Raw genomic sequence first — 126134 nt, 5'->3', positions numbered from 1 at the left:
TAAAAGCTTTCCTGATTTCACAAGTTTTGTTCTTTCTTTAAAGTGAGCATGTTTCTCACACTGTGAAGTGTTCTTCCATTTAGCTGCAAATTATTTTTATTTAATTTTTCTATTTTCATTCTACCAAGGAGTTACTTTATAAAAACAAAAAATATGTATAACAAAATTCATCTGGAAGGAAAAGAGGTCAAGAATTTGAAAGGAAGCAAAATAGACTAAGAGGAGCATGTTAGACTAGATTGCACATGTAAGGCACTGGGCAAAGAAATTTCTAGTCTATCTGCATCAGGGTCTGAGGGGAGGTGGGGCTCATGCTTTGACTGTGTTGGAACATGCTACTCTTTGACTCTCCCCTCAGGGTGGCTTGCTTCTTCAGTTAAGCTTGCCTATCCTGTTCTAAAATCATCACTACCAGAAAAAAAATCTTTTGGAAAGGGTGCTTATTTTTATTTTTACCTTTAATTTTTACAGAATATATTTCTGAAGATATCATTCATTTATCCCTTCCCCCTAACTCCTGTAACAAACATTAATAAAAGAAAGAGGGAAAAGATAGTTCGGCAAAACTAGTCTTGCCTGGCAATACAAGCAACATTTCAAGCCTATGGTCTACCCGTTCAGCAAAGAGGTTATGAGGATACAGTCTCTCAGCTTTTCTCCAGGGACACATTTGGTCAATATGTTCACAGTTTTAAATGTTGATTTTAGTTGTTCTTTCCATTCACATCATTGTAGTCATTTTGTATGTCGTTTTCCTGTGTTTGTTTATTTCATTCTTAGTCAGTCCGTATAAACCTTCCAGTGCTTTTTTGAATTCTTCATAATCACTGTATTTTACACTATAATATTCCATTATATTCAAGTGTTTTAATTTGTTTAGTTATTCTCCAGTGGAGAGATGATGCTATTTTTTTTTAACACCAATCATCTCCCAGACATATTCAATGGCTGTGAATCATGGGTCCTACTAGCTTAGAAAAATCATAATCACAAATGATTCAAAGGGCAATAGAAAAATGAAAAGTGCTTGTTAGCAGGCTGCAGCATGTTATCAGGAGTGACTTGTGTGAGAGGTAGTATAAAATTGAAGATGTGATCAAATAATTTAACATATGTAAAGTGTTTTGCAAACCTTAAACTGTCATATAATAGTGATGCATGTGACCAGAAAAGGAAATTGGTTTGTCAGGTATCAAGAATAAGAGGTAACAGATTCACATACTCGGTGGGTATTCACTGGTATCCATAAAATATTAAGGAAACAGGAGGAAGGTCTCTTGCATGGTGGATAGATCCTATAGGGAGAATTTGCAGAAAGAGATAAATAAGAGTAAAAAAGGATGAAAGGGCATCAATATATTGGAATCTGCACCAATGGAGGGAGCTGGTTGTTGTCCTTCATTCTCAAAGATGACCAAAATGACATCACCATGATAAAGTGAAATTTCAGTGTGTCCGACTGTGGCTGATCAGACCACTATAAACTCAGAATGCTCTACCACAGGCTGGGCACAGATAAGTCTGTGTGAATATCTGGGATGGATACTCCAGACTTGCACATCCTACATTTACTTTGTGCTGTCTCAATTCTGCTTTGCTCATAGAGCATAGCACCATTTCTGATGTGGGCATCCCATGCTGAGCGGTCCTGTGCCAGTGTCTCCCATGTCACACAGTCAAAATCAAAGTCTTGAAAGGGACCTTGAGAGTGTCCTTCTGGCCACTGTGTGATCACCTGCCTCACGTGAGTTCTCCATAAAATAATCTTTTTGACAAGTGTACATTTTGCATTCAAACAATGTGACCAGCCCATCAGAGTTGCATTCTCTAAGGAATAGTTTGAATGCTTGGCAGTTCAGTTCAAGCAAGGACTTCAATGTTGTCTGGTACCTTATCCTGCCAGGTGATCCTCGGAATCTTCCTAACACAGTTCAAATGGAAATGATTCCGTTTCCGGGCATGGCACTGGTAGACTCTCCATGTTTCACAGGCATACAACAATGAGGTCAGCACAATGGCTCTGTAGACCTTCAGTTTGGTACTCAGTTTAATGCTTCTCTCCCAAACTTTTCTTCGGAGCTTCCCAAACACTGAGTTAACTCTGGCAATGCGTGCATCAACCTCATTGTCAATGTGTACATCCTTGGAAAGTACACTACCAAGATAAGTGAACTTATCCACAGCATTCAAAACTACTCCATTTGTTGTAAGCAATGGTTCCATGTATGGATGGTGTGGTGGTGGCTGATGGAGCACCTGTGTTTTCTTGGTGTTAATTGTTAGGCCAAAATTAGCACAGGCAGCAGAGAATTGATCCATACTTTGTTGCATCTCAGTTTCAGAGGCTGCACTGAATACACAATCATCTGCAAACAGAAAGTCATGCACCAATGCTCCCTCCACTTGGGTCTTGGCTTGTAGCCTTTTCAAATTGAAGAACTTACCATCAGTATGGTAGTTGACCTTGATGCCATGTTCATCCTCATTAAAAGCATTTGACAACATGGTTGAAAACATCATGCTAAAAAGCATGGGAGCAAGCACACAGTCCTGTTTCACTCCACTGGTGACTGGGAAGGCACAAGAGCATTGTCTACTATCCAGAACCCGGGCAAACATGCCATCATGAAGTTAATGTACAATATTGATGAACTTCTCTGGGCAACCAAATTTTGACATAATTTTCCATAAGCCCTCACAACTAACAGTGTCAAAGGCCTAGGTCAGATCTACAAATGTTGTAGACAGACCTCTGTTCTACTCCTGGCATTTCTCCTGGAGTTGTCAGGCAGCAAACATCATATCGACTGTTTCTCAGCCCTTTCTGAAGCCACACTGGCTCTCAGGTATATGCCCATCTTCCAGGTGAAGGATCAGCCTATTAAGGAGGACTCTAGCAAGAATTTTGCCAGCAATGACTGAGAAAGAGACCCCCCTGTGATTGTCACAGGATGATCTATTCCCTTTACCTTTATAGAGATGGACAATGAAGGCATCCTTGAACTCCTGGGGGATAACCTCCTCTTGCCAAAACCTGGAAAATTTCAGTCAACTTTTGTATGAGCAATGGGTCATACAATCTTAGCTGGAATAGAATCAGCACCATGTGCTTTGCCACATGAAAGGAGCCTAATGGCCCTCAAAACCTTTTCTTCAGTTGGCAGTTCAGTTAAAGAGTGATTGACTTCAACCTGAGGAAAGTAGTCAATAGATTCAGCATTGATTGATGAGGGTCTGTTGAGAACACTATGGAAGTGTTCAGCCCATCCTTTTAGGATCTTGTCCTTATCACGAGTCAATGTGGCTCCATCAGTACTGAGTAGTTGTGATGCACCATAGGTTTTGGGTCCATAAATAGCTTTCAGGGAATCATAAAAGCACTTTGGATTGTTACTATCAACATAAAACTGAATTTCAAGGAGGGAGTACTCACACAGGGGTGACCACAAATTCATTTATGGAATGAAGTGGTATTCAATATATTGAAGATGTGGAGAAAATGTAGACTATTCAGGGTAGCCCAAAACACAGAAGGTACATTAAAACCTCAAAAGGGTCATTGTATATGGTATTTGGGTAAATAATAAACATTAGAGTGTGGGCCTATATTGGGATGACTTATTAAGGTCTAAAAGGTAACCGTTAGATCAACTCATGCCATAAAAAGTTTGAACAGCACACCTTTAACTTCAGGTAGAGCACCCTTGTTCAAGAAATCTCCTTTAGGATGTCTATCAAAACTTATAAATACTCCATTTTATTTTGAAGTTTAAAAAAATTAATTGTTTTATTTTATTTTCAGTTCTGAATTCTCTCCCTCCCTCTTACCTTTTCTCCACTTATTGAGAAGGCAAGAAAAAAATTCATTATGAGTATATATAGTCATGTAAAACAAATTTCCACATTAGCCAGGTCACAAAAATAAAAAGGGAGAAAGAAAAACAAAAGAAAAGAGGCTTCAGTCCACATTCTGAATTCATCAGCTCTCTATCTGAAGGGGTATAGCATATCTCATCGTGTGCACTTTGGAACTGTGATTGGTCATGGTGTTGATCGTGAGCAGATGGACCTGGAATCATCTTCCTGAGTTCAATCTGGCCTCAGATACTTACTAGCCATGTGACTCTGGATAAGTCACTTAACCTGTTTGCCTATAAAATCTATAAAATGAGTTGCAGAAGGAAATGACAAACCACTCCAGTATCTTTGTCAAGAAAACCCCCAATGGGGCCATGAAGAGTCAGATATGACTGAACAACAAAAATCAAGTTGATCATAGTTTCTAAGTCTTTCAAAGCTGATTATCTTCACAATATTGTTGCTATTGTATAGATTGTTCTCTTGATTCTGATCACTTCATTATTCAAGTCTTCCAGTTTTTTCCAACATCATTCCTTTTATTTCTTGCAACAAGATAATATTCCATCATATTCATATAATATAACTTATGCAGCCATTCTCCAGTTGATAGGCTTCCCCTCAGTTTCCACTTCCTTGTCAATACAAAACTTAGCTATGAGTCCTTTCCTTCTTTCCTTGATCTCTTTGGAGTATAGACCTACTAGCAGGGTCAAAGAGTATCCACAGTGTAAAAGCTTTTGGGACATACTTCCAAATGACTTTCCAGAATGGTTGGACAAATTCACAGCTCCACCAAGTGGTGCATTAAGGTACCAGTTTCCATCTTGCAATTTAAGGTGACACAAAGATAAAACCAGCATCCTGGGTTGCAGCCCTAAATAAACATGAGTTCAGCATGCATTGTTATCCAGGGTCAACTACTGTGGATACAGAAGTTCTGACAAAGAAGTACCATGAGTACACATTATGGTGACTCCTGTAGAAGAGTGAAAGTAATCTCTGACATGTAAGAGGTCAGGCCCTTATCATATAAAAGCAAAGTTACGAGAATCTGGGACTTAGGTCTGAGAGTGTGCCCTTAGATGTGAATCTGTTTCACTAAATAAATTCTCCTTGTCTCAATTTTCCTTGGATGACTGATAGAGGGAACAACTCCATGATAAAGAACTACAAGAAGTAATATAGGGCTAGAAACAAGGTATGACCTTTGGGGATTCCATCTTAATTCCTCAGAGGGCACTCCAGCTTTGAGAGAGTTGCTGTTGATACTTCTTTCTAAAAGAGAACACCACAAAGGTGATTCCTTGGCTTTCTCATGAATTGGATTTAAGTGAGGCAGAGTTGCACAAAGTTGTTAGGCTCCCTCTGTACTCAAGAGTCATCCTCCAGTGGCAAGACAAAAGTCAAGATGACTGATTATGACCTGGGATGAAATAGGTGAGTTTGGTCTTTCTAAATTAAGGTCTCCATTTGTCTGAGGTAACTTCCATTCAATGACTAAAGGCAATTTATCTGTTTATCATCATAAAAGTATCACTCTGGAGGAAGAAGACCTTCAGACTTCCTGGCCAGAACAGCAAACAATTGCTACTTACTCATCATAAGGTATCAAAACTAAACAATGAGCCACAGGGGCTTGGGCTGGGGGCTACTATTGACCACTCAGTGAAAGTCAAGGTAATTTGGATTTAAAGACTTAGTCAAGTAGTTCCATTTGAATTACAATGAGCTTCTTGAAAGCCTGATTTTTCAGAGCTATATTTCAAGAAATCATAATTGAAAACTGTCTAGGACAAAAAGTAAATTGCCCCAGCTTTTTGAAAACAAACAAATGAATAAATAAATAAAAAGGAAAAAAATTTTTGAGACACTAGCAGCACTTTCACCTATATTAATAGTGTTTTACCAGACTGTAACCAATCCCATATGTGGTACTACGAAACAAAGTGTTTTGTTGGATGGCCATAAAAGTACTGCATGATAACTTTGAAGTCTTAGGTCAAGATTTCACTAAAGTTAGTAAGAAATAAATTGTATTGACTAAAGGTGTCAGTAGATGTCTGTAAGAAGTGTGAGATTTGTGTTTAATATATTCAAAAATAAGTGTTACCAACTTGTACTGCAAACCTGGACAATACACAAATGAGCAAGACTTTGTGGTTGTTTTTTTAATACTTCTTTTTAATCTCTGGAAGGCAGTAGAAAGCACATAAGCAATGTCCTAGTTCTACTTGGTATGTACAGGTATATCCAAACAAGAACCAGAAAGCTTAGACAGTTACTAAGGTATTTTAGGAGAAGAGTTTCTTTTGTCCTCTGTTCTCAAAGAGGACCATGACATTTGTGAAGTGATGCCATGATATGCATGTGAATTGGATTTAAATGAGGGAGGGCGGTACAAAGTCACCAGCTTCACTTTCTCCTCCTGAGCCATCTGGGTCCAGTGGCCAAATATAGATTAGGATAACTAAAGATAGCCCAGGATGCAGTGGGGACCTGGACCTTTTCAAGCTAAGGTCTTTAACAGGTCTCAGTTTGACTGAAGCAATGCCCATTCAGTGATTAAGGATAAGAAATGAAGCAAAGAATGGTCTCTTAAAGATAGGCAGACAGATAGATAGATAGATAGATAGATAGATAGATAGATAGATAGATAGATAGATAGATAGATAGATCAATTGATCGATCTGAGAGGGGAAGACCTTCAGGGTTTCTGGCCAAAATAGAAACAATTGCTATTTACATTCATTCATTCTGAGCCAATCAGGGTGCAAACAATGACCAAATAGGGCTTGGCCCTGACCTATTGTTGGCCAATCAATGGCAGCCAGAATGATTTGGGTTAAGGCTGATTTTTAAGAGAGAAAAAAAAGTTTCAGAGAGTAAAATTTGCATTCCCTTTGGGTAGGGCACCCACAGGTAAAATACCCTATGTAGATAGAGGGAAATAGAGAGAGGAAAGAAGGAAGGAAGGAAGGAAGGAAGGAAGGAAGGAAGGAAGGAAGGAAGGAAGGAAGGAAGGAAGGAAGGAAGGAAGGAAGGAAGGAAGGGAAAAAGGGAGGGAGGGAGGGAGAAAGGGAGGGAGGGAGGGAGGGAGGGAGGAAGGAAGTCATATTGCCCAGCTGGGAAGTTTGGGCCCCAGTGGGCAGTTCCTTTTCTACTTACAGAGGTTGCTCTTTGTCCTTCCTTTTGGAAGAGCACCATGACATCAGGAAAGTGATGCCATAACATGCAAGTGAATTGAATTTACGTAAAAGAGGGCTGCACAAAATCACCAGCCTCAAGACTTCCTTGAAAGGATCTATTCTGACCATGATTGAAATTTCAAAAATAAACTAATTAATGTAGTGATTACTTTGGCATAGGTATGCTGGTAAAACCAGTTCTATAAAAAAGTATGCTTGGCATACTTTTATTTGCACTGTTATCATTTTTTTCTGATAATTCTTCATTAATTCTATATAGTTAATACAACAATCAGTCAAGCCTTTATTTGTAGCATTAGTCAATTTCAGAGGTATAAATATACTGAAAATTTAACAGTTTGGATCTCAAGAGAGCTGGATGAGCTGACTCCAGCACATCACTAGATGTAAACCACATAAGATGAGGGAAACCCAGGGACTTTTGAGATCCAAGTTGAGGAGAAAGGCTTAGGGAGTAGATGTATAAGTGTTGAGTTAATTGCAAATGAATTCTGTTCTGAATGTAGTATAATATTGAGTAGTTGGTGCTGTGTCTGTCTCAGTGACCCATGTAGAGAGTGATCTATCTAGATAGAATCTTGCCATGCCTTCCTTACTGCTGAGGGGAACTGGTAAATTTACACAGTCTCCACTTCCTCTTCTTCCCTGCCATATTACTGCTTAGCAATAATTTATCCTTGGGAATTTCTATTTTGTTCTTTATTTATTTGACATCTGTATGTTTTATAATGCATAATTTGTTTTGTAACAGGCTATTTTTATTGTATCCTAAGCAGGGAACAATGAAAAAGTAGACCACACAGGGAAGGGGAAAACCCCTAAGTCCAATGGTAACCTGTTTATGTGTGTTTGGAGTCTTAGAATATGAAAAAGCATGATGACTCACAGTAAGTTCATATTTTGTCTGAGAAACTGCCTGAAGGAGTCCTACTGTCTAGATATGTCTTTAGTTTAGAAAATCTCAGAGAGAAGTAAGCAATGTTATATTGTTTGAGCTGGCTGTTAAGAACTCCAGCATGGATAGGGATAGAGTTCTGCCAAAAAAATCTTGGTGTTGGAGGGGGAGGGAAGGAGGACACAGAAGGTAAAAATCTAATGGAAAGCCATTTGATCTTAAGTAGCTGAAAGACTGGGCAACTTGCCAGCATAAAAAATATCCCCAGAGAACAATTAGAGTCTTGCAAAGACAATACATTGCAGCCATCTGTTGCTCATAGGGGAGTTGGTCAGACTCCCTGGCAAAAAGAAAGACAAGACAGATGGAGAGTCAGCCAAATTGTCTCCAAGAAGAACCTATTCACCAGTTGTAGTGCAACAGCCAGAGCTGGATTAAAGCTTAGAAGGAGACAAGTTATGTAAGGAAGAAACTGTATGTCCTTATTCACCCAAGACCTGGAGAAGTCAAATAGGTGTTCCAGACCAAGGTAGAGAGAATGTCTGCCTAGACAGAGAGGAAGGCTTCAGTTGTAGAGAGAGCCCTAGGGAACAGATGTTAGGTACAGAGACTGGAGATATAAATATCCAGCCTGCTCTATCTACAAGTTCAAGACTGGGACTGTAAGTCAGTGAGCCTAAGAAAGATAATAGCCACACAAAGGCACTGTTGGTGGAGTTGTGGTGGAGCTCTCCAATCATTCTGGAGAACAAATTACAACTATGCCTAAAGGGCTATAAAATTATAATTACCCTTTAACCCAGCAATATCACTACTAGTCTGTATCCCAGAGACATAAAAGAAAAAGGAAAAGGACTTATAAGTACAAAAACATTTATAGTAACTCTTTTTGTGGTAGCAAAGAATTAGAAATTGAGGGGATGCCCATCAACTGGGGAATGGTTGAACAAGTTATGGTGTATAATTGTGATGGAATACTATTGTGCTATAAGAAATGATGAGCAGGATGGTTTCAGAAAAACCTGGGAAGATGAACTGATGCAAAGACGTGAGCAGAACCAGGAGAACGTTGTACACAGTGATAGCAACATTGTAACAGTAGTCAATGTGAAAGACTTAGCTACTCTGTTCAAGACAGTTCCTAAAGACCCATGATACCACCTCCAGAGAGAGATGAAGTCTGAGTGCAGCTGGAAGCATACTTTGTTTTCACTTTATGTTTCTTGCTTTTTATTTTTTTGGCAACATGTTTAATATGGAAATGTGTTTTACATGACTTCATGTGCATAATAGATATCATAATGCTTGCCTTTTGAATGGGTGGGGAGGGAGAGAACTTAGAACTCAAAATACAAAAAATGAATGTCAAAAATAAATTAATTTTAAAAAATTTTAAAAAGAAAAAAAAAGATAGCTGCAATTAGTTCCAAGCCCATAGATCCCAAGGCTAATAAATCTGAGGATAGCACTTGTACGTAATTGATATTAGATCACTTGAAGATAATCCCAGGACTATCTCAAAGCAATCAGTGAATCAAGAAGCATTTGTTTGGCACCTACTATTCGCCAGGCACTATGTTGGGCTCTGGAGATACAAAAATAAAATGAAACTTCTTTCTTTTGAGGAAATTACATTCTATCTGGGGAAATGACATGTACATAAAAGTACAAAACACATACTAACTAAATGTTATTTTAGTTATGTAATTTCAGAGTGGGGACACACTAGCATCAGAGGGAACAAGAAAAGTCTCATTAGGAGGTGGCACTTGAGCTCAGTTTTGGAGGAAACCAGGCATTCTAGGAGATACAAGAGAGGAGGTAGGGAATCTCAGACTTGGGGGACAGGAGATGAAGGGTTTTATGGAAGTAACAGCAAGTAGTCCAGTTTTTTAATTTATAAAATGCATGGAGGGGGTTTGGAAAGATACGTTAACTTAGAAGGCTCAAGTTATGTTGGGTGAAGTGGTTATACATATAGCCAAATGGTGCTCAGTATACATAAAGTGTATCTTACATGTTTTATGTTGCATATCCCCTATATATTTGTTATGTAGTTTGCTTCTATTGTGCTAGGTGAGCTTTTATTTTAAGTACAGGTATTATATAATTATATATGACTTTTGCATTTTTATTTTAAAAAATATTTTGTTGATCCTCTTTTTTAAGCAATACTGTCATTTCTGATGATAATCTTCTCCTGTCAACAAAACTCTTTCTTATAAGGAATAAGTACAGTCAAGCAAAGAAATTCAACACTGATGCGGTATCGATTGAATATTTCTTCTTGACTGAGAGGCAAAAGATATACTTAATCATCCATCAGTCCTCGGAAGTCTCAATTATTCACTTCATCGATCAGAGTTCTCATTGTTCTTTTCCTTTATATTATTGTGGTCATCATGGGAAATGTTATTATGGCTTTGCTTACTTTCTTCTGGATCAAGTCATATAAATTTTCCCAAGTTTTTATGAATCCTTCATATTTGTTATTTATGGTATAATAATATTACATTATAGTGATATGTAATAATTTTATTCAGCCATTGACCAGTCAGTAACAACCACTTCCCTTCTAGTTCTTTGCTGCTACAAAAACATGCTGCCGAAAATATTTTTGTATATAGTGGAACTTTCCCTCTGTCTTTGATTTCCTTGAGATATATGCTTAGCAGAAGTAATGAAATTAATACTTGGGCCAAAGTTATGTATAATTTAGTGACTTTTTAAAAGGTATACTTCTAAATTGTTTTCCAGAATAGTTGGATGGATTTGCAGCATCCCCAACAATACTTTCAACTTTTCCATTTTCATCTTGTATCATCTTTGCCAATCTGATAGATATGAGTTAAAACCAGAGAGTTGCTTGAATTTGCATTTCAGTTGTTATTGGCCATTTGACGCATTCTATCATCTGGTTGTTGATAGCTTGCATTTCTTTTTTTTAATTGCTTATTCACATCCTTTGACCACTTTCTTATGTATCTGTATCATTTGTCTGTTTATCTTGGATATCAGACTTGGACATAAGAGCTGTTCGCTTTGATGATATTTTTTTCTCATGCTACTACTTCTCTTTTAATTTTAAATGTATTTTTTTACAGAAAAGTTTTAAAATGTTATGTGTAATGTATACCCTTTTATCTTTCTCTTCAAAATTATTACTTGGCCCAAGGCAATAGTAGTTTGAGGACCAGAAAGCAAGGTAACAGAGTGCTTATAACAAACACAGAATCGTAGAAGTTGAGAGGTGGAAGGGTCTTCAGTCACCATCTCTTTCAGTCCCTACATGAAAGGATCTGGATCCTGACAAGTAGTCAGTTATCTAACAACTGTTTGAAGACCTCAAATGAAGGGATACTCATTATTTCTTGAGATAGCCCATTCCACTTTTGGACAGTTCCAATGGTTGGGAAGTATTTATTGATGTCAAGCCTAAAGTTGTCTCTTAAAATCATTAATAGAGAAATATATATAGAAATCTGTGATAGTTGTCTTGATTTCTTTTGACCTCTGATTCATTTCCATTTGGATATTTCTTTTTTAAAATTTAAGTTTGCTTATTATTAATTTTGTTAGTATTTTAAAAAACAACTCTAGATTTATTTATCATTTCAGTTTTTTGGAGGGGGCTGGTAATTTTTTTTAGGACTATGTCCCTTCTCCAACTCTCACATGTATGTTAGATTACCCAGGGGAATAGTCAAGGTACTCTCTCTTAAATTCAAAATTGTGTATCTTCTACACAGAAGATTGAGATTCATGACGCCCTTTCAGGCTACATGTAAGAAGCCATTACCACTGAGGGAGTGGGGAGAAGAATTTCCCACCCACATCCATCCATATTCTGTAGAAGGGCAAGGGTGAAGACTTACCTCCAGAGCTGCTCCCTGCATAGCTGGCTCTCTTGTGAATGGCCACAGCTCACACAACACGGTTGAGGAGAGGGGTGGATTGGGAGGGGAGAAAGTTTACTTTTTTTTATTTGCCTAAAGGGAATGGATGTCTTTCTCCTGTAGCTATTTTGGTATCTGTTGCCTTCTTCCATTGGCTGATGCCCTATAATTCTATCAGGTTAATTGAGTGATTTCTTTTCATCTTGGTTTGTAGGAAGAGTACTTAATTCCTTCACAGCATATTTTCAGATGTACTAAATTCTGCTCTGGTTTTCATGATTTCTCCTTTACTTTCTTCTTTTGGCTTGTTGCTTCATTTTCTGAGTTTTCTAAGTTCAGATTCAATTTATTAATCATTTCTTTCTCTTTATTATTGATATAAACATTTAGCACTATGACCTTGCCTTGGTATTGATATGTAGTATCCATGTCATTATCTTTGATGTAAACTGCTATTATATAGTTTCCTTTTTCATACACTCATGTTTTAAGTATAAATTTTATTTTCACTTCCACTAACAAGTGACTTGATATTTGATGAAGCTAAGATATCATTTATGGGAATACTCCCTCTGTTGATGTAGACCAGAGGTGTCAAACATGTGGTCTGGGCAGCCTGGTGACCATTGTGCTGCTGAATCAGGTTAAAATATAATTAGGCAATAAATTATACTTAATAGAACATGGATAATGTTATGTGTAATTTTCTAAGTCAATATGGCGCCTGCAAGGATCCTTATATATGGTTTAGTTGCTACTGATGTAGACAGAAACCAATCCAGTGGTCTTACCTGTTTGACTCTCTTTTCCTTATCCACTCAAAAATCCTCCATTGTGGGGGTTCTTCTAATTCTGCTCACAGTGTTGTGCACCCAGAATGAAGTTACTTATCATTCTTTTTATGTGACTGGCCCCCAGTTCTCTGATGGTGCCTTCTATGTTATTTCTCTGGCACAATAATTCATTGATGATATGTTGTAGTCTATTATGCCCATCATTCATATCTTCATTGTCCTTTGAGTGATCTATAACTTTAATCCTTTGGAGACCATAATATTTCAAGGCTTGTAGTCATGCACTATTGCTGGAAGAATATTGATATTAGAAAGATAGGTCTTCATTTCATGGACAATCTGAGATTATTTTTTTAAAAACTCAGTAATTTCTCAAAGGCAAACCAGTCCACTCCCATCTCTTCTATTCAATTTTGGTCCCAGTTCATTGTCTATCTAGTAGTATCTGCCTAAGATCTATATTGATCAGATTCATGTGCTGTTTATTTAACTGTATATTTAAGTCTGAACAATAAGTATTTTTCTTCCACTTCATTTTTTGTTAACTTGAACTCTTTTGTATGATTGTGGATCTCATTTAAGGGGCTCAACAATGTTCAAGGGATTGGTACAATCAATATAATGTTGTTCTCAAATAGAAGCATCAGGAAGTCCTCCCCATCTGTAGGAATCCTCACATTGTACTGTGTGCTGTACCTCTATGACAGCAGCAAAATACCTTTGATGACCATATGTCTCCTACTATTATGTCCCATTTAATATTAATAATCAGAGGATTCTTGGACAAAGTTTCTGTCTATTATTGAATATTTAAAGGAATCTCACATGATTTTTACTAGTGCATAGGAGACAACTTATTGGGGGAGAGCCTTTAAGGTCACCCTTAGTGCTATTGAATAAAATAGTTTTATAGTCAACAAGTTGTAAACATGGTAGGATCTCATTTTTTCAGCAAGTTTCATTCACCTCGTTCTCAGAGACTGATATTCAAGCCAATATCATCGTTGTTCCTATGAAGGGTCACATTCTATTGCTCCACACAGAATCCCTAAGGCTCAACTCAGAATCTTTGAGTTGTAGACTTCCTAGGACAAAGCTCCCTTCCCAAATTGCTTCTGTCTTCTCCTTCACACTCATGAATGTGAACCCCATTGCCCCAATATCTTTCCCTTCTTCCTTATATTATAACTCACACTTGTAAGTTTCCTTTATGAAAGTGTGAAAAGGAAACAGACAGGTTTTCATAAATTATACTCTACAGTAGGCCACACCCCTACAATCACACAAATCAATTCAACCAACATTTGCTAAACACCTCCGACACCTGGCAGGCACCATGCTAAGTGGCACAAATATAATGACCAAGCAAACAAGTTTCTTTGCTCAAGGAGCTTATTCTATTGGTTAAAAACAACAACAAGAACATTATACATATGAATAAATAGTCATTTCTAGGGTATAGAACACAGGTAGAATATGAGAATATGTTAGCAGTAGAACAAGATTTCTAGAAGGCATAATGAAAGGCTAAGGAAGAAGGGAAAGATATATTGGATAAATTCACCTGGCCCCAGTACAGCAGCAAATTCTGTCCAGGGAGGTCATTCCTTAAGCTGGTCAGTGACTCAAGGTTATATTTGGTTTGGGGTAGTAGTGTCCTTCCTTGTAATTCACCAGTGGCCACAGTGGCATTCTATCTAAATGGCTTTTGTCTCCTGTGATCCTTCAGTCTGTCCTTCTGGCTGGAGAAAAACTATATTTTTCATCAGTCCCATTTGCCAATAAAGGGCTACACAAGCATGATGGGGAAAGAGCATGTACAGAGTTGCCCTGCTTTCTTCCTGTCAACATGCAGCTCAGGACTGACGGGATTTGGTACTTTAGTATTACACAATAAACCTTGAGTAATCTTTTGATCATTCCTTGTCCCTATATCATCACTTATAAAAGAAAGACTCTCTCCTTCTCCCTCTCCCTCTCAGCTCTCCCTCTCCCTCTCCTTTCCTCCCTCCCTCCCTCCCTCCCTCCCTCTCTCTCTCTCTCTCTCTCTCTCTCTCTCTCTCTCTCTCTCTCTCTCTCTTTCTTTCTCTCTCCCCTTTAACTCTACTATGTGGATATCCCCAACCCCTCAAGACTCAAAGAACCTTGAGGACATGATGTAATTGAGACCCTTGCTCTGGGACCCAATTCATCACTGCCAATGTGAGTTATAATGAGAATTGCCAGAGTTTAATAAGGACTACCTACATCTACACTTGCCAAAAAATTGTCTAACAAAGAAATTATTTGTTTTTCAATGTTGGGATGAATTCCATTATGAAACCATCTGGATTCTTTTATGACTCATCTTAATTCTTCCTTTGAAATCAGTCTACTTACATTATTCATTTCCTGTTGTCAGTTTTGGCAACTTATATTTTAGTACGTAATCATCTCGTTCCTTTAAATTTTCTAATTTGTTATAATATAGCTATGTGGGTTATCTCCTAATAATACATTTTTTCTTTTTCTTTGTTGTGATCTCTAATCTTCTAACATGTGATCTCCAGTTCTTCCATTTATAATTTTGCTGATTTGTATTTTCTAATTTTTTATTGGGTTTGCCAATTTCATTATTCTTTTCAATTTGTCAACTTCTGGTTTTGTTTATCAATTCATTTTCATTTCCCATTCTATTTACTTCTGCTTTTGCCTTCATAATCTCTCTTTTTAAAATTTCCTTGTATTATCACTTTATTCTTTTTCTAGTGCCTTAGATACAAACTTTATGGTTTTTATAAAGGTAATATGGTTTCCATTCTCCTGTCATCTCCCTTTGTCATGTTTTGCAGATGAATTCATTTTTTTCTCTGGATCATGATCTTAGATTGATCTGTTTCTCTGATTGACAAGGAGATCAAATGTTTGCTGTCTGAGGTGGCTCATGGGCTCTTTTCATCTGTTCGTTGTGATAAATGCTTCATATTGGTTAAAATTCTGTAGCAAAGGATAGTAGTTTGTGTCAATATATTTTCCTTTAATATATCACATTTTAGAGTTTATAAATGACTTGAAGAGAGGCAGTATAACATAGTAAAGCTGGGGCTCCTAGTTCCCTTACTCTCAATTAACTTGTGGAAAGGGGAATTCCTGAATTGAAGGAGATGACTAGTCCCAAAAGAATGAACCCAAACCTTGACTTGACTTGCCAGAAAGCATGGACTTTGAGGAAGAAAGTAGAGAGCAAAGTAAGACGTAACTATATATATGCAACAGTCCTTCAAAATACTTCACATTCTGATGTTTAAATCTCACCTCTGAGGTGAGGCTAACAGTGGTCATAAGGTATTTTATCTTATTTTTTTGATTGTTATGCCTTTTGTGTTAAGTATTTCTATTCTGTGCAATTCGGCATCCCCTCTGGATTTACTCTCCTGATCCTAATTCTCACCGGCAGGTTGGGTGACCAGAAAGTAGAGACTACTTCAAATCCCCTCAGAGGTCTAGGTGCAGTGCTGAGGTGTTATCGTTTCTAATATTATCATTTATGAGTCCTATCTAGGGTGCCCCCCAATATAAATTAACCAGTTGACCTCAATTAGCTCTTATAAAAGGATATTTACTGAGACTGTATTGCAAATATAGACATTACAAAAACCTCTCTCCAAATTGGGGGTACATTCTTTCTTGTACAGCTATTACATATTTCACATGTATAGAAAATGGACTCAAACTTAAGGTGGCAGGTGCAAAATGTGTGCCTCCCACTCTCCAATGCAAAGCACTCTCCCACCTGTATATACACAAGTCTCCTGGGGAAAGTGGGTCCAAACTTGAAGCACAAAGATATTGAAAGACACATAGTATTGGAACATATGTGACCAAGAAGTACCTCATGGCCCCTGGAGTCCTTTTCTCTTTTTGTAGAATCCTTATCAATCTTACTTCTGGGTGTGGCATAGCTAATGGATAATTTGCTTCCCAGCATCTTAGCTGCTGGGTAGATTCATTACTGTATTAGGTTAATTCATCAAGACGTGTCTCCTCACCAGACTCTGCCATCAGTCCTAGTTTCTGGATTTCTCATGGCTCTTCCAAGTTTTTGAAGATCAGAAGCATACAACCTGGCCCATTCTATCTCTAGACACTAATTCATTTAAAAATAGGAGAAAATAAACCCCAAAGATAAAAGGAACTGAGATGCAATGTGTTTGTAGACATGATGACCTGAATTGGGAGTTCATAGCCCAACAGAGAGATAAAACAGTTGCAGCCACTATCACTGCTCCTTCCCCAACTTGGAGTCCCAAAGTAGTTTTTTATTTGCTAGCCACCAAGAAGGAAAAAAATCACCAAAAAAAAAAAAAAAAAAAAAAGACTGAGTGAGGGAGGGACACACAGATCCTTTTGTATGTGAATTCAGTTCTAGCATTACCATTGGTCTTTCTGGCTCTGAGACTAGTTGGAAAACTCCTTGTCATCACATAGCACTGGACTCTTAGTCTCTCATGGCTGGAAGCTGGTGCTAGCCATGTTGGATTGGCAACCAGTAGAGAATATTAAACACATTCTCTATAACCCACCAGAAAGAGCATGTCTTTGCATGATCTAAGGACCAGATCCTTATTGGCTGGTATTGATCCCTTCTTCCCTCCTCTCCCCTACATTCAGTTAAAATTGTGACACCCTCGGCAAATGGTCTAGGGTACATTTTGAATAGAACTGGATTTCCCCAATCTCTCAGAAAAGTCTTTTGATGTTCCAGGGAGTCTCAAGCATTTACCATTCACTTAGTTTCTTACTGTCACACAGAAAAGAATCTCAAAATAGTATAGTACAGATATTATACTGGTATTGGCACAGATATTATATATTGGTGCATATATATTGGTATACATATATTTGTATTGCATAATATATATTATATATTGGTATAGATATTATATATTTCACATATATAGGCAGAAATCACATTTGTCCCCAAAGACAGAGTTAGGCAGACTCAACAAAAAACATTTTACAGTGTTTATCAATGATTACTAGTTGCCTATTACTTAATAAAGGTGTGTCTTCATATTTAAAATGAACTTCCTCAAACCAAAGTTAATAATGAAGAGAAAAAAGAATAAGATCTAGTTTCCTATCTCAGAAGGAAATCTTGTCCCTACAGAATTTTCCACATGGAGTTTTCCCCTCTGGGATTCAAGACCTGACAAGAAACCAAATTATCCTGGGTGAAAATTCTCCCATGACTCCCTTAGCTCATAGAGCTATCCATTTGGGGTACACCAAAATTTCTCCAATATTATTATTTCTATAATAAGAAATCCTCTTGGCAATCCAGGCATATTTCCTCTAGATTCCCACACCAAAGACACCTTAAATAACCCTAACTGATCCTTGCCAGTGCAAAGACCATCTGAATGGAATTTCAAGCACATCCAACAATAAGAGAAGCAAGGTCATTCAAGAAAAGAGAAAACAGATTAGGTAAATCCCAAGCATATGTGAAGATTCCCAAAATCCCATCCTAAGTGGAATTAAACATTTGTGGTTGATTACTTGAGGTCTCTAGAGCAGCATGTAAATCTTACCCTAAGGACCTGAAGTATCTCACAATCGCAGTCTTGGTTGGTTTAGAAGCAAATATGTGTACATCTATATCTATATCTATATCTATATCTATATCTATATCTATATATATGAATACTTATAAGTTACTATATTGTCCCCTCGGTGAAGTGCTAGGGACAGTGATCTTGTGCAAATGGGTGGAAAGATATATAACAGCAATATCATCATTCAAAGAAGCAAAAGTTACTGTGAAGAAACTGGTCAGATTTGTAAGGAAACACATTGGAAAATAGATTGTTTAATTTCAGTCTTTAAAAAGAGGAAAGGGAAAAAGTGCCATGGATCCTGAAAATTATTGTATCCAGTAAAGAAAGTACTAGGCAGAAAATCTCTTCAGTGGCTTCTCACACGTGTAAAGCACCAAATGTTTATCAGGGACAAGGATCACAAATCTCCAGGGCTACTTTCTCAACTCCCTTTGGGCTAGAATTGTCTGACTACTTCTTCCTCTGCGTAGGAGTAATACTGAGTGTTGGGTTTGTTCATGAACTCACATCTGGTCTGCTCCCTAGTGTTGATTAACCACTTGATGGTAATTAGTCAGAGTCAATTAGCTTCTAGAAAAGAGTATTTACTAATGTGGCATCCTAAGTATATTCAATACTCCCCAAAGTCTGGGATAAACTCTTCTCTTGCTCATGTTAGGTCCCTAGGGAGATTGTGGTAAAGCTTAGAGAACATATGGAGTAAATGGGTAACCCACAATTCCTTGTTTCTGGAAGCCCCCTTTTAATGAATTTATTTCTTTTCAGTTTTCTACAATCATTTCCATAGGTCTTAGATTTTCTCCTCCTCCCTTCCCCCTCCCTCCAGGAGACAGCATGCAATCTTATATGGTTTCTATACATACATTCTTATTAAGCACATTTTCACATTAGTCATGTTGCATGGAGAAATTAAAATTAGTGGGGGAAACCACGATAAAAACCAAAACAAAACAAAACATAACAGAAGAGAAAATATTCTGCAGAAGCCTTTTTTTTATTTGTGGAGTCATCATGAAATTCCTTCTTGTTGTAGTTGTAGACTCTGCTTTTATCTAAGGCTTGATGCTCTGGTAAAGTTCTAAAGCTGTCTTTCCATAGTCAGTCTACTTTGTCCTTAGTTACTGATGCAGATTTTGCCATCCACCATTGCTACTCTGGGGACAAGCTACCCATGCTGATGGAAAGTCCAAATCTTCTAACCTTTTGAAGTTAGCAAGGTCGTTCTCTGATCAAGTGAGGTGGGGAGAGTCAGAAACTCTCTCTTCATCCTCCAACACATTCCTCCTCAGGGAGTAGCTGGAAATGCTCCATCATTAGGTTGATCTGCGATTAAAATGCTGTTTTATCTAAGCCCCACAATGGACAATATTTCTTTTCAACCAAATGTTAATTCATCTGTTTCCATTCAAGTTTGTACCTTTGATTAATCAATTGATTAAACAGAGGATTCTAGGAATTGTTCATATCTAGTTTAAATCTTTCATTGATTCTAAAGCTCAACAAGAGGAATCACCTGATAAAAGTACTAGAGCTTAGAATATTTTGTTTCATTAATTGGGACTGACTGTTATGAGACAAGTCTATTGTACTAGGAAACAAATGTGTGTGTGTTCGTCCTTCATTGTTGAAGAAGACCATGCCATCAGAGAAATAATGGCATGACTTGTGCTTGACTTTGTGTTGAGTGAAGGAGGGCTGTGCAGGTCACCAGCCTCACTTCTCCTCCCAAGCCATCTGAATCCAGTGACCAGATATTCATCAGGATGACTGAAGATGACCCAGGATGAGGCAACTGGGATTAAGTGACTTGCCCAAGGAAATAAATACCTGCCCCATAAATGATTTATGTTGTACATTGAGTTCCTTTATACTCCCTTTCTTTACTTTAAGGAGACCTTTATACATGAATCAAACCTAAACTTTAAGTAACTTGTTATTTTGGGCTCTGTGGCAGTAAATGTAATGATCCACAGTGTGAGAGAAATGGAGTATGACTCTTCTGGGTGTTCAGGCTCCCTCAAGATTAAGCCTGGTTCATGTATGTGAATCTCGAATAGATGGACCCTTTAGAGAAAAGGGGGAGGGTGTTCTCTCTCCCTGCCCCCATCAAGACTAGCAACAGTTTTATTATTATAGGATTTATTATTATTATTAGAGAATCACTTTCAAGAGGGAAAGAATGCTAACTGAAGACTCAGGAAAGGCCTTGTGTAGGAAGGAAGTACCTGAGCTGCACTTAGAAGAAAGCTTAAGATTCTAAGTGGTGAAGATGGGGAGAAAATGTGTACCAGGCATGAAGGACATGGGCATTGAGGTGGGAGATATTAGGTATAGAAATAGCTAGTAGCCCAGTTTGATTAGAGAAGAGAGTGTTTGAAGGGGTGAAATATGAAATGAGACTAGAAAGTCAAGCAGGAGCCAGATTACGGAGGTCTTTAAAGGCCAGGCACAGGAGCTTGTCTTATCTTAGAGGCAACAGTAAACTGTCAAAATATGTCTGAGTAGTGGGGGTGATGTAGTTAGATCTGTACTTTAGGAATATCATTTTAGCAGTTGTGTAGGGGAGAGACTGGAAAAGGAAGTGGTTGGGGTCTGGGAGACCAGTTAGGAGGCTTCTAATCATCCAGATGAAAGGTGATAAGGGCTTGAAGTAAAGCAGAGGACACATAAGTGGAAGGAAGGAAATGAATACAAAAAATATGAAAGTAGGATCAATAAGCCCTGAAAAATTAATTGGATATCGAAGTTGAAGGAAGAGACAAAGAGGTTCAAAGAAAAGTGGAACCCCCTAAAACAGGCATGAAAAATTTGGTAACTAAGCATGCAGACCATGATGTTTGAATGATGGGTAATGTGCTCTTATTTCTTATAATTTACCCAATGTTCTGTTATGTCACAACAGTACTGGGTATACAATAGGTACTCAATACATCTTATTGTTTGATTGATTGGAGGGATGGAGGGACACAAATCATTTCAAGTAGAGAGACAATTATTTCCCCAAAAGTTTCATTGCCACATTTCAAAGAATTATTTTTAATGACTTCTCACGGTGAGATTTTTCTCTTTGTGCACACACATCCTTCCATGATAGAAAAAGTGAAAGGATTTACTGGAAAATCAAAGAAGGAAAAGAAAATAGAATTTACCAAGACACTTTCTTTGAGAATTATCTGTCAAATTATTAAAAATAACTCCTTCACTTGTGTTATTTGTGTAGCAAGGATTATGGAGTCTTTCCACAACCTCAGTTATAGGTTATTCCTTAGCCTGCTACTTAACTTGTTCCCACATTTAATCCCATCATCCTTAATTCTAGGATAAAACTATGTTTAATATTTCCTTCATAATTAATACAGTTTCAACATCAGTCTAAATTGTTCAGCTAGGCTCAGAGCCCCCAAAGCAGGACACCAGATATTTATTTAATAAACTGAAGAAACCTCCTTTCCCATAAGGAGTTACTCATATCTCTATATTATAAACCCTAATCTCTCCTAGGTACCCTTCAATAAAATGATGCTGTGTTCTTCAGTGTTCCTTAAACAAAACACTCCATCTCTCAGATTCTTGCATTTTCACTGGCTGTCCCCCATATTTGAAATACTCTCCCTCCTCATCTTCACTTCTTTGCTTCCCTGACTTCTTTCAAGTTCTAGCTAAAGTCCCACTTTCTACAGGAAGCCTTTCCCTACACCCCTCAATTCTAGTGCCTTTCCTCTGTTGATTATTTTTACTTTATCCTGTATATAGCTTGTTTGTACATAGTTGTTTGCATATTATTGGGAACTCTTTGGGAGAAGAAATTGTTCTGTTCAATTTTTTGTAAAATAGCTGGATGGCCAGTGTTCCTAGATGAGATGACACTAACATGAGCTGGGTTTTCAATGGCAACAATGACAAAAGCTGCCAGCGAAGCTTTTCACAAGTTCTCTTCAGGTTAATGATGTAGATACCATCACTCCTTCTTTTGTAGATATACTGTTCCATCTGGAAGTCCAAATTGGTGCCTCCCAAATGGGTTTCTGCAGCAAGGAATTTGAGGATATCCTCCTTCATCTGCCAAGACATCTAGGGCTCTGGACATCGTGGATGTTTCCCTTTAAAGTTAGGATGAAAACCGTGAACAACACCGTATGGAACCCTTTTCTAGGCAGCATGGAAAGCAATTGTTTAGATTTCTTCTTTGGAAAACTGCCTGTTCATATCCTTTGACCATTTATCAGTTGCTGAATGACTCATATTCTTATAGATTTGACAAAGTTCTTTGTATATTTGAGATATGAGACTTATCTGAGAAACTGTCTATAACATATTCCTCAAATTTTCTGCTTTTCTTCTGATCTTGGTTACATTTGTTTTATTTGTACAAAACCTTTTCAATTGAATGCAATTGAAATTATGCATTTTACACATCACTTTGTTCTCTATCTTTTGTTTACTCATAAATTGTTCACCTATCCATAAATCTGATAAGTAATATGTTTCATGTTCTTTAATTTTCTTTTAAAATCTCTCTTTATATATGGGCCATGTATCCATTTTGACTTTATCTTGGTAAAGGATGTAAGATATTGGTCTATACCTAATTTCTGCCATGTTGCTTTCCAGTTTTCCCAACAATTTTTTTTTCCAAATAATGAATGTCTTATCCCCAAATTTTAAGTCTTTACACTTGTCAAATACAAGGTTATTATGTTTATTTGCTGCTGTCTATTGTGTGCCTACTCTATTCCATTGATCTACCTTTCTGTTTCTTAGCCAGTACCAGAGAGTTTTGATAATTACTGCCTTTTAATATAGTTTAAGATCTGGTGCTGCTAAACTTCCTTCCTTTACATTTTTCTTATTTCCTTTGATTAATTTTTTGTTTTTCCAAATGAATTTTTTTCTACTTCAGTAAAAAAATTTTTGAGGCAATTGATTTGAGATGGTATGGAACATATAAATTAGTCTGGGTAAGATTGACATTTTTCTTATATTGGCCCTGCCTATCCATGAACAAATTAATTTTTCTCTAATTATTTAAATCTGATCTTACATATACAAAAAAGTTTACATAATATGTATGTACACTTATGTGTATACACACACATATATAATGTTGTTTATATAGTTTCTGTGTTTGTTCTGGCATGTGTATTCCCAAATATTTGTACAGTCTCGAGTTATTTTAAATGGAGTATTTTTTACTATCTCTTCTCACAGAATTTCATTTATGATATGTAAGAATGCTGATTTATGTGGATTTATTTCATATCCTGCTACTTTGCTAAAATTATTGATTATTTCAACCAATTTTTACATTGAGTCCTTGGTACTTTCCAAGGATATCATCATATCACCTCCAAAAAGAGACAATTTTATCACCTCATTTCCTATTTTTGTTTCCTTCTATTTCTTTTTCTTCTCTTATTGTTATTGCTAGGATTTCCAATACAATACTGAATATTATTGATGACAGTGGGTATCCTTGTTTTATTGGGAAGGCTTCTAGTTTATTCCCATTACAAATAATGCTTGCTGATGTTTTTAGACAAATACTTTTTATCAATTTAAAGAAAAATCACTACATAGAGTTTTGATTTCTTCATGGAAAAACTGCCTATTCATATCCTTTGATCATTTATCAATTGGGGAATGACTCATATTCTTATAAATCTGACAGAGTTCTTCATATATTTGAGATATGAGACCCTTATTGAGAACCTGTCTATAAAAATTTCTCCCAATTTTGTTTTCTTCTAGTCTTGGCTACATTTGTTTTATTTGTACAAAACCTTTTTAATTTAATGTAATCAAAATTATCCATTTTATACCTCCCACAACTGCAAACAAACTCACCCTTCTGCCCTGGAACCAAAATCAGGGACTTGGCTCTTTGCCAACAGTTAGCAGGGTCTCTGCCTCTCTGCTACTGCACTCAAAGTGCAGTTTTCTCCTCCTCACCCATGGCTGCACCACAGAACCATGTCTGGTCAACACTACTAGATCTGGCATCCTGTGATGGGGAGGTTCCTTCCCCATTCAGCTGTCTGACCCCCATACAGACAGTGAGGTGAAAGTTCCTGAAGCTGAGGCTGGACCCAGCTGCCTCTTGCGCTTGTTTGTTGATTGAGCAGTGCCCACCTGAAAGTGTTTACATTTCAGTCAAGCCAAATCTCCCCTTCAGGAGGCCCAGTCTTTCCTAAGGTCCTATCAGCTTACTTTACAAGGGCAGCTAGGTGGTGCAGTGGATAAAGCACAAGTGCAGGAGTCAGGAGGACCTGAGTTCAAATCTCACCTCAGACACTTGACACTCACCAGCTGTGTGACCTTGGGCAAGTCACTTAACCCCAATTGCCTCATCCTGGTGAATATCTGGTCACTGGATTCAGATGGCTCTGGAGGAGAAGTGAGGCTGGTGACCTGCACAGCTCCTCCCTCACTCAAAGTCAAGTGCAAGTCATGTCATCATTTCCTCCGATGATGTGGTCTTCTTTGGCAATGAAGGATGAACAACTTTCTTTAGGAGGACAACTGTTGTATCCCAACTTTTAATTATTTCTGCCACTCAAAGTTCACTCTGAGGTGATATTTTATCTTGTTTGTGAGATAATTTTGGAGAGCCGGTACTTCCTCTCTTATTCTGCCATCTTCCCAGAATTCTCTCTCTTATAAGTCATCATTCTTAGTAGTCTCTGTCCAAACTTACTTTTCCTAAAAATACTTTTTTAGTGTTTCTTCTTAAATAATAGTGATTATAGTTTTAACAAGAAAGAAGTTTTTCTCCACTTCTTTCTATATGTCTTCTCCACAAACTCTTCATAGATCCTTATAGACTCCAGATAAAGATACCAACTCTATAAGAAGCATCACAAAGAATGGCAATGACAACTTTTATGTCTTAACAGTTTTCTGCCTTAAGGAGACAGTAACAGTCTCTATATCCTCTATAAGAGAGATTTTCAAAACATAGGATACTTCTAGATATAATGGTAGTTTCTATTTTCAACAAGAATGACTTGTTGAAGCATTTGTGATATTACTTCACTTTCTAGTTCTTAGAATGTGTTGACAAGCTATAACATTCATTTGCCAATGTGCTGCAGTGGAAAAAAGTATAGAATTTGAAGTCAGAGCACCTCAATTCAAGTGTCAGCTGTGCCACCTGTTTGACATTAGATTAGTCACTTAATGTATTTGGGCTTGTTCCCTCACCTTTAATATATGAGGTTTAGACTAAATGATCTTTGTGGTCCCCTCTAACCTAAATCTTTCAAATATGAGTTATATTTGCCTCTGTTCCCCTTCCCCACTCCTCAGCAGGGCACCCAGGTAAACAGATTTCCACTGCCCATTTTTCTTAACATGAGGCTTATGCTTATGGCACGGGGAACTGCTGACACTGGTTGCCAAAAGGAAAAAGTGTTGCAAAAATGTTAAGATGAGAGTTCACAAATGAGGCAGAATCGGATTTATGGCTTATTGTTTTCCCAAGTGCAGTAAAACTAATGGAAAGTGCCAGGAAGCATATAATAAGAAAAATGGAATTAAAAATATGATTCTTTGTATAAAACTTTGAAATGGTCTGATCTAAGATTGAAAATCAGGAGGTAACTGAATAGGAAAATATGAGAAAGTATATAAAGAGAAAGAGAAAAAAATCAGAGTTCTCCTCTAGCTAATGTAGACCCTCTATAAGACTACAAAATGCAATCCATTTTCCTCAAAGAGGTCACATGGTACATTAATGGCATTGATTTCTCCTTCCTCTGAACCCCTAGAACCCTTATAATTTATTCCACCCATTCAGTACTTAGCATATGTTAAATTTCCATAAAGGGCATTTATAGAAAGTCACGGACAAGAATAGTATAAGATGAAAAGGCATCAACGAAATTGTAATGGAAAATGAAATCAGAAGCTCAATAAAGTAGCAAAATATATATTTAGTCATATTGGTAGTTATTTTTTGTTAGTGTCCTTCTGGATACTTGAAAGACAGTGTTGGGTAGTGAATAGAGAGCTTGTCTCAAAGCTAGCATTTTCTTTTTCAGATCGATAGATGAAGCATTTATTAAGCAGTTCATATGTGCCACGTACTGTGCTAAATCTGTCTGTGTTCATCCTTCTTTTTTGAAGAAGACCATGACCTCAGAGAAATGATGACATAAATATAGGTGAAAATGAAACTTTCAGTCTGATGCAGGGAGACAATACGTAAAAAGGAGCCAAAAGTGGAGGTGAAAAATGTTGGGGGGGAGTTACCCATGTGGGACCACTCCTCAGGTGGGAGTGGAGCCAGCTGAACATGGCTGAGCAGGGGTGGGATAGGGGGCTCTTCCTCAAATGAAAATTCAGGGAAGGAACTTTCCAATCAAAGGTGGGCACTGCAAGGGTAGAGGCATGCCCAGGATGAGAAGGTCTCTGGGACAGAGGTGAAAAGTCCAGAGAGTCAGAAGCAGAGCCAGGAGAGATATGGTCTGGTCTACATTTAGGATTTAGGAAATGCTTTAATTAGTGAGATCTGAGTTCCAGTCTTGTCTCTGACACATACTGGCTACTTATGTTATCCTGAGCAGGCTGCTTAACCCCTCATGGATCTGGAAAGTTCTTGAAGATGACAAGTTACAGAGAAGATTTCAACCTGCATTGGTAGAGGGAATTTCCTTACTTAGGAGTAGATCTAGTTCCTATCTCGATTGATCTTTTGTTAACATATTGAGCAGACATTGAGGGCAGTGTTCAGTGAATCTGCACAGGTAGATAAAATGACTGATTGTTGTAAGTGAATGAAAGTTGGGCAAAAGATCCTCCTCTGTAAATGCACTGAGAACATCTTTGGGACAACTCTAGCATGAGACAGGACAGCAAGGACCACGAGACTTCTTTGTTCCCATGATGAGGGGGTACAGACTCTGGGAACCTCCTTGAACTTTCCTTGAATCTTCCCACTTAACCTAGCTTTTCATACTCAAATCCATTACCCTTAATCTAACCCGACCTTCCATTTTCTATTACCTCCAGTAGTTTCCCACTCTTGATCACATCAGAATCCCACCCTCTTGATTCTGCCCTGTAGTCACCCTAGTTCCATTAAGATCCTCCTTGGATTCCTCCTCAAGACTCTGCCTAAACCCCTCCTTCCATCACCCCAGACTACTAGACCACGCCCAGATCCCTCCCACAGTCTTTCTGTACATAAGATCAATCTTGACTCCATGAAGGTGCTCAGATTCAATCTGACCCTCTTGTTAATACAAGCATCACAAATGGTGAGGCTTATTAAAAGTCAACCCAATAAGGAAATCTTTAATAAACTTTGTTTTACTTTGGTTGAAAGAAGCCTAGGATAGAATTCATTTGGTTAGGACTCAGGGTGTTGGTATTTTGGGGTCCCAAGCACCCTAAACCTCAACATTATGGTTTCCTGACCTCAACACATGGTTCCCTGACCAGGAATTGAACCCGGGCCTCTGTACCCCATCAATGAGGTTTTCATTCTTTTTGCTAGGTCTCTACATTTTGGGATGTTTTCATTCCATATAATTCAGAGGTTATGTGTGTTTGATATGGTCATTTATTATGATTATATGACTCACTACTATTATTGACAATGACCCCTCATTTTGATCCCATTTTCTGGTTTACAAAGGGCTCTTCCTCACAACCACCCTTTGTGGGAAGTAATCCCAGTATTGTTATTACTATTTTACAGATGAAGAAACTAAGACTCACGAGCTGTGATTCCACAATTTATCTGCGGTATCACAGCTAGAAGGCCAGGAATTTGAACTCTAACTGCCAACGATCAGGTCTGATGAGATAACAGTAACAGTTCACATTTACATGTGGTTTTTAAAGGTTATAAAGCAAATAGGTGGCTCAGTGGATAGAGGGCTGGGTCTGGAATTGGAAAGATCTGAGTTCAAATGTGACTCCAGACATTTACTGGCTGTGTGACCCTTGGCAAGTCACTTAACCTCTGTTTGCTTTAATCTAGTAGAGAAGGATATAACAAACCACTTTAGTATATTTTCCAAGAAAACCCGATGGACACCACTGATGTGCACAGTTCATGGGGGTCATGAAAATTCGGACACTACCGAACAATAAGCCAAACAATGAAGCCAGCATATATTATGTCATTTGAATTGCCCTGGGAAGAAGATGCTTTAATATCCCCATTTTAGAGATGATGAAACTGAGGCTCAGAGAAGTTGAGGAAGTGATGGTTCAGTGTAATACACTTTCAGGGTGCATCCCAAGAGGACACTGCCTCTAAAATAATTTTCCTCTATCCTGTTTCCTGAAATCCAATTGCCTTGAGACTTTGGTCCCTGTTTGTTAGAGACATGCTTGACACACAAAAAGGTATCAAGGAAAATTTATTAAAGTTCAGAGGAATTAAACACTTCGGCCAAATTGACTCTACCCCTCTTAGGAGGAGGGAGTGCCTTCTATGTTCATCCGTCCCGAATGCACTGGTAGCTTCCAAGTAAGGCTACCAGAAGACTACAATTTGTTCAGACCAATGTAAGTCATTTGTACTGTTCCGAATTTTGGACTCCATGCCACACCATCCACTGGCCATGTGCCTTCATGTTCTCCTCTCTGATGGGCTTTCCCTCAAACAGCTTGTCAAGCCTGCGCACAAGTTTCTGACCTTTAATCTGACCATGCTAGATCACAGCATGGGCAGCTAGGTGGTGCAGTGGATAGAGCACCACTGCAGAAATCAGGAGGACCTGAGTTCAAATCTCACCTCAGACACTTGACACTACTACTATACATGTGAAAGTCATATATATATTTGCTGGATCTTAGAGCTGAAAGGGATCTCAGAAGTGATCTAGTGGAATTCTCTCTTTTTTCCTTTAACAAATAGACTGAGACCTAGGCAAGGTACAAGTGACTTTTCCAACATCATACAATTGATACATTTCAGAGTTTTGATTTTAATTCATGTCTTTGGACTTCAAAGTCAGTTCTGCCTCCGAATCCTGATGAAAGATTTGGTCTTATTAAAAGGGGGAAATCATGAGGGGAGTTAAGGAAGGAGAAGCAGGGATAGACAAAGATTAAAAAAAAGAGGGAGCCTGGAGGCATCAAGGAACACTTTGCTAACTTTACATTTAGCCATAATAGTGGCTAAATGTACATTAAGAGGCAATCATCTAGTGGGAAGAATACTTCAATAAAATCCAGTAGACCTGGGTGATCAATAACGATGGTGATGACTTAAACAGTGCTTTAGGGTTTACAAAGTGCTTTACAAATTTGTTGTCGTTCAGGTTTTTCAGTCGTGTCTGATTCTTTACTACCCCACTTGGGATCTTCTTGGCAGAGATACAGGAGTGGTTTGCCATTTTCTTCTACAGCTCATTCTGCAGTCGAGGAACTTTGCAAAGCAAACAGGGGTCAAATGACTTGCCCAAGACATAAGTGTCTTGAAGCCAGACTTGAACTCAAGAAGATGAATCTTCTTGACTCCAGGCTTGGCACTCTATCCACTATGGCATCATCTAGCTGTTCATTTAATCCTCACAATAGCCCTGGGTGGCCATTATTCTCCCCACTATATATTGCCATCACTAATAACAAATCAAGTTTCTTTGTTTTATTGATGAAGAAACTGAGGCAGACTGAGGTTAAATGATGTGCCCAGGATCACACAGCTTGGAAGTGTCTGAGGTAATATTTTTACTCAGGTCTTTCTGAATCCCTGTCCAACACTCTGTCTACTGTGATACCTAGTTGGCTTTGAAGGCAAGGATGGGGGTAGGGGCACTTGGAGGGTGTTCACTTCAGACATAGAAGACAGCTGGTGCAAAGGCAGTGAGATGAAAGATAGAGTGTTGTGAATGAAGAACAAGAAGGAAGCCATTCTGCTTGGTGTGTAGAATGCACAAAAGGGAGAGATGTATAAAAAGTCTGAAAATGTGGGTTCGAACCAAGTTGTGAAGGACTTCAACAGCCAAATAGGAGAGTTTATATTTGCTTCTTAGAGGTAATAGGAGTCACTGGACTTTATTATTCAGGAGAGTGACATGGTCAGAATCCAGAGTATTCCAGATTCCATTGGAAAACTGGCAATTGAATGCTATTAGGATTTCTTTAATACACAATAAAATTGGTTATAACTCATTTGGGGAGAGCATTTTTATTCGTATTGCAGAAATATTTTCCCTTCCTGCCTGGAGTGCCATTAGTATTTTTCCTCTAGTTTAAGTATTACCTCTTTTGTGCAGCTGTCCTCAGCTACTGGGAAAGTCAATGATTCCATTATTTTAGTCTCTTCCACGTTTTTCTTCCTCCTCTTCACCCCCTTTTGTATTTATATTTATTTAGTAAATAAAGAAATGCACTTATAATTTAGTAGTGTTGATTTAGGCATTTGTGTAATGCCTTATGTTGTTCTCCAGTTCATGTATGTTAGTCTTGTCTTCTCAAGTGGATTGTGAGCTCTTAGAAGGTGGGGTTATATGCCATAGAAGCATAAACCTTTAGAATTAGAAGGGATTTTTAGAGATTGCTTAGTTCAATACCTTTATTTTACAGAAAAAGAGAAAATGAGGTCCAAGGAGATGAATTGATATGCTTTAAAAGTCACATAGTTAGGATGCTTTGGGCCAGGATCTGAACAAAAGTCCTCTGTCTCCAAGTCCAGAACTCTTTTTACTACATTACACTGTCTCGAGTATTATATTGTGCAGTGATGCCACATTTACTTTGCATTAGTGGGGACACAGGGGCTCCACATAAGTCAGTTTTCCAGATAGTTGCCTTTACTTCAATAAACACCATTAAAAATGGAAGGCGATGGCTATTTTGCATGGTGATCTTTGAAAAACATATTATAGACATTTCTGCTTTTATGTGAGCATGCTGTGGAGTCCAGGGAAACCAGTGCAATGGATTTAGTTCCTTTGAATTCTATAGTTCTTTTTACTTTTTCAGTTACTATTACATTACATACTACATACTACCATTCTATAGTAGTGGTATGGATAATTTTGAAACAATACAGCTCTATCATTTTGAAAGTTTGTACACCCCTTGTCTATATGCTGAAATCCAAAATTATACTACTGGGGAATCCCCTCAGCCAAGAAGAATGGGATCTCTTGAGAGAGGAATACTCATCTACAGGGATCCAATGACTGTGGAACAAAGACAGATGACCAAACGAAAAGTAAAGATATTTATTAACATGCTAAGAGAGACTGCTGACATTGCTATCACCTATAACCTTTCCAACCTGTTTAGAGAAAAAGCCAATCAGTAGTATTCTGTGGCAACTTAGGATAGAAAAATAAGGCATTTCACAGGACATTTCATATCCTCTCCTGAACAGAGAATATTTCTTATTGTGACAGGATTATTATCACAATAAGAAATATTCTCTGTTCAAGAGAGGACATAAGGTAAAGGGACCAAATACTTTTACAAATGTGAAAAAAGTCCATTTAGATAAAACTGCAGAGTTTCTTATTCAAGGACAGCAAGTAATTCTTATAACAGTGGAGGAGACCATCTGCTTAGCTATGTCCTTGCATTGGAATTAGATACCTAGCTGTTTTATAAATACTATCCTATTTAATCTTATATTAGGACACCAGTATGGTTGGGGATTTCTAAATTGTTAGCCCATCAAGATGTCATGAAATAATTGTGATTCTTATTTCTTCCCCCACACCACTTTATTCAAAATCTACCACCATCAATAAATCAATCAACAAAACTTTATTAATGGCCTACAGTGTACAGAATACTGAGGGTGGGGAAGGTTGGCAGTGAATAATTATTGAGATATTTGCACGGGATGATTTCCGTACCTAGAATTAGGGTTCCCTCTGCCTCATGGTCCCCTCTTCATTAAAGATGCAACATAAGCCTAATCCTCTGTCTGAAGTCTTTCTTATTCCCTGCAGCTAATAGTGTCCTCCCTCTCGAACTACCTTGTATTTAATAACTACTTTATTCATATTATTTTACCTATTTATTATTATTATTATTAATAATAAATAGTTTGTTTTTATTCTTTTTATGATTTTTTTCTATAAATATTTTTAAGTGTATTTGTCTCCCTTGTTAGAATGCAAGCTTCTTGTGAATTGAGACTGTATCATTTTGTATTTGTATCCCCAGCGCCTGGTGCAGGACTTGGTACATAGGAAGAGTACAATTAAGAAATACTTGTTGATGGATTGATTTTCTTTTTTAGGCAAGGGCTACATAACTCTTACTGTCAGGACCCAAAATCAGAGTCAGAATCTTTTCTCCCACTCATGATACAAGGAGTCTTCTTGAACTGATCCAGGTAGGGTGTTGGTTATTTCCTCAGATTCGGAGAGGAGGTAGCTTAAAAATAAATAGCAACATGCCTGTGAGTACTTCCCCTTGAAAGCGAAAGGAATCTTTGCGATGGCAAAAAATTGGAAATTGAGGGGATACCCATCAACAGGGGAATGGCTGAACAAGCTGTGGTATAGAATTGTAATGGAATACTATTGTCCAATAAGCAATGATGAGCAGGATGGTTTCAGAAAAACCTGAGAAGACTTACATGAACTCATGTGAAGTGAAGTGAGCGAACCAGAAGAACATAGTACACAGTAACAGCAACATTGTATCACGATCAACAAGAATGACTTAGCTCCTTTCAACAATACAGTTGTTGACAATTTCAAAAGACTCACGATGGAAAATGCTGTCCACAGCCAGAAAAAGAACTGATGAACTCTGAATGCTGAAGGAAGCAAACTATTTTCTCTTTGTGTATGTGTGTGTGTGTGTGTGTGTGTGTGTGTGTGTGTGTGTTTACTTCTGGTCTGTTTCTTCTTTTACAACATGACCAATGTGGAAATATATTTTATATGTTTGCACATATATTAGCCTGTATCAAATTGTTTACCATTTTAGGAAGAGGAAAGGGAAGAAGGGAGAAAAATTTGGAATTCAAAATATTGTAAAAATGAATGCTTAAAATACTATTGAAAGAAGAAAGAAAGAAAGAAAGAAAGAAAGAAAGAAAGAAAGAAAGAAAGAAAGAAAGAAAGAAAGAAAAAGAAAAAGAAAGAAAGAAAGTGGAAGGAATCACCTTTAGCCATACATCTTGTTGGCTTAGGAAAGTGAATGGCATATTTACTGACTGAAGGATTTTACTTGAAGTGTTTTTGTGATTAATTGACTTCAATTTCCAGCTAACAAGGAAATTAGGGGCCTCCCTTAACTGCTTGAAAGTGAACAATTAATTGATATAAATTACTTAAACCTCAATGCAGCTGCCAAAATAAGGCTGATGAGAGAGAGAGAGAGAGAGAGAAAGGGACAAAGGGAGGGAGGGAGGGAGAAGAAAGATCTTGTTCAATATTTTGTCACTAGCTTAAGCCATGTAAGGAAACAGCTTTTTTTTTTTTTAAAGAATTTTTTAACAATCAAACTTCTACCCAAACCTGAATGTTTGTCCATAAATAGTCAAGGCTCAGCAAGGAATCATGGCTACTGTCTTTGTACTTTGCTTAGAATGATCTCTTTTGTCAAGGTTCTCATGCCTCTTAATATTAAATACTCTTAGTGTACATACATACATACATATACATGCACACACATATATATGTGTACACGCATACACACACATATACATGTATACACACATGTATATTTCAGTCAGTCATACTTTGATAAGCTAGAGAACACTTTAACTTTTCTATGAAACAACTTCATCACCTTTGCTACTGAAGTTTAATTCCAAAAACATGAGCAAATATTTACTGAATGCCTGCTGTAGTCTGTACTCTTATACCTGAGGATGCTTTCAAATTTTAACTTTCTTGGAAGCCCAGGTGATTATTGTTGGATTCTCCATACTCTGTGAATTGAACTTTATTTTCTCGGATTCAACTTAGAAACTTGATGGCATTATGTACCTATGTAGGGCAAGCTTTTTGTGGGCCCCATGTACATACTGAACTTAAGAATGTGTGATGGCAAGCAAAATAGGACCTTTTGCTGTTTTTGTTTTAGTATAATTGTGTCTCTGATTGAATCTTGCCTTTATGAATCAAGAGTCTTTACTAGGAGTAAAGTACAGAAACAAGACTTTCTTTAAATAGAAATAGTACATGTATTTGTATTGTTAAGTATTTTAATGTGATTAAAGATTTTCCCCACCCATTAATGGGCCTGCCCATTAAGGGGAGTTTAATTAGGGAAGATGTGTGGGAACACTAAGACTTTTGCTAATGAGGCACCGGTTCTCAAGGGTGGTGATGCCCTCTGGCTTTAGAAAAGGTATAAATACTCTGAGTTGAGACTTTACTTTGGGGCTTACTGCCTAGAAGTATTTGTTGGCCAGATGAGGACTCTTGGAAGCCACTAAAGGTGCTCCCTGGCTTGGAAAACACAGATGTTGGTGCTTCCCTCTCTGATAACTATGATCAGACAATTGGAACTGTTTGTTGAATTCAGGCAGAGGAAGCCATGTCTGTTGACCTTTGATTTCTCTGTGTTTTCTTTGAAGTTCAGGATGCTGACTCCCCTGAACTAGGTGAATGATATATGTGCTTGGCTAAAAGAATGATACATGTGCTTTATTAAAGTGATTGTTAACCTTGAAAGTTGCTTTCTTTTTATCAATGCAGATCTAAGAACCTGTGGTAGCAGGCCCCCCTGCATATGTAGAGGTGCTTACTGTTACAGAATGTTGTTAGGCAAATGACAATGACCTTGACCTCTCGGCACAATTTTTGAACTTATTCATTTTCATTTTCATGATGGAATCAAATCATTTTGTGCTCCATAAAAAAACTGCAAGGATCAAACCCATATGGCTCTTTGGTATAGCCTTAATGTAATTTGGGAATCTGTGGAAATAATTAAAAAGGGAAACTTATCAGATTCTCCTGATGAAATTATTAGCCAAATGTAACAATAATACTGTCAACATGAGTGGTTTACTGGGAAACCAGCCATCTATACTTGAAAGGAAAGAATAGTCCATACATCAAAATTACATATCCTAAAAGATGTTTGTTGAAGAATATTCTTCAGGGCCAGCAGAGGTCTCAGAAAAGATGAACATGGGATGGTAGTTTTATGGTTCCTCAGGTTTGGGTTTCACATTGGTTTTCCACCAGCTATCTGGACAGTACAGAAATTTATTGTCTCCAACTAGCTAGTTGAGGTTGATAGCTCAGATGCTCCTGGGATTTGCAGTATCCTCGATGAGGTGGTAATAGCCAGGTAGGGTTGTAGCATGAAAATCAGAACACTAACTTTGTTTTTTTATAAGGAGAAAGAAGTGTTTCTGGTATACTTCAGTGATGATTCAGGTCTCCCAATTCTTAGCATTTTTGGAACAGTGATTCTCTAGAGGGGTGGTAGATGTATGATAATCAATAAAATTATAATTTTGGAAACAGGAAGCAATCTTCTGAGCAGTTCAGGAATGTAAGACAGGATACATATCTTCAATCTTTATTGTCACTTCTCTCCAAGATACCATGAATTAAGTTAAATAAACTTGTAAACAACTTAAAGTGAAATCAGGCTCATCATTTTTCAGGCCCATGGTGACCTCTGTCCCTCTCTCTGTCATTATATTCCATCTAAGTTAGTGGACAATAACTTTTGCTGAACCAAGTCTGTATTCACCTCTCAAGTGCATTCAGCAAATGTTTAGTTATCTTGTCTACACTTGGAGAAAAAAGATAACTCTGTCCCTTCACTAGATCTCTGTTAGTAGTATCCTTACCTCATACTACTATGACCTATTGATCTCTGACCCTTTGCTTCTCTCAAAAGATTGATTCTATCTGCCCTTTCCTTTCTCAATAGGTTTTCTATAAGTTCCTGCCTTCATGTCTGGGTGGTAAGGCATCTCTTAACTTGATTTGGTGGCTCATAATGAAAAGAAGTTATAGAACTAGCCAAAGTTAGATTTTCCTGGATTAGAGAACTCTTCACAGATCTAGTCTGCCCTCAAGACAGCTTAGTCTTTGTAACAACTGCTTTTATTCACTGTTGATGAGAGGTATCCTCAGCTTTTTGATATCACTCCTTTGTTCACTTATACCAACCTTACCTCAACTGCTCCCTCAGGTTTAAAAACAAAATTGCAGTGATGGGTTTTGTTTGTACATCCTTGTTTTGTCCCCCCACCCTAATAGTCATCCCATGTAACAAAGAAACTTCTAAAAAAAAAAGATTTCTTTTGGGAGTCAAGATCACAGAGCAAGCAGAAAATCACCTGAGCTTTCCCGTATTTACCTCTACACAACTATAAAATAGCATCACAAAATAAATTCTAGAGTGGCAGAATCATCAAGAAGACAGGGTGAAATAATCTTCCAATCCAGGAAACTTAGAAGGTCTATAGGAAAAGTCTTTTTCACTCGGATAAAAGGGAGCACATTCCAGGACAAGAAGCATCCTGGCAAGCCAGCAGCAGACTCTGAGCCCCAGTGTGCCAGGGATCAGGCAAATACTATGTGCAACTCTGGTCCAGAGTGCAACTCTGGACAAATAGGCAGACCCTCTACATGTCTAAGTGCAGTACCAAGTGAGTTGACAAAACCCTGCAATACCTAGTAGCACCAGGCACTCCACTCTCTACCCAATCCCCTCAGTGAAGCACCAGGTAAGTACCTAGATCCCTGCAGCTCCACAGCATAAGGGTCCTTCATGGACCTCAAGGCAGCACCAGTGCAGCTCCAGGCCTACAGCTCCAGCACAAGAAGTTTGGAACAGTGGTCCTTCCACCTCAGCAGCAGACTTCAAATTATAAAGTAAGGAAAAAGAATGGAAAAGTTGAGCAAAAAACAAACAAACAAACAAACAAGAATCTGACCATAGAAAGCTTTTGTGGTAACAGAGAAGATCAAGACACAAACTCAGAAGAGGAAAGCAATGTTAAAACACTTATGTGCAAAGCCCCCAAAGAAAAATGCGAAGTGGACTCAAGTCCAAAATAACTCCAGAGAGACCTCAAATAGAAGTTTAAAAATCAAATAAGAGAGGTAGAAGAAAAATTGGGAAAAGAAATGAGAGCGATGCAAGAGAATCATGAAAAAAGAGTCAAGAGCTTGGAAAAAGAACTCCTTAAAAAATGAATTGGTGCAGAACCAAAAGAACATTGTATAAAGTAACAGCAATATCATTTTGAGAATGACTTTGAACAGATAAGTTATTTTGTCTATTATTAAAAACCTATATTAACTATAAAGGACTTATGAAGAAAGATACTATCTGCATTCTGAGAAAGAACTGATAAATTGAATTATGTATAGAACAATTTTGCATATATATACATATATATAATTATTTGTGTCAAACAGTAGCCATCTCTAGGGCAGGTGGGAAGGGAGAAAAAAAAGAAAAAATTTACTTGATAATTTTGTTGTAAGTTGTGCATAGTAGATTTGCAGTTTCATGTACATTTGTCTTTTTTATTGTACTATGTGTAATGCTAATGTAATACCCATAGCAGCCATGAATATGCATGCATATTTCCAGGGTAAATTCGCAAAATATAAATAACTCTCTTCCTCAAAGGCAAAACCAAAATATTTATTCAAATACCAGAAAGCCAATTCCACCATGGTCACAAAGAAGTTTATACATATCACCAATCCAGAGGGTACTGACATCCCCAAGCCTTCCCTCTCCATAAACAAGCTCCTCTAGGCAAAATTCCTCCCTCTCTCACTCATGCTACCTGCTCTGCCTCAGCTCTGCCCCACTCTCACTTCCTGCTCCACCTATTTGGCAAGCTCCTCCCACCATGTGACTGAGCCATGTGACTCAGACACCATGTGACTCAGACGCCATGTGACTCAGACGCCATGTGACTCAGATGCCATGTGACTCAGATGCCATGTGACTCAGATGCCATGTGACTCAGACTCCATCACAACAGTCAGCTGGGTCTGAGCTCAAAGAAGGTCACATAGGCCTACTAATGGGCAGGAAATATCTTCCTATTCCATTAACGTTACACTATGTTATGAAAATGCTTGTTTTATTCCACAAATTAAAAATAAAATTTTAAAGAGAGAAATTGGTCAAATAGAAAAGAAGACACAAAAATCCACTGAAGAAAACAACTCCTTAAAAAGTAGAATTGACCAAATGGAAAAGGAGGTGAAAAAGCTCACTGAAGAAAATAACTCCTTAAAAATTAAAATTGGACATCAAGAATCAATCAAGAAAAATCAAAAGAGTGAAAAAGTAGAAGAAAATGTAAAATACCTCATTGAAAAGACAACTAACCTGAAAAATAGATCCAGGAGAGATAATTCAAGAGTCATTGGATTTAATGAAAGTCATGTTCAAAAGGAGGACTAGACATCCTACTTAAAGAAATTATTAAAGAAAATTGCCCTGATATCCTAGAACCAGAGGACAAAATAGACATTGACTGAATTCATCTAGAAAGAGATCTCAAAAATGAAAACTCTCAGGAGCATTATAGCCAAATTTAAAAACTGTCACATCAAGGAAATATTTTGCAAGCAGCCAGAAAGAAACAATCCAAATGTCAGGGAACCACAGTCAGGATTACCCAGGACTTAGCAGCAGCAACATCAAAGGATTGGAGGTCATGAAATATGATATTCTGGAAGGCAAAGGAGCTAGGACTACAACCAAAATCACCTACCTAGAGAAATGGAATATAATCCTTCAAAGGAAAAAATGGTTAACTCAATGAAATAGGCTTTCAAGCTTTCTTGAGGAAAAGACCACAGCTAAACAAAAAATTTGATTCTCAATATCAAATCTCTAGAGAAGTATAAAAAGGTAAAAAGGAAAGAGAAAACAAAGGTATTCAATAAGGCTACCAAGGGTGGGGAAGCTATGGCCTTGAGGCCACATGTGGCCCTCTAGGTCCTCAAGTATGGTCCTTTGACTGAATCTAAACTTCACACAACAAATCCCCTAAATAAAAGAATTTGTTCTGTAAAATTTGGACTCAATCAAAAGGCCATACGCAGGGACCTAGAAGACCACATATGGTCTTGAGGCTGCAAGTTCCCCACCCCTGGAACTCTTTACATCCTTACATGAGAAGATGATATTTGTAACTCTTAAGAACTATATTACTAATAGTGCAATTAGAAAGAGTACACATAGACAGATGGTGCAAGTACAAGGTGATTTTAAGGAAATGTTATAAAAAATTAATTAAGGTATGGAAAAAGACGATTACACTGGGAGCAGAAGGAAGGAAGACATAAAAGAGGATAAATTATCTCACCTGAAGAGGAAAGAATGACCTATTACAGTGGAGGGGAAGAAGGAAGGGTGGGTGATGGGCATCCCTTGAACCTTACTCTCATTGGAATTGGCTCAAAGAAGGAATAATATACGCAATCAGTTGGGTATAGAAATCTATCTTACCTTATAGGGAAGTGGAAGGGGAGGAGGTTAAATAAAGGGGGGACAACTAATAGAAGGTAGGGAAAATTGGGAGGGGTGGGGGAGGTATTTAGAAGTAAAACATTGTCAAGAAGGGAAAGGATGAAAGGGGAGAGAAAAAGATAAACAGGAGGAAAAATAGGATGGACAGAAATACACAATTAGTAATCTTAACTGTGAATGTGAATGGGATTAATTCTTCCATAAAATGCAAGTAGATAGCAGAGTGGCTTAAAAACCATTATCCTAGATTACGCTGTTTACAAGAAACACTTGAAGCAGAGAGATACACACAGAGTAAAGGTAGGGGCCTGGAGCAGACTCTTTTATGCTTCAGCTGAAGTAAAAAAGAACTAGGAGTAAAAATCATGATCTCAGACAAAGCAAAAGCAAAAATAGATCTAATTAAAAGAGATAAGGAAGGAAACATCTTGCTAAAAGGTACCACAGACAATACCAATACCAAACATATATGCACCAAGTGGTGTATTATTCAAATTCTTAAAGGAGAAATTAAGTGAGTTACAGAGGAAGTAGTAAAACTATATCAGTGGGAGACCTCAAATTTCTCCTCTCAGAATTAGATAAATGCTAACATAAAATAAACAAAAAAAGATAAGGAGGTGAACAGAATTTTAGAAAAGTTAGAAATAACAGACTTTTGGAGAAAATTGATTAGGGATAGAAAAGATATACCTTTTTCTCAGCAGAACATGCCACCTACACAAAAACTAATCATGTATCATTAGGGCATTATAAACTTCAAAATCAAATATAAAAAGGCAGAAATGTTAAAGGCATCATTTTCAGATCATAATGCAATAAAAACTACATTCAACAAAGAGCAGGGGATAAATAGATTAAAAATTAATTAGAAACTAAATGACTTAATCCTAAGGAATAAGTGTGCCAAAGAATCATAGAAACAATCAATAATTTCATTGAGATGAATGACAACAATGAGACAACACATCAAAATTTGTGGGATGCAGCCAAAGCAGTACTTCAGGGAAATTTTATTTTTCTGAATTCTACCAATAAAATACAGAAAGAGCAGAATGAATTGGGCATGAAACAAATAAAAAAATAGAAAAAGAATGACTTGGACATGAAACAAATAAAAAAATAGAAAAAGAATAAATTAAAAATTCCCAAATGAATATCAAACTGGAAATCCTGAAAACCAAAGGTAAGATTAATAAAATTGAAAGTAAGAAAACTATTGAGCTAATAAATAAAACTAGGAGTTGGTTTTATGAAAAATAAGACCTAATAAGACAGATAAACCATTGACTAATGTGATTTAAAAAAAAAAACAAAGAAGAAAATCAAATATCCAGTATGAAAAATGAAGAAGGTGAATTCATCACCAATGAAGAAGAAATTAAAACAATCATTAGGAAATGTTTTGCCCAAATATATGCCAATAAATCTGACAATGTGAGCAAAATTGATGAATATTCATGAAAATATAAACCACCCAGATTAATAGAAGAGGAAACAGAATCTCAAAATAACCCCATCTTAGAAAAAGAAATTGAATGAGTCATCAATGAACTCCCTAAGAAAAATATCTCCAGCACCAGATGGATTTACAAGTGAATTCTACCAAATATTTAAAGAGCAATTAATACCAATGTTATCTAAACTATTTGGAAAAATGGGTGGAGTCCTACCAAACTTCTTTACTGACACAAATATGGTGCTGCTACCTAAACCAGGAAAAGCTAAAACAGAGAAAGAAAACAACCAATTTCCCTAATGATTATTGATGCAAAAAATTTAAATACTAGCAAGTCAAATCCAGCACAATATCATAAGGATCATATGCTATGACTAGGTGAGATTTATATCAGGAATGCAGGGTTGGTTTGAAAAACTATTGGTATAACTGACCACGTCAATGACAAAAGCAACAAGAATCATATGATTGCTTCAATAGATGCAAAAACAAGTTTTTGACAAAAACACTAGAGAGCATAAGAATAAATGGAGCTTTCCTTAAAATGATAAGTAGTACCTATCTAAAACCATCAGTAAGCATTATCTATAATGGGGATAAAGTCATAGCCTTCCCAATAAGATGAGGGGTGAAACCAGGATCCCCTTTATCACCACTGATATTCAATATTTTACTAGAAATGTTATCTATAGCAATAAGAAAAGAAAAAGAAATTGAAGGAATTGGAATAGGCCATGAGGAAGCAAAACTATCACTTTGCAGGTGATGTAATATATACTTACAGAATTTCAGAAAATTTCAGAAAAACTCATCTGAAATAATTAAGAACTTTAGCAAAATTGCAAGATATAAAGTAAACCCACATAAATCATCAGATTTCTATTATTACCAACAAAGCCCAGCAGCAAGAGATATTAAGAAAAATTTCATTTACAATAACTAGACAATATGAAATATTTGGGAGTCTATCCACCAAGACAAAATAAGATTATATGAATACAATAACATAACACTTTTCACACAAATAAAGTCAGATCTAAACAATTGGAAAAATATAAATTACTCATGGGTAGTTCAAGCCAATGTACTAAAAATAACAATTATACCTAACCTAATTGCCATAACAATCAAACTACCAAAAAATTATTTGATAAAGTTAGAAAAAACAACACATTCATCTAGAAGAACAAAAGTTCAACAATAACAAGATAATTAATGGGGGGAAAAGATGGAAAGGAAGGGGTTCTAGCAGCACCAGGTCTCAAACTATATTGTAAAGCAATCTGAAACTGGCTAAGAAACAGAATAATGGATCAGTGGAATAGATTAGGTACACAAGACACAGAAGTAAATGACCATAGTAACCTAGTGTTTGATAAACCCAAAGATCCCAGCCTTTGGGATAAGAAATTACTATTTGACAAAAATTGCCATGAAAACTGGAAAACAATAAGGAACAAACTAGGAATAGACCAACATCTCATACTGCATACCAGGACAAGGGTGCAATGGGAACATGATTTAGACATAAAGAGTGACGCCATAAGCAAATTAGGAGAGCAAGGACTAGTTCACTTGTCAGATCTTTGGAGAAGGAAAGAAGGCAAGACTAAACAAGAGATAGAGAGCATTACAAAATGTAAAATAGATAATTTTCATCATATTAAATTTAAAAAGTTTTTGAACAAACACAACCAATGCAACCAGGATTAGAAGGAAATTAGAAAGCTGGAAAACAATCTTTATAGCAAGTATCTCTGATAAAGGTCTTACTTCTCAAATATATAGAGAACTGAGCCAAATTTAGAAGAATAAAGTTATTCCACAATCCATACACAGTCAAAGTATATGAAAAGGCAGTTTTCAGATGAAGAAATCAAAACTATGGTCATATGAAGAAATGCTCTAATCACTATTAGCTAGTGATTGGTTAGAGAAAAGCAAATTAAAACAACTCTGAAGTACCGTCTCACACCTATCAGATTGGTTAATCTGACAAAATAGGAAAATTAGAAATGTTGGAAAGGAAGTGGAAAAAATCAGGACACTAATATACTGTTGTTGGAAGTGTGAACTGATCCAACCATTCTGAAGAGCAATTTGCAACTATGTCCAAAGGACAATCAAACTGAGTTTTCCTAACCCTTTAATCCAGCAATACCACTACTAGGTCTGTATCCCAAAGAGATCATAATAAAGGGGAAAGGACCTATTTATACAAAAAAAAAATTTATAGCAACTTTTTTTTTGTGGTGGCAAAGAATTGGAAATTGACGGTATGCTCACTAATTGGAGAATGGCTGAAGAAGTTGTGGTATGATTGTAATGCAATATTACTGTGCTATAAGAAATGACAGGCAGACAGATTTCAGAAAAACCTGGAAATACTTACGTGAACTGATGCAAAATGAAATGAACAGAACCAGGAGAATATTATACACAGTAACAGCAACATTGTATGATGATCAATTATGAATGATTTAGCTCCCCTCAGCAATACAATGATCCAAGACAATTCCAAAGGACTCATGATGGAGAATGCTATCCACATCTAGAGAAAGAACTGATGGATTGAAACGTATTATTTTCACTTTATTTCTTTTGTTGTTTTTTTTCCTTTTTGGTCTGTTTCTTCTTTCACAACATGACTTGTAGAAATATGTTTTACACAATTCGCATATGTAACCTATATTAGATTGCTTACCATTTTAGAAGAGGAGGGGAGGGAGAAAGGGAAGGAGAAAAAACCAGAACTCAAAATTTTGTAAAAATGAATGTTAAAAATAATTTTTACATATAATTGGAAAAAATTCTGTTAAAAAAGAAAAAAGAACATCTTTAGGTTATACTATCCTTTTTTCATTCTTAACCTTTGTAATAAATAGTTCATAGATATTTCAAAATTAGCAGACTCTATCTCTTTACACTGAAAGATGGTAATATGAAATTTAGCCTATGTTTATCAAACTCATCCTCTATTATATGACTTCTTCATTGGCAGAACATTTCTATCATATGACTTCTACACTGGGGAATCTTCAGACTGTTCATAGGTCCAAATGTTGACCCCTTAAGGTTCTCCCAAAGTTCATCCCCCTTTGTTTTCTATCACTTGCTTGCTAATGCCATAGTAGGCCATCAGTCAATAAATATTTATTAATGCCTACTATGTTCCAGGCACTGTTCTGAGGAAGCAAAGGCAAGAGTGAAATAGTAACTTCCCTCAAGGAGCTTAGAATCTAATGGCAGAAGTCTATTTTAGGTTGGTGGAGATGAGGGGAATGGGTGAAGGTATCTCTGGAGCATGATGGAGGAGCTCAAAGAATACAACTGGGTAGGAAATGAAGAAATGGCTGACCTGGGTATCCTTCTGAAATGGAGGTTCTGGGAGAAGATCTCTGCTTCCCTCTCCAATCAGAGGGGCCTCAGGAGCAGAGGGTAGGGGTAAGGAGTGAATTTCAGGGCTGTTGTGATTCTTCAGGATGAAGAGGTTCCTGGAGTATGATGGAGATGTCCGTAGGAATGCTGTCAAGTGGGAAATAAAGACTAGAGCAGTTGCACAACTGATTCAAGATTTAACTGGTTCTCCTTAGGAGCACATCATTCCATATCCAAGAAGCTTCTTAGGAAAGGCTAGTGATATTCCTGTGAAACCTAGCCGCACAAATATACATTTTTCATTATTCATTTGTACCAGATGATCCATGGGCAAATATTCTTTGTTTAGTAAGCCTTCAAACTTGTTTTGGTCCCATCTTCAGAGAGAGGCTTAGTGAAGCAGTATTCAAGTAATCTTCAAATATTTTACCTCACCAGTATTTTTATAATAATCTACTACTCATCCCAGTAATTTATAGAAAAAAAATAGGGTTTGGCATGTCTCTTCTGATATATCATTTAGCATTTCATTTCTTGCCAAAGTTTCTATGGCATGTTATAGAATAATATCAAAATTGATTAGTCATGAGGAATTCCTTGAACTAGCAGACCTCTGTGTAATGGTAATGATAACCAGCATTTATATATCACTTACTTTGTGCCAAGTTCTGTGCTAAGCACTTTCTAAATAGCATTTCACTTGATCCTTGCAATAAAATTCCCATTTTATAAATGAGGAAATTGAGACAAACAGAGGGTCAGTGTCTTACCCAACGTCACATAGTCAGTGTCTGAGGAAGGTTTCAAACTCATATCTTGACTCTAGGTTCACTGTGCTACCTGGTTGCCTCATAAAACCAAAAAAAAAAAAAGGGTAAAACTAGCTCGGAAAAAAACCTGGTAAAACCTCAAGTTAAGTGATGTCATCCCATGGACATTTAAGGATGAAAACAGAAGAATAAGAAAATAGAAAGATTTTTATAACACAATTTTATTTTTTTAAATTTTAGATTCAAATACCAGAACACAAATACGGAATAGAGAAAAGAAAAAAAGTCATAAACTTATATACTGAAACAACAATGTAAGAAAAGAAAAAAAAAACCTGTCATGAGCAGAGTGGGACATAAGGGAAGTTTCAAAATATGTAGTGATAAATTTTCATTTCAAGAAAGCCTGTATGATAAATACTATACATTGTGTTGAGAGCTGTCCCTCTTTTCTTTGCTCCCTTGTAAGTTTTCTTTTGTTTTCTGCTGTGTCCTTTTTTTACTTTCTTCTTTTTTCCCCTTTCCTTCTCCCTTAGAAGGCTACAATTAAGTGCAGATATATTTTATAACACAATTTTCCATATCAAGGACTGTAGAAAGCACCACATTTGGATTCTAACATCACAGTCCCTTTGTCCCAGGTATACTGCACACTATTCTCCTAAAGCTCCAACTTTGCTATGGCTCATTTTGACTCCCATACTCAAGATACATAGAGTAATAAATAGATATTGAGACTTCAGTGCACACCCATGTAAAAGTTATCTTAAAATGACACATGGCATATGAAGAAAATACACCAGTTGTCTAATCAAACTGAAAACAAAAGGGAAATAATTTTCCATTCTACTTCTCAGTATTAAAGCATCCAATGTGAAGATTCTGGACATGTATTATATTTTTTAAAAAAGCTTGGAATTTTAGTTTCAGGCATAAATTACAGGAAACTAAGTATTTCTCTTGAGAAGAGAGAGGTAGGGAGGAAGAGAAGGAAAGACAGAAGGAAAAAAGAAGAGGGAAGAAGAAGAGGGACACAGAGAAGGACAAAGACAGAGAGAGGGGTAGCACAGTAGATAGAGCTCTGGACCTGGAATCAGAGAGACCTGAGTTCAAATCCAGCCTCAGATACTTACTAACTATGTGACAAGTCATTTAACCTCTGTTTGCCTTAATGCACTGAAGAAAAAAATGGCAAACCACTCCAGTATGTTTGTCAAGAAAATCCCATAGACAGTATGGTCCATGGGGTCATAAAGAGTCAGACACAACTCAACAATATCCCTTGTTCTTCCTCCATGGCTGACCCACCTCTTTTCTATTGATAGATCTCTTTTGATGGTATCCTTTACAGCACCTCTGCACAATTCTTCTGAATGAGGCATGATTGCCTGCTCACTGCCTCCCTTCAGATATTGTCACTTCTCATGATCATAGGTCATCCCTGGAAGAGTATTGAGGTAAAAAAAAAGATGGGCCTTTGTTTCAGGGAGAAGGTTGGCACTGTTAAAAGCCTGTATAGTTGACCAAAAGCAGTTTATTCATTTCCAGGCCCTTGGCTCATGGTCTATCTACAGTATCTGTCTAAGATATTTGTACTGATAGACCAATTCTATGAGCCAATGTCACACTATCATGAGTCTGTCATGAAGAAAATATATTCTTGCTTGACCTGGGATTAGAAATATAAACCCCTTCTACCAAGACACTCAAATGCAATGTTTCTAATTTTAGAGAGACTAGCTCTTCTCTGATTTGAAAAAGCTTCCTGGCTCCTTTTCTCTTCACGTAGACCTTTTATTTTAGGTGAATTTTATGTTTGAATTTACTATCTTTTTCCCAAGTGGTTTCTTTGTGTTCTGGTGACCCAATAGACCTAACCCCTGCTGATTCCTTATGTGCTCTACCTAGGAGCATTTGTGAATTCACTCTCTCCATCCTCCTCTCATCATTTATTCATTCAGAGCAATTATTTATTTATGTAGGTCACTTAAAAAAAACTAGTAGGTTTACAAATATTGAAAAGCAAATGTGCATTTATCCTCTAAAGGGCACAAAAGCTAAAGGGAAGGAAGGAAGAAAGGGGTAGACTGGAAGGGCGATCGTGGGCAGGGGAACTTTTCTCTCATTTCTAAGTGTATTTGTGTGGTGTTGGGATTCCTTCCTCTTTAAGATAAAAGGGATAATTTTAGTCTATGATCCTTTAGCATAGGATGAATGTGTAACAGTTTTGTGACCTAATCTGACTCCTTTTTTTCATCTTTGTTTTCTTGGGTACCATTTCTATCTCCTCCATAGACATATAGAGATGTGAGGGGACTATGATGTTAGAATCCAGGTGTGGTATCTATACTGTCCTTGATGGTAAAATAGTGTTATAAAAACCTTTCCATTTTCTTCTTTTTGTTATCCTCTTGTTTTCATCCTTAAATGTCCTTGGGATGATATCATTTAGTTGGGGCTTTTGTCAAATTTGGTTTTAAAAACTTTCATTTTTAAGTTTTGGAGGTCTGTTATGGAAAATGGCTTATATCCGTTCAACTGTTTGAAATTATTATAATCAGTGTGTACATCCTTTTTGTCATGAAAGAGCATCTCAAAAGTCCCAGTGCAGTGTCAGACTTTTAAAAACAAAATACTTCACTAGGACTTTTGGGATACCCTGTATTTTTCAGATTGAGTTGTTTTAATTTAATATTTCATCTTTTTTCATTATTTTTTTCTTCTAGCTTTATACCATGCTATATTCTAATTTTTACTCTAATGATTTCATGGCATGATTTTAACATAGACTACTGATTCAGGAATGACTTGCACATAAGTAATGAGTCTTTTCCTGTCTGTTAAAATAGAATCAATTTCATTTTTGGTGATGTGGTTGGTGTTTGCCTACCTAATTCTCTCCTTGAAGAAAATATCTATGATGCAGCGTATCTTATATCTGTAGCCAATCTAAGTTGCAATTCAACCAACATTTGACGATTAGAAGTGCATCTCAACCTACTAACTCTTTTCCCAATAAATTTATTGTCATTAAAACTGATATGTGATCTACTATGAAAGTACTTCTCACCCTGGTATAAATTATATTCATTAAACCAAAACCTCTTTTAGTTTCAGCACTACTGATGGCAGTAGTCCTATCTTTTTAGCTTTTTGTATAGTTGCAGAGACTGTCATAGTGTTTGATTCTACATGATTATCTATACAATTCCAAAGTTACTCAAATAATTTTCATATTTCAAAATTTTACTTAAATGGTAACTTTTTTTTTTTACCAACTACCCACAGTAAAGTTAGATTTTCGTAAGACCAATGATGATTTTTAACTAATGAGAATAATTAAAAATACTTTCATTGTTCTTTTTATACAATAAAAATATAAGTTCATATGTTGAATTATATTTTCTAGTAACACATTACTAGGAAGAACATTAAATTTGTTATGCTCTTTAAATGTAACGCCTTTAAATGTTTCTGACTGAACAAATATTCAACTTATTTCAGTACCAATCTTTAAATTTTCTGAAGCTCTTTTGATTACTTTTTGCGTTTTTGACAGTTAGTTGATCTTCAGTGCAATGTAGTTGAAAGTAATAAAAAATTCTTCAATAATTTAATCATTAAATCTTATAAGAAGTTAATATTAGCTAATGTGCTTTCCAAACTCAAATAAAGAGAAAAATACTTGTACGACTCAGGCTGTGTATACCATAAAGTAGCAGCATCTTGTAAACTATATGCAGTCCATTTCAGTCCCAATATGTGATCAAGTTTAATACTTTCAATTTCAAGTTCTACAATTTCAAGGCTACAATTTTAGCCTGGTTTGATTTTTATTGTATTGGTGATAAATAGGATAATCTTTATCCAGCAGTACTTTCAAATGATTGTCTTGTTTTATTTCAGATACTGAATTGTCAATTGATAATTTTAATAAATGCTTTTCACCAATGCCAAATGATGATTTTTGAAAAATTTTCTAATAGCCTCATAATTACTTCAGACTTTCTTCCCAGCATTGTATTAGCATCATTAAAGCAAAATTAAATTATTTGTTTCAATTGTTCATTATTAAATTCACAATCATTTAAAGGAAATAATAATGAATTGAAAATATCTTCTACTTTGTTTAATACCAGTTCATTTAAAGTAAGAAATAACATTACTGGTACAGAAACTGATCAAACAGCTCACTGTTTATGTTTAACAATCTGCTTACAAAATTCCTGAAAATTTAACAATTGGCTTTTATGAGTCGGTACAAACAGTACACCACTGTATGACCCCAATTCCCTTTCAGTAACCTAGTACTTCATATGAGAGGATCAGAGACCTGACCTTGAAGCCAGTGGAGAATGGTAGATGCCAGAATTGGTATAGCAATCTAGCTGGTACTCTTAAGCTGGCCTTTTCTAGTATTAGTTGGACCATAGCTCCAGCTCACAGCTCACAATAACAAGGGTTCCAGAAAAGTGTTCTAGAAAGTTCCAGTACCCATTAGACATTCAGGAATTGAGACTGATTTGAAATCCCTCCTCCGTTTCTGCTGTGAGGGACTTAAGGTGACCGAGAATGCTACCTTGGGTGAATGGAAGAATGATATTGTCCTTTACAGAAATAGAAAAATTTAGGAAGATGGAAAGAGTTTTTTGGCGAAAAGATGATGTTGAATTTTTAAATTATTTTAGTTTTCAACATTCACTTCCATAAGTTTTAAATTTTCTTCCTCTCCCGCCCCAAGATGGCATACAATCTGATGTAGACTCTACATATGCATTCCCATTAAACATATTTTCACATTAGTCATGTTGTAAAGAAGAATTAGAATGAATGACAGGAACCATGAGGATAAAAACCAAACAAAACAAAAAAAGAAAATAGTCTGCTTCCCTCTGCATTCTGACTCCATATTTCTTTCTCTAGATATGGATGGCATTTTCCATCATGAGTCTCTTGGAATTATTTTAGGTCCTTGCATTGTTGAGAAGAGCTAAGTCTGTCAACCTCAGTCATTGCACACTGTGGCTGTTACTGTGTACAATGTTCTGGTTTTGCTCACTTCACTCAGCATCAGTTCATATAAATCTTTCCAGGTTTTTTTGCAGTCCTTGTTCACCATTTCTTTTTTTTAATATTAATTTTATTCATTTTCAGTGTTCTACAATCACTGCCATATAACTTAGATTTTTTTCCCCTACCTCCCCACTCCCTCCCTGAGACAGCATACAATTTTATATAGGTTTGATACCTACATTCCTATTAAATACATTTTCACTATAGTCCTGCTGTGTAGAAGAGTTACAATGAATGGGAGAAGTCATATTTGTCCACTATTTCTTATAGCACAATAGTATTCCGATGTTGTTGAATTTGATATGTCTCTGGGACATGCAGTTGGAAATGCCCAATAGGCAATTTATAATGTGAGACTGCAGTTCAGGAAACTGGATCCAGAAATATTGATTCAAAAATTATTTGCAAAGAGATGATAATTGAACCCATAGAAACTGATGAGATGAGGGGGGGAGGGAGAGCAGAGGAAGGAAGAAGAAAAACGAGATAAGAGAGGAGAGAGAGAAAAAAGAGAAAAAAAGAGAGAGAATCGGCGTATATCTTTAGTGAGGAAATTTGACCCAGTTAATTATTCTGGAAAGAGAGAGTGAGTAGAAGCATCCAAGCAGGTAGAAGGAGAACTAGGAAAAAGCAATGTCATGAAAATCCAGGAAAGAGGGAATTCCAAGGAGGGTGTGGTCAATATTATAAAGTGCTACCCTAGAATCAAAAAGGATGAGGACAGACAAAAATCCATCACATCTGGCAATTAAGAGGTAATTGATAAGCTTAGAGAGAGTGGTTTCAATTGAGGGATGAAAGTGAAATTCAGACTGCAAGGAATTCACAAGTTAGAGGGAGGAGTGAGGACCCAGGTGCTCGCAGCATTACTGGAAAAATACTGATGTTAAATGATGAATTTTTGTTTTAGGGAGAAGTATGAAGGTATTAAAAACATTGTGTTCATAGGGATGTTACTAGATTCTGTTCTAAACATTCTATGGTTCTTTATTGCTAAGCATTTCTTTTTTTTTGAGGGAATAAGCCACTCATTCTATACCTCATTTGTGTTCTGTATTGGGACTTCTTTTACTTCACCTTTCTGGGACCCTAGACAACAAATAAAATTTGATTTATTCACAGGAACCCAAGGCAAGGAGGGAGGAAGGAAGCATACAGCAGGGAGTCTAATTTCCCTATAGAGAAGAAAATCAACCTGAGAGCAATGGACATGGAGCAAACCATGAGGGCAGGCAAAGGATAGGCATTGGTGTGGGTCATCAGTCCTAGTGGCCTCAGCCAAGCAGTTCCTTGCTAGCCCCAGTGCTAGAAGTGCTTAAAAGACTATTGAAACTCGAGATGAGTGATGAGTTGAGAAAAAACAACCTGTGGTTGTGATCGGTGTGCCTAAGTGGCCTTGGGGAAAAGTTCTGAAGAACAGGAGAAATGCCATTAAACAAGAGATAGAAAGTGAAAATATTCTGATTTTGCAAGAGAAATAAAGTGGATGGAGTCTAAATTATAGGCTGATGAGCTTGTCTTTGATTCCTGGAAAAGTTCTAGAATTATTATTAGAGTTGTTGAGAAAAAACATACTGGTAATTGTTAAGAACCAGTACGAACTCATTTAAAATAAATCATGGTCTTCCTTTTAGGATGGGAATCCTAGAGGGTTAGATCAGGAAAATGCCAGACATAGTTTACCGGGATTTCAGCCAGGGATTTGACAGAGTTTAACATGCTGTTCACATGGTCAAGAGGGAGTGATGTGAACTTGAGAATAACACAGTTAGGTAGATTCTGGATTGATTGAACTCACCCCAGAATGGTGATTAATGGATCTGTCAATATGGCAGGAACTGAGTGCCACAGAGCTCTCAAGTCCTTCAGCTCTATTCTGTTTCCATTATTATCAATGACTTGGATGAAGACTCAGATAAAGTGAATAGCAAATTTGCAAATAACATGAAGTTTAAAGGAAAAGCTAGCCTGTTGTATTATACAACTGGGTCCCCCAAAATATCTCAATAGGCATGTTGGGTCAAATCTGTAACATTTAATTTAATAGAGATAAACGTAAAGTTTACTTGGATTCTAAAATCAACTATTAAGTACAAGATTAGAGAAAAATAACTAGATAATGGTTCATTTGAAAGAAATTTGGAATTTTCAGTGACCTGCAAATTCAATACAAATTAAAAGTATTACATATCAGTCCAAAATGCTAATAAAATTTTATACTATATTAATGGAAGAGCAAAGAGTATAGCTATGTTTTGTAGGGAAGCTAGGCAAATGGTTGCCAACCCCATCAGTTCTACTTAGCCCTTTACAATCTTCTATTCTTGACATTACTTGAATGGAAGCAACTGAAAGAACTCTTCTCTGCACAGCTTCAACTTCTTTGCAATTTTGCTAAGTGGAACTCCTGAGATGATGTGTAGAGACTCAAGTTGGCATTCAGGTATATGAGTTAAAAGGAATTCTCTGTGCCATGATTTGAATAAAGGTTTTGATTGAGAGAGTCCTAGTGAGAGTCTGACTGAAAAAGATGGACCTAAATGCCTAACAGTATTTCTGCTTAACTGGCTGGGTGTGTCTGGCTGGAGTCTGAAATCATAAAAAAAATAATACCTTGGGTTATGAACTTATAAAACTGATAAACCCTACCCTAATAGACGGAGAGTATGTGTAGTAGCAGAAGACCAGAAGATGACAGAAGAGGGTAATAGCAGGCTCATTGTACATATTTTACCCTTACAGGTGGGATGTACCCAAGGGTTCTGTCCTAAGACCACTCCTCTTCTCTCTCTACACTTTCTCCCTTGATGATCTCTTCAATTCCCACGGAATCTACTACCATTTCTACATAAATGATTCCCAGATCTCCATATCCAGCTTTTGTCTCTCTAGAGTGATAATCCTCTCAAACTCAATATGTCCAAAATTGAATTCATTCTCATTCCCCTTAAACCAATTGCTCTAAGATTCTCTGTTTTTCTTAAGGTCACCACAATTCTTCTGGTCACCCAGATTAACAATTTTGGAGATATCCATTACTCTTTACTCTCATTTACTCCTCATAGCCAACCGGTAACCAAATCTTGTCTATTTTACACTCTTAGCATCTCTTGCAACTGTCTTCTTCTCTCTATTTATACCATAGCTATCTAATCTAGATCCTCAGTACTTCTTTTCTGTACCATTGACATGGCCTCCTAATTGGTTTCCTTGAATTCAGTCTCTCTCCTCTTCAATTTTTCCTCCCTATAGCTGCCAACTTATTCCTAAAATGCAGGTCTTACCATGTCATTCTTCTGATTGAGAAACTTCAGTAGCTCTCCATTGATTTTATGTTTACATATAAACTCCGTTGTTTAGTGTTTGAAGTCCTTTACGATCTTATTCAGGACTACCTTTCTAGGCTGATGACATATGGTCACTTCTCACATATATTATGCACCAGCTGGCCTTCTTGTTCTTTGTTGTATACAACACACCTTGTTTCACCTCTGTGCCTTTGTTTGGGCTGTCCTCCATGCCTTCAGCTCTGCTTTAGCTCCCTCCAGGGTTCAACTCAAGTGCCTCGCCTCTCTCTCCTCTCCTCTCCTCACCTCTCCCTCCTCTCCTCTCCTCTCCTCTCCTTTCCTTTCCTCTCCTCTCCTCTCCCCTTCTTCTCTCCCCTCCCCTCCTCTTCTCCCTTCCCCTTCTCCTCTCCTCTTCTCTCTTTCTTCTCCTCTCCCCTCCCTTTCTCCTTTGCTCTCCTCTCCTTCCTGTGTTATATTTGAAGGAATATAAAATCTTTACTTAATTATGTAAGGAAGATCATGCATATTGCACACCCTAATTTGGGAAAGCCCACTACTGAAATCTAAAAGGTAGATTTTAGGCTAGGCACCCCCTCCCATGTACAAGGGACTGATGCTATTGCTTTAGGTAGTACAGGAAATTTTCCAGTATGCAAAAACATCTCCTCCCTACATGGTCACAGGAAAAGGAAGGACAGATAATGGGAGGAAGGGGAAGGAGGAGAACAAGTATTTATTAGGTATGTACCATGTGCCAGGCGCTGTACTTTACAAATATCTTGTTTGATTCTCATAACAACCCTAGCAGACAGGTGCTATTATGTTTCCCATTTTCCAGCTGAGGAAACAGGCAGAGGTTGACTTGCCCAGGGTCACATAGCTAGTATATATCTGAAGCTAGGTGCACTTGGGTATCTTGTCTCCAGACCCAGTGCTCTATCATGTCACTTATCTGTCAAGATCCAGGAGCATCAACATCCTTCTTCCTAATGCTATGGATCAGTTTCTTCATAACTTAGTCTAAACTTTAAAATGGAAAGTCATTTACATAAAATACTTTGTAAATTTATCAGCTTGTATAACCACTACCCAGAATTTAAAAGAGGAAAAATTACAAAATATAACTCATGCCACATTTCCCATTAAGATTTTTCCCAATTTCACTGTAACTCAAAAAAGAAAATTTATACCAGCATATTTACTATGTGACATCAGAATTGAAAAGACATGTAAAAATAAGTGTGTTCCCATATAAGACACATTTGTCCACATGGACATATCTAAATGTATGGACATGTAGCTCATGGGTGGGTGGAGTAGATAGATATCTATGAAATCTGACCCAGTCCTCTCCAAAGGAGACTGCAATTTTTGCCCTAAGGGGAGTAAGAGAAGTTTTAGGTACTTTCTCCATCTTTTACTCATCTCCCAGAGGGATATCAGGTTAGAATTATGCAGATCTCCATCCTCAAATATTGCTGTTCTAATAGTATTAGTGGGTGAGAGGGAGTTTCAAAATAAAGCTATTTCCCTGGTCATTCTTAGGGAAGTGGTAGCCCTAAGCTCATAACCACCATCTTGCTCCTTCCCTTTAAAGAGTGGTCACCCAAAAGACCATCACAAATAGCAAATGGATAATAAACCCATTTATCCAAGCAAACAGCAAATTAAAAATGGAGAAATTTGACAGATTAGAAAATTCCAGAAAGCACACAAGATTAAACGATCTCTTTAGCTGGGAGTGAGATGAGATTTCAGCTCAGACCAAGAAACAGGGCCTGTTTTGTCCAAAGGAGCCTCTAAGGAAGCAAGTTGGAAATCAGGGACCCGGTGAGAAGCCAGCTTCTGCATGTCTACAGCTTCCAATAGCCTTTTGATGTTCATGCATCTCCATCCTAAAAATGCTCTGGAACTGCTGATATCTCCATCCCAAGAAACTCTGGCTCTAACTCTGCCCCTTATGCAGGTATACAGTATTACCGCAGCATTCCCTCCATCAATTAGAAATCCCATTTCATTCTATGGATGGAGCTGCATGCAAAATGCCCCAGGCTTGGTTGGAAGTTAAGTTACAAAATAAAAGAACTCCCCAAGTGACTGGCCTTTGCTTAAATCTAGCCAAGTCTGAACCTCCAACTCAGTTCACAACTTTTCTTTTGCCAAGGAAATGAAAACTCCCTGGAACTGTTAGTAAAGGAAAATTATCCTTTACTCTTTTCCAACGTCATAGTCCTAAAGTGATGAAATGTACATTCTTGTTATAGCATCAGTACCATTCCTATAGATCTAGCTGTTGCTACCTGGCCAGAACTCTTAAATCTTAAGATCACCAGGATCCCCTCAGAAATCCTTTACTTGCTACCTGAAAGCTCATGCTACACTGTAATGCATCCTGGAAAAATTTTCCCATGTCTTGGTACAGCATCCTGTCCCAGCAAGTTCTTACCTGCTAGCCAGAACTCCTAATGGTAGAAAAAGGTAGGGGTCATCCATTCCTGTCATGTTTCCCTCTTTCCTGGGTTCCTGTGTGATCTCCTTGTTTAGTGGATACCTTTCTCAGGCATGCCTTTCTGACATGGCATCACCAAGCAGCTTAGTCCCCCTGCTTGGCACTGCGGTTTCATATCAGTACTGTTATTATCAAGATTTGTGTTCATTATGTCTGGCCTTTGCTCTTTGATCCTTGAATGTGTTCCATCCAGATAAAAACTTCTTCTAAGAGGAAAATGAGCCTGGCTCATTCTATATGTAAAAAAGTCCCTTGTGTAGGTGAGAAGCTATCTTTGTGTGTCTTGAAGGGAGGCAAAATAAACATCTCTAGCCTCTTCTCCCATCCTTCTCAAAGGGAGGCTTTGATTCCTGCCAAGAGGGAAAGCAAGAGATTGGGGCCAGAGGCCACCTCTCTGCTCTCCTGAGAGAGAGGGTGCACTGGGCTGGAAGCATATCTATCTGTTCCCTTAAATAGTATTAATAATCCAGGGAATATGATCAAGGTCATGTTATCTTTTGATGACTTTGTCATTTGTAGAGGAGACCCCAAAGCTCTCTCTCCAAGACTTAATCCCCTTTCCCACCAACTACCAGTTCTTCAATGAATATATATAGCAAACAGAAAAGAAAACACTTATCCAAATTGGTAACAAAACAGAAATCAGAGAAGTTAAAGATAGGAGAATATATACCAGACAAAAGAGAGTAAAGTAGCTCTCCCATCATGAGAGAGATAACTCAGCCCAACCAAGAGAGAGGTCTAGATCTTACCCAAAGGGAAATTCCCCAAAGTCTCTAATGTAACCAGATGGGGACAAAGAATGATGGAGAGTGTCAGCTCCTCTAGTCTCTGCCTGGAATCTTTTCTTTTAACAACCTGAAGTGAAGTTGGCCTCTTCATCTTCCTTCTCAAAGCTGGAAGCCAGAAACCCCTGAAGTAACTCAGAGTTTCAATAGTCTTGAAGAAGAAGGAAGAACTCTGGAGCTCTGCCACTCTTACCAGCTGCCACCCTGTCCCTCTCATAGGGCAAGGCCTTTATCTCCACCAATAAGGAGAAAATCCTGCACTGATGGGTAGAAACTCTTTGCAGTCTCATCCAAAGACCAGCTGAGGCAAGTCCAAAACCTGTAGGTATACAGTATAAACACAAACATCAGTGCTTTAAAAGAACAAGGATGATTTTCCTGGTGTCCCAGGCAACCACTTCCAGTACCACTGAAACCAAAATAAAACAAATGCACATTCATAGTACATGCAGACTTGACATGGATAATTGATATCCCACTGCTTGCCTTCTCAATAGGTGGGGGAGGGGTAGGAGAGAATTTAGAGTTCACAATTTTAAAAGGTGAATGTTAAAGAAAATTACTAAATGTATTTGGGAAAGATATAATAAAAAAAGAATGAGAAAAAACAGTACATGCAGTAGACATAGCACTGTACTAAGCATTGCTTGCAAGAATATACAGTGACAACATGCCTCACTACCTACAGCACATGTAATACATACATATATCAGAAGTACATACAAATGAATAGAAGGAAAGCATATGCTTCAAAAGGTGTTTTGTAATGGTTGTAGTGACCAGAGAAACTGCTAATGTCTCTTTATAAAAACAAAAGTTGTACATGGAAATGTGTTTTGCATGATGCGTATAACTTATGTTAAATTTCTTGCCTTAGCAATGAGAAGGGAGAGGGCAGGGAGAAAAGGAAAGAATTTTGAACACAAAATTTGAAAAAAAAAGTCAAAATTATTTTTACATGTAATCGGGGAAAAATAAAATATTAAAAATTTTAAAACCCCAAGTTGGAGAGTAACAGTTTTTATTGTCATTCTCTACAGAACAGAAGAGAAAATGAGTTTAACATGATCTATGAGGAGTTTGTGGAAAAGACAGAGAAAAATAGAAGGAAGACTTCTTTTTTGAAAAACTATATTAACTTTTATTTTATGAAGCAAAATTATGAGGAGAAGTTTTGAGGAGTGACTTGGAGGTCTCTATTCTGTGTGATGACTTAGGAAAATCTGGAGAGATTTTTCCCATCATTAGTGCTGAGAAGCTGGAGAATACAGAAAGAAAAAAAAGATCTGTCTTGAGAAAACACTTTTAATCTTTATCTTTCAAAGAAGATGAAGAAAATTCTTTAAAAGGGACTGTATTTGGTATTTTGAGTGAATTGAATGGTGGAACTGTGCCTTCCCAGATAAAATATTATAATTAGTTATACTTTCCTGTTGCTAATTAAATTGCTAATAAATTTTACAGCAAGTAGCTTTCATACTGAATTAATCCTAAAAGATTAAAGAGTTTGACATATTGAGAGATATGGACGATTGCTTATGGCAAGAAAAGTTTCTTCAGTTTATTAAATAAATGCTGTTTCATAAACCAAAGTGGGAGTTCTCAGATAATGGGAGATAAATGTGGAAATTTTAGTAACTAATGAGGAAATATACAAGCATACCTCACACATGAAGTCCTGTTTCTTTGTGTGTAGAACTTTATCATGTACCACACAAAAAGAGTAAGTAGAAATGAATTGCCTGTGATTTCATTTTAGTAGAAATTTTTCAATATAAACTCGTTCTTCCTTCCTTATGTGATTCTGTTTGATGGGTACCACTGTATCTTAATTTTTTATCCATGCTTGGATATTGTATAAATACAAAGAACAGAAAGAGACTGGTATGGGTGGACCAGGAAGGGGAGTAATAAGGCTGGAAAGATGCTTGAGACTAGGCTGTGAAGGGCTGCCAATGTTCAACGGAGTTTATATTGATCTTGGATATAATACAAAGCCACTGGAGATTACTGGAAAATGGGGTGAAGTGGTCAAACATGACTCAGAAATATTACTTTGGCAGCAATGTGGAGGCTAGACTGGAGAAGGGGAGAGACTAGAAGCAGAAAGGTTAATCAATTAATAAATTAATTAAAGGATTATTGTAATCGTCCAAGTGAGAGGTGCTAAGGACCTGCATCAAGGTTGTGGCTATGTGAGTGAGAAAATGGGACAGAATGGGGAAAAGTGTAGATAGAAATGACAAGATATGACAACTTATTAGATATATACAGTGAGTGAAAGAGAGGAGGCAAGGCTGAAACTGAGGAGACAAACCTGGGTGACTGGAAAGGTAGCCGTGCACTTGACAGAAAAAGGTAGACTCAGAAGATGAATGGATTTGTGGGGGGAAATATAATGTGGACCACAACCCATCTATACCTATTTCTATTCATGTGCTGCTGAAAAGAAATGGAGAAAATCATAAGACAATGTGGATTGGGTCCACTACAAATTTATCTTACAAAATCTCAACTGGGTCCTCCATGCAGCGAGATAATCTTCCATCTCCCTAAATGATTCAGTAACCAACTCATCACCAAGATAATTCCAAACTTTTTCATTCCTCCTCAAGCATTCCTTGGCACCCCTCCCCAGAGTGTCTCAGTTGGGGACCTCACCTCATACTTACTTCTATGTAAAAATTTATACCATTTGGTGAGAGCTTTCTCTTCTCCTTTTCTTGCCTCCTCATCTCACATCCCTTACATGTCTTTCTCCTTTGTCTCCTCATTTATTCTTGTCTCACACAAAGTAATCCTTCTGTGTGCCAAGACAAACTTTCTACATGAACTTTTCATTACATTCTATCCCCACTTCTCTAGCAAATTGGTCCCTCTATTATCCCCATTCTCACTAATCTTCAACCTCTCCTTAGCTGCTAGCTGCTTCCCTGTAGCTACAAGCATATGTATGTCTCCCTTTTCTTAAAAAAAAAAAAAAATCCTCACTTGATCCAACCATCCTGGATTGCTATCATCAGCTCTCACAGGTTCAATGAGCATCTCGATGCAGATGATTCTTAGATCTATTTAATCAGTCTTAACTTCTCTCCTAAGCTCTAGTTTCATACCACCAGCTGCCTATTGATCATCTTGAACTGGATGTCCCATAGATATCTCAAATGTGATAGGTTCAAAAAAGACCTCATTATCTTTCCTACCAAACCTTCCCCCCTTTCCAACTTCCTCATTACTGCTGAGTCCTCCCAGTGACCCAGGCTTTCAACCTGGATGTCATCTTTAATTCCTTTCTTGCACTCATTTCACAGATCCAATCTATTGTTCCTCCCTTCCCAACATTTCTCCTATATGTCTTCTTCACTACATTTAGATGTCAAAGTGACCTTCCTAAAGTTCAGGTCTGACCATGTTATCTCCTTGAGGGCAGGTGTTGTGTTTTTGTCTTTTTATCCCCAAGCGCTTAGTACAGTGCTTGTGTAGAAAGAGAGAGAACTGTGTTGAGGGTTGTTGTGTGGCTTGAGGGGAGACAGAATAGACATCTCTAGCCTCTTCTCCCCTTATGCTTCTCCAAGGGAAACTTTAATTCCTGCCAGGAGGGAAAGCAGGAAGTTGGGACCAGAGGCCACTCTGCTCCTCAGAGAGATGGGGTACCAGGCTAGAATTATGTGCCCTAAATATTATTAGTCTAGGGGATATGATTGGGTTCAATCTAACTTCTGATCTCTTTGTCATTATTATTGGAGGAGTATCCAAGATTTGACCCATTCCTGTCACATGACAGTTCTACAATGAACACATGTAATGAATAGCAAAGAAAATCCATTTATCTCAAATCATAGCATAGCAAAAAAATTAAAGATGGTATACATAGGAGAATATATACCAGACAATGCAGAGTGAAGAAATTTGCCCTTTGAGAACAAGGCTACTCAGCTCAACCAAGAGAGAGAGTCCTGGATCTCACTCAAGAGAAAACTCCCTGACGTCTCTACTGTAGGTAGTTGGGAATAGGGACATGATGGAGAGTGCTGGTTTCTCTCATGATTCCCCAGAATCTTTTCCCTCAGCAATCTGAAATAGAGTTGTCTTCTTCCATCTTCCCTCTTGAAACTGGAAGCCTGAAGTACCAGAAACTGGAAGCTCAAAGAAGACTTGAAACTTGAAGAATCCCAAAGGGTTCTAAGTCAACTAGAGTTCTCAATAGCTCTCAATAACTTCATCCCACCCCTCATGTACAGCAGGGCATTCTCTACACCAATAAGGAGAGAGTTCCATGATCATAGTCTTTGGATAGGGGTTACACTTGGTTGACTGCTCGTTCCATAGGACTCACTCTGTCTCACCCAAAATGAAAAGAGTAGTAGGGATTCTTTCTCACTGGTCATTGCTTCTGTATGTAAAATATGCCCTCCAAAAGATTCCTGATGGAGTCAGGAATTAATCTTGGGGTCAGGGGATGGGTACAGGTATCTTAGTTGAGCTACAACTGTCTTGAGAAGCTGATGTTTGTGGGAGAAGAGAGTGGCAGCAGGGGGAGAAGGTAGAGAGGGGGATTATTGGGTGGAAAATGGGCTATGTTGAAGACAAGCTCTTGGTTGGTTTTCGGGAGAGGGTGAGATGATATTCATCTCCCCACTATCTCTTTGATCATATATTCCTTGAAGTCATGCCATTGCAGCCCAGGAGGCCAGAATCTTCTCTGTAGAGACCACTGCTCTACAGTATTAGCAAACCAGGTTTAAAGATCATAACTTTAATCCATCAAGGAAACTTATATCCCTAGAAGACAATTTCATAGTATAGAGATGTAGCCATTTAAAAAGGAATTTAAAAAGGAAAAAGTTAAAAAGGACAATGGTTAAGTGTGAACATAAATGAGCCCACTTTTCAATTGCAATTTTGAGTTCATTTTTACACTGTTCCTCTGTCCCTACACTTCCCTGTCTCTGCCCCCACCCCCACCTCCCAAAGTAATACGTAGGGTCAACTATAAGAATACTTATATTATCAGCTCCCTAAAGTTAATGAGCTATGAGGACAGTCTTTTGCTATGGTCATGAGCTAAAGAAAGGGCTGTCTTTTAAACCCCTGGATATGGGGAATCAAGAAATCATTTTACTGATACCACTTCTATTTCAGCACTCTTTATAAAAGAGTTCACTCAGGGCATGTTCTCATGCAAATGGCAACTTTGTGTGACTGGGACAGTGGATTCGATTGTAATTCATTCAATGACTGTGATGACAGCTGTCCTTTGGAGGACAGTGAGGACGTGTGATAATGATTCTCTGTTACATACAGACAAATCGATTCAGGACTCACAAGAGATGTCAAATTTATTAGTCAAGCCACAAAAAACTTAAACTCAAAGTAGTATGACAATAAGTAGCATTTAAGCAGTTATTTAATTTGTATTGTCTTAGAATACTGTGCCCTTGTAGCCTTGGCATAATAAAAGATTTTATTTTGTATTTGAATATGTCTTTTACTTAAATTCTTTAAGACAAGGTGATATAACCTCACATTTGTTTCAATGGCCAGTATGGATGCTTCTTTGTGACATAGTAAATGAAATGCCATTTGTCTCCAGGCATTAATGACAGGCAGACAGATTTCAGTTTTACTGTAGCTCTATACAATTCATTTTAAAATCCAAAAAAATAGCCAAGTATTTTCAGGTGTGGTCCAACGAAAAAGAGGGCAAAACTGAACACATTGGGTTTTCAGAAAAGAAAATTAAATCATTTGTAGACCTTTAAATCATTTGTATTAGGAATACTCCAACAGGTTAATACATGGAAGATAAACTTCTCCCAGCTCCTATTATGAATTAACTTTTTAAGATTTTAAAGTTTTTAATTTTTATAAAAGATATTAATTTTTAAAGATTAAAAATTTTAAAGATCAATGCTAAAGCAGGCAATTAGTGAAATAGCATTTATATAATCTTTATTCTATCTCAAAGATCAATGTATTCTCTGGGGAAATCTTTAGTCGGTAAATATAAAAAATAAACAAAAGGAACAAATAAAGCTTCGACCGTGTGTCAGGCACTATGCTAAATATCAGGGATACAAAGAAAGAGAAAAGTTAGTGCCTGCTCTGCTCAAGGAGCTCATAGTCTAATGGGGGAAACAATAGGCAAAGAACTGTGTACAAAGAAGCTCTATCGGGTCAGGAGGTGGTGCGCTGGACAGAGCACCAGCCCTGAAGTCTGGAGGACCTGAGTTCAAGTCCAGCCTCAGGCATTTACTAGCTGTGTGACTCTGGGCAAGTCACTTAACCCAATCGCCTCCAAAACAAGCTATATATAATAATGGCTGGCAATTACGTACCCCTTTTAGGTTTGCAAAGGGCTTTATAAATAGTATACTTTTTTGGCAAGCACACATTTTGCAAAATAGTATGCCATATTTACAAGCATATGCAATACAATTATACATAGTGATATCTTGGCATCTATTACCACTGATAAGATAACTATATGCCTTCAGCATACATGCCATGCCATGGCTGTCCTGACCCCCTCCCCAAAGGCCTGTCTCCTTTTGGCAGTACCACAAACTTCAGGCCTTTGTCCTCCCATAAAATTGAACCTGTCAATATACCCTAAAGATGAATGCTAATTGTAAAAACCAATCTCTATCCAGAATAACTGATGATGAAACAATTCTCTCCTTAATAAAGAAGTATGGCATTACAGATATGGAATGTCATATTTGTTAGTTTATTTCTTTTCCTTAAATATTTTTTGTGTTATAGTGGAAGGACAGGGAAGTTATTCTGTGATACAGAAATGTTTAAGTGGTGTGAAAACTGAGGTATCAACAAAACTTAAGAAAAATACTTTATGTATCATTTACCATTAGTTCAACCTGAGACACAGATTGTGGAAGGGACTTTATCACTGTGTACCTGACTAGCACTATTTGGTTCTGCCAATGGCAGTGAGGTGGTATGATGGATAGAATGGCAGACCTGGAGTCAGAAAGACTCACCTTCCTAAGTTCAAATTTGGGCTCAGATACTTACTAACTCTGTGACTCAGGGTGAATCACTTAACCCTTTTTGCCTCAGTTTCCTTCTCTGTAAAATGAGCTGGAGAAGGAAATGACAAACCATGCCAGTATCTTTGCCAAGAAAACCCCAAATGGGGATAAGAAAAGTTGGACAGGACTGAAAACGACTGAACATCCAAGATTACACCAATAGTACATGTCAGACTTAAGCTCTCCCTAAGCTGTAAAAGGGCTATCTATCATTTGTGACTATTTTTTTCTTGATTGTCTAAGGATTGTTGTGGATTATTGAATCAGATCACTGCTTGTTTGCCCCCATTCTACTCTAAATCTCTCCTGTTCCTTGAATGGTGCAGGTAGTTCACAAATGTGTGTTGAACTGAATAGTCCAGATTCTCACCATATTTCCTAATTCCCCAAGTCTCCATTGGCATTTAGAACAAATATTTAATCAAATTAACAGAAGTTTAAAACACTTAAGGATCAGTGACTTTTGGTGGGCACCAACTCTAATTGCCTTGTCCACAGAACCACCATCTTTCATCTCCTAACTCACGTGACTTCATTCTACCTAGCCTTCCAAGTACAGACAGGAGGAGGGTAAGGGTAGGCAGCAGACAGAATGTTGGGAGATTCACCTGCCCCTCCTCCCATGGAGTAGGCTATGAATCAATTTGCTTTGATACAAGGACTCTGTTCACGTCCGCTCCTGCTCCAAATCTGCTTCAGGTACTCCAATCCTCTTCTTACTTGCATGACTGCTAATCATTTACTGCTCATCAGCTCACTTTGCTACATTTACTGTCTTTCTATATCTTTCTGCATCAAACTCTATACACTGATAAGGGCATTCAGCTTCTTTGTTAGAATCAGGGTAGGTCAGAGTCTGGAGGGCTTTTGTAGGTGGACTCTCTTCTGGTCTTCCATTTCATTTTTTCTTCTTTTCACCTTCAAAAGTCCTACCCTTCTCTGATGTCTTCCTTTCATTCCTTATCCTGAACCCACCTCTGGCTACAAACCAGAAAGGCGAAATGGATATGAACCCCTCAATGGACAGGACTGTTATATGACTCTTGGATTCTCTCTTCTGGTCCTATATTATGATTGTGACCCAAGTCACCTTTATCTTAAAATGGAATCTTTTTCATCAAATCAACTCCTTTTAGGATCTCATATTTCTTCATGATTTTTAATTCTGAATCTCACACAGTGAATGAATGTCATATGAAATGATAACTTTTACTGGTTTCAACTTTTCCAGCCATTAACTTTGAGTGACCACTTACATTTGGGGTATGAGAGTTTAAAAAGGAAGGTTGAATCAGATTTCATTATGTGATAAGAATTGTGAAGGCCTCAGTTATATCTTCTCTCCCTTTGTCATGTTTGAAGAATTCTACTCAGACTTAGCACCCTGGTATTTTCTCTTTAGGATCCTCTGAAAGGCCTGAAAGTCCTTTCTCTCCTTGGGAAATCTCCTCTGTAGTTCAATTCTCAATTGCTAGGGCAAGCTTTCTTTAGTACTTAGCCAACTCTTTTCTCTGCTGCCAGAGATAATGGTCCTTCCAGAGTCAATTGGCTGACTCTCTGTATCCACTTCTGTCTGATGAGTGTATATCTGCTCTCTCCAATATGCCTTGAACTTTCTCAAACTGCCTACCTGCAGGATCTTCTGTCTCCCTCTAGGTGAGTAGTTCCACAGCTAGATGTTATGCAGGGTAGGAGAAAAAATTGCCCCCTGTCCCCCAAGAGCTGAAGGGCTGGGTTCTTCTCTGAATGCCAGCTTCTTCCTAAACTTCCAGAGCTGACTCCTCCCAGAGCTGACTGGCTTTTTTTATCTTATAGACTCAAGGAACATAACTGATTCAGTCAGTCACTAGATGTTCCTGTGTGGCGTCAGTTGCTTTCATTCAATGGTCAAGGCTCTATTCTCTTTTCAGGTTGATCAATGAACTTTTTCCTACCTTGTGGGACTAGGCGAAAACTCTTTAACATCTCCTTTATATATACATTATCTAATAAGACTGAAAAAATTAAAACATTTTTAATCAAGAATTAACCCAGGTTATCAATGTACTCTGTCCCAATTCATGGGATAATTAGGATCACGCACTAAGACCTAGGAAAGATATTAGAGGTCATTTAGCTCAACTTCTCATTTTACAGATGAGGAAACTGAGGCCCAGAGAAGTTAAGTGCCTTGACTACAATCTTTACTTACAAGCAGTTTAAAAAAATAATAAAATCAAGTTTTTCTGACTCCAAATCCAGCACTCTTTTCACCGTACCATGCTGTTTCTAAGTCATACTCCCACTTTGTTTGAGAGCAGGAGGCAGGTATATGGCACAGTGGATAGAGCGCTGCTCCTGGAGTCAGGAAGACTTGTCTCCACAGCCTCAGACACTTACTAGCTGTATAACCTTGGGTGAGTCATTTAACCCTGTTTGCCTCAGTTTCCTCATCTGTAAAATGAGCTGGAGAAGGAAATGGCAAACCACTCCAGTATCTTTACCAAGAAAACTCCAAATGGAGTCATGAAGAGTCAGACATGACTGAAGAACAACAACAAAACAGAATAAATGCTATATAAGTTACAATCAATGCCCAGCAACTTGGGGAGAGATTATCCATGCTATGTCTTATCCAGGTCTTTTCCATCTCCATCTTGTTTTGACAGCTTTAGGAACATAGCGGAATTCATTAGAATCTGTACCAGAGAACGAACACAGAAAGGAAGAAATCCAAATCCTTCTATGCCTGGTATTGATTGGCAATCAATTGTCTCCTCTCCTACTCACACCTCTAGCATTTAATGTACTACAAATCAGTTAAGTCTGCTTTGACAAAGGATATTCCTTTGAAAAGTCTTATTTTTTAAAATCCACATATACTTTCTTTACTTGAAGTTAGGGGTATTCTGGAAAAATGTGAAATATCTCCATACTAAAAGTGTTTTACATTTTTTTGGAAGCTTGAATCATCCATTTATGTTTTTCATTTTTACTTTATTGCATGGTTTTTTCACTTGAATTTATGCCACTCTATAGAACGGAGTTCAACTAGCAGCTTACATGGAGCTAGCTTATGTGTTCTCTTGATTAATGTTTGGTGATACTAGGTAAAATCCATTGCTTGAGGCTTTCCTCCAGTTCTCTAAATAATTGAAAGTTGACTGTAATAACTGTAATAAAAGTAGGTGCCTCCCTTTTCCCCTTTTGTATACCTTGAGTAAAAAGATGGTAGTAATATGCACTACAATGATATTTCAGTTAATTCATTTTTCTCTTTCCCTCTCCCCATTTTCTTTCTCATGCGCTTCTATAAGTTCTCACCACATTCACTCATTGCTTAAGGTATTGTGAACTTGTAAGATCCTTCTAGAGAGCAATCTGACAGTGTACAATAAAGGTGACAAAAATAATCATATCTAGTAATATAATTACCACATAACCCGATTGTATGAATTGCTGATAATGTACCTGAAAGTTATAAAAAGAACAAAAAAGAGCTATTCAAAGATTACTATAGGAGCATTTTGTATAACTGGAGGAAAAAACTAGATACATTCTAAATGTCTAACAATAAAGGGAGTGGTTAAATAAATTATAGTACATTAATGTAGTAAGATAGTATAATGTAATTAAGACCTACAAGTATGAAGAATATAAATAAGTAATTTAAAAGAATGCAAAGAAATTGTGTTTATTTTTTTAAAAAGGCAATCAGGGTTAAGTTACAAAGAATTAAAAGGGTTTCATGAAATCATGTGAGACAATAAGAGAAGAACCCAAAAATCAGAGGATATACTAAGTACAACAGTATTAAAGGAAAAGTGAACAAGGATGAATGAAGAAAGAATTCTTAGGAGGACTTGCATTCTCTTCATCTTTCAATCAGTTTTGGGTTTGGTCCATTGTGGGATATTGCCCTAAAGCTCCTCTACTTCCCACTAAACTCAAGGATGCCCTAGTATTTGTGTAGATGATGCCTATATAAGGGCTGCTGGATTCTGTGGTGATGTCCTTAATCAGCCTTTCTTTGAAATGATTTCTGAGTGCTTTCATCACAAAATATGAGAAATAATTCCTTAGGACTCTGACTCTATTCCAATCAGTATTGACTAGTTTGATATTTTACATAAATCATAGAGGTTCTTATAGTAGACCTCAAACTTTAATATAATGTTCACTACTTGTTTATCAGTTATGATGCTTACTTGTGCAACCACAGGAATGCTTAAAGAGATATCTCCATCCTGTTGTGCTCAAATTCCATGTCTAAAGTGGTTGGGATGGATTGGTCTGGGGGGCGAAGCCAAGATGGTGGAGTAGAAGGACACACTTCTAGAAGCTGTCCTTCCAAACCCTATAAAATACCTGTGCAAAATGACTCTAAACAAATTGTAGAGCAGCAGAAGCCACAAAACGACACAGTGAAAGAGATTTCCAACTCAAGGCAGCCTGAAAGGCCAAAAGGAAAGGTCTATTACAGGGGGAGCAGAGTGGAGCACAGCCCAATCTTGGCTGCACAGTGGCAAGGACAGGACAGGAGCCGGTTTGAAGGCGCCACAGGCAGCAGCTGCAGGACCCAGATTCCTCAACCCGCAAATGCCAAAGGCAGCTTCAAAGGTCAGTGAGAAGGCAGTGGTCTAGCTCTGGCCCCAGGCAGGGGCAGCTTCCATTGCTGGAGCCCTGGCCTAAATACCTGGGAGAATTAAGCAGCTGATCTGGATCTCAGCCCTGAATAGCGGCCCTGGGGTGAGGAGCATTGGCTGGTATGTTGGAGCTGGTGGAGGCTGTGGAGAGGGAAACTGGCTCACAGATCAGAGCCCAGGCCAAGAGAGGAGTAAACTCCTCTTCCTTGATTATGCCACTTTGGAGGAACTGAGAACTTACAGGTCCCCAGAGTATACCCTTCTCTTGACAAAGAACTCAGAAGTCAAGTAACTGGCTGGGAAAATGCCCCCAAAAGGGAAAAAGGATAAGACAATAGAAGGTTACTTTCTTGGTGAGCAGGTATTTTCTTCCATCCTTTCGGATGAGGAGGAACAATGCATACCATCATATGTGTTCATCCTTTGTTGCCAAAGAAGACCATGCCATCAGAGAAATAATGACATGACTTGCACTTGACTTTGTTTTGAGTGAGGGAGGGCTGTGCCGGTCACCAGTCTCATTTTTCCTCCAGAGTCATCTGAATCCAGTGACCAGATATTCATCAGGATGACTGGAGATGACCCAGGATAAGGCAATTGGGGTTGTGATTTGCCCAAGGTCACACAGCTAGTGTGTCAAGTGTCTGAGGTGAGATTTGAACTCAGGTCCTCCTGACTCCTGCACTGGTGCTCTACCCCCCTGCACCACCTAGCTGTCCCCACATACCATCAGAGGGAGACCTAAAAGTCAAGGCTTCTGCATCCAAAACTTCAAAAATAAATATTCCCTGGTCTCAGGCCATGGAAGAGCTCAAAAAGGATTTTGAAAATCAAGTAAGAGAGGTGGAGGAAAAACTGACAAGAGAAATGAGAGCGATGCAAGAAAATCATGAAAAGCAGGTCAACAGCTTACTAAAGAAGACCAAAAAATGCTGAAGAAATTAACACTTTTAAAAATAGACTAACCCAAATGGCAAAAGAGACCCAAAAAGTCAATGAGAAGAATATTTTGAAGAGCAGAATTAGCCAAATGGAAAAGGAGGTTCAAAAGCTCACTGAAGAAAATAGTTCTTTAAAAATTAGAATGGAGCAGATGAAAAAATAATGTCTTTATAAGAAACCAAGAAATTACAAAAACAAAACCAAAAGAAGGAAAAAAATAGAAGACAATGTGAAATATCTCATTAGAAAAACAACTGACCTGGAAAATAGATCCAGGAGAGACAGTTTAAAAATTATGGTGCCACCAAGCCATGATCAAAAAAAGAGCCTAGACATCATCTTTCACGAAATTATCAAGGAAAACTGCCCTAATATTCTAGAACTAGAAGGTAAAATGAATATTGAAAGAATTCAATGATCACCTCCTGAAAGAGAGCTCCTAGGAATATGGTAGCCAGATTTCAGAGTTCCCAGGTCAAGGAGAAATATTGCAAGCAGCCAGAAAGAAACAATTTGAGTATTGTGCAAATACAATCAGGATAACACAGGATCTGGCAGCTTCTACACGAAAGGATCAAAGGGCTTGGAATATGATATTCCAAAAGTCAAAGGAACTTGGATTAAAACCAAGAATCACCTACCCAGCAAAACCGAGTATAATACTTCAGGGGAAAAATGGTCATTCAATGAAATAGAGGACTTTCAAGCATTCTTGATGAAAAGACCAGCGCTGAATAGAAAATCTGATTTTCAAACACAAGAATCAAGAGAAGCATGAAAAGGTAAACAGGAAAAAGAAATCATAAGGGACTTACTAAAGTTGAACTGTTTACAATTCTACATGGAACGATAATATTTGTAATTCTCGAAACTTTTCTCAGTATTTGGGTAGTTGGAGAGATTATACACACGCGCACACACGCGCGTACACACACACACATACACATAGACAGAGGGTGAGTTGTATAGGAAGGAATGATATGTAAAAAATAAAGCTAAGGGGTGAGAGAGGAATATATTGGGAGGAGAAAGGGAGAAATAGAATGGGGCAAATTATCTCCCATAAAAAAAGGCAAGAAAAAACTTTTTCAATGAGGGGGAAAAGCAGGAGGTGGGAGGAAAAAAGTGAAGCTTACTGTCATCACATTTGGCTTAAGGAGGGAATAACATGCAAACTCAATTTGGTATGAAAATCTCTCTTTCACTACAGGAAAGTAGGGGAGAAGGGGAGAAGTGGGGTATGGGGGAGATGATAGAAGGGAGGGCAAATGAGAGGAAGGGGTAATTAGAAGTAAATACTTTCGGGGAGGGATAAGGTCAAAAGAGAGAATAGAATAAATGAGGGGGCAGGATAGAATGGAGGGAAATATAGTTAGTCCTTCACAACATGACTATTATGGAAGTCTTTAGCAAAACTACACATGTGTAGCCTATATTGAATTGCTTGCCTTCTTAGAGGGGATAGATGGGGAGGGAGGAAGGGAGAGAAGCTGGAACTGAAAGTTTAAGGAATGAATGTTGAGAATTATTTTTGTGTACCTGGGAAATAAGGAATATAGGTTATGGGTTATAGAAATCTATCTTGCCCTACAAGAAAAGATAGAAATAAGGGAAGGGAGGGGTGTGATAGAAGGGAGGGTAGATTGCGGGAAGGGGTAATCAGAATGCATGGTGTTTTGGGGTGCGGGAGGGGAGAGATGGGGAGAAAAATTTGAAACTCAAAATCTTGTGGAAATGAATGTTGAAAACTAAAAATAAAAAAATAAATTGGAAAAAAAATAAAGTGATTGGGATGGCTTGATAGTTTAGAAAGTCCCCCAATTTATTTTGTGCCTCTGGACCATTCTCTCTTGTCCAACATGAGCAGGTGACCATCTTATGATCATTTAGTCAGTGGAGATCCTTGCCTCACCTTACCCAAGACTCCCCCCCCCCCCATGCTGATACACCATATTTTTGGCTGATACATCATTTTTGGCCTTCAGAGCAAAGTCTATCAACCAATTGGATTCTGTATTCTGTGTAGTCCCTCTAGAGTGATTAGCTATCAAACCTTATAAAAGTGAGGCCCTGGAGGAAGGGGGCATCTCAGATTATGAGGAAGATCTGAGGTTCATTTCATTAGGGACACATGGACCCGTTAATAAAGTGCAATTGGTTCAGAGCTCTGCCTCAGTTTCTTTTTTTGTAGGTTGGACAATTTTAAACTATACAAGAGTAATCCTGGATCTTTTACTGAATGGTCAGGAATCTGTGAGATAGATTCTGTGAGTTGTGCCTCAAATGCATCCCATGTCCCATTCATGCATTAAGAACATACCTGTCCTCTTGCTGAGTTCCATCTTCAATCTATTCTTCAACTCTTGTGGTACTAGGAGTCCTAAAAGTCAAACATCTCAGGATCCAGTTCAGACAGTGAACAGTTGGGCCTCTTGCACTGTTCACTGGGAACATTTGCCTCTATCCTCATGTAAGCCTCTGTACAGTTTGCATGGGTGGCCAAAGTATGCAGGTATTGGGTTCCAGCTTGTCACTTGCAGTATCCCTGCTAGGATTTTGAAAATAATAGAATTAATGTCAATTAGTGATGACACTTCAGTGAGTTTTGGAGAGTTTGTATATATCACAATGTAATGTTAAGGGAATTTGAAGATCTTTCTTAATAGGCTCATGTGACCTGTTTCGAGCTCTGGCCCAGTCCACAGCCTGAGTCACATGGCATGGTGGAGGAGCTTTCTGAATGGGTGGAGAAGGAAGTGAAAGTGAGGTGGAGCTGAGAGAGAGCTGAGGTAGAGCAGCTAGTCTAAGTGAGAGAGGGAGTGATTTTGCCTAAGGGAGCTTGTTTGTGGGGAGGCCTGATGGAGGGAAGGTGTGGGGATGACTGTGCACCCTTTATTGGTAATGTGTACAAACTTTGTTGTTATCATGATGGAATTGACTTTCTGGTATCAGGATAAATACCTTGGTTTTGTCTTTGAGGAAGAGAGTTTATATTTTGCTAATTTACAATGGAAATATGCCTGCATATCCATAGTAGCTGCTATGGCTATTGCATTGGTGCTACACAGGTTCAGAGTGTCCACTTTTCCATTGACACTAACAACTTCCTTAGGAAATTTCAAGCTCACCAGGTATATCCCAGGTATGGATAGTCCTTATCACTCAAATTCAAACTATCCAACTATCTCAAGTTCAAACCCAGGTAGTTTACCCAAATACCTGTTACAAAAATATTGGAAAATGATGTTCACTTGAGATTCACCATTCAGAAAGGCATTGCAATCCACATTTTCAATTTGTACTATCACTTCTGCACAAAGCACATGAGTCCAAGTGGAATATTTGTTTAGTCATCACTTGTTTAGCCATGAAACGTATAACTCTTCATGATCCTGCGAACCATATAGTCCACGGGATTTTCTTGGCAAAAATACTAGAGTGGTTTACCAGTTTTTCCTCTGGTGGACTTAAGGCAGAGATTAAGTGACTTGCCCAGGATCACACAGGTAGTAAGTACCTGAGGTCAGATTTGAACTCAGATCTTCCTGATTCCAGGCCCAACACTGTATCCACTGAGCCTCTTAGATACCTCTTAAATAAAATAGATCCATAGGGAATTGAAGATGAAGTCAGTATGATTGTCCTTGTGGCCCAGGGTAACATCTTTCCTTGGTTTTCTGAAGCTGGATCAGAAGATTTTAACTTTGTTGTGACCAAGGCTGTATTCTCTTTGCCAGCACAGTCAACATAAATACGCTCATCTAAGCTACCATTCTAACAAAAGGCGGACCAGTTATTCCAATGATTACCTGATAGAGGTGGCTTCCATGCTTTCCATTACTTTGATTCTCCACCTCTCCAAGGACAATAGGATTGTACACTACTCTGTCTCTCACCTGATTTTCTCAAGTTCTGTCATTGAAGGTCAGCACTGGGGAGACTGCTGTCTTGCTTGGCGCCTGTGGTCCCAATTTGAGAAATCCTGGAGCTTGCTGAGGCTGAGCCCTGTGGATTATAACAATTCTTTTAAGTTCAGGAATACCCATCTCACTTCAACCATGGTTGGCAGTACTTTCTCTGTGTGCATAGATCTGATGACATCAGCAGCATAAGGGTTATGTATGGACCAAGCCCCAGAACAGTCTCGGCAATGGAATTTTTCTTGTATTCTTAGGATTCACAGTTCTCTGCACATTGCTCTACTCTGTGGGGGAGTTCAATAGGCTTTTCTTTTTTGTGCTGCACAGTATTAAAGACAAAATTATCATAGGGCCTTCTGATCTGCCCCTTCACATAAAAAACTTTTGAGCTAAAGTTTGTATATATTCTTGCCAGGTAGCATTTGGCCTTGCCTCTTATGAGACAATCCATTTTAGGCAACAGCCTCACCACTCTGTCCGCCTCAGGGACCTGTCGGTGTTCTAGCCATACTCTTGCCTGTTGAACCCAAGTCTCCCAGGATTGTTCTTCTGGGGCACAAAGTTCATGTCCAAAGAAAATGCCAGCTTGGGACCAATTGCATCTGTATACCACAGAAGGTAACCTGCACCTCACTCATACATGGAGTAGAATGCTTGGGTATAATTGTGATATTCAAACTCTGTTGGTGATGAGGTGCTTGAGTGCCTGTTCTTGGACTCCAGTTCCAAAGCCATCTTTCTCCCTAGCCTCAAAATACTATCTCTTGCAGTTTCTCCCCTGCCCAAGGGCACTATGCCTAGCAATTACTCATGAGTGGGTCCCAGCAAGACACTTGTCTCTCTCCCTGGTACAGTAACAAATTGTACCAGTATGAATTATTAGTTTGATCTGGCTCATAAAGATATCCTGTACCCACTGGACTATCTATACCAACTCCCTCCCTCATTATATGCATCCTTGACTCCTCATTATGTGTATCCTAGACTTTAGACATATGCATACTCCCTATACCCATCTTGTCAAACAAAACACTGATGGGTGGCAGACTGGGCAATTCTCAGTTAGCCCTGACCACTAGTTAACTTAATTCTTAGTAGACCTAAAAACCATACCTCCTTGTGTCTCTCTTTCTCCCCCCCTCCTCACCCCACTCTCAGCTTTTTCTGGTGAACTCGGGTAAAACCCTTGTACAGCAGATACAAAAAGTATAGGTTCCTTTAAGAAGTGACCACTCCTTAACCATTTCCTAATCCTGCCCCATATCACCTAGTTAGCATATTTGGCACATATTTTACTAAAGTTTAACTGTATCCCTCTAAGTTTGCAGTTTCCTTAAGAACTTTTGCCCGCTGAAAAGTGTAAACCTTTGCCAACTTGACTTAAAGAATGCTTGAGTACGTCAGTTCTTTCCAGAGGACCTTGTTCTGCAAAGGACCCTCTGCAAGGACCCAGTCCTTGAGGGGTCCCTGAAGCCCCTTCAAATTGCATCATTGGGAAGCCTCCTCTGATAAGAATGGTTATTAATCTCTTCAAGCAGTCCCTCATCCTCAGAGGACAGACAAGTCTGACAGGAATAACTTCTGGTAGTTAGTTCCTTGGAGATACATACACACATGCATATGTACATACATGCATATAAACACACACGTGTGTGTATATATGTGTGTATGTGTATAAATACCTAAAACATGTACATGTACACACACATATGCATGGTCTCCATGGATGTCCTTAGTCTTAAAGTCTAGGTCTATTTCTGATATTAGGAGAAGTCTATGCTTTTCAACACAAAAGCTAAACAGAACCCCTCAAGTATCTTGGCTCCCATTTTTTTTCTGGAGATTGCTCCATATATGCCCATATTAACACATAAATATTAAGGCAATCAATAAATGTACAGTATTGCAGCAATAGTGATCTGTTGGATTAATATACCATGCTTAGAGTCCAGCAAAGGATCTGAATTCAAATCATGAACACAAGACCAATGACTTGTTCATGTGTCAAAGGTTAACCTAACCTTGCCTGATATTTGGGTACCTGCTCAGCCAGCCTACAGGAGACAGCAGCATAGAAATACCCTTGTATGTGTATATTACACATGGCAAAAAGCAGAGCATGTACAAAACCCCTCTCCTCTTGATAGATGTACCAACCAGAGTTTTCTTGCTCTTGTATGGAAGTGTTTACCTCTGTCTATAAAAGTCAAGAGGTTTGAAATTGGGTCAGCTGCACTTCAACCTGTAGAATGCAGCTGACCTTGCTTGACCTCAGAGCTTAGAATTGCCTGAGGGTGATCAAAACCAGTTAAAGCAGGACTAAAGAAACCAGTTAAAAAAAAAAAAAGATGAAAGAAAAAGGAATCCACAGCTCTGACCAGATATAGTCACTCCCAAGCCACCCTGGCCTTCTCTATGGACACTTGGTTGTTGTGTAAAACAACTTATGTAATAGCTTCTGGAGGCTGAGACTCTCTCTTACTTGAAATGTATTTAACTTAATTCCCCTCTGTCCCAGTTGGGCGTTCTAGTACCGAATTGCAGCTCCCTCGCCTCCATTAACCATTCTAGTTCTTTGCCCCTTTGGTGGTGGTCTTTGTTTCAAGTTGACAAACCATTTGCTACCTTGGTGTGTTAATAAAATATAAAATACTTTAGCTTTTCTTCCCCCTATGAGTTTACCTTCTTGACCAGGGGGCCAGAACCAAGATTTCTTTTAATATATGTATCAGCATATAGCAAGTAATTATATATTCAGTAGCATTCAGACTTTTAAGACACACATTAGATTAATTAATACAGCAGTTACATAACAGCCAAGTCAGTTATACCTCCACAAAACACAATAGGTGGATATAAAATTGCAATGAGGAAAATAAATACATACGTATATACATGTATATAGACACATACATTACATACGTGTACATATGTATATATGCTATATATACATACATATATGTATACACAAACATATATACTAAGTAAGGTGGAGTTTAGTGGAAAAGGTAGATTTTTGTTATTCTTTCTTAGAGTTTAATTTCCCAGGATCTATAGCTATAACAACCTCTATTTCCAGGCTCATGACTTGGAAACTTTTCCACAATGCTTGTACATAGCATTATATAATGATAAATAATACAAAACATTTGTGCCTAAATTGTAAATATCCACTGTGACTACACAGTGGATATAACAGCGAGGTGATATAAACTTGTGAGGCTATTGCTGGCAAGATGCCTTCTCTATCTGTTGCCCTATAAAGCAGGTGGGCATTAGTCAGTGATGGGGGAACCCTTAAGGTTGAGTACATAAGCTGGAATGCTGTGCATGCCTTGATTGGCCCCCATGGGATCCTGAGGGAATTTAGCGGAAGCACAAGCTGTGCCTGCCTCGATTGACCCTACTGAGACATAGGGGTAGTTGCCCCTACTTCTTGTGGGTTCCTCTGAGAAGGGGAATTAGGGAATGCTGTAGAAATTGGTGCTCCCATTATAAGCGACCCTCCTGTAAGAAGACTAGACTAAAATAAAGTAAGATTATTAACCCCTCTGAAGCAGTCTTCCTTTTCTTCCTGTCTGACCAGATCAAGAGTGAACCTGTGCTAGCAGCCTTCCTCTGTGCTAACGTTACCTGTCTTACATACATACACACACATACACACACACACACAAATATATAAAATCAGGATATAATCAGGAACCAAATAATCTTTGACTCTAAAAAAAATTCTACTTCCTATGAAGAGAAAAATTTTTTTAAAAATGCAAACAAAAATGTTTTCCAGAATGGGAAGACAAAATCCCATTTTTGAAATAAAACTGATCAAAGAAAATACAAACTCTCTATAGCAAACTTTCCCAGACCTCAATTTCCTTGCCTGAGGCAATATCCAACCACTTAGAGCTATGTAAGAACTGAGACAAAAGAAGGCTTTAGGATTACCCATTACAACAACAAAAGGGAAGGCAAGGTCCTCAGAGTTTTCCCCCCCAAAAAATTTAGCATACAAACAAAAAATGCAAACCGAGCTGTTTGTTAAAAAATCTATAAGCTCATTTCAAACTATCAAAACCTTAGCAATTAGCCTTCTAACCCCAATAAGAGGAGGAAGACTTTTATTAGGCAGTTAATAATAGCCTGAAGCAATTAGGGCCCCCAGGTGTAGTCAAGCATCCTTACTTGAAACAAAACCAGCTGGTTCTGAGAAAAAACATTCTGAAGCTCAAGAGAGAAAGTAAATTGACCTAATTTTTAGGGGAAAAATACCACACTCCCCTCCTCCCCATCACCCACCCACAGGCAAATCTTGCATGAGTGACCAAAAATTATACTTCTAGGGATAGAATGAAGTGGGCCTCCCATGTGCAGAGAAGCCTACCTGTTGCAAGGTCGGTCACATTGCGTGGCTGGGAGGGAGGCAGGACATCTGTAGCTTCTTCCCTAACCTTTTCTGAGGCAGATTTTAGTTCCTTGCAAAAGGAGAAGCAGGCCACTCTACTTTCCTAAAATTATATCTGTTCCCTTAAATATTCAATCTAATTTTTGATAGCTTTGTCACTGTTTGGGGTTTAAGATACCCCTTCTCTCTTCTCTCCCTCCCCCATAGGGGCAGCTAGGTGGTACAGTGGATAGAGTGGCAGGCCTGGACTCAGGAAGACTCATCTCCCCAAGGTCAAATCTGGCCTCAGACACTTAATAGCTATGTGACCTTGAGCAAGTCACTTAACCCTGTTCACCTCAGTTTCCTCATTTGTAAAATGAGCTGGAGAAGGACATGGCAAACTGTCAAGCCTAGAGGCCTAAGGGCTACCCGAGTCTTACCTTACCTATCGCAGGTCTTCAGCTGGCCAAACCGGATAAACATATGAGAGAAGAGACTTTCCAGAGTCGAACAAGGGTTAGGCTTTATTCAGGGTCTTAGTTACATGTGCAGGGGAACTCTTCCTGAGGAGAGAGAAATCTCCCAAGGAGGCAAAGATCTTACAGTAAGAGATTGGAAATGGAAGTGGAAGTGGGGAGAGAGGGGAGAGGGAAGAAAGAAGAGAGGAGGGAGGGAAGAGGGGCCTTCTGTCCTCTAAGGGCCCCTCAGCGCTAAGCGCGCCTTCAGGCTTTCCTGACCCTACTTAGGCTCTCTGGCCGCATAGTTTGCACCTGAATACCGTGCCTGTTAGACAACAATAGGTGTGCTCAGACCCCGGGCCAATCTCGAGGGCGGGGATGCTCTCTCCCAGCATGTTTCTCATGGGAAGAGGCGGAAATGCACGAGATAGCCTGGTCTCACACCTCAATTCCCTGCTGTTCCCTGGGGGACCTCATGAGAACTCTAAGGTTTAGAAGTCCTCACCTTTACCCGCCCGAGACTGTCCGCATGGAACTGAGCTTACACCCCCAACAGCAAACCATGCCAGTATCTTTGCCAAATGGGGTCACGAAGAGTTAGACACAACTGAACAAGACCCCAAGCTCTATATCCAAGGTTTGACCATGTAACCACCAGATATCAGTTCCACAAAGAGCATGATGCAGTTTGGGTTTGCTGGGAACCAGAAAATGTAAGGATGCAGGGGGCTCTGCCTAGAAAGAATTCAACCACTTAAACCTTCTTTCAGTCAAAGCAGAAAGATTTATTGTTGTGTTTGTCCTTTCTCGAAGAGGACCATGACATCAAGATTGACTTTGATTTGAGTGAGGGAAGGCTGTGCAAGGTCATCAGTCTCACTTTCTTCTCCTGAACCCATCAAGATTTATTGTACCACCAAAGGAGTGTGTGAAATTCTAAGAATCAGCTCCTTGATGGGTGTGTGTGACTGATACTTACATATAATTAGATTACATTATAATACAAGAAGATTTAGATGGGATTAAGGAGTAGTAAATAGCCTGGGGGTCCCAAGTGTGCCAGTGAAAGGAGTTAAATAGCCTGAGGTTGGTCTGAGAGCAACAGGAAAAGGACTTTTTAAAGCAGTGTTGAGTATCTAGGTGATCTGTGATGGATCATATGCCTCAGGTGAGATACCAGGGACTGGGTTATATGAGAACATCCAGGGACTGGAGTGCTGAAATGTATGGGAAAATTCAGGGTCCAGGTCCCATCACCCCATTAAACACACATGGTACAAAGCAAAGAAATCCACTTATCCAAATCTTAGCAAAAATAGAAATTACAGAAGGTATGCAAAAGAGAATATATAAATGAGATAACTCAGTTCAGTCAAGCTTCAAGCTCAAAATCCTGGATCTCATCCCAAGAGAAACTCCCTAAAATTTCTAGTGTAGCAAGTTGGGGGATAGGGATATGATGGAGACTGCCTGCTCCTCTTATTGTCTTCACAGCCTTTTCTTTTAGCAACCTGAAGTGGGATCGGCCTTTTCCATCTTCTCTCTCAAAGCTTGAAGCCAGAAGCACCTGAAATTACTTAATGCTCCCAGCCTTGAAGTTTGGAGAGAACCAAAGAGAAATGGCAGAGAATTGAAACTCTCTCACCTCTCTCCAGCTGTTCTTTGACCAAAGGCCAAGTATTAACCTCTCCCAATAAGGAAAGAGTCCAATACTGATGGACCTTGGAGCAAGAGTTACACAAAGAAATATGGAAAAACTTTTATGAAATCAGGTGAAACGAAAAGAAGGGAGCCCCCAAAATAGATCATACACTAAGAACAGCAATATTAAAAGAAAAGTGAATGGGAATAAATGAACAGAGAACTCTTATAAAGATTTGTATGGTCCACTGTGGAATATTGCCACTACAAGCCTATGTAGTACCTACCGTTGTTTGCCCTTCATTCTCAAAAAGAACCAATGACATCAGGAAGGTGATGTCTTGACTTGCAAGTGAACAGGATTTAAGTGAGGAAGGACTGTGCAAAGTCACCAGACTCACTCTTTCCTCCAGAGTCATCCTGAGTCCAATAGCAAGACACAGTTCAGGACAACTGGTGATGCCCACAGACGTGGTGGGAGACCTTGGCCTTTTTAAGCCAAGGTTTTTCTTAGTAATACCCTCATCAAGGGTGCTCTGGAGATCTGTGTAGATGATTATGTAACTGGTAAAGCAGGCATGGAGTTATTGATTTTCTCTTGGTTGCCTTTTTTTAGGCAAAAGGCCTAAAATTTTTTTCCCATGTCTTTCATATTTCTCCCACATACAGGTACTTTTTTTTCTTTTTCTTTTTTTTTAAATTTAAGTTTTCAACTTTCATTTCCACATAATTTTGGGTTCCAAATTTTCTCCCCATTTCTCCCCTCCCTCCACCCCAAAACGCTGAGCATTCTAATTACCCCTATCACCAATCTGCCCTCCCTTCTAATACCCCTCCCTTCCCTTATCCCCATCTTCTCTTTTGTCCTGAAGGGCAAGATAACTTTCTATACCCCATTATCTGTATTTCTTATTTCCTAGTTGCAAGAACAATACTCAACAGTTGTTCCTAAAACTTTGAGTTCCAGCTTCTCTTCCTCTCTCCCCTTTGGGAAGGCAAGCAATTCAATACAGGCCATATCTGTGCAGTTTTGCAAATGATTTCCATAATAGTCATGTTGTGTAAGACTAACTATATTTCCCTCCATCCTATCCTGCCCCCCATTGCTTCTGCTCTCTCTTTTGACCCAGTCCCTCCCCCAGAGTGTTGACTTTTAATTGCTCCCTCCTCCCATTGCCCTCCCTTCCATCATCCTCCCCACCCTGCTTATCCCCTTCTCCCCCACTCTCCTGTATTGTAAGATAGGTTTTCATAACAAAATGAGTGTGCATTTTATTCTTTCCTTTAGTTGAATGTGATGAGAATAAGCTTCATATTTTTTCTCTCACCTCCCCACTTTTCCCTCCACTGAAAAGTCATTTACTTGCCTCTTTTATGAGAGATAATTTGCCCCATTCCATTTCTCCCTTTCTCCTCCCAATATATTTCTCTCTCACCTTTTAATTTCATTTTTTAAAGATATGATCCCATCTTATTCAATTCACCCTGTGCTTTCTGTCTCTCTTTCTCTGTGTGTGTGTGTGTGTGTGTGTGTGTGTGTGTGTAACCCCACCAACTACCTGGGTACTGAAAAAAGTTTTCAAGAGTTACAAATATTGTCTTTCCATGTAGGAATGTCAACAGTTCAACTTTAGTAAGTCCCTTAAGACTTCTCTTTGCTGTTTACCTTTTCATGCTTCTCTTGATTCTCGTGTCTGAAAGTCAAATTTTCTTTTCAGCTCTGCTCTTTTCATCAAGAATGCTTGAAAGTCCTCTATTTCATTGAAAGACCATTTTTTCCCATGAAGTATTATACCCAGTTTTGCTGGGTAGGTGATTCTTGGTTTTAGTTCAAGTTCCTTTGGAATATCATATTCCACACCCTTTGATCCCTTAATGTAGAAGTTGCTAGATCTTGTGTTATCCTGATTGCATTTCCGCAGTGCTTGAATTGTTTCTTTCTAGCTGCTTGCAATATTTTCTCCTTGACCTGGGAATTCTGGAATTTGGCCACAATGTTTCTAGGAATTTCTCTTTTTGGATCTCTTTCAGGAGGTGATTGGTGGATTCTTTCAATATTTATTTTGCCCCCTGGTTCTAGAGTATCAGGGCAGTTTTCCTTGATAATTTCATGAAAGATGATGTGTAGGCTCTTTTTTTGATCATGACTTTCAGGGAGTCCCATAATTTTTAATTTGTCTCTCTGTTTTCCAGGTCAGTTGTTTTTCCAATGAGATATTTAACATTATCTTCCATTTTTTCATTCTTTTGGTTTTGTTTTGTGATTTCTTGGTTTCTCATAAAGTCATTAGCCTCCATCTGTTTCATTCTAATTTTTAAAGAGCTATTTTCTTCAGTGAGCTTTTGAACCTCCTTTTCCATTTGGCCCATTCTGCTTTTTAAAGCATTCTTCTCCTCATTGGCTTTTTGAACCTCTTTTGCCAATTGAGTTAGCCTATTTTTCAAGGTGTTATTTTCTCCAGCATTTTTTGGGTCTCCTTTAGTAAGGTATTGACCCACTTTTCATGCTTTTCTTGCATCTCTCTCACTTCTCTTCCCAGATTTTGGCTCCACCTCTCTTACTTGATTTTCAAAATTCTTTTTGAGCTCTTCCATGGCCTGAGACCAGGGAATATTTATTTTGGATGTTTGGGATACAGAAGCCTTGACTTTTATGTCTTTCCCTGATGGTAAGCATTGTTCTTCCTCATCTGAAAGGATGGGAGAAAATACCTGTTCACCAAGAAAGTGACCTTCTATAGTCTTATTTTTTTTCCCCTTTTTTGGGCATTTTTCTAACCAGTTGCTTGACTTTTGGGTCCTTTGTCAAGAGTAGGGTATACTCTGGGAATCTGTAAGATCTCAGTTCCTCCAAGGTGGCACAATCAAGTGTGTGCACTGGTCTGGGAGCAGGAAGAGATTTTTTTGTGTGTGTGCCCAGAATCTTAGCAGTTACCTCTCTACAGCCACCTGGCCTCCAGTTCCACCAAGTTAGCACTGGGGGCTGATTTTCAGTTAAGCTGTGGGGGCAGGACTGCCATTCAGTGTGAGACAAAGACCAGCTCCCTCAGGGTGTCTACACAGGGCTGAGGTAATATTCAGCTCCTCAGTGCCCCCAGGAGTTTTTACGATCCAACAATGGATGTGGGCGGCTATGTGGGCTACTGTGTGGCCTCTGTGGCCACCGCCTCCTGCTGGAGCTATGGGAAGGTCCTTCTCCCTTCCTGGCCAGCTGAAGAAACCCTGTCACTGACCTTTGGCGCCTGTGGGTTGAGGGATCTGCAGACCACTGCTGCTGGGACTGGAGATTCACTGCTACTGTGACTGGAGATTCTGCCCCTGATGTGTCCTCCTCCCAGAATTGTGCCACACCGTGCTTCCAAGACTGGGCTGGGCTCTGCTCAGGGTCTCATGCAACAGATGTTTCCCGTGGGCCTTTTAGGTCACCCTGGGCTGGAAATCTCCTCCACTTTGTTGTTCTCCACTTCTGCTGCTCCAAAATTTGTTGAGAGCCCCTCTCTACAGGTATTTTATGGGCTGTGTGGGGACACCCTGCGTATGTGTGTCTTTCTACTCCACCATCTTGGCTCTACCCCCCACCTACAGATACTTTGAGAATCAGTCTCTTACTATTACATTTCTTTCAACAGACCTCTTCTGCATTGTTTCTTTTGCCATATTCTTCTCATCAGCGCTTTTTCTCCTTCCAAATACCTACAGCAATGCTCATGTGTTGTGGCTAAACTGTTTTTGATGTTAAAAACAATTTGTCATAAAAATATTTTGTGGACTTCTTCCATCTTCCTTCTGTTTGCCTTTCTACCATTTCATTCTTCAACGCCTTCAGGGTGACTTTGCATGGGTGGGGCTCTTACCATATATGTTCTCTTTATAATTGCCTTACACTTCACTGCTTCTCTGTTCTATGAGCTGATATTGCATATAATCTACCATCCATCCCTACGAGATTTTACAAACAAGTTTATATCTTAAGCCAACACTGGCTCTTACCATATATGTTCTCTTTATAATTGTTTGTAATTGATGTGCTTGGCATTGATGGCCTTTCATCCATATGTATCCCACATGGAGCATTTATAACTTGTTTAAATAAGTCAAGTAGGAGTTATTTTAATTGTACACTATGTGTTTTGCTCATTTATATTCTTCTTGCTTTCTCATTTTGATCTTTGGTCTAATGAGTTGCTCTGCCAATCATATGTAGAAAATGATTCAGGAATGACTTGCACATTAGGATAAATTATAATACAAAACAATAGAAAACGGAACTATCAGCTACAGTTGTGACTGTTGTTCATCCTTAGTTTTTGAATGTCACCGATGACATCACAGTGTAATGACTTGTGTGTGAATTGGATTTGAGTGAGTTAGAGATGAACTAAATCATTAGCCTCACTCTCTCTTCCAGAGCTGTACAAATAGATTGATGGAAAATTTTTAATCAATCAATTAATCAACCAACAAGTATAGGTCCGACACTATGCTAAGAGCTGGGGAAACAACAACAAAAAAGCAAAAATAGTCCTTGCCCTCAAGAAGTTTGCATTTTAATACAACAACAAATATACAGACTAGTACATATTTGCTACATACAGACTGGATGGAAGGTAGCTTTAGATAAGAGGGCACATGCAGCACCATGGGCTGGGAGAGATCTCCAGAACAAAGTGATGTTTGAACTGAGTCTCAAAGGAAACCAGGGATTCTAAGAGGAAGAGGGGGAGTGGGAGTACATTCTAGGCATGCAGACAGCCAGGAGAAGTCATAGAAATGGGAGATGATACATAATAATTGGGTAGAATGTCATGTATATAGTAATCTAGTCAGGCTCTGAGGCAAACAGGATTAAGTGATTTGCCCAGGATCACACAGCCAGTAAGTATCTGAGGCCAGATTTGAACTCAGGAAGATGAATCTTCTGACCCTAGGACCAGCACTGTATCCACTGCACCACCTAGTTGCCCCCAAAACTATTGCAATGGCCTCTTAATTGGTCTTGTTACTTCAAGTCTTTCCAATCAATTCTCCACACAGTTACCAAAATGATTCTTTTTTGAACCCAAATATAATATAATCATAATTATAATATTTATATAGCTTATAATATTCCAGGCACTGTGCTAAGTGTTTTACAATTATTATCTCATTTGAGATAATACTTAATTATTATTGGTGGCTCCCTTTAGTCTCTAGGATAAAATACAAACCACTGTGCTTAGTCTTTATTTTATCAATTTAATTTTTGTTTTTGCCGTTAATTTTGTTAATTTTTTTCTTTGACTTTTCAGAATTTCTACCTTGGTGTTTAGCTGGCAGTTCTTTTATCTGTTGGGCTTTTTTTTCTATTTTTTAAACATAAAGTTATGTGTCCAATATGTTGATAGAATCTATTTTTCTTTAATGACATTCTAGAGTTTGGAATAGTTCCTCTAAAGACGCTTTAGCTGCATCCCACACATTTTGTTGTCATTTTTGAAAATGAAATTTTCTATTATTTCTATGATTTTTTCTTTGATCTGTTACTTAAGTTATTTAGTCCTCCATTAATGTTTTATTCTTTGTTCAAAGACTTCGCAAAATAAAATTATTATTTTATTAGGACCAATGTGTTACCTATTTCTGCTTTTCTGAATTTGTATGTGAGGTATTTATGCCCCACATCATGGTTAATTTTTGCAAAGGTGCTATGCATGGCTGAGAAATATGTAATATCCTTTCTGTTCCCATTCAGTAAAGCTCGAGAACCATCATGTCTAAGTCTTTAAAGTTTTATTCAAGCCTTTAACTTCTTTCTTATCTTTTTAATAGATTTGTTTTATATAGAACAGAAATGTTTACAGAACCAAGGTGAACTATAAAATGCCTCTTTAGCCACCCACCAAAGATTATCCTGGGGGTTGAGTGGCAGATGGGATTTTCTTCAAACACGAAAGAAAGAATCAAGGTAATTAAATTGTCTGAAAAAACTGGCCTGACACATAATGACAGTGAAAATAATAATAACACATAAAGGTAGGCATTTAATAAATGTATTGGGACTGCTATAGGCTCAGTTGTGTCCAGGTTTTTTTTGGACTGGATTGATTTGGTCTTTCTCTTCTTTGGAAAAGTTGTAAAATATGAATTAGGAACATATCTTTTCTATCCTTTTCCAAGCCCTCAAGCTGGGAATGTTTCCAACAATTATGAAAATCTTTATCTCCTCATGTACATTGCCACATACATCTCTCCCTCCACCCCTGCCAAGTGCATACAAATCTGTACAATAATAAAGACCACATGGTGTTAGAGAAATTGACATCCTTTAGGATAAGGGGCAAAACAGAAAACAAATATTTAGCAAAAAAGGGTTTGGGATAGCAGATAGTCAGCAATACATGAAGAAGGGAAATGAAATTAGATGGTAGGTGGCAATGTAGAATTGGGCTTTAGAAAGGAATTAAAGTGTGAGAGGACATGGGGGCAAGGTTGAGGGTTGACAAAAACGTAAAATTGAACATGAAAAGATCGTAAAAAGAGAAAAGTGAAGCAAGAGCAGGGGTGATGGACTGTGAAAGAAAGGAAGGTTGGAATGATGGATGGCTACCAGAAGAACAAAAACTAAGTTTAGGAAGGGTAAGGCATAGGGCTAGATGGAAGGAGAGAAGGTCATGGTTAGAGGAATTTCAGATTTTAGATGAGATAGAGAGGCAGAGAGAGATAATAATTTAATTCCAGGTACCATGTGAAAATACAAGCAAGTAACACAGTCCTTGCCCTCAGGGAGCTTATATTTCTTTGGAGGAAGATGGGCACATAAAGGAACGCTGAAAGTGGGGGGTACCTGTGAATGGGTTGGGGTGGAGGGAAGTAACCAGAAGATTATGAAGTGTCCTATTATGCAACCTGCATCTCAAGATCAAGTTAAAAGCTTGCTTACCTGTCAGAGCTGGGTCAAATCTTTGTTTGTGGCTAATGTGGAGTGAAGGGGAAGATCATGGGAGTTGAGAAGATGAGCTAGAAAGCCAGGGTATTTGAAAGTACAAGGATGTGAATATTGAAGCCCTAAAAATAAAAAGAAAGGGGATTGGGGTAGAGAGGAAAGAACAAACCAGAAAAAGGAATTCATAAAGCGCCACCTAGACTTTCCTCTTCTTAATAAATATTCATTCCAAAAAGAATTGATAATTGCCACCAAATTAGACAGATTTGATGGTTTTGTATGATACAAAGAGCATTACCTTTGAATTCAGATGACCTGGGTTCAAATCTTGGTTCTGTTACTTATTGTGTGAATTTCATGCAGGCCACTTCACTCTTTGGGTACTTCATTTGTAAAATGAAAGGATTAGAACAGATGAACCCTAAGTCTCTTCCAGCAGTAAATGTCTGATCATGAATTGTGTGTTGGGCAGAAGGTCCAGAAGTTAGTCCAGTTATCATTCAGTGATGAGAACTTATCTGCATTCTGAATTCTAAATATGGGTTATTAAAATAAGATTACAGTAAACAGTCAAGTTCCTGCTCTCTTCAAATTCCATCTCTGTAGGTACTTATTCACTGTTTTCTGATACAGCCCCTGTGTTAATGCACTTATTTTTCTGAATTACTTTTCTCAGGAACACAATACTATACAAGGAAGTGTTTCTAAAAACTCATTTTATCCTAGGAAAAGAAATGTCACATCATTTCAAAAGAGACCTGTAAATGGGATTAGCTGTATTCTACCAGAATCCCCAGTAGACCTAAATGACTCTATTAACAAAGGAGGGAAGAAGATTATGGCAGTTGAAAATGGAATTCATTTCTCCCCCCTAATTTTTTCTCTTCACATCCTGCTGGCATACAGTGAGTGAAATTACACAGCACATTTTAAAGCCCAGAATGCAATCAAAGATAATGAGATGCTAATGGGTTAACATGGTGTTAAAACTCAGTGAACACTTTTTGAATAAATGAATAAAGCATTTATTAAGCACTTACTATGTTTAAAGCACTGTGTTAAGAGCTGGGAATACAAACAGAAAAGTATGATAGTTCCCATTCACTTTCTAGTTGGGAAGACAGTACACATGGAAGGTTTTAGCTAAAAGTCAGATGGAAAGCTCTCAGGGTAGAGTGGGGAAAATCAGATGATAATACTTTCTCTTTAATATCATTTCCACTGATAAAATGATATCACTTTCCTATGTAGAACTCTTCAATAGATCCAATGGCAAGAACTTTCTTTTCTGGGGGTCCAGTAGCTGTGGCTATGGGACTAAGCAGGAGCAGTTGCCAGGCTACCAGAATGCCATCTGCCAGTACGATGGGTAAGGGAAGTGGGCTAGAAGAATTGTTATTTCAAAGACAATTGGGTTCAGGGGCCTGAGATGTCCTCATCAGGATCTGAGGGGAGATAAAGCCTAAGGTGGTGGTGGTAGTGTGAGTTACCTGGTACATTCCACCTTCTGGCTCTCCCTCAGGGTGCCTTGCTGCTTCAGCTGCAATGTCTTGCTTATCTTGTGAGTCAGCAATGAGTCAGCAATTCATGGGGATGGTTGGCTCCTTTATGAAGTACGACGACCTTGAACAGAAAAGGTAACCCCATTATGCTTATGGAAGATGGCCATGCTTGTCCTCCACCTCCCTCCTCCTGGGGTGATCTTTAAAAGACCATGAGTGAAGGAAGCATAGTTAGGAACCAGAAGTGAAGAGAGACCCTGACCCCTGAGAGGAGATAAACGTTGGCAAGAGAGGGAAAGTTTTCCACCATCTATTTCCATCAACCACGGCAAGCCCCAACTGAGTTACTCACTCAAATGGAAAGACCTTGTTATAAATAGGACCCTTCCTTGAGTCCCCTCCCTATCTAGAGTAAGGCTCATACCTGGTCTGATAAAAATTAAATTCTGGAGTAAAAGAAGAATCTTTAATTATGGTCCTTACAAGAGGAGGGCACATTTTCCACTATGAGAGAAGTGCTCATCTTAAACAAAGAACAATATTTGTTGTGAAATCAGGAAAGCTTTCGTTAACCTTTATGTTTGTCCCCCCTGAATGAACAGGTAGCTCCTAGAGGAGTACTACAATTATTCAGACCAATACAAGCCTTCTTATACTGCTCCAAAATTCAAATCTCCTGCCTCACCATCTATTGGCTAGAAGGAGCCTCCTGAACACCTCACTTCACGTTCTCCTCTCTGATAGGCTTCCCCTCAAAAAGTTTGTCAAGCTTGTGCACAAGTTTCTGGTCTCTTACCTGACTGTGCTAGGTCACAACTCTGATGAACTCCTATCACTTAAAGCGGGGAGGAACCCTGTGGAAATAGAACTTCTTCCTTTGTTTCCTACAGACTCCATCCAAAAGTTGGAAGTAAATCTGAAAGAGTTTGAGGCACATTGAGGGAATAGATACACACACACACACACACGCACACACACACACACACTTCAGACAGACACAGATTAAACTGAGACAGGTAGATGGGTCAAATGGCAACAGAGAAGTGAGACTGCTAAAGACTCAAGAAAGACAGCCCTGGCCATCAAGTCTTGGGCTACAGAAAGGACTGCATGAGAGAAAAGACTCAGATGCCCTGTAGTTCCATAGCTGTGAGTTGCCTTGGCCACTTATGTTCCTCACTACTCATTTTACTCTAAGTTTGTGTCCACTCTTCTGATAGATGCTGTGTGCATTTGCATATTTGTTTATATGCTCCAGTATTACTGGGGGGAATATTTTGTAATTTCCATCTTTATTATATCATCTTAGTAAATGTCTTTATTATGAATTCATTGTGCCTACTGGCTGACTGTTAAGGGGAAGTCAACAAGTCAAATCAATAAGCATTTATTAAGCAGTTACTATGTGCCAAGCACTGGACTAAGTATTGGAGATACAAATATAAGCAGAAAGAAACTCAGTCCCTACACTCAGGGAGTTTACATTCTGATGGGGAAAGATAACACATAAAACAAACTCAAAGATGGGGAGGGGAGAGGAGAAGGCACCTGAGTAGGAGCATGATATAGAAAGTCAGGAGAGGAGGGGAGCCAGGAAAGTAATGAAAATATGGTTAACCTGAGTTCTTTTCTTAAAATGGAGGTTCTGGGAGGAGCTAATCAATCCAAGGAAGGAGCCACAAAGAAGAAGTGTACTTCCAGTGTAAGAAATTGTGGAACAGAGTAAATTTCCAGGGTGAGAAGACTGCTATGGCATGATAGAGATAATCTGGAATTGGAAGTGGAGCCCAGGAGAAATGAAGGAAACATGACAGTGGGGACTTGTGAGTCATAGCGGTAGAAGTAAGGCCCCACAAGGTGCTCCTAGAACCCAAGAAGGCAGTTGCCCTCTGTAGACCCAACCTGCAAACCTGTTAGTGTTGAGTTAGAGGAATGACCAAGAAGGAGTATGGGTTGCACATATTTTACACTTACAAAGAAATCCTTCAGGACATGCAGCCTTATACATATAGTATGTGTTAAGGATTTGAAGATGAGAAGTTTGTTGATAATTTTCTTTATAACTATTTTTTTCTCCAACCTGTTAAGTTTCTTTGCTCGGTTGGAGGTTCTAATGAATTCTGACTGATCAAGCTAACCTCTCTCAGAGGCATGTTGTGAAGAATGATTAATTAATGATGATTCTAAAATAATGTGAGAATGAAGTATCCTAGATCAATGCTAAAAGGTCAGGATAATTAAAAAGAAATACATTAAATTATCTTCTTAGCTTGATTCCAAGGGTTTCTCAGTACACAGTACTAAAGCAGAGAGAATTCTGTTCATGTTTTTATCCTTTGGTACTTCCAACATTTTTATTTGAGTTCCATGGAGGGATGTTGGTGGAATGATGCATGCTATTTCAATGAATAATTAAGTGATGAATATTGAAGTAAATAAAATGACAAAGCCTTTTCAAAGGCAGATTGAGATTAATACAGGATCCACTGTTACTATCATTATTACTACTAGTATCATCATATCATTCATTAAAGTCTTTCTTTTATGCCTCAGCTGAAGCAATGTGCCTGATTTTTTTTTTAAAAAAATTCTATTGATGCCTCCTGTTTTTACACCATAGTCATTTCCCAAATTAAACCCTCTTACATAATAAAGAAAAACAATAAGACACAATATAAAATATTTGGTAATCTACTTAACAAGACAAACCCAGGAACCATATGAATACAATTACAAACCACTTTTCACACAAGTAAAATCAGATCTAAATAATTGGAAAAACAGTAATTGCTCATGGGAAGGCCAAGCTAATGTAATAAAATGACAATTCTACCTAAATTACTTTACTTATTGAGTGTCATAACAATCAAACTACCAAAAATTATTTGCTAGAACAAGAAAAAATAATAACAAAATTCATCTTAAAGAACAAAAGGTCAAGAATATTAAAGGAATTAATGAAAAAATGCAAAGGAAAATGACCTAGCCATACCCTATCTATAGCTATATTACAAAGCAGTGGTCGTCAAAACTATTTGGTACTGACCAAGGAGTAGAGCAGTGGATCGGTGGAATAAATTAGGTACACAAGACACAATAGTCAATGACTATAGTAATCTACTGCTTGATAAACTCAAAGACTCCAGCTCTGAGATAAGCACTCAATATCTGACAAAAATTCCTGTGAAAACTGGAAAAGTAGTATGGCAGAAAGTAGGCATAGACCAATTTCTCACACTGTATACCAAGATAAGGTCAAAATGGGTACATAATTTAGACATAAAGGATGGTATCATAAGCAAAATAGGAGAGTGAGGAATAGTGTATGTGTCAGATCTATGGAGAAGGGAAGAATTTATGACCCAGCAATGGATAGAGAACATTATGAAAGGCAAAATGGGTAATTTTGCACAAACAAAACCAATGCAACCAAGATTAGAAGGAAAGCAAAAAGCTGGGAAACAATCTTTATAGCAAGTGTTTTTGATAAAGACCTCATTTCTCAAATATATGGAAAACGGAGTCAATTTATAAGAATACAAATCATTCCCCAGTTGACAAATGGTCAAATGATATGGCTTGACAATTTTTAGATGAAGATATTAAAGCTAGCTATAGTCATATAAAAAATGCTCTAAATCATTATTGATTAGAGAAATGCAAATCAAAACAACTCTGAGGTACTACTTCATACCTCTCAGATTAGCTAATATGACACAAAAGGAAAATGATAAATGTCAGAGAAGATGTGGGACAATTGAAACACTAATGCATTGTTGACAGACCTGTGAACTGATCCAACTATTCTGAAGAGCAATTTGAAACTACGCCCAAAGGACTATAAAACTATGCATATCCTTTGATCCAGTAAAATCACTACTAGGTCTGTATCCCAAAAAGATCATTAAAAAGGGGAAATGACCTACTTGTGCAAAAATATTTATAGCAGCTCTTTTTGTGATGACCAGGAATTGGAAATTGAGGGGATACCTATTAATTGAGGAATGGCTGAACAAGTTGTGGCATAAGTATGTAATTGAATACTACTGTGTTATAAGAAATGCTGAGCAGGCAGATTTCAGAAAAACCTTGAAAGACTTGCATGAACTGATGTTGAGTGAAGTGAGCAGAACCAGGAGAAAATTGCACTCAGTAACAGCAACGTTGTGTGATGATCAACTAGACAGACTTAGCTCTTCTCAGCAATGATCAGACAATTCCAAAAGACTCACAATGGAAAACATGATCCATACCCAGAAAAAGAACTATTGAGCCTGAATGCATATCAAAGCATAAGATTTTCATATTTTTAAAATTTTTGTCTTTTTTGTGGTTTTCCCCTTTTATTCTGATTCTTCTTTCATAATATGATTAATGTGAAAATGTGTTTAACAAGATTTTAAATGTACAACCTGTATCAGATAGTCTGCTGTCTTAGAGAGAGGGAAAGAGAGGAAGGGAGAAAATTTTGGAACTTAAAATCTTACAAAAATGAATGCTGACATTCACTTTTTTTTTTTTTTTTTTTACTATTTTGACATGTCATTGGAAAAAAATAAAATACTATTAAGTGGAGAGAAAAGAAAATATGTGTAAGAATCAGCTGATAAGTGTGACACTGGAATCCTCCTTGACTGGGCTGAAGCAAATATATGGGGTATGAATACTCTTCTGACTGCTGATAGATTCTTGCTGAGAATAGAATCTTAGGAATTGGGTTCTATGGGCCAGAATGTTCCTATGGATTTTTCTGGTCTGGGAGGAAAAGTATAAATACTAGGAATCTACTAAAGACAGAATTCTTTGTCCAGAGACTCCTTACCTGGTTATGTTGAGCCAAAAGGTAGAGATTGTTTGATTGGCCTTAAAATAATTACTTATGAAAAGAATTGGGGAGGGGTGTGTGGAGCCAAAGTGGCAGAGTATCAGCATGCGCCTTCTAGAGTGCTGCCCCCAAGCCCAGCCAAATATTTGTAAAAAATGGCTCTAAACAAATTCTGGAGCAGCAGAACCCACAGAGTGACAGAGTGAAGCAAGGCTCCAGCCCAAGACAGCCTGGAAGGTCACTGGAAAGTGTCTATTGCACCACATAGGGGGCAGGGGGCAGTCCAGCTTAGGCTGCACTGGCACAGACAGGACCTGAGCAGGCCTTGGGGAGACTGAATCTCTCATACCTGTGGCAGTTTGTAGACTTCAGGACCCCAAAATGCTGAGGACAAATTGGAAGTTCAGTGAAAAAAGCCTGTGGGACCAATGGGGGACAGTGGAGTGGTCTGGGCCCACCCCCAGGCTGGCAGAGAGAGAATGGGGCAGAGAAACCCTCAGCAGTCACAGCAGCAGCAGCAGGGGCAGAGACAGCAACTGTTTCTGGAGCGCTAGGCCCACAGATTGTGGGGGAATTGAGAGGCTGACAGTACACCCCCACTCCCACTGGAAACAGAGACCTACCTTGACAAAGAGCTCAAAAGTCAAGTAAATGGCTGGGGAAATGAGCAAAAACCGAAAAAAAGAATCAAACCATAGAATCTTACTTAGGTGACAAGGAAGACCAAAACATGCAAACAGAAGAAAACAAAGTCAAAGCTCCTCCATCCAAAGCCTCCAAGAAAAATATGAATTGGGGCAGGCCATGGAAGAGCTCAAAAAGGATTTTGAAAATCAAGTTAGCAAAACAGAGCAAAAACTGGGAAGAGAAATGAGAAAGGTGCAAGAAAATTATGAAAAATGAGTCAACTGCTGCTAAAGGAGACCCCAAAAAATGCTGAAGAAAATAACATAGTAAAAACTAGACTGACCCAAATGACAAAAGAGATCCAAAAAACCAATAAAGAGAAGAATACCCTAAAAAGCAGAACTGGCCCAGATGGGAAAGGAGGTCCAAAAGCTCACTGAAGAAAAAAATTCTTTAAAGATTAGAATGGAGCAGATGGAAGCTAACGACTTTATGAAAAGTCAAGAAATAATAAAACAAAACCAAAGGAATGAAAAAGATAGTAGACAATGTGAAATATCTCATTGGAAAAACAATTGACTTGGAAAACAGATCCAGGAGAGACAGTATAAAAATTATGGAACTACCTGAAAGCCATGATCAAAAAAAGAACCTAGACATCATCATTAAATAAATTATCAAGGAAAACTGCCCTGATATTCTAGAACCAGAGGGTAAAATAAATATTGAAGGAATCCACTGATCACCTCCTGAAAGAGATCCCAAATGAAAACTGCTAGGAATATTGTAGCCAAATTACAGGGTTCCCAGGACAAGGAGAAAATATTGCAAGCAGTCAGAAAGAAACAATTCAAGTATTGTGGAAATACAATCAGGATAACACAAGATCTAGCAACTTCTACATTAAGGGATCGAAGGGCATGGAATATGATATTCCAGAAGTCAAAGGACCTAGGATTAAAACCAAGAATCACCTACCCAGCAAAACTGAGTATAACATTTCAGGGAAAAATTGGTCATTCCGTGAAATAGAAGATTTTCAAGCATTCTTGATGAAAAAACCAGAGCTGAAAAGAAAATTTGATTTTCAAATACAAGAATCAAGAGAAGCATGAAAAGGTAAACAGGAAAGAGAAATCACAACTTATTAAAACTGAACTATTTACATTCCTACATGGAAAGATAATATTTATAATTCTTGAGACTTTTCTCAGTACTAGGGTGGTTGGAGGGATTATATACATATAGAGAGAGGGCACAGGGTGAGTTGAGTAGGAAATAATATTAAGGGATGAAAGATGAATATATTGGGAGAAGAAAGGGAAAATAGAATGGGGAAAATTATCTCTCACATAAAAGAGGCAAGAAAAAGCTTTTTCAATAGAAGGCAAGAGAGGGGAGGTGAGAGAGAAGAAAATGAACGTTACTCTCATCACATTTGGCTTAAGGATGGAAAAACATGTACACTCAATTGCTATGAAACTATCTTACACTACAGGAAAGTAGGGGAGAAGGGATTAAGCAGGGGGTGGGGGGATGATAGAAGGGAGGATAAATGGAAGGAGGGCAAAATTAGAAGTTAATACTTTTGAGGAGGGATAGAGTCAAAAGAGAGAATAGAATAAATGGGGGGCAGGATAGGATGGAGGGCAATATAGTTAGTCTTCCACAACATGACTTTTATGGAAGTGTTTTGCATAACTACACATGTATAACCTATATTGAATTTCTTGCCTTCTCAGTGGGGATGGTTGAGAAGGGAGGAAGGGAGAGAATTTGGAACTCAAATGAATGTTAAATGAATGTTAAAAATTGTTTTTACATGCAACGGGGAAATAAGATGTACAGGCAATGGGGATAGAAATCTATCTTGTCCTACAAGAAAACAGAGGGGATGGAGATAAGAAAAGGGAGGGGGTATGATAGAAGGGAGGGCAGATTAGGAGAAGGGGTAATCAGAATGCACACTGTCTTGGGGTGGTTGGAGGGGAGAGATGGGGAGACAATTTGGAACTCAAAATGTTGTGGAAATTAATGTTGAAAACTAAAAATAAATAAATAAATTAGAATTTAAAAAAAAAAAAGAATTTGGATACTGTGACATCCTTCCTCTACCTGATGAGGTCTCCCTACTCTTTCTAAAAATGTTCTGGGGGAAGCATACCCTGTCCCTAAGGGAAAAGAAGAAAATAACTTTGTTACCTTGTCCTGGGAGCTCCTTTAGTCACAGGCATACATACTCCCTATAGGAGGAGGAATGAAGGGGAGCCCACTAAAGAAGAGCAAATAGAATATTTGGGGCAGACATTACATAATTTGGTTTAGGAGCCTTTATTTGAAAATTTTGCCACTGAATGTTTGCTTACATAAGTAACTTGGAGTGTATGGGGTATTCAGGGACAATTGGCACCTCTAGTGTGAGGGCTACCTAGGTCCTTTTCAGAGTTGTTCATCCACCTTTGGCATCTACTTGTCACACAATTCTCACTGGCTTCAAGAAACTGTAGCTTGCAATACAGCCTGGTAAAATCATCTTGGCAGATGGGCTTAAAGCAGGTTGAGGGTAACCTGACAAGTCTTCCCTTGTGAGTTGGAGTGGCATATGTCTACCCCAAGTATGTGAAGATTTCCCCCTGTGGAATGGGTGAATGAGAAAATTTTGTTCCAATAGCCATAAAGGTAGCTGAAGCTGTAGAGGATTTAGAGCTTGGTCAGAAATTGAAAATGTCAAGGTCACCCATTGCATCTCAGGCCATCACAAGCCACCTTGACTTCTGTGTTGCCACTGGACTTTGATGATTCTGGAACAGAGAGTGAGGCTGATGACTTTGTGACACTCTGCCTCCCTTAAATCCAATTCACACGCAAGTTAAGACATCACCCCTGATGTCACTGATAGTCTTCAAAAATGGAGGATGAATATAAGTAACTTATGTAGGAAGGGTCATCTGGACCAGGATAATTCTTAATGCCAGAGTTGACAATTAGGATTCCTACCTCCTCATGACTTGGGAACCTCATTTTGGGTTTGAATCCCAATTCTGCAGTCACATCCTTTCATTAAGCCTTTGTTCACTCTGCTATAACGAAGTGATTAGTAATAGCTGCCCAACCTTTCACATAGATTTTTGTGAGGATTTATTGAGATATCCACAATTGTGTTATAAACATAAAGCACTAAAGAATGTAAGCTATCATTATTGCATAAATATTTAAAAGATTTCTATGGGAAAATGGATTCCAAGTTCTAAATCACCAGCTGAACAGAAGAACTTTTGCAACATGACTTATTAATTGCCTATTTGTATAGGAAAGGTACTCAGTAGATCAAGCTGTTGATCTCTCTTGAAGGGAGTGATAATTTAAAGTAAGATTCAACAGGGGACTTGAAATCCCGAAGGAATTTCCAGGAGAGAGTCAATGGAATTGACATGATGGTTCATGAATAATTGTTAGTAGGATGGTAAGAATGAGGTTGCTTTTATTGGGACTTCAGCTCTACATTTTAATATGTGCACAATGTAATAGCAAACTCTAGTGAAATGAGATTTGATAATTTGCCACACAGTGTGATCTCTAATTGCTTGAATAAGACTGCACAATGGGATAATTTCCTCCACAGTAAGAATGATTTCTCGTTGCCTGACTGATAATATCCTCTTTAAATATAATGTAGTTTCAGACTGAGACTACATAATATCTAGTGTGGCTTTTTTCCCTCCTTCTCACTTCTTTAAAGAGCAAAGCAGAGAAACTAGCCAGTATTGGATAATGATAATAACAGCTAGCACTTATATAGCACCTACTATGTGCCAGATACTGTGCTAATGCTTTACAAATATTATTGCATTTGATCCTCACAACAACCCTGAAAGGTAGGCGAAGAAATTTACAGGTGAAGAAATTCAAGCAAACAGAGGTTAAAGTGACTGACCCAAGGTCACACAGCTAGTAAACTTCTGAGGCCAAATTTGAACTCAAGTCTTCCTGACTCTAGGCCCAGGACACTCCCTGTTGTGCCACTTAGCTGCCAGATAGCCTTCTTCGGATGAAAATATCCTTTAGGATTGTTTTTTCATATAGTTCCTCCTAACAGTCCAATATCCTTATATAAAATAGTGCTTCAATAAACTTAAAGCTGAGAACTCTGTGTTTTATGAATGCATTCTTTGCAATCTTTTTTATTGTTTATTTTTGCACTCTTCCTTTTGAAAAGATTATTTACACTATAAGAATAAAAAATACACATTTTCCATAAAGCTACTGCACAATGCAATCTCTTTATTTGAACAGCAGCAGTTGAAGAACTGTTACTTATAATGAGCCAATTTCATTCTTGTTACATGCATCACTGGGCTCATAAAAGATGGTTTTACCTTAGAAATGAAGCTGAAAGACAATTGTTAGTCAATGACCTATTGTCTGTGAAGAATTCCTCTGATGCAGATTGGAATAGAGGCTCTGGGTGTCAGCTGGAGAGAAGGATCCCTGAGGTCCTTTGTAACTCTAACTAATCAATGAATAAACAAATGTGACAGATATCAGGTGCTAGGGATAAAAAGGTGGAAATGAAAATTCTCTGCCTTCAGAGTATTTATATTTCATTGGAAGAAACAGTATACAGATATACGAGCAAGGGAGCCTTAGTAAATGTTTAACTATCATCTCTCCCTCCCCTGCAAATGACATAATTTTAAGTTTAATCTTTATTATTAATACTTTCTTTGGTCTAAATAATCAGCAAAACGATGGATCAAGTGATTTATAGTGCTAGTCAAATTCCAAAGTATACAAATTCGCACTAAAACTTAACAATCTTCTCTCTGGCTGTTACAAGCTGGCTAAAGGATCGCCTTGAATATAAGTGTATATCGTGAAGGCAACTTGTTTCCCTTCTTTCTTTTGCAATCTAGTTGACATAATAAAGTAAATCAGTAAATGGCAAATAAGAAAGGTAGAGAAATTAATATGCTATTACAGCTCCAAGATTGTCTAAGCCATGTTATCCCATTACAAAGAAGTTTTCTGATTAAATTAGAAGTGCTTCTGGCCATTGACTGCTCAAAGATTGGCCATGACCCCAAAAGCCTTTATAAGGCAAAACCTGCCCAGCCCTGAAGATGGTCAGACAGTTTGAGAATTGGAGACACAGCTGAGATGCATTCAGCAGGAAGCACAGCCATGGCCTGGCTGTGGAGACACAGATACAGGGCAGAATCACCTTCGGGGCAGTAAGAAGGTAGCTCCACGGAGACAGTGAGCTATGGATTCAAGAGAAAACTAACCACCACCACAAAAAAAAGCAGAGGAGGAAACCCAGGGAGCCCACCAGAACAAGCTTTCCAGCAGAGATGCTGTGACCGTTGGAAGCAGTACCAGTATTTCACAAAGAGAGCAAGCACATCAGGGCTCCGTAGTTTTAGACCTGTGAGTTGCCCTAGCCACATGGTAAAAGACAAGCTGACAAGCATTTAAATACTTAATGCATACCAAGTACTATGTGTGCTAAGTGCTGGAATGCAAATAGATAGCTGAAGACAGCAAAGAGAAAGATCATTCCTGAACTCCAAGAGGGAGAGCAGGAGGGAAGGGACTAAGCCAGACGTTGTGCTAAGTACTTTATCCTTTGAACTTCACAACAACCCTGTTAGGTGACGCTTTCATCTCTGTTCTAGTGATGAGGTAACTGAGGCAAATCAAGGTTAAGTGATTTGCCCAGGGTCACACAACTAGTAAGTGTCTGAGGTCAGATTTGAACTCAGATCTCTTGACTTTTGTGCTTATATTTTAAAATTTCTACAGAGCTCTGATCTTTTCATCAGAAATGCTTGGAAGTTCTCTATTTCATTAAAAATCCAATTATTTTTACTTTTGCTGGATAGGCTATTTTTGAAAGCCTATATCCTTTATGTTCAACAATATTGTATTCCCAGCTCTCCATTTATTTTTATTGTGGTGACTGCTAAATCTTGTGTGATCCTGACTGCATCTCCTCGGGACTTAAATTATTTTTTTCTGGCTTCTTGTAGTATTTTTTTCTTTAATGTAGTATATCTTCCCACAATGATATAGTATATTTTCCCATAGTGTTCCTGAGAGTTTTCATTTTGAGATGTCCTTCAGGAGGTAATCGATGGATTCTTTCTATTTTCACTTTGGCCTCTATCTCTAACAGATCTTGGTAGTCATGATTTCTTGAAAAATTATATCTACACTCTTTTTTTTGGTCATGGAGTTTAGATTGAAATGATTCTTATGTTTTTTTCCTCCACAATCTATTTTTTTAGGTTTGTTGTTTTACTTGAATTTTCTTCTATTTTTTGACTCTTTGTTTTAATATTTCTTGTTATCTAATGCAATAAATTAGCTTCTAATTGGTCCATTCTAAATTTCAGGGAGTCTTTTTTTGAACAAAGTTTTGTTCCAAAGTGTTAATTTTCTTCCCAGTTCTTTCTTCCATAACTTTCATTTCTTTCTCCATTTTCCCTCTAGTGTTCTCATTTGATCTTAAGAATCATTTTAACTCTTCTTAGAAAAAAACACATAAAGATCTCTTGTCTCATTGAACTTATGCCCAAACTGTGCTTTTCTTTGGGGTTTTGCTTACTGATATTTTGGAGTCATTTTCATCTTTTCCTTTATCATAATTGCTCATTATGGTAGGACTCTTTTGTTTGTTTGCTCATTTTTTCACTCTACTTTCTGACTTTGAACTTTATGTTGGGGCCATGCTCCATGTACTTTTTGAGTGAATATCTTGGCTAAGGGCATGTCCTCTTGGGTTCTTCTACTGCATTCCTGGAGAATTGGGTGTATGTTATTCCAGGATTTCAGGGACAATCCATGGCAAAGTTGGATCACTGCCCTTGTTGAGCTCTAGGCTTTACACTAGGATGGAGGCTGGAACTGAGATCTTGCTTAGCTCCCGCAGTCAGAGATAAATGGCTTTTGTTTCTGGACTTGCTGGCTTGTTTGCTTCTGGACTTGTTTCTCACTCACTACACAGCCTAGGGTCCATGACCACTCCTCATTTTGCAACTTGTCAACGTAGAGTAAAGATGACTCCCAAAGTAGTAACAGCAAAGGGTCTTTTAATTGAGGCAAGGGGATTGCAGTCTAGGGTCACTACACAATACCAAAGTACTGGACTGCCCAAGTGGGGAAGAGCAGGACAGGGTTAAATACATTTCAACAGAGAGGAAGCCTTATGGGAGGCATAGCCTTGAGGAGCTATTACACAAGTTGTTTTGCATAACACCTGAAAGTACATAGAGAAGGCCAGGGAGGTTTAGCAGTGGTAACATCTGGTCAGAGTGAAGGATTTGTTTTTCTTTTCTTTTTTATTGACTAACTTTTAACTAACTTTGACCACTGTTAAGCAATTCATAACTTTAGGATCAGGCAAGGTCAGCCCATAGTCAGGTTGCATTCAACAAACTCCATCTTGGGCACAGGTCCCCTCATTAGCCTGGTTTGTGTCTGTGACCTGGAACTGGGTAGTGAATAACAGACATACGAGTTGGCACCTGTTTCTGCATCCTGCAGAAGATTTTAATCTTCCTGTGTGGGTCTGGGATCTCTTTTTGCCCTGGTCCATAGCCTTGTTCTTTCAATTTCTGTTTTGAAAGGCTTGACACCATAATTTTGGCTAGACCCATCTATAGTGTCTGAAAACATCTCTTGTCTGTCTCTCTGTGCTCATCTGGGCTGGAAAAATGACTCACTGATTTTGTTATTGGATTTTCCCATCAGGAATCAATCTTTATTTTTGTAGAGGAGTTGTATTAGGGAGCTTAGCTGTGCTTCTTCTTACTACTCTATCATCTTGGTTCTGCTTCAATAAATATTTTTTTCAAAAGTGAGATACCTCATAACATCATATTGGCAAAATCATGGAGCTTTTCAGAAAAACAGAAAGAAAGAAAAAAGGGGAAAGGAAGTATGGCAGGTAATCTCAAAGAAATTTTCCTGTTTTTCATAAAAGGAAGCCCAAATTAAAGAAGCCTACATAATTACTGGGGTAACTTATATCTTTCTGAGTTAAGTATGCTTCCTATAAGTAGAATTTTTGCTCTATTCTGTAACTGCTTTTTAATCTGTTCTGTTTTTCTTTTACATTTCATTGGGGAAGACAGCCATTTACACTTAGCATTGTTTTGTTTAGAAAAGTAAAAAAATAAAACCCTTGAGTAGCAGAAAGAAAAGCCCCTGAGACCAGCCTCAGCTGCCTGGCTCTCTCAGAATCTTGGTTGACGAATTTTACTATCCCCCTTGCAGGAGATTCTCAACTCTAAGTTCTTGAGAACAAAGGGCAGGTTGACCTCAGCCAACTAGTGCTGTTAGTCACAGTCTTTCTAGAGGACTCCTCTTCTGGACAAAGATTTGATTCTTTCTATCAGAGACTTCACCATACTTACTGGAAGCATTCAATATACCTTCCAAATTTACATTTCTCAAGGCTAAACTACAAAATTAATACTTCTTATTTGTCTAATAATTCAGAGATGGTTCTGGGATGCTGAGAGTTCCAGTTTTCAAACTCTACCTGTTTTCCATTCTCCCATATAGCTGAATGGGTGGGAAAACAGGTACAAAGAAAACCAAGGTGACTAGAATGATGGTAGTGCTGTCTTCAGAAACAGCAAAATTGTAGAACTTTATGCAATATAACTAGTATGTCCCACCAGGTGGTGCTGGTGAGCAGATCAGCCCAAATTGTCAATCCCTCCATAGCCTAAGGGGCTTAACTGAGGATGTGTAAGGGAGAAATGAAACCCTTCCGCATTTGTAGAGGTATCGTTTTGCTCTTCTTTCCCAGCAATTTGGCCCCCCTCCCTCCATAAAAGGACGGACTGCTTTTCAAGTCCATCACAGATTATGCTGCTATTACTAAGGAAAGGAGAAAATATAAATGGCTGTTAACTTACCCACCTCTGGGACTACCAAGAGTACATGGTCCTGAGCATCACTCTTTTTTTTCCTCCTCTCTAATACCTAGATTGTCATCTCTTTGAAATGTGTAGGGTTCACTGGAAGCTTCAACTTGTATTAACAAACTCTCCATAATTTAACAATGAGCAAACTCTCCTCCTGATCTTTCCTTTCTAATCTCCTTGAATGAATCCAAGTAAGTAACACAGGCACAGCTTAGACAGTTATGATGGAATCCTAATAAAGCTGCTCCCAAGCCCTAAATTCTACCATCCTCATGGGCTCTGCTGAATAGCAGGCATGCCTGATTTAACCACATAATCTGGCTTCAACCACACCTCAGGCCCTTACACTCAATATAGTCACCTCATCTAGCTAACCATTACTCCCGGATACAATTCACATATCTTGAACAATCACATCATCCATTTAGCCTAAGACAGGACCACAATATCTAACTATCCATCTTGACCAGACAGGACCACAATAGCTAACCAATCAGAAGACAGCAAGATCACCAAACTATAGAAGGGATCCCTCCCCTATTACCTAATCACTTAACAAACCCTTCCTGTCTTTTTATTATTCATCATTTCCGTTGTGTAGTCAACATCATTACACTCTAAATTTGCCTGTGTTGTCATACTAAGTTCTCTTGGAACCTAGGCTGATTCTGAGGGGCATTAATCCTCAATAAATGCCCCTACTTGGATTAGAGGTGATCTGACTGGATTCTTTGACACAACTCCCACAACACACTATGAAACCTCAATAGTTTTCTGGCTTCTAATATAATGCATAACAAGAAAATTTAAAATAGTATTTAAAGAGATGATAGTTCTAAAGAGGACTTTGGGGGGGAAGGAGGAATCACATGACTTACTTCCTGTTCTCCATTGGATCATGAGTAAGAGGAAGGGCAAAAGCAGCCAGTTTACGAAGGTGATAGGCACTTGGCTAAGCACTGGGAATACAAAAAGAGACAAAAGACAGTCCCTGACCTCAAAGAGCTTATAGTCTAGTGATGGAGCTAACGTAAGCAAATACATAAAAAACAAGCCATATAGAGCATCAATGGAAGAAGGAACAAACTAACAGGGGAAGCACTGGCATTCAAAGGAGCTGGGGAAGGCTTCTTGTGCAAAGTGGGCTATTAGCTGGGCCTTAAAGGAAGCCAGAGAAGTCAGAGAATCAGAACAGAGGAGAGAGTATTCCAGGCTAGTCACAGCCAGAGAAAATACCTGGAGCTGAAAGATAGGATGTCTCATTTTTGGAACAGCAAGGAGACCAGCGTCATTGGATCAAAGACTACATGGGGGGGAGTAAGATATAACAAGACTGAAAAGGTAGGAGGGGTCTTGTTCTGGATGCTATTTTTTTAGCCCAGAAGATAAAACTAGTAGAGGAATAAGGAAGACTAAAGCAGCTGAAAATAAAAAATGATTGAAATGATGAATAAATTGAAAAGTTTTTAAAAAAAAAATACACAAAATTGATAGTTAGCAAATTTAATTTTTTTTAAAAGATAGCAAACATAACAACATTATAAATGAGAAAGGAATTGATGAAGTCAGAATATAGGGCAGCATCCACCTGTAATGAATTCACTCACTCAAACTATCTTCCAGTCAAGTGGCAAAGTAACCCCAATAAGGCGGTGAAGTTCTTAGGGAACCTGCAAACTAATGAGGATGAGACTATTCAAAAGGGACAGTGAAGGGATCTAGGTGAGATTAAGGAGTGGTAAGTAGTCTGGGGTGGGCCAGATGCATAGTGAAAGGAATGTCAAGTAAGCTTCCATACACGGAACCATCGGTTACAACAAATGGAGAAGTTTTGAAAGCTGTGGACAAGTTCACTTACCTTGGTAGTGTACTTTCCAGGATGTACACATTGACAATGAGGCTGATGCACGCATTGCCAGAGCTAGCTCAGTGTTTGGGAGGCTCCGAAGAAAAGTTTGGGAGAGAAGAGGTATTAGACTGACTACCAAATTGAAGGTCTACAGAGCCATCGTGCTGATCTCATTGTTATATGCTTGTGAAACATGGACAGTCTACCAGCACCATGCAGGAAACTGAATCACTTCCATTTGAACTGTCTTAAGAAGATTCTGAGGATCACCTGGCAGGATAAGGTAGTAGACACTGAAGTCCTTCCTCAAGCTGAACTGCCAAGCATTCAAACTATGCTTCAGAGAGCACAACTCTGATGGGCTGGCCATGTTGTTCGAATGCAAAATATATGCTTGCCAAAAAGACTATTTTATGGAGAACTTGCATGGGGCATCACATGGTGGCCAGAAGAAACAATACAAGGACACTCTCAAGGTCTCTCTGAAGAACTTTGGATTTGACTGTGCAACATGGGAAACACTGGCACAGGACCACTCAGCATGGCATGCCCACATAAGGAAAGGTGGTATGCTCTATGAGCAAAGCAGAATTGAGACAGCACAAAGTAAACACAGGATGTGCAAATTTGGGATACCCACTCCCAATATTCATACGGACCATCTGTGCCCAATCTGTGGTAGAGCATTCTGAGCTTGTACTGGTCTGATCAGCCACAGTCAGACACTGAAATTTCACTTTACAATGGTGAGGTCATTTTGGTCCTCTTTGAAGATGAAGGACAACAACCAACCAGTCTGGGGTGGGCCAGGTGCACAGCGAAAGGAATGTCAAGTAAGTTAATTAGGTGATCTAGGTGGGATTAAGGAGTGGTCTGTATATGCAAGTAGTCTGGGATGGGCCAGGTACCTTGGGCAGAGGTGCCAGTGATCTGGGCTGCTGGAATGTATGGGAAAATTCAGGGACTGGGTTGATTCCAGAGACATGTTTTTTTTTTCCTTTAGGGGTCTAGGTCTCATCACTCCATCATTATGATCCCAAGGATAAGGTATATCAAGAAAAGAACAAGAAATTACTATATACAGATCTGTGTCAATAAATTTGCAATGAATCAGCATATACAAAAACATAAAACACCAAAACTAACAAAGCAATTTTAGAAGAAATGGGACTGCCCATTAAAGAACTTTCCTACAAAAAGATATCAGGCCCAGAAAGATTCAAAAACAAATTCTATAAAATTTATAAAGAAAAAGTAACTTGTATCTTCTAGACTTTTAAAACTAAGAAACATGATGTTAACTAACTTCTTCTATAATACAGTATGGTGTTGGTTTCTAAAGAGAAAAAGAAGGCAAAGTTAGAAAATAAAACTAGAAAATAAAAATGGCATTGGTAGACCCATGCTATTAATTAACATACACACAAAAATACTAGATTCCTCATCAAGTAAATTAAAAAAAAAACAAAAACAAGTAGAGGATCAAAGTAGGATTAATAAATGGGATGGAAGTGTAGTTTTATACCAGAAAAAATTCAATATGACAAATCTTATACAAAAGAAGAAAATTAAAGACTATACAATTATATCATTAGATGCAGAAAAAAGTCTTTAATAAAATGTAGCACTCATTTTATTTCCTTATTGGGAATTGATTTTTGCAGATGCTGATTTAATTGTATATACTGTCATCGGAATAATTCTGAGATTTTGCTTAAATATATTCTGACTAATAGTCTAATCTAGAGAATATTTTTTAAATTAAATATTTTGAGGAACTTCTCTTATGAGTAAATAATTTGTAATTATAGTTCATTTCCAATTTATGAATATAAAACTTGAACAATCCATACATAGAAACAGCCAACTCCCACTATAACCTCCGACCAATAAAGCCCTTCCTGACAGCTGACAATGGGACTGCAGATGCAGGATGGCTTGCCTGCCACTATGGCCAGTACTGACTCCATTCGAATTCTCATTTTCTCCCTGTCCTTGTCCATCCTCCCCCCTCATTCCTCCTCCTCTCTCTCTCTCTCTCTCTCTCTCTCTCTCTCTCTCTCTCTCTCTCTCTTCCTATTTATTTGTATGTATGTATAGGTATATATGAATAAACATACACACACACATTCTTCCACTGTCCCCCATTCATTCAACAACAACAAAGAATAACGAGCGCAGTTCAGCAAAGATGTCCACATTGGCAACATCCAAAAACATGTCTCAAAGTACATTTTAGGGCAGCTAGGTGGAGTGCCTTGCCTGGAGTCAGGAAGAATACTCTTCTTGGGTTCAAAGCCTGCCTCAGGCACTTACTAGCTGTGTGACCCTAGGCAAGTCACTTAACCCTGTTTACCTCAGTTTTCTGAAATGTAAAATGAGCTGGAGAAAGAAATGGCAAAACACTTTATCATCTTTGCCAAGAAAACCCCAAATAAGGTAACAAAAAGTCGGACATGACTGAAAATGAACAACATGCTACATTTTTAATTCTATCACATCTCTGGAGGAGGTGGATAGTGTACTGTAGCTTCACTCCTCTGGTTTATTATTACACTGCTCTTTCAAAATTATTTTTCTTAAAATGTCTTCTAATAATAAGAATACAGGTAGAGTAGTAGATAGAACCACTGGGCTTGGAGTCAGGAAGACCTGAGTTCAAATCCAGCCTCTGACACTTACTAGATGTGTAACCCAGGGCAAGTCACTTCACTCTGTTTGTTTCAGTTTAGTCATCTGTAAAAATGAGCTAGAGAAAGAAATGGCAAACCACTCCAGTATCTTTGCCAAGAAAATTCCCAAATGTGGTTAGATATAATTGAAATTGCTGAACAACAACTCTGGGATGCAGACTTAGTAATATATTATGGCTGGGTCAAAGGGTATGCACAGTTTTATATCCCTTTATGCATAGTTCCAAATTGTTCTCCAGAATGGTTGGATCAGCTCGCAACTCCACCAACAATGCACCAATGTTCCTATTTTTCCACATCCCCTCCAACATTTAGCATTTTCCTTTTCTATCACATTAGCCAATTTGATGGGTGTGAGGTGGTACCTCAAAGATGTTTCAATCTGCATTTCTCTAATCAATAGTGATTTAGAGCATTTTTATATGACTATAGTTTTTTTCTTCTGAAAACTACCTGTTCATAATCTTTAACCATTTATTCTCTTTTAAAAATCATGTTAGTTATTTGTCTATTTCATTAATTATAAAAGGCTCCTATTTCATCAATTTAGTGTGGTGGGGTTTTTTTGCTTTCAATTATATTCATCTCTTTTTTAATTTTTTGAATTTCTATTTTGTTACATAGAGGGTTTTGATTTGTTCTGATTTTTTGACTGATTTTTTTGATTGATTGACTTTTTCATTCCCTCTTTTATTGATTAAAACATTTATATATATATATATATATATATATATATATATATATATATATATATATATATATATATATATATATATATATATATATATATATATATTCCCCTAAGAATTGCTTTACCTGTATCCTATAAGTTTTGGCATATTTTCCCATTATTGTCAGATTTTTTGGGGGGAGGGGTGTTGAAATTTTCAGCTTTTTCTATAATTGTTCCTTGACTCATCAGTTCTTTAGAAATAGATTATCCCCTTCATTTATCTAAAGTTTGTTTTGGTCTTTAAGTTCTTTCTTGTTATCTTTTGCTTAGATTTGCCAAAGACATTACTGTCTGAACATTATTATTTTTCATACTATTATCATTTTACTATCTATTTCTACTCTCCAATTTGATCAGCTTTTTCTTTATGTATTTAGATGCTAACTTAGTTTGTGTGTGTACATATATATGTATACATGTGACATTTATACTGATTTATTATCTATGGTCTCTTTGAATATAATGTAATTTCCCTGCTTATCTCTTTTTTATCGTGCCTGTATATATTGCTGCCTCATTTGAAATCATGAGTGCTACTACTGCTTTTCTAAGTTTAACTGCAGTATAATATATTTTGCTTCAGTCCCTTACTTTAGCTTTATGTGAATCCTTATGTTTCTTTTAAACAACATATTACTGGATTCTATTTTTTCATCTTGCTATTTTTTGCTACTTTTCCTGTTTTATGGATGAATCAGTCCCATTCATAATCATTTAGTTATAATTTTTAATTTTATCTTTCCCTCCATCTTTTCCTCATTTTTTTCTCTTTGTTTCCATCTCCCTCTCTACAAATAGGAAGGTGATAAAGGAGAAGGCGTTTGTCTGACACTTGTGATCTATAAATGAAGCAACCTGTTTCCTCTCTATTGCAGACCTTCTCTCCCTCTTGCCTCATCCCTGATTCCACATTTTACTCTTTATTCCTTTTAATTCTTCCTTCATGTTTCTCTCTCCAATACTGGAGATTGTTTTGCTTATGACTTCCCTCTTACCTATTCTACTCTTCCTCCCTCTTAAACCCCTTTCTTTCTCTCCCCTCCCTGTGTCTCCTTCCTGTTCCTTTTTGAGTTAAATATGTTTCTATTTTTTTTTCTTTTCTAGTAAAGCAACAGGATACAAGACAACCTCACAGATTTATCTGAATTTCTGTGAGTCATTGTTAGGAAACTAAAGGAACTAATAAAAAATAAATTTTTTTACATCAAGGAAAAATAGATCAAATATTTGGGCATCAACTTATCGATCAACCAATAAACATTTATTAAAGCCCTACTATGTGCTAGGCACCGAAGATACAAAAACAAAAGAAGAAATAGATCCTATTCTTAAGGAGTCTAGCTTAGGAAAATAATCTTGTTCACATATTTGAAGTCATACAAGAGACCTTTCCAAAGGCAAAGACCAACTTCAAATGATTTACACAGAGATTAAAAAAGAACTTGTCCAATGGAGAGTGATTTTTTGATCATGGTTAGGCTGAACAAATATAATAAAAGTGACAATACTTCCCTAATGTCCCTAAATATAACAAGAATCAGAATTCTAATAATCTACTTTATAGAATTAAAGCCTTAACAAATTTCATACAAAAATAAATCCATGAGAATATCAAGACCTATGAAAAAAGAAGTATTTGAAACAAAATGAGCACTATCAGACCTCAAAATATAATCTAAAGCATGGATTGGCAAACTTTTTCTATAAAAACCAGATAATAAATATTTTAGACTCTGCAGGTCAAGAGCAAAAATTAAGGATATGTAGGAACTTATATAAGAGGAGAAAAAACAACTTTTATTGATAAAATTCACAACATAACTATTAAGTATATTTTTTTTGTAATACAGATCCCCTGATAAGATGAATGGAATTCTTTTTTAGGGAGTAATATTTCACTTAACTGGGCTTCAAAGTTAATGTTCCCTATCACCAAAATCAATTGCAAATGTCCATCTGTTAATGCTGCTCTATAATGCATTTTTATTAATTTAATCTTTGAAAATGTCTTTTCACATAGATAGATACTGCCAAATACTGATATCAGTTCATTAAAATATGATTTAAATAAGCTTATTCATCACTTGGAAAGCATTTATAGAAATCTACTAGATTTTTCTCTTGATATTTGCCTTTTAGCACATCATTACATTGCAGATTAATCGCTTCCAATTAAAGGTTTGGTGGAAGTTTTTCAGTTGAACACTTGAATGGATTTTGAAATACGAAAATTTCTTTTACACCTTCATTGAGGCAAAAATCCCCAAATAAATTATAGTTGGAACTGTAGTTTGAGTTCAGAAACTACCTCTGCTGCAAATTTGTGTGAGAATGGAGATTCTGTTTTTTGTTTTAACTTCTGACAGCATTATAAGAATATAAAGCAGCTTGACATCCCATGCAATTCCAACATTAGTTGTCAATGAACTGACTTTATTGCAATATAAGTTTCAAATATAAGCACTGGTTGGATTTGTAATTTTAGATTGAATTCATGAATAAACATTAGGTATCAGCACCATATTTGTGTCATAAAAGGAATTTGGTAGGACTCCTTTCTTTATTTTCCCAAATAGTTTTTATAATATTGGAATTAGTTGTTCTTTAAATATTTGGTAGAATTCACTTATGAATCAATCTGGTCCCAGAGGTTTTTTCTTAGGGAGCTCATTGACTTCTTTTTATTTCTTCAAAATTTTTTTAAAATTTCATTTATTTAGTTTTGTCTCCAAACTGTCTCCTTCATTCCCTCCCCACCAAAAACCATTCAGTATTCAATGAGTTGGGGGTGGTTCTCATTGAGAAAAATTTCATGCTTGGCCCTGAACATTTTAGTTCATTATAATCATAATAAACTTGGTGAAACTTTAAAAATCTTCTCTGATTTTGACATGATGAGTATGCATTGATCATTTTTAGAAAGTTGTTTTTATTGTGGCAGTACAAAAATAAGCATGGCACTCAAAGCACTATCTAGTTCTGGGTAATTGTATCACTGTGATTTATAGTGCACCAAGTAGCATTGTGAAATCATGGGAGTATGCAGTCTCTGTTGAACTATTCCACTTTGCTCTTTCAGTACAAAGGCACCCAGAGAGAATATGTAACCAAAGGAAAAGGGCATTATTTACAGCTACTAAAACATGGCCATTTTCATGTGTCACATAATACTATTTTTCTTTTTAACTTTTCCAACCATTTAGAAATGTAAAAAACTATTCTTAGCTCCAGAGACATATAAAAGATAGATGACAAGCCAGACTTGACCTGCCAGCTGTACTTTGTTGAATTCTGCTCTAAAGCAATAATTACAAAAACTGTGTGGAATTGAGAAAATAATGACATAGATCAATAGAAAACGAACAGAGGAAGCAGAAATAGAACCCAGTGAACATAAAAGTTTAGTGTTTAATAAACTCAACTTTAAAAATCACTAGGATATAAAATCACTATGCAAGAAAAACTGGTGGGAAAACTAGATGGATTTATGGCAAAAAAATGGGTTTAGACTCAGTTCACACTGTACATGATAGTGAATTTTAAATGGCTCAACAATCTAAATTTTTTAAAAATCCTTTTTGGTAAGCTGAGAAGAAAAAAAGAATTTGCTTTAGCTACAGAGAATATTTTAGAGGCAAAATCAAATTAAAAAAAAAGAAAAATTGGAAGAAATATTTGAAATAAATATATCATATCAACCAAAGACCTGATATTTAGAATCCATAAGAATGTAATCTGATTTTCTGTGAGATATGAAGAAATATTTGATGAGAACTGAAGCTCCAGGAGGCAGAATGAAACTTCTTAGTTTACAATAATAAAAATGAGTACCAGGATATTTGGGTAGGATACTTAACCAAGGTGATTGGGAACAAGATTTGGAGAGCAAGAGAGAATACAAGAAAAGCAGCATGATGGAAGTAGGGGAGAGGAAGAGGAGGCAAAGACAAAGACAGGGACTGAGACGGAGGCAGAGGCAGAGAGAGAGTGAGACAGAGATAGAAAAATGAGAGAAAGAAGAAAGGAGGGATGAAGGGAGGGAGGGGGAGAGAGAGTAAGAGAGAGAAGAGAGAGAGAAATCTGGGGGGAGGGAGATCCAGCAGGTATTTTGTGATATGAGTCTAGAGACTAGACACTCTCAAAGTGTTATACACAAAGTATGTCTATAACCGACTGGAGCTGAAATCTTTTGAAAGGGTGATGAAGTGTCTAATTTTCCCTTCTCCTCTGATTGCGAGTGAAAAGCATTTGCTCCATTTTTTTCTATATAAGTTGTTCATAATTCCTGTTTTTCATAATACCTAAGGTGACTTTCTCTTCATATAAAATTATGACAGGCTGTGACTCCTATGTGATTTGTGTGTGTGTGTTCTTAATTTCAAATAAAGGGATTGTAAGAGAAAGAGCCAGTGAATGTCTTGTGGGAGAGAGTCAAAGACACACACACACACACACACACACACACACACACGCAGACACAGAGACAGACACAGACAAAGGGACAGAGACAGAAAGATAGAAACACAGAAACAGAGACAGAGTCTGAGAAACAGAGACAGAAGTCCTGTACTCCACCTGGATCATTGTGATAACAGGAAAAGAATCTCCTCATAGCCTGAATGGGGGCTTGAATTATAATAAAGAGATACTTATAGATTTTGATTTTTAAAATTAATAACATATAAGTTACTCAACAGAGAAACATTAAATTCCAGACTCAGCACCAACCATTACCTAAGGTTCCACATAAGTAATGAATAAACAGGTTTATGTTGCGTATAATGTGGTTTGGTAAAAGCAGAGTAACTCTTCTCAGAGACAGTTGTTGTTGAGCTGTTTCATAACCCCATTTGAAGTTTTCTTGGCAGAGATACTGGAGTGGTTTGCCATTGACTTCTCCAGTTCATTTTGCAGATGAGGAAATGAAGGCAAACAGGGTTAAGTGACTTGTCCAGGGTCACACAACTAGTAACTGTCTGAGGCCAAATTTGAACTCAGTCCTTCCTGACTCCAGGTCCAGCTGTCCTGTCCACTGTACCACATAGCTGTGACCTAGACAATTAATCTTAGGCAATAATTAGCCCTATCATCCATTTAATTTTGAAAATGGCCTATCCAAGAAAAAGGGGCTAGAGGAGGAAAGAAGTACTTCTTTTCATTTTATCTCCCTACTTCAAGTCTCTCCCTCCCCTTTCCCCCCGCCCAGAGCAATACCACTTGTTTATAAAGAACTGATGCATATATGTATAAGATAAATACGCCATACTTCCCACAGAAGGAATGGGCAAAGGACATAGGTAATTTACAAAGGAGAAAATACAATCTGTTAACAACCATTAGAATGGCAAAAAAAAAATCAAAATTATAAAAATCCTATGTTGGTGGGGCTTTAGGAAAGTAGGCAATCTAATACATTGTCCATGGGACTACAGATTAGAGAAACTATTCTGGAAGTCTGCATGGCAATGTCAAACTGAGTTATTTTTTCCTGTTTGTGACATTCATCCCCCATCTCTTTGTACAGCCTTTGTGCAAGCTGCTCCCTGTCCCTAGAATGCTCTGCCATCTCAGTTCTGACTCTTGGAACCCCTTCTCAGAGCTCCAAAGTTCAGTTGAAGACCTTCTCTGATTACCCACTGTTAGCATCCTACTCCCATTACTATCGGTGTGTGTGTGTGTGTGTGTGTGTGTGTGTGTGTGTGTGTGTGTGTGTGTATGTGTGTGTGTTATAGTCACTTGTGAACATGTTGCTTCCTCCTACTAGAACACAATGTTGAGAGCAAGGATTCATTTTTGTATTTCTATCTTCAGGGATAAAGTATAGCACCTAGCAGGTAGTAGATGCTAATAAATGCTTGAACCCAGCAATTTGATAGCTAGGACTCTATCTTAAAATTATGCAAAAATAAAATAAACCTATTTACACAAAAACATCTGTATGGCCACATAACTAAGTATTAGAGCTGGGATATGATCCTAGATCTTCCGACTCCAATACTTTCTACTCCATAATGATGCACCTCTGAAGATGGAGACTTCTGTTTAGTCTTGAATCAAAATATCACAGAATTTTAGAACTGCAAAAAACCTGAGAGGTCATCCAGTCCACTTTCTGCCTTCTCCCATCCATTTTGCAGATGAGCAAATTGAGATATAAAAATTTGAAGTGTACAAGGTAGTATGCCTAAAGGTGGAAGGGGATGGAAATATTCCCTTAGTGACTTTTATAAATGCGAAATCAAGGCTTTCCTGAGGAAGCAAATGATGAGAAACTGAGAAGTTAATAAAACTGAGTCTTATTAAAGAAACCCACAAAAGCCAAGAACAAAGCCTAATTGGAAAAATTCATCTTGATGCTATCTGCAACAGCAAAAGCTTAGGCAAAGAGAAGCATGAAGGGTTACTTTGAGTTTCAAGTGAAAAAAGTGATATATTGTCCTCGCTCTTCCTTTACATTGAACCGATTATTCAAGCACAACAGCAAGGGTTATTCTCCATGTACAAAGCCTTTAAAGACCACAAAATGGAAAGCCTTATAAAGATGGGATTAAAATAAATTCTTTCATAATTTTTTAATATACATATTTTAATGCAGAGAAGGCAAGCAAAATCGTGTCAGCTCCCATTCATCAATTAAGGAGCAAGTCATCCCTAGGGTCTCATGCTAGATGTTTCACCAAAGGCTGACTGAGGTCCAAGTTAGGTGTAAACAATTAGCAACTTCATGAATTATGATTCTCTTAATGGAGCTTTTCTGTTCTCAAGAGTACACTGTTGTTAGTTTAATTAAGCTCACAAGTCTTGATCTGAGGTGTCTGCACATTGGCTGAGCTTGGCTCCCCATTAGGAAATATATACCTATGAATGAAATTTGTGAAATGCAAAAAACCAAAAAAAAAAATCACTTTTATTTACTAATGGCTATAGATGGCTATAATCAAAATAGAACCTCTTACTCAAACCAACTGATTTGGGAATAAAAGCATACATTTTGGGATCAAAAGTAGAAACAGACATACATTAATATGTTTATTGTTTTTTCCCTTTGCTGAAATCATCATGGAACTGGAGGACATCTTAGACATCATTTAGCCCAAACTTCTCATGTTATTGATAATCACTCTTAAGCCAGGGGTTCCAAAAAACCAGCCCTTAAGTAACCTTGGGCAGAGGGCTAGTGTTGTCCAATCTATGGGCTTCAAAGTGCAATAGGTTTAAGGTCTTGGGAAAGGAAGGGAAAGGAAAAGAAAGGAAAGGAAAAGAAAAGAAAGGAAAGGAAAGTGCATATCTTGTGTGTATGTGTGTGTATGTAAGTATGTATGTATGTATTCATGTATGTGTATATGTGTATGCGTACATATTTGTATATATCTCTATATCTTTCTCTGTCTCTCTATCTCATAGTTGTTTTCTTGTCTCATCATTAGATTGTGAGCTTTCTGAAAAGAAAGATCTTTTACTTTTCCTTGATTCTCCTGAGCTTAGCACAGTCCCTTGCAGATAGTAGAAATTTAATAAATAAAATGCATTCTTGACTGAATGCCTGACATACAACACTGGGTTTTGTGAATTAGCGACACCACAGAAAATCTCCACAAAACATTTAAACAGTTGACATTATTCAATCTGCATTAAAGTGACTAAGATAATATAGAACGTGAAGAACTAGAGTCTTCTCAGAAGAACAGGATTGGGGGTTTAAGGTGAGCCCTAAACGGGTTGTTTCAGCTTTGTGTTTCAATGAGCTGCCACCAAGTGAAGAGTGATGCCTGCTTTGAGGGATGTCCAGGGATGATCATTGCAGTGCACTGGATAGACAGTTAAAGTCTGTTGAAGGATTTGAGTTCAAATCTAGCTTCTGACACATACTGGCTGTGATTTTGGGCAAATCACTTAGCCTCTATTTACCTCAATTTTTTCGGCTGTATAATGAGGATAAATAATAGCCTCTACCTCCCATTATTGTTGTGAGGATAAAATGAAATATTTTAAAGCACTAAGCACAGTGCCTGACATGTAGCAAGCAGATCCTTAATAAATCCTTTCCCTCCTTCCCTTTCCTCTTGTCCCACCCTAAGAGGAAAAAAAAGACTTCCAGTTAAGGTCACAACATGATAGGTCCTAGAGGAGTTCTAATCTCCCACAAAAATCCCAGCAAAGGTTTAGAGGGCCCAGATATTGTATCAGCCATCAAGAAGACCAAAGAGAGACACAAGACAGTTTCTCTGACTCGTCCAGGACTGCACAAGAAGATGAAGCTAGTTAGGAGGTGAGGAGGGACCAAGCCTAGGGGACGCAGCAGCCTGAGAGCTCCTCAAATAGAATCCAAAGCCAGGGGCCACTTACAAAGGGGACCCCCCCTGGGGAAAGCAAAAGCCAATCCAATCTCATGAAAACAGGGACTGAAACTTGCAGGTTGTCTGAGCTGAGACCCACTGTGGGGAGAAGGAGCTGAAGTTAGCCTGACTCCAGTAAATGAGATCTGAAGCATGCCAGCACTGTGAGTAACCAGGGGAGCATGAAACCAGCAGGAGCTCCATTAAACTGGGAAGTCACAGCAGCAGTTAGGGATGGAGACAGTGCCTGCTGATCACTGCTTAGGGAGAAAAAGCCTGTGGAGACACTCGTTGGAGCACTTGGAGCCACAGCAGGAGACAGGGTCAGGTCTTTTCCTTAGTGTGCATGTGAGAAGTCTGAGACCAGCACAGTCTCCAACAACTGACTGGGGTCTGAAAGGACTACAGCAGGAGTTCAAAGCCAAATCTGAATTGAGAATTGTGTCAGGAGAATGATACAGAGATGAAACTGAAGCTGCTATTTACCATGAGCCACTGGAAGGGGAAGTTCATTTGCCCTACTTGGTCTGGGTTTTCCTTTCTTTATTCAAAGACACACAATTTATGGATTAGAAGCCTCCAATTTGGAACCTCCAGCCATCTTCTTTCTGCTTCTCATCAAAGAGATTCCCAAACCAGATATTCTCCTATCTAATAGGGAAAATTTAGGGAAGCATTAAAATGCTTTTCATTCATTTGTTCATTATTTCCTACTGGTTGGTTTCCTGCTCATTCAGAGCACATGCTCCCCAAGTCTTTTGGTGACTAGGAAAGGGCAACTGTCTTCTTGGTTTTGTGCCAAGATCAGTCAAAACAGTTACTCCTTTCCTAAATCATCAACTTCATCCCAGGGCAAAAGAAAATAAAAATAAAAAAGGTAAGAGGAAAACATGCTGGCAGAGGCTACATAAGTTACCCTTGTCTATTATTCTTTACTAAAGTTTATGTGCAGGAATTCATCACCTGGGGTCCATGAACTTTAAAAATAATTCATATATATATGTATAGATAGATATAGATATACACACACATACCACATACATATCTATATCTATATCTATATATACATGTTTTTGTATATGTATACACATATATAATTTATAATTATAAATGATATATAATCATATATAGTCGCATATTTATAAAATAATTATACAATAATTTATATTTATAATTATATAATAATTCCATAATTATAAATTACATGTATATAATTGATAATTGTATTTCAATAGATTTTGTTTCCTTTGCAATCCCATGTAATTTATTTTACGCCTTTAAAAGCACTATTCTGAAGGAGCCAGAGCAACAGTTTTTCTGGTTGGTCCACGACACAAAACTCCTGCTATAGTGAAATACTGGATTTGGAGTCAGAGGGTCTGGGTTCAAATGCTGTTGCAGTTACTACTGGTGTCACTTGCTAGGACTGATGAGTTTTTGTAGAAAAATAAGACAGGCCAGTCCATGGTGAAAGCAAAAGGCTTTTTGTATTTGATGTGCTTGAGGTAAGGTCACGTGACTTAAGTAGAGAGGGTCAAGAGATCATGGAGAGTGAAGCAAGGGCAACAATGCCCGGGTATTATTAGAGCAGCACACATACTCCCAAACTGAGGCAACCAGTGCTCCCTCTAACCAATTCCCAATTTTTCCAATTCTCAATATGGAAGCTGGGGCAGAGAAGATAATACAACCAGGGGAATGGATGGTCTTCTGGCTATGACAGAAGGAGGTAGTCCATCATGGTCTGGTGAGAGTCTGCTCCCAGAACTTGCTGCTTTGTGGCATCAAACTCTCACTGGGTCTTCTTGGTTTATTCTCCTTCCATGCATCAGGACAGCTCTGGAATTAGGGGAGCAGGCAGCTCAGGCATTTTTACAGAGAGGGAAGAGCTCCATTTCAGGATGATCTGATTGGTTTTCTATCCTTGAGGTCATAGACAGGTGGGAACAGGGAGAGGGGCCTGTTAATTAGTGAGGAAACTCTGCAAGATCTTTATACTAGAGCTTCCAGAGAAGGGACAGAACAGGAGTGAGGCATACCATATAGGAGGAGGAGTGTGTTTTTATCTAGGGCAGAGAAAACTTGTAGGACAGAGAAAGATAAGGCTTTCTCGACAATAAGAGTTAAATATTCACTTGTTAACTTGGTCAAACCACTTAACCTCTATGTGCTTCCGTTTCCTTCCTTATGTTATTCTTTTTTTTTTTTATTACAAATAATATGTACAATTTATTTACATACTTTAAAAAAAGGCAGTAGAAAATGGACATTCAGTTTCATATTTAAAATATTCCTTTGCGTTCGCTTGTTCAGAGTTGAAATTCTAAATTAGACCATTCCTCTCCCCCCAATACTTTGAATCTTAGCTCCAGCAGGCCTCAAAGGTAACATGGGAAGCACTTCTCCATGAGTTATTGGTTTGCTTCCTGGGTCAGGGAAATTTACACTTTCTATGGAAAAGGATCCATGTGTGCCAAGTCTAGAACTTCAGTATATGGCATTTTCTTTCCCTTAATAAAGGGTCTGGATTCCCATTATATCATCATCACTGAGCCTGAAGAATTTTGGATCCTGATATTGACAATTGGGGAACATGATGGAGCCTGGATCCTGAGAGTGTCCCAGGCCCAGAGCATGGCCTTTCTCATGAACAGCTGCCAGGAAGAGGTTGATTCCCTCATCATAATAGGACCATTCTTCCTCACTGTCAAAGTGGATTGTTCCTTGATAGTTAGGAACTTGGGCAAAAGCATGAGCTAGAATGTTTCCTTCTCCATCAAAGGGGTAGGCATCTCCAACCAGGAAAGCAAACTCAGTGTCAGAATCTTGTTTATACACTTGTCGGAACTTCAAGGGCATCGCACTATTCCAAACTTTTGCTGTCTTCTGCAAGATCTTTTCAACTGTCCTATGATTCATGCCCCTTGGATACTTGATGATACTGTAGGTTATGGGGTTATTTCTAATTTTGGGCTTCCCAGGAAAAAATGAGTAGTCAGCAATATCTTGGACCCCACATCGAGGGTCTTTGTGGGATCATCCAATCATCCAGTTTCCTCCAGCCTGAAGAAATGTTGCAAGAAGCGCAATTGATCCTCTAGAGTTTGGTGCTGGGATTCATCTTTGGTGAGGAAGAATCAATGAAAGTAATTCTTAAAGAATTCCAAATTATCAAGGATAGCTTTGGGGATCACTGGAAAGGACAAACAGCAGGGCAGGAAAAGAATAAAGATGAGAAGAGTAGACCACATGATTAAAGTTCCTTCCAGCTGTACTGTGGGCTTTCCCTTACGTTATTCTTGTGGACAAAAGAGGCAGATTAGATAGCAGTTCGCATGAAAAAGAGATCTGGAGGTTTTTTGCAAGGCAAGCTCAACATGGGTCAACAGTGTAACATAAGGAGATAAAAGTGACTATAATATTAGACTAGACTGAACGTCCTAATGTCCAGGGGTAAGGATGTGATTGATGGTCTTGTTGTACACTGTACCAATCAAACCACATCTGCAGTATTGTGTTTAGTACTGGATGTCACCTGACATAAACAAATTGGAGAGCAAAAGAGAGTGGGGAAGAATCCTAAGATAATGGTATTTAAGGATTAGAGAAAGGAAAGGGGGCTTTTTAGTTTGAAGAAGAGAAGACTGAGGGAGATATGATAGTTGTCTTCAAGTGCTTGAAAAGGTGCCATATGGAAGGGGAATTGGACTTAATTTGCTTGGCCCTTGAAAGCAGAATTAGAAGCAATGGCTATAACTTACAGAGAGGCAGACACACACTTGATGCAAGAAAAACAACACAATCACGCAATGAAAAAGTAGGACTGGAGAAAAGGATGTCAACAAAAATGAATGAGCCTAGAGAAGATGGACTGGTCACATAACCAGGGCTAGGGATGACTGACAGCCTGTGTGCTCCACTGGTATCCTCAGGACATCAGGAAGAAAGTGAGAAGTAACATAGGGGAGGACACAGAGGGACTGTGATCTCTACCACAGAAGAAAATCCCCACATAAGGCAGGATCACAGAGTCACTGCCAAATTTAAATTAAAAATTATTTATTAGTAATTTAATATCCTAGCAATGAGAGTTATCCCAAAGTGGAATTGGCAATGTCTAAGTGTAATGATTCCCCTTTGATTGGTGTCTCGAAGGACTGGATGACCACTTGGGCATGGTATAGAAGGTATTCTCAGTTAGATTAATAATAAAAGTCATTATTTTTATGGTGCTTTAAAGTTTGCAAAATACTTAATGTATCTTATCACATTTGATCCTCACAACAATCCTGTGACACAGGGGCTAGTCCCATTTTACAGATGAAAAAACAGAGTCTGAGAAAGGTTAAAGAACTTGCACAGGATCATTATATGGCCAAGGCAATATTCACAGCACTGGGGGTGACTATGAATATACCAGAGTAGTTCTCAATTGCAAAGGATAACAGACTCTCCATATAGAAGGCAGAAGAAAAACATTTATTCAGACACAAGAAAGCTAAATCCCCACACCAGAAAGCCAAATCTATCATAGTAGCCAAGAAGTCAATACACATTATCGCTACAAGGGACAAAGTCATTCTCAAGCCTCCACTCACCTATCCATCCACTGGGGCCTTCCCGTAAACAAAAAAACACTCACTAACCTAGCTTGCTTGCCTGTGTCCTCTCTCTCTCTCTTCCCTAACTGCTCTCACTCACTTCCTCTCAGTTCTGCTGCACCCTTCCTGTTCCACCCATTCAGCAAGCTCCTCCTACTATATGTCACTTAGGCTTCCAGGTGATTTAAGCAGGTTACATGGGCCTATTAATGAATGGAAAAGATCTTCCCATTTAAATTACCATTACAATCATACAGCTACTATCTAAGGTAGAATGTGAACTCTAGTCTTCATGACCAGAAGTCCCAAATCTTAGCTGCCTCTAAATCTCCGAGTAACGGGTTCAAAGTTGCCTTTTACCTCTAGCTGTTACTACTCTATGAACTCTGAATTCTTCTTATCATTACATGAGGAAGAAGTTTTCTGAGCTCTTAGAGAGTAGGGGGAATTAGTTATGGTCCTTGTGGTTAAGGGTGAGGCTGGTGGCAATGAGAAAGAAGAGAGAAAAAAAATCTCTGGTTCAACAATGTTGGAAAATAGTTTCCCCCATTTCCAAGGGGCATTTCTTTACACTGGACACCTGGAATGAGTGCAGTGGAGTAGGGAATTTAGTTCCGAGTTTTCTGGCATTGAAAGCAAAAAGGGAAACACATTGGTACTATAGCTCTCATTGCTCAATGAAAGGAAGCATACAAGTTCATCCGGGGAGATAAATTTTTTCCTGGCACTGGATACCAGGAGGACTTTATCCAGAGGATCTTTATATAAGGAACTTGAGGCAATATAATGGACAATGTCTTTAACTGTGGTTTTACAAAGGATAACGAAATGCTCTTTGAATGGCTGTTTATTATATTGACCATCTATAAAAAGCTGAAGGGATAACATTGTAAAATCAAAATTTAACTCATGGAAGACATTTGATTTTTGTGAGGAGCTAAGAAAATGTGGCCCAACTATGTAGAATTAGGACTTTCTAATTGAATATAAGGATAGGTTACAGAACCCAGAAGAAGAGATGCTTCACAAGTCCATAAAGCTGTCTTGTTCCAATGTCAGATGTCAAGTGAACTTTGGTAAATTCTGTATTTCAGCTAATTCATGACTGACTGCTCTGAGGAGCGCCTGAAGTATGGAATTCTTTCTGGTTTAACAAAGTATTCATATGCTTTCAATACAGACAAAGATGAAGCCAAGTTTATAGTCTCTTGTGGAAGTTCAGACACCAGGTATCTAAATGAAGAACAGTTATTCCACTTCACAGAGTTAGCCCTCAGAGGGGCTAACGAGTAAAGGGCTGTAAGTAGGATGGAGTGATTGGGTTTTGTCCCAGAGTGCTGGATTTAGCACACACTGACAGCAATTTCTACGTTGCATTGTGTAGGAAGAATAAGAGTTTAACGCCCAGTTACAAATAATTAGTTAAAATAGGGGGAAACCAGATTGCACACTGGGATGAGCTCTCCTTATCCCTACCCTCACCCCAGAAAAGACCTAGAGCCTACCTGTGTCCCAGCATCTCTGTCTCTTCCTTAGGCAATAATGTCCTGCCCACTTCCTACAAGCTCTTTAACCTAGGGGCATTTATGTGGTGACTGCCCAATTGCAAAAATTCCCAGTTAGAGCTCTTCATAGATAGGACCTAATTTCTTTCCAAAGTCACTGTGAGTCTGCTCCAGCACTGAGTTAAATATTTGTCAAGGCCTCAGAATGGCAAGACTGTCCTACCTCTGGCACTGAATTGCCATAGGGAGAGGATTGGCTGTCACTGACCCCTCATGACTCAAGTTTATAACCTCAAATCTCAGAGCCCAGTGCCTTGTACGTAACACGTGTTTAATTAACATTTGTTGGCTTGACTTGTGAAACTGGCATTCTTTGTGCTTCAGACCTCAGGCATCTTGGCAGCATAATATGGCACCAGAACTTCTATGGGAAACACATAGTTGTTGTTCCTTTGTCAGTTATGTGTGACTTTTCATGACTCCATTTGGGATTTTCTTTTTTTTTCTTTTATTTAAGATTTAAATTTCTTTATTTTTAGTTTTCAGCATTAATTTCCACAAGATTTTGAACTCCAAATTTTCTCCCCATCTCTCCCCTCTCCCCCCACCCCGAGATAGCATGTATTCTGATTACCCCTTCCCCAGTTGCCCTCCCTTTTATCATACCCCACCTCTTATTTCCTTCCCCTTCACTTTCTTGAAGGACAAGATAGATTTCTACACCTCATTGCCTGTACATCTTATTGTACAATTTTATTTGTTTTTAAATCTTTGAGTTCCCAATTCTCTCCCTTCTTCCCTCCCATTGAGAAGGCAAGATATTCAATCTATACATGTCTAGTTAGGCAAAACACCTCCATGTTGTGAAAGACTAACTGTTTCCCTCCATCCTATCCCACCTCCCTCAATTATTCTATTTTGTTCTTTGACCCTACATCTTTTCTAAAGGGATTGATGCTTCTGACTACCCCCTCCCTCAATCTGCCCTTCCTTCTATCATAGTCCCTTCTTATCCCCTTCTCCTCTACTTTCCTATAGGGTAAGACATCCAGTTGAGTGTGTATATTATTCTCTTCTTAAGTCAAATCCAGCGAGAGTAAAGTTCACTCATTCTCTCTTCCCCTCCACTGTGAAACTTTTTTCTTGTCTCTTTTATGTCAGATAATTTACCCCATTTTATCACTCCCTTTCTCCTTCTCCCAATATATTCCTCTCTCGCCCCTTAATTTTATTTTTAGATGGCATCCTTTCATATTCAATTCACCCTGTTCCGTCTCTATCTACCTACCTACCTATCTATCTATCTATCTATCTATCTATCTATCTATCTATCTATCTATCTATCTATCTATCTATCTATCCATCCATCCATCCATCCATCCATCCATCCATCCATCCATTCATCCATCTATTTCCTTCAACTACCCTAATACTGAGAAAGGTCTCATGAGTTACAAATATCACCTTTTCATGTAGGAATGTAAAACAGTTCAACTTTAATAAGTATCTTATGATTTCTCTTTCCTTTTTACCTTTTTATGCTCCTCTTGATTCTTGTATTTGAAAGTCAAATTTTCTATTCAGCTCTGGTCTTTTCATCAAGAATGCTTGAAAGTCATCTATTTCATTGAGTATCCATTTTTCCCCTGAAGTATTATACTCAGTTTTGCTGGGTAGGTGACTCTTGGTTTTAATCCTAGCTCCTCTAACGTCTGGAATATCATATTCCAAACTCTTTGATCCCTTAATGTAGAAGCTTCTAGATCTTGTGTTATCCTCATTGTATTTCCATAATACTTGAATTGCTTCTTTCTGGCTGCTTGCAGTATTTTCTCCTTGACCTGGGAATTCTGAAATTTGACTACAATATTCCTAGGAGTTTTCCTTTTAGTATCTCTTTCCAGAAGAGATTGGTGGATTCTTTCAATTTCTATTTTGCCCCCTGGTTCTAGAATATCAGAGTAGTTTTCCTTGATAATTTCTTGAAAGATGATGTCTAAGTTCTCTTTTTGATCATGGCTTTCAGGTAGTTCAATAATTTTTTAATTGTCTCTCCTGGATCTATTTTCCAGGTCACTGATTTTTCCAGTGAGATATTTTACATTATCTTCTACTTTTCATTCTTTTGGTTCTATTTTATAATTTCTTGATTTCTCATAAAGTCATTAGCTTCCATTTTCTCCATTATAATTTTGAAGGAACTATTTTCTTCAGTGAGCTTTTGGACCTCCTTTTCCAATTGGCCAATTCTGCTTTTTAAGGCATTCTTCTTTTCACTGGCTTTTTGGACTTCTTTTGCCATTTGGGTTAGTCTATTTTTAATGCGTTATTTTCTTCAGTATTTTTTGGGTCACCTTTAGCAAGCTGTTGACTCATTTTTCATTATTTTCTTGCATCAGTCTCATTTCTCTTACCAATTTTTACTCTACTTCTCTTACTTGATTTTCAAAATCCTTTCTGAGCTTGTCCATGACCTGAGACTAATTCATATTTTTTTCTTGGAGGCTTTTGATATAGAGCTTTGACTTTATTGTCTTCTGGTTGTATGCCCTGATCTTCCTTGTCACCACGATAAGATTCTACAGTCTGAGTTCTTTTATGATGTTTACTCATCTTCCCAGTCAAACACTTGACTTTCTAACTCTTTTTCAAGGTAGGACTCTGCTTGTAGTGGGTGTGGGTGCAGATGTACTATCATAGACTTCAGTGATTTTGTGTCAGTAACTTGATCCCTCACTGTGTGTGGGTCCAGAGCTCTGAAAGCAGCCTCTACTGCTGCAGCTGCTGATGCCATCACCACCTTCACCACCCTGGGCTTGGGGCCAGACCTGGCCAGACCACGAGCTCCTCTTTCACCTAGGTCCCACAGAGTTTTCCCACTGACCTTTATGGTGTTTGTGTCTTGAGGAGTCTATAAACTGCCACAGATACCAATGATTCAATATCCTGAGGGCATCTCTGTGCCAGTACAGCCCACATTGGACTGTGTTCAGCTTCCTGCCCATTGCAAAAGACCTGTTAACTTTCCAGGTTGTCTTGGGTTAGGGATTTGTTTCACTCTGTCATTTTGTAGGTTCTGTAGCTCTAGAATTTGTTTAAATTCAATTTTTTCAGGTAGTTGGAGGGCTTTGGAGGAAAGCTCAGGGAATTCCCTGTTTTTACTCCGCCATCTTTGTTCTGCCTCTCCATTTGGGATTTTCTTGGCAAAGATACTAGGGTCGTTTGCCAATTCCTTCTTTAGCTCATTTTAGAAATGAGGAATTAAGGCAAACAGGGTTAAGTGACTTGCCCAGGGTTGCACAGCTAGTGTCTGAGGCCAGATGAGTCCTCCTGACTCTGGGACCACAGCTACATTCGCTGTGTCATCTAGCTGTCCCAGGGAAACACATAAAGTTCTGGAGGAATACACTCCCCGAAACACATGTAAATACAGACAAGAATGTCTGAAATCACTGCCAGAATTGCTCTGCTGTGACAGCACCCCATTTGTTGTCTCATGGCTCTGTTCTCCAACACTATGAAGTTCTTTATGAGTAGAATCACAAGAGCCAATCACAATAACCAACTGCAAGCCCTAGTAGTGAATCCCTCTATCTCCCTGTTTTTGTGCATTTGCTGATAGCATTTCAGTAGTTGAAAGGTTATTGTTCTCCCCAGTGTTA

The 126134-nt window shown here is 38.1% G+C and overlaps 1 long non-coding RNA gene and 1 pseudogene across 2 annotated transcripts; both read right to left on the bottom strand.

Moving 5' to 3' along the window:
• Positions 1-49371: 49371 nt before the first annotated feature.
• On the bottom strand, positions 49372-122663 carry LOC140507156 (uncharacterized). 2 transcript variants are annotated; one of them, XR_011968215.1, is made up of 5 exons: positions 122473-122663; positions 88356-88488; positions 73437-73545; positions 71861-72088; positions 49372-57240 (listed from the first exon to the last, which is right to left on the bottom strand). It is a non-coding gene; the product is annotated as an uncharacterized lncRNA (long non-coding RNA). The 2 variants fall into 2 exon arrangements; XR_011968216.1 differs by lacking the exon at positions 122473-122663 and adding an exon at positions 89164-89256.
• On the bottom strand, positions 118654-119878 carry LOC140503108 (matrix metalloproteinase-26 pseudogene; annotated as a pseudogene).
• Positions 122664-126134: the final 3471 nt, after the last annotated feature.

The sequence above is a fragment of the Notamacropus eugenii genome, chromosome 5, assembly GCF_028372415.1.
Source record: "Notamacropus eugenii isolate mMacEug1 chromosome 5, mMacEug1.pri_v2, whole genome shotgun sequence".
Classification (NCBI taxonomy): Eukaryota; Metazoa; Chordata; class Mammalia; order Diprotodontia; family Macropodidae; genus Notamacropus; species Notamacropus eugenii.
Note: the sequence above shows the minus strand (reverse complement) of the source record. Positions and strands in the feature narration are given on the sequence as shown.